This window comes from Phragmites australis, chromosome 3 (genome assembly GCF_958298935.1).
Source record: "Phragmites australis chromosome 3, lpPhrAust1.1, whole genome shotgun sequence".
NCBI classification, from domain to species: Eukaryota; Viridiplantae; Streptophyta; class Magnoliopsida; order Poales; family Poaceae; genus Phragmites; species Phragmites australis.
In genome coordinates, this window is record NC_084923.1 from 43532856 (window position 1) to 43673134 (window position 140279).

Consider the following 140279-nt stretch of genomic DNA (forward strand, 5'->3'; position numbering starts at 1 on the left):
GAGAGGGATTGAGATAAAGAGATTTAGGGAGGGAGGGAGAGAGACAAGGAGAGAGAGACAGAGGTGGTGGAGAGGAGCAGCTGGTCTCGGAGGCAAGCCTTTCACCGCCTCACCCAGATAAAGATGTGCTCCTCTTAGGTTAAGGTAAGCAAACGCGGCGGCAGGAGAAAAGCTTTTCTAGACCCACTTGAGTTGTCCGTCGATCGATTCAGCTCGATTCGGGCTGTTCATAAATGCTACTTAGCACTAGGAGTTTGGAAATAGATAGTTTTTTTTCGATTTAATTTTAAGAGTGCAATTTTGTCCGTTCTCCGGCTCGGATTCTTTTTTCTTGCTGGTGTTTTTTTTTTATTCCTGATGATCGTGCTGCGCTTGTTGCTGCTGATGAGTTGTGCAGGTTGCTGCGGAAGAAGGGGGAGTTCTTGGCCGGGATCCCGCCGACGATGGTGACAGTGGCGCCGCCGGCATGGGCATAGCGGCGCCACCGTCTCAGCCAGGGCAGACCACCACGTACGTAAGCCAACCAAAGAGCAGCGCAGCGATTTCCGCCGGCCGCCCGGCCACCGCGAGTTCTATGTCCCACTCCCAGGGATTCCACCAGGGCAGCGGCGGCGTCTTCGCCTTCTCCGATGGCTTCGACCGCCCGGACTCCAGCCATGACCAGCAGCAGCACGTGGCGCAGCAGAGCCGCCGCGAAAAGCTGAGGGTGCAGGGCTTCGACGCGGCAGCCACCGCCGGGCACGGCCTGCTCCCCATCGAGGGCGACGAGCATGCCGAGCCCGGGGCCATGTACGAGCATGCGGCGGCCGCCGGGGCCTCCAACATGCTCTCCGAGATGTTCAACTTCCCTGCGCCGCCGTCGGGACCATCAACAACCGAGCTGCTGGCCAGCCAGATGACCGCCAACTACCGCTTCGGGCTACGGCAGGGGCCAGGGGGGGTCGCCGGTTTGTCCGGCGACGGTAGTTGGTTCGGCGCCGGCGCGGCTGGCCGTGCTGGCTTGGTCCTTGGTGGGGCCAACCTTGGCTCGTTAGGTGAGACGTCATCGCCAAAGCAGCAAGGCAGCATGGCTGGCCTTGCCACCGACCCGGCCGCCGCGATGCAGCTGTTCTTGATGAACCCACAGCAGCAGCAGTCCAGATCGTCGCCAACGTCGCCACCTCCGTCGGACGCACAGTCCGCTATCCAACACCACGAGGCGTTCCAGGCGTTCGGCAGCACCGCGGCTCCGTTCGGCGGCGGTGGTGCCGGAGTGGTGGAAGGCCAGGGGCTGTCCCTCTCGCTATCGCCGTCGCTGCAGCAGCTGGAGATGGCGAAGCAGGCCGAGGAGCTGAGGGTCAGGGATGGCGTGCTCTACTTCAATCGGCAGCAGCAGCAGCAGCAGGGCCCGTCGGTGCAGCAGCTCCCCATGGCATTGCACGGCCAGGTCGGCGCGCTGGGTCAGCAGCTGCACGTCGGCTACGGCCCGGCCGGCGTCGCGGGTGTCCTGCGCAACTCCAAGTACACCCGCGCGGCGCAGGAGCTCCTCGAGGAGTTCTGCAGCGTCGGCCGCGGGCAGATCAAGGGCGGTGCGCGAGGCGGGCGGGGGGCCTCGGCGTCCAACCCTAACGCTAGCAAGGGCGGCGCCTCCAGCTCCGGCGCCGCGCAGTCGCCGTCATCCGCGTCAAAGGAGCCCCCGCAGCTGTCCCCCGCCGACCGGTTCGAGCACCAGCGCAAGAAGGCTAAGCTCATCTCCATGCTCGACGAGGCACGTCCACTGTCCACACACACACAAATTCCTCTCTCTTCCTCTCTCTTCCTCTCTGTTGCATGCATGGGTGCATGTTTGCTGACGCCATAGCGCCGGCCGACGACGCGCGCGGCCACCACGGCGGCGCCTAGGTAGTTGCAGCCGCGGCGGTTGGTGGCAGAGCCGGTACCTGGTAGTACAACTCCAGAACCAGTCGTGCTTGTTTTTTACCGCCATGTCATTCTTCCCGGATGTGGCAGGTGGCCGCCAATGGCATGCAGCCTTCCTGCCCTGCAGCAGGAGTGGCAACACAAACTCCAAGAGATCTGAATCTCCAATCATAGTAACATCGATCCTCCATTTCTTTTTGTGCGGTTGTTGGCGCGGCTGCTGCTGTGCATGCGAGCGAGCTGTTGCCGCTGCATTCATCGCCCCCATTTCTTTATGCTCCATCTTCTCTCTCCATATCTACATGCCCCTCTCTCTCCCCCATTGCTATCGTCATCGCATCGCAACATAGGAGTTATGTTAATACTTAAATATGCGTTGGGTCACTACCTAATCTTTTTACACACACATATAATACTTGAGGAAAAGCTTAATTTGGTTCAACTAGTTGTTTATATCTATGCATATATATCGGTGGTTGGTGCAAGCTGCAATCATGCATCGATCATGCTAGACACTCTAGATGCTAGCATCAACCTTGAACTTCAACTAAGAACTGAAGCTAGCTGGTAGCTAGATAGCTTATGGTCTTCTCGGCACTGTTACAATTGGCACTGCAGGGAGAAAGTACGAGAGTTAGCAGTTACGTCCCTTGCTACTACATGTTACAACTCCTAGGTACTACATGATTGACGAGCGAGTGATCACCGCAGCTTGAGCAGCACAGGAACAAACAATCGGCACATGCAGGTCACTATATATATAGATGCGTATGGCTAGCAGCTCGGCTGTTGCCAAATGCCTGTGGGCCTCGGCTTCTTTTGTTGCTTCTCCCCATTTCTCATAATTGTGCCAGCTACAAATGCTACGCCATGCCCATGCCTTAACTGCTGCAACCCAAGTTTTATTTCTTGTGTTCCTTTCGATCATAAGACTTATTTAGCGATTTAATTCGTCTGTTTGTTCTCTTCTTCTTTTTTTACTTTGGGATGATTCATGTGATCGAGTAACTAAGAGTGTTTTTAACTTCGGGCTGTTAATTTTTGTTTGTTTCAGGTGGATCGGAGGTACAACCACTACTGCGATCAGATGCAGATGGTGGTGAACTTCTTCGACTCGGTGATGGGGTTCGGCGCCGCGACGCCGTACACGGCGCTGGCGCAGAAGGCCATGTCGCGGCACTTCCGGTGCCTCAAGGACGCCATCGCGGCGCAGCTGCGGCACACGTGCGAGCTGCTGGGGGAGAAGGACGCCGGCACTAGCTCGGGCCTCACCAAGGGCGAGACGCCGCGGCTGCGCGCCATCGACCAGAGCCTCCGGCAGCAGCGCGCCTTCCACCACATGGGCATGATGGAGCAGGAGGCCTGGCGCCCCCAGCGCGGCCTCCCCGAGCGCTCCGTCAACATCCTCCGCTCCTGGCTCTTCGAGCACTTCCTCCACCCGTACGTCAACCCTCTCATTCTGCTCCTAGGTTCTCATGCACAATCCGTCTCTTTCTTGACTTGCGTTAATCTCCATGCATGGAGATGTACACGCATGTTCCTTTCGTTGCCATGGCATCTGATGCTTGTTTTTGGAGCCACGCAAATGCGCCATGCATGCATGGGATCCGTCAGTACTGCCATACCTGGCGCGAGAGTAGGAGCACGTAGATCGAAGTTTGGTACTCTACTCACTCATCACGGGCAGCTTCTGCTTTGCTTTTCTCTGTCCCTCTGGTTCGCTGCTGTGCTTTAGCAAAAGCAGTAAATTTTTCGAGATCTACGCTAAAAACCGGCCGCAGCAACCATGCATGCCGGGGACTGTGCGCCTGTGTATATATTCCTCCCCTTTTGCCCCCCCCCTCCCAGGTTTACTTTCCCATCATTGCAGAAATTTACCTTTTCTGGTTTTACTGCGGCTAGTGGCGGGCCGACTAGATCCCGGCTGCCGCTCAGCGTACGCACGCACGCACGCACGCAGCAGCTCCTCCGTTCGAAGGTTGCTCGCTTTCCCGCTCGCGCACGCAAAAGCTACACGCACGCTGTACGCAGGTGCGCTCTGCATGCCGGTATGAACTAGCCTTTCTGCAATGCGCACTGCTATCGGCATGGGCTAGCTAAGCCGGCCTCCTTTACAAGCACCATCTGATTGAAATCCCCTTATCATGCTGCCATTGCCATCTGCGAGAGATCAAAATACCAGAGGAGAATATATCGGCCTCGAAATCCGTTTCCCTTGGCTCCTGGCGCCGTTGCATCTACATGCATGCATGCAGGTCGCAGAGAGTGGTTATAGCTAGATCTGCTGCTACTACCACTAGGCATTGGCGAACTGTGCGTGCGTGGATATCAGTGCTCGCTCGTCCATATGATCAGTGCTGCACATATAATGCGTATATGATTGGTGAATAGTACTAGCACGTCGCACGAGCAGTGGTGCTGCTCCTGCTGTTGCAGCTGCATGCAGTCAGCGACTGCAGGAAGGCAGGAGATAGTGTTGTGCCAGAACGTCCTGCAGTCTTATTAGCTGGTCCTTTGCTCTTCACCGATGGTACAGTATGTAGCATGGGATTATGCTCATGTGTGTGCATGGTTTCTCGTGCCGTCCGCAGGTACCCCAGCGACGCCGATAAGCACCTGCTGGCGAGGCAGACCGGGCTCTCCAGGAACCAGGTTTGTACACTTGCACCCATGTACAGTTTGGAATCAGAGTATTTATCGGCTAGCTTCTTGCGGATACGGACGTACGCATGCATGAATATCGCCGACTGTTGAGCGTAGCATTGTATCTGTTTATGCTGTTTGTTTTTGATAATTTGGATGCATGCACTTCTTTTTGGCATCAACTCAAGGTGGCCTTCTGCATTGTCTTATATGCAGCGCTCATTTTATTTCCGGAGGTGAATAGAACCTGCTGCCACCGTACTGAATGTGCACCACGGAAATACTTAGAATATAGCATCTCCTCTCATGTTAAAATTGAAATGGGCATTAGGAGTAGAACAAGTGGTTTGGATCAATAAAAATGAAAACGCTTGTTCCTCATGTAGTTTATAGCAACTGAAGAATACTATATTGGAAATTTTTCTGTTACTCAAGCCGATAATCCCTACAAACTCTTGGTAGACCGTCTAAGTTTACAAAGCCGGCAGGAGGATAAATCATTTTCAGATACCTCCGTGCGCACATTAATATGCATACATACCAATCCTAGCATACATTGTTACTAATAATGACTATACCAAACCTCAACTTTAGTTATTATATGGAGAACTCAAGTTAAATTGGGATACGAAAAGCTTAAAATGCTGCATGCATGGTCCACATCTTTATCTTTATATTTACTAATTGAAAGTTCCTTTGGAAGCTCCACGGTGATCCTAGATGAGACGTACTAAGAAAAAAAGATAAATCCTAGAAATTCTAACAAAAAAAACATCTGGCCATCGATTTGGTAGACTAAGAACAATGACCATTGGATCTAACTTGCCTCTAAATTACCCACGTATGCCATTATAAAATAATGACCTAAAATATCCCCTAAATCAGCTTCTAAATTACCCACCTATGCTATTATGAAAATAACCCAAAATACCCCTATATATGTTTGTAAATTACACATCTTTGCCATTAGGAAAAATCAAACTCAAAGTATAATATATCATGTGGGCCACCATCATACATGCATGCTATCATGAATACCACTGTAGTTGAACCAGGCTACCAATGAGATTAGGAGGGAGTGATGAGCAGATCGATTTCTAGGTTTAGTAATCAAGAAAGAGGTTTCTTTAATATTAAATAAGAATTATGTAAGTTTCTACTCTAAATTAATTTATTATATTTTGACCAATATATATATATATGTATATATATATATATATATGTATATATATATATATAGTTTTATTATAGACGACATCTGGTATCACGAGCATTGTGGTGCTGGCTGAAGTGCATGTTTATGCCATTGCAACAACTAAGGATGCAATCTATGAGTTGGAATCCTAATTTCTTAATAAAATCCAAAGAGAGTGGTGCAACAAGAACTAGGGTTTCAACTTAACTTGCAGAGGCAAAAAATTGTTTTTACAACTGCAACAGTTAATAATAAAATTAGGAAGCTAAAATATGGATTCATGAAATCACGATAGATAGACTACAGCTGAGAGTTGACATAGCCCAAGCTAATGTGTTTCAATGAGACACGTGTCGAACTCACGCGGAGGTGCAATGCGAAAGCGCAAAAACTATAAATGAGAATGACTAGCCCATGTAAAAGCACGGGTTGATGGACTATATATATGACATGCATGATGCATTCGGCTGAGCCCTACTTACTTCAGTTCCTTATGTTTGTTTTTTATTTTTACTTCATCTCCCTCTTACAGTCTCTTTTGTTTCTTTCCTGCACTTACGTGGTCCCTGCACAAGTGTGCCCTTCATGTCCCATCCATTTGCGCAGCACGTCTACCAACTTAAGGGCACTAGGTCATTATCAACCGATGGCCACATCGTTAAAAATTTCCTCCTCTGCTCTTGCCCAATGTGACAACGCAAACTCGGTCCCTCTTCAGCTCCTCTTGTCCAGTTATCCCTTCCATGCCTTTTGAGTGAGATCTATGCATAGGGTGATTGAGAAACATCTGGATTGATTTTAGAAACCCGGTTCATATATCTAGGGAGACAATATATATACTCTACATTGTAGCCCATTTTTTTCTACCTTAGATGGTCAGCTTCCTCGTGAAAAATTTTCTGGCTCCATCAATCCAAACGATTTATTTATCGATCCAAAGAATAGCGTGATTCCTTATGTGGCAACACTTCTATCATTCCAAAGCATCCAAAACGACCCTACCTAGATAACAACAATAGTTGGTTTTGACATACATACATTTTTGTGCTTTATATATGTGAGGAAAGCAACACCACATGGTGTAAACAATAGCTAGCGATTTCTTCGTAGAAGTTAACTAAAAATCCGCAATTGTGTCCAACGAGTAGGTACGCCGTTTATTTCAACTTCTCTCTAGCTAACTTGTTTAAGTAGCTAGTAATTGACCACTTAACCTACTTTGATCCATACTGGGAATTTTCCTTTTTAAATTCATCATTTGGTCTAACTTTCTGAGTGAATTATTGCTGTTTTAAGATGCTGGTTTTGATTACATCAACATTGTTGACATCGTTTACATATACCATCAAAGCACTAAACTAATGTGCAACTAATGGTACCTTTTCATGTAACCAGCTATATACATGCCTTCATCTTAAAGCAAAACGTTCAATTTTTCCATATCTCCTTTTGTGTGTATTTCTGACTTTGGTGCCATCTACCCCCACTTTAAATTTCTAGTTCGCAAATAATTGAAGTACATACGAAACATTGCTTGGCAAAACAAAAAAAAGTGATTCACTTGGATGATATTCTACAAACATTGTATGTTTCCACTACATGAAGTTTATTTTAAAAAATAAAGTACAGAACCAGTAGGCATTTTTAAATATCATTAATTAAGTGCAAATACAATTTTTTCATGCATGCGAGGGTATACTCTAACACAGTGACTAAAAATTGTAGCTGTATTTTTTATATGATTTTAAATATTGTAGTGACTATATGAGTAATCAGTCCAAGAAAATCAAAATGTATAGGACGTCCTTTAATTTGCTCTTTTTTTTCTCAGTTAGTGGAAGAATTCCTAGGATTTTGTTACAAAGAATTACAAACAAATTGAGACATCAAAGCTAATTAATGGTGTGGCATGAACCCCAACTGTTGTTTGCATTTATACACATTATGATTGATTGTTACGTGTTTTAATTGTTTAGGATTTTGTTTCTTTTTGTGAAATTGTTTGTGAAGCTATGGTCTGAGTTGATCGAGCTAACACATTTCACACCTGAACGTTTCTTTTTAAGTTTATTCGTAATACTTACTTAGTCAATTCCTAATGCCAACTTTTAGAAAAAAAAAATGGAATAAGCTAATGGTCACTTTTCAGTGTAAATTATAGTCCTTTTGGAGCTTTCACAAGCAATTTGCACCTACATACCTGCTGAATACAGGATTTCATGTTCCCCACCAACTCTCTCTCTCTCTCTCTCTCTCTCTCTCTCTCTCTCTCTCTCTCTCTCTCTCTCTCTCTCTCTCTCTCTCTCTCTCTCTATATATATATATATATATATATATATATATATATATATATCAAATTCATGCCGAACTAAATTCTCTATGATATTATTTTTTAGTATTACCTAACCCCAAGAAAACAAGTAAGTAATATAACAAACAACACTTAATATAAGGAATATGCCGCTACTGGAAGAATATATATAACTTCTTGAATATATATTTGCTAATAACTATATATATGATAATGACTAAGAAAATTGCCAACTAAACAACGAAATTCTCTGAGCATTTTCTGCGCTGAAATAACTTCATGTATAATTAAATGTCTCCTTTTTTTGGCAAGTTGACTAAAACTGAATGCAAAATTTTGAATAGCTCACTTAGTTATCTACTTTCTTTGCCAATGACATTTTAGTCAAATGGTCAATGTAGGACAATCCGTATAATTGTACAATCGATGATATACCTCCGAATTGTCTATTTAGATATCTTGATCAACATATATAGTTTTCTAACTTAGATGAGTCAAAATCGTTTTTATGCCGAACAGTGCTATATGTGTTTCAGTTCGTTGAATTATCGCATCGTTGCATGCTGAGTCAGCAATGTCTTGGCTAAAAGTAATCTATAAGTGTTGATATTCACACAATAAAAAAATAGAATATAGTGATTGCCTACCAACAATTTAGGGACTGCAAGATGAAGAAATCAAGAGTGCAAGAACATTTGAGTGCATGTATACTTGCCAAAGTACTCTATAGTTTGTACTAGCTCTTTACTATTCAACCATGTGCAGACATGTACATACTCAGAAAGCAAAACAAGGCATGTCCATGCTATATTACAAAAGAACTAGATCCAAAGCATTGGACACCATAACGAAACAAGACAAAACAAGATAAAACTGAAACATGACAGTGAGGACCGGGTAGCTGGCTAAGCTACGTCCCTGAAGCATACATGCATGCACGCACGCATGGCGCCACTGGCCATGCACGGACCCCTGTCCCTGCAATAATTCGTTTGCTTGCCTTTGGATCAACTCCAGGTCTCCAATTGGTTCATCAACGCCCGTGTCCGGCTATGGAAGCCCATGATTGAGGAGATGTACCAGCAGGAGTGCAAGGAGCTCGAGGGCTCCTCGGCCGGCGGCGGCGGCCCCGAGTCCGGTAACGACCACTCCGGCGCCGACGACACGACGACCGCTGGCACGCAGATCCCGCATCAGCAATCTGGCATGCACCAAGGCGGCAGGCACCTGCAGCAAGAACACGGCACGGCGCCCGGCGGCGTCATGCCCCACAAGCCCGACCCTGGAGCCGCGGGGCCCTCGGCAGCGGACGACCCGGTGGAGCTCCTCGGCGGCGACGCGCACGTCGGCGGCGGCGCGGACGACCTGTACGGGCGGTTCGAGCCCGGGGTGAGGATGCGGTACGGTCCCGCCGCGACCGGCGCGGCGGCCGGCGACGTGTCGCTGACGCTAGGCCTGCAGCACGCCGGGGCGGGCAACGCGGGGCCCGACGGCACCGGTCGGTTCTCCATGAGAGACTACAGCGGTTGTTGATATGCTTAACTGCTTATACATCACCATTCATGGCTCGTGCCTGCATGCATCATGCATTTGGAGTAGAACCGAGGAAAGAGAGACAAAGAACAGAAACCAGCTGAAGCGAGAGGCAGAGGGAGCTGAGCATCTAGAGAGAGAAATTTGCATGGTGCCTGGAGGTGATGCATGGGATGGGATATATGAATATGAGATCGATCACAAACCCTCTTCTTCTTCAGTTCTTCTTCCCAGATGATTCTTAATTTACTTAGCTAGCAGATTAATTCCTTTTGTTAGGCATTATTGTTGGGGGGTTAAGGATAATTAATCTGTATACTCGAAGGAAGGTAGGAAGTGTATGTTATAGATTGTTTAGTCACACACTTTTTTTTGGTTCTCTGTTTTGCATTTTTTTTCTTTACCCGTTTTTGTTCTGGTGTACCCATTTTTCTTTCCCTCTCTCTGTAACTAAACATAAGAGAAACATACATACATACGTAAATATATACATATATTGGGATATATATAGCATATGCTCGTATATATGCAAGGTTACAGGCTAAAAGAGGAACATGCACTCCAGTACAAGTGTGGCCATATAGCTGGCTGGCATGTACGTGCAAATTGTGCGTGCCTCTTTTCTCCTGCCCCATCTTTTGGGGAAACCCATTGATGCCATGTCGGGTTTGGAATTTCCTTTCCAATCCATATGTAAAACGCCGCATATGCTAGCTGTTCGAGATACCTCCAATTTTCTTTCGAATTGAATTATGTGGAAATAGAGTTGTTTATGTGAAAAAATCCTGCAAAATTCCCTATGAAGTTCGTACATTGTGGCGCCATAAAAGAGAGACCACGTCATGTATAGATACACTAGTTTGATGCGCTCGAGTGTGAAGCCCCATGCGACCCCGCGCGATTTTTTTTTTCAGGAGAATAGCAGGAAATAAAATATTCCTATTAGATATATGTTAATTTTATAAAAAGCAAGAAGCTGTAAAAAAAAAAGAGGGACTTGACTAAATATCCACTATTATCAGAACCCCTCCTAAAGGGTGTAGCCGTCGTACTATTTTTGCAGGATTTCTTACTATTACAGATTTAGTTTAATTTATATGTTGGTTCATTACTATCGTTCCTTACAGACCAGCAGTGACAAGTTATCATTGTCAGTTCGTAGGTCGTACGGGAAGAACCAGCCATCGTGGCTTATCAACCGGCAGTGATGAGGTGGCTGAGCATCACCGCCGGCTTAAGCCACCAACCGGCAGTGATAGATAGACATCACTACCGGTTGGTGGGATAAGCTGGCAGTGATGTGTACAGTATAAAACAGTGGTCCTTCTTAAGCTCGAGTACAACATTGTCCCTAACGACCTTTGTCGTCCTCATGGACGCATCACCGCTTATGAGTCCTCTTTGTCCAATTCCATTGCTCGGTGAGCTTCATAGTGCCATATCCAATCTTTTGTGTGCGCTAGTTTGAGCATAGCTCGTCGATGACCCAATGCAAAGCCGGCCGGCACCGCAAGCTCGCCCACCTCGCCGATGAACTTTGGACCGTGAGTTGCCTCTGCCCGAGCCAAATACACGGTGAGCTTCACCACGGTCTAGGGAACCTCATTACTACCTTCCCTTCCACTCTCTCCCTCTGCAGTGCGCCACCACCGTCAGCCTAGCTCCGTTGCCTACCATGGTGGCCGCCGGCCGTACTTGCCACCGTACATGCCGCCACCGACCCCTCAAACAAGTTCACCACAATGCGTTGAGCTTTTTGGTACCCCTCCCCAGCCAAGCTTCGTCGCTGTTTGTTGCCGACAACCGGTCAAAGTTGGAAAATCCAGAAAATGCCGAAAGGAATATTAGTTATATTGAAATAATCTATAATTTGTAGAAAATATTTGGAGCTCAGAAAAATATAAAACTAAGTTTGTTGGTTTTGTTTTTTCATGATGTACATGATAAAAATACATGCATGCATGAAATGTCCACTGAAATACCTCTATTTCATTAAATATGTTGAAACTTGTTAATCCATAATTAAATCTTGAAATATCAAAAATTGGACAATCCAACTTTGTTAATCTTATTTTGTCATGCTCTGTATAAGAAAAATATATTTCAAGAATGAAATGATTATTTATCACTAATTCTTTGTTAATCTTGATTGAGCCTTTTAAACTTGATAAATTTCTCTAGAAATTAAAAAAACATAAAATATGAAACTAATTTTTTTAGGTATTCTCTATGTATACTTTACATAGTAAAAATACATTTTGCCATATTGAGTACTTCTCTCATGTGAGTTTGTTTGAACTACCTCATATAATTTTGGATTTAAAAACAATAAGCATGTAATTTGGTTAATTAAGTGGGCAAATGATCTTCAATTCATGTGATTCTTCCTCTACTGCATTCATAACCTCATGCACTATATCTCTACCATATTTCACGTCGTTTAGATCTCATCTCATAATATTTTATTTATTCTCATTTCGATGCACTTTATCGCTCTTTAGAGAATGACATCGTGGAGTGCCATGAGGTTGATCCTGAGGGTGAATGTGCTTTTTAAATTTGATAAGTTGTCGCTATATGTATATAATCCATGTAATGGTTGAATAATAAAGAAAAAATTTAGAGAAGACACTAACAAAAACTCATCGGACCCGGCTAACAAGGAGGAATACCATGTGGTTCTTTAAGGAAAAAGAATGATTATCAGAGTGGAGAATATCGTTGACAAGGAAAACTACAATCAATTCGATGCACTACCTTCTTTCGGAGAGGACGTCGACCTAGGTCACACGGAAGACATCGACAAACCTCCATATGTACGATGTGATCATAATGAAGGGCGAATTGTTAAGAAAATTTTATCTAAATTGTATTAATTACTATGTATAAATTTATTTTAGATGTAATTATATCTCACTTATGTTATGGAAGCTTCAATTTGTGGTTTATAGTGGAAGATGTCTTTATTGTTGAGCATATTGATTTTTGATTTTCAATGAATTAGCAATAGGATAAGCATTATTGCTATGTATTACTATTTTTTATTTTTAATGAATTAGCAATAGCACTAGCATATTGCTATTTGCATATTACATGATTTACATTAGCTATAGTCATGAGCGTATTTATTTTTAATTTTTAATAATTTAAAATATTTATTGATGAAATTAAGATATATAGCAAACCCCAATATAGAAACATAGGTATGAACATATTTATTTTAATTTTTTATTAAATTAGAAAATTGAATAAATTTTTTGCATTAGGATTTTAGGTCAATGGAATGTTAATAAACATAGATAGTACAAACTAATTCAAAAACAATTGAGTAGCGCAGCGGTTTAATTGTTCGGTCTTACCTGGGGCAAATCGTGGGTTCGAGTCTCAGTGGGGGCACGTACGTAGCTAAAACAATTTTTTGCACGCCAAACCTGCAGTGAAAAGGGTTTCACTACCGGTGAACATATTCGACCGGCAGTGAAAGTTGTTTCACTGCCGGTGGACTTCTTGGGCCGACGGTGAAATATGTTTCACTACCGGTTGTACTATTGAGCCAGCAGTGAAGATCCCCTTTCACTGTCGGTCTTAATCTTCAACCTATAGTGAAAGTGCTCCCTATAAAAGTGTTCGGCCTACGCCCTTTGACACTTAGAAATTATTTTCCCTTCCTAGCATGTGCCCTCCGCCGAATCACCCCCTGACTTTGAGGAGCCTGCGGTGTCGTGCCATATGTCGTCGTCCACCGCCGCCGTCACCAAGGACCATCACTCTGACACCGAGGAGCTCATTGCCTCCTCCACGACACCGAGGAATCCGTGTTGTCGTGCCCTACGCCCTCGTCCACCGCCATCGTCGCCGAGGACCACCACCCCGACACCTAGGAGCCCGCTGCCTCCACCCTAACGAGCACCCTGACACCGTGGAGCCCGTATTGCCATGCCCTGCGCCCTCATCCACCGCCGTTTTCTCCATGGACAACCACCCCGACGTCGAGGTAGGCCTCTCGGCTCCCCCTTCGTCTCATTCTCCCCTTCGATTCCTAGGGTTACAACGTAAGTTTGTACTAATTCATGGTCGGCTGCTTGTATGTTCAAACGATAAGAATATATGCTTGTGTGCTGGTCCTTTTGTGTGTTAAAATAATAAGAACAAATGTTGTTTGTGGTTCTTTTATGTATTCAAATGACAGAAATATATATACTGTCTCGGTCCTTTTGTGTGTTCAAATGATAAAAACAGATGTTGCTTGTGGTTCTTTTGTGTGTTCAAATGATAAGAACAGATATGCTGTCTCGATCCTTTTGTGTATTCAAATTATAAGAACATTTGATGCCTCGGTCCTTTTGTGTGTTCAAATGATGCTTGTGAGTATTTCCCCTCTTCTGTTCTGAACAATACTGGTACATATTCCCTTTGCTTGATGATGAGTTGATACACTCAGTCTGGGCAATTTACTGAGTACAATAATTTAGACCTATCATTCTCTAGTTACCTGGTATTTGTTGTAGCCCACAGTAAGACTTGTTAATGGTTCTTGCTGGTCTGTACTTGTATACAGAGACATACTTCTTGTGTTGTCTCTGCAGTGAGTTACCTATTATAATTCGATCCCTTGATGGTGTGCTTCCAGAGATTGATTAGCATATCATATTCTGGATAAGAAAGTTGATTCAACATTTTTGTTCTGTCATTACTTATTTGAATCATATTGTTCAGTCTCTATTTATGTCTCGGCAGGAAATTGCTTGTCCTTTTCAGAATCTGTGCTCTCTAATTTGGTACAGCAGCACTGTCCATGATGATATTATGTGATTTTTGAGAATTCTATCTAGGTTTTAATAACTAGATAAGAACTTAGTAAATTGCTTAGTCGTTTATGTACTCAATATAACAATTAAGGAGCAGGACCTTGATTGTCATGGGGCCAATTGTTATTCATTTTCTGATAGCACTTTTATACACCTACTATCCAGTTCTTATGTTAGGAGGAGGAGGACGAGAGATTGGTCTGTCAGTGCGTTATGGAGGAGTCCAAAGGCTCAAACCATAGTGGAGTTCAGGTGTCCGACTTTGACGTCTTTGACACGCCGACTAGTCTAGAGCATAGGCGATACTGCGGTCGATCAGGCATGGCTGGGTCCACCGCTCCACCACCATTGCCCCTCGGCGTCCTCGAACGTACACACAGCATCAGTCGTTTGTGCGAAGACGCAGTCCTCATCGCAAGAGAGGTAGAGGGATACTGGACTGGTTCAACTCGACCGACTATTCGGGGGGCGACCTGTGAGAACTATTATGTATATATGTGTGTTTATCGATGCCTAGCATCTTCATTGTATGACATGAATTACTATGTATTAATAAATATACCTTTATTATTGATTCACATTAAATATATGTCTCATTGTATGTATGTATTGAGAGGGAGAGAGACGAAGTGATCGAGGAGAGACATGGAGGACAGAGAGGACAATGAGAGGGAGGACAGGAGAGGGAGGCCAGAGAGGCAGAATCTTGCCTGCTGAAACCATCAGCCAGTAGTGATTCCTAGGCATCACTACCGACTGGAGCCTTCAGCTGGCAGTGAAAACATCTTTCACTATCGGTCCTTCACGCCGACAGTGATAATGAACGACTATCACTATCCGTTACCTACTGTCGGCTCTAAAACTGGCAGTGAAAGGGGTTTTAGAGCCGACAGTGATTGGGGTTCTGCAATGGTGTCTTATCGCTCGCCGTTGAACTCTTAGGTATGGGCTACCACAATCAAATCAAATAAACTCAATTCTATTTAGCGGATGAAGCACAGCAACTTGGCGAGAAACAATATACTTCCAATCTAGATTAAAATTTCATCAAAATTTTATGAATTTTGAAGGAGACAAAATATCTAATTCTAAAATTTTCTGTCATTAGTATATGAGATCCACGTAGCAGAGGAAGAAAAATAACTCAAATTTCAACGAAATTTTACAAATTTTGGTTTTTTTACCGGTGAACCAACAAAATTGTAAAACGAAACCTACAAATTCTTGCCCATGTACTACTCCTTCAACATGTAGTCCTTATATAATCAACCGTGACGCGTAGGAGGCTAGTGATGCGATGCCTGAATGCAAGAAACCTACGGCACCACACGTAGACTGGTAGGTCCGGTAGCTAGGTACCTAGCCAGACTCCCCTCCCTTTGATCACCAGAAAAATCTCCCCTTTTCCTCGTGAGGTGAGAGCAGCAGCAGCAGCAGCAGAAACGGCGAAAGGAACAGGGCAGCAGCCGGCCGGCCGGCCGGCCGATCGCGGCAGGGCTGCAGTGCGTGCGTACGTACGTCCGCGCGCGGTGGGAGACGCCAATCGATTGGGACCGTCCGTCGGTTGCCCGCGCCCCGTTGCGATCGATCGATCGACGAGGTGGGCGCTGCCGTGCCGCCGACCCGCGCGATGTGATCGAGAGATTAATGCGTGAAACGGTGGTTGGTCGGCTGGATGATCGGCGCGGCAGCGCGGACAGGGACGCGTGCGCGTGGGTGTAGCTAGATTCGGTTGCCAGGGAAGAGAAGGGAGCCCCGACGATGCAGCGGGCAAGAGGGGGCGAGGGACCACCGGCTGATCGGCCTTTCTCCTTCGGTTCTGGTTCGGACAGCGGATCAATGATGGAGTCTGGGTTAGCTGCTCGTGGGAGAGAGGTTAGGTTATGTTTGGTTGTTCGAAATTATTTTAGTCTGGTTTGGTAGATGGGTATGTATAAACATGTTTAGTTATTTATATTTATTGTTCTAGTTTAGTTTGATGGATGTAAATATACGTTTTCAATCTAGTCTACTCTGTAGCCTGATTCTACAGATTCAATCTTTTACATATACTCATACAGACATGTTTGTTTGTCAGTGTTATAAAACTATCTTCATGTTAGTAACTAATCATAATACTGACTCTTACATCCATCTATATGATCTCAGATTCGATCAACCAAACAGAAACTTAACTTAGTCTGTTCAGACAGATATAACCAACAAAATACTCTTCTTTTCAATGAATATGATTTCGCACAACTACATATACGATGTAACTCTACAAAATCTTATCTGTGAAACCAAACACACCCTTACTGAATGCGAATTTTTCACTATCCCTTGCACACATGACTCATCTAGGTCATTCATTTGTGCTGATATTCGTGCTTGAGAAATTGAGAAAAAAATCATTAGGCGAGTGAGAAAAATCAATAGATAGATAAATATCACATATGATAGATAGATAATTAAGATAAATCATAAGTTCACGAGATCACGTCGACTTGCGGTCAGGGTGGGTGCATAAGTGGACCGACCAATAGGTCGAGGTAGGGCGGCTGTCGGTGTATTTAGAACCAGGGGTCCCTAAGTCCCGAGGCCAAACCGGCCGCCCACCACATATCACCACCCTGCAAGGTAAAAGCAGAGACTCGGGAGAGGGTGCTCGGGGCTGCACGTGGCAGCCCGCGAGGACTCGGTGCCCCGAAGGTCTCACTCAAGTACTCGGGAGAGGGTGCTCGGGGCTGCACGTGACAGCCCGCGAGGACTCGGTGCCCCGAAGGTCTCACTCAAGTACTCGGGAGAGGGTGCTCGGGGCTGCGCGTGGCAGCCCCCGAGGACTCGGTGCCCCGAAGGTCCCTCTAAAGTGCTCGGGAGAGGGTGCTCGGGGCTGCACGTGGCAGCCCGCGAGGACTCGGTGCCCCGAAGGTCTCACTCAAGTACTCGGGAGAGGGTGCTCGGGGCTGCGCGTGGCAGCCCCCGAGGACTCGGTGCCCCGAAGGTCCCTCTAAAGTGCTCGGGAGAGGGTGCTCGGGGCTGCACGTGGCAGCCCGCGGGGACTCGGTCCCCAGAAGGTTCGCGCAAGATCGTTCAAAGACTCAAAGGGCCCCGTCGCCAGAGTGTCATCCAGTCAAGGGCCCGATGCCGCATTTAATAGGCGCGCGTGGCCTGGCATTCTGACATCCTGACATTCTCGGCTGCCCACGCCCCAGTGTCAGACCCGGCCATGCCCTGGCTGGGGGGCGTGGGTTCATTAAATGCACGGGTCCCGTCCCGTTTCCACTTGCGCACCTCGGGATAACGTTACCAGAATCGAAGCACTCGGCCTGCCACCCTGCCCTGGCAGGAGAACAAGACAGAGTGGGCGCACCGGGCACCTCTGAGGCTGTCCGGTGGGCCTTTTTTTGTGGCACCCCGAAGCTTCCGCAGCGGCTAGTGGTCGAATGCGCGCCGCCTTCCTCCACCGCCCCTGTCACTTCACCAAAAATGAGATGATTAGGCCTTTCTCCGTGGCACCTGGGCATTGGCATCCCCTCTTTCCCATTCAGGATATGTCGAGGTCGGCGCATCTATAAAAGGAAAGGAAGGAGGACGCTAGAGAAAAAAGAGAGAGACGAACAACGAAACAGAGAGACGAACAACGAAAAAGAGGAGGACAAGAGAAAAACAAGAGGTCAGTCGAAGAACAAGAAATCACCACCCCCGATCACAAGACAATCAAGAAACCAGCTAGCTAGAACATAAGAGCCTCCTGCTCTTTGTAAACAGCTCTCCCTCGAGAACCAGATATACCCTTGAAGGATCTCCTTCAAGGATAGATATAACACTCATACAGGAGTAGGGTGTTACGCCTCCGCGCGGCCCGAACCTGTCCAAAAACCCGGTGTCCCCGCAAGCCATCGCATTTTATTTCCTTTTCCGCTCATTTCCCGTGCAAGCTTTTCTAGGATCATCCCCCCGGCCGAATCTCTAAAAAGGGGTCTCTCGGGATCCCTGCGACAGGAGTTCACTCTCCGACAGCTGGCGCGCCAGGTAGGGGGGAATATCCCTAGATTGTTTGTTTTCCCTTTTTTCTCCACAGGAAAAGATGGCCGGTGGGCATCGTCTCCAGTGTTCCGGCTCCACTTCCAGTAACGGAACGCCGCCCCACGGCCAAGAGGTTTTTCCCGCCCAAGGGGATCAGGGCGCTGGGCCCATCAGCGCCGCCGCTGCCGGCGTGCTCTCTGACCCCCAGCAGATGGTCAGGGCCCCGGCCGCTAGGCCCGCCTCTGGATCACGTCGGGCGCCGCCCCGGCGCAGGCTCGCTTTTAGTGAGGCCAGCCCAGGGAGCGCCTTGCTTGCAGCGCAAGCCCTCCTCAGGCACCCTCCCATTCAGGCCACGCCAAACACTCCGGAAGGCCGGTGGATGCAAGACATCGCCGCTTTGGTCGGCACCGCTCGCCGCCAGGTACAGGTCGAGAGTCCTCGCGCCACTTTTCAGCGCGGTGCCGCCAGAGTCGGCTCCTCAGCAGGCAACACCCGCACGGGCCGGGGGGTCTCCAGGCGGAGCGTCATCCCCCCGGACGTGTCGGAGGCCCGGGACCTCCGCTTGCGCCTCGACGAGCGCAGGGGCCACGAAGATGCCCGGGTCACTCTCGAGCGTCAGCGGGAGACCCGGCAGGGGGTTGGGGCAGAGGACCAGGCTTCCTCTCTCCCGGCCCACGACCACCGGGGATCCCCGGCTCGCCGTTCCTCTCCACCAAGAACCCCCGCTCGTGCTGCGGGGTACGGCACCGGTTGCCGTGCCTTCACCGCCGAGCTCCGTCGGGTGAGGTGGCCTTCCAAGTTCCGCCCCGAGCTGCCAGAGAAGTACGACGGGTCCATCGACCCCGTCGAGTTCCTCCAGATCTACACGACGGCCGTCCAAGCGGCCGGAGGCAGCGAAAAGGTGATGGTAAATTACTTTCATGTTGCCTTGAGGGGTTCCGCCCGCTCCTGGCTTATGAACTTACCCCCAGGATCTATCAGCTCCTGGGACGATTTGTGCCACCAATTTGTGGCCAACTTTCAGGGTACGTTCGCGCGTCCCGGGCTGGAGTGCGACCTCCACGCCGTCCAACAGCAGGAAGGGGAGACGCTGCGTCGATTCATACAGCGTTTCAGCCAGGTTCGCAACACTATTCCGCGAGTGGCCCCCCATGCTGTTATTGTTGCCTTTCGGCAGGGCGTACGCGATGAGCGGATGCTCGAGAAGCTAGGCACGCACGAGATCGAGACCCCTGCGGAACTTTTCGCACTGGCCGATAAGTGCGCCAAAGCGGCGGAGGCCAGGGCATGGCATGCTCCTCGCCCCACTTCCGATCGACCAAGTTCTTCCCGCTCTGATAGGCGGGAAAAGAAAAAGAGGAGGAAGCGCGAGGCTGCTCCTGTTGAGCCAGCTCAAGCCCCCGCTCGTGGAAGGCAGCAAGAGCCCGATCACCGACAAGAGCGTCGGCCCGAAGCCGATCGGCGCCCCGTCAGGACTCCTGCTCGGGCTCCTCCTAGGGCCTCGGCGCCCGCGAGGGCCCCAGCGCCGGTTAGGGCATCAGCTCCAGCAAGAGCCCCGGCCCCTGGTCGGCCCCCTATTCCAGCGAGGGTCCCCGCTCCCGCGGGGCCTGAGCCAGGTAAATGGTGTCCCATACACCAGACCAGATGGCACGATCTCACGGAGTGCCGTACGGTCAAGGGACTCGTAGAGCAGCGCCAGAGGGAGCGCGACGAATCCCGCGGGGGAGGCAATACCGAGGTCATCCCCGACAATACCGAGCTCGGCTTCCAGGAGCCCGAGCATACGGTTGCCTTCATCAACGGAGGCGCCTACACACCCTGCTCGCGCCGTGGCATCAAAGTCATGCGGCGCGAAGTGTGCTCGGCAACCCCGAGCGAGGAGGCCGCAAGACCCCTGAGGTGGTCGGATGCTCCGATCACGTTCAGCATGGCCGACCACCCCGTCAGTACTGCAGCTGTGGGGCGACTGCCTCTGGTCGTGTCTCCCACTGTCTGCAATGTTAAAATCGGCAGAGTGCTGGTCGACGGCGGCGCCGGTCTCAACCTCCTCTCCAAAGAGGCCTTTGAGAAGCTGCAAGTGCCTTCCCGACGCCTGAAGCCGTCGCTCCCCTTCTGTGGAGTAACGCCCGGGCACTCCCTGCCCCTCGGGCAGGTTGAGTTGCCTGTCACGTTCGGAAGCCGGGACAACTTTCGTACGGAGAGCGTCCTCTTCGATGTCGCAGAGCTCCCTCTCCCCTACAACGCCATCCTCGGGCGTCCGGCGCTTGCCAAGTTCATGATGGCCGTGCATTATGCATACCTTACGGTTAAGATGCCCGGCCCCGCAGGCTCTATCTCCGTAACCGCTGACTCCGGTGGCGCTGTCTCCTGCGCCGAACAAACCTATATGGCCTTAGTCTCAGCGCAAGCCGAGGCTGATGGCTCTTCAGGGGGCCCGGGACCCTCTACATCCAGACCCCGACTCGCCGCCGACACTTCCGTTCCAACGAAGGAGGTCAAGGTGGGCGAAGACGCTGCCCAGGTTGTCCGTATCGGTAGCGACCTGGGCAGCAAATAGGAAAGCGCGCTCGTCGCCTTCCTCCGGGCTAACGCAGACGTGTTTGCCTGGCAACCGTCCGATATGCCCGGGATCCCTAGGGAGGTGATCGAGCATCACTTGGCCGTGCGTCCGGACGCTCGCCCGGTGAAGCAGAAGGTCCGGCGGCAGGCGCCAGAGCGCCAGGAGTTCATCCGCGAGCAAGTCCGCAAGCTCCTCGACGCCGGATTTATCCGAGAAGTCCTCCACCCCGACTGGTTAGCAAATCCAGTCGTCGTCCCGAAGGCCAACGGCAAGCTCCGCATGTGCGTGGACTACACCGACCTTAACAAGGCTTGTCCAAAAGATCCTTTCCCTTTACCTCGCATTGATCAAATCATAGATTCAACTGCGGGATGTGATCTTTTGTGCTTCCTAGACGCGAATTCTGGGTATCACCAGATTCGCATGGCCATAGGGGACGAGGAAAAAACTGCTTTTACTACCCCGGTGGGGACTTATTGCTACATGTCAATGCCCTTCGGCCTGCGCAACGCTGGATCATCCTTCCAGCGCGCCATTCGAATCACACTTAACTCGCAGGTCGGCCGCAACGTCGAGGCCTACATCGACGATCTCGTGGTCAAAACCCGAGACCGCGCCACCCTGCTCGAGGACCTTGCCGAGACTTTCGACAGTCTCCGCTCTACCCGCCTCAAGCTCAACCCGGAGAAATGTGTCTTCGGGGTCCCGGCGGGCAAGCTCCTTGGTTTCTTGGTCTCTGGCCGAGGAATCGAGGTCAATCCGGAGAAGATCCGGGCCATCGAGCAGATGCGACCCCCGGCTCGACTCAAGGAGGTCCAGCGCCTCGCCGGCTGCATGGCCGCCCTCGGGCGCTTCATCTCCAAGCTCGGGGAACGGGGGCTCCCCCTCTTCAAGCTTCTGAAGAGATCCGGTCATTTCGACTGGACGCCGGAGGCCGAGCAGGCCTTCCGCGACTTAAAGAAATACCTTACCTCGCCGCCCGTTTTGGTGGCTCCTTCTCAAGGTGAGCCCCTGCTACTTTACGTTTCGGCCACTCCTCAGGTTGTGAGCGTAGTATTGGTGGTGGAGCGAGACGAGTGTTCAGGGCCGGATGCTGGGTCCCAGCTCCCAGAGGCCCCCGACCACTCACATGTCCTCGTGGCTCCCCCGGAGCTAGGGGTCGAGCCCGAGCACGCTGCTCTTCCTAGCCAAGGAATCGAGCTCGAATGCCCGGCCAACCCCGACCATGCCGTCGCCCCTGGGGGCTGTAGCAGCCCCCCGGGCGGGGCCACCGTCCGGGCCCGCCGGGCACAGCGACCGGTGTACTTCGTCAGCGAGGTCCTCCGGGAAGCCAAGACAAGGTATCCTCAGGCTCAGAAGCTGCTCTATGCCGTGCTCGTCGCCTCCCGGAAGCTGCGCCACTACTTCCAGGCGCACAAAGTCTCAGTGGTTACCACTTATCCACTAGGACCCATTCTCCGAAATCGGGAGGGCACCGGGCGCGTTGTCAAATGGGCAGTAGAGCTGGCGGAGTTCGATCTACACTTCGTTAGTCGCCAGGCAATTAAAAGCCAGGCGCTCTCCGACTTCTTGGCGGAGTGGACCCCCATCCCCTGCGTCGACCCAGAAGAGTTTTCTGCCTATCCCGGGCGCGACATGCCCGGGTACTGGGTCATGCACTTCGACGGCTCCCTCTCGCTGAAAGGCGCAGGGGCCGGAGTGGTTCTCACCTCCCCAACGGGTGAAGAGCTCCGGTACGTCGTACAGTTGCATTTCTGCGCATCCAACAACATGGCGGAGTATGAAGGTCTCATCGCCGGCCTCCGGGCTGCGGTGGGGCTCGGGATTCGTCGCCTCCTGGTCAAGGGGGACTCCCAGCTGGTCGTCAACCAGGTCTCCAAGGAGTACCAGTGCACGGATCCTCAAATGACGGCGTACGTGGCCGCGGTCAGGAAGCTCGAGAAACGCTTCGATGGCCTTGAATTGCGGCATATCCCTCGCCGCGACAACGCTTCGGCCGACGAGCTATCTCGCCTGGCCTCATCACGTGCGCGCGTCCCTGCCGGAGTCTTTGAAGAAAGACTCACACGGCCTTCCATCCTGCCTGCCGAACAGGGTGAAGGGGAAACCTCGAACTCAATTCAGGGGACCCCGGCGGTGCCCTCAGTGGGAAGCCCCGTCAGGGCGCCGCCATCCGGCGAGTGCGCTGTGCTCACCGAATGTTCTCAAGATGCCTCGTGGATGTCTGACATCCGAGGGTACTTGAAAGAAAGGTTCCTACCCGAGGATGAGGCGACTGCCGAAAGGGTTGCTCGGCAGTCCAAACGCTATGCCATAGTAGACGGGGATCTCTACCGACGTAGCGCTGGAGGTGTTCTCCTGAAATGCATCTCTCGGGCAGAAGGCGGCGATCTTCTCGCTGAGATCCACGAGGGCGAGTGCGGTGGCCATTCATCGTTCCGCACGCTGGTCGGGAAAGCCTTCCGGCAAGGTTTCTACTGGCCCACAGCTCTCCAGGATGCTTCCGAGCTGGTTCGGCGCTGCAGGGCATGCCAGTTCCATGCAAAGCAGGTTCACCAGCCAGCTCAGGCTCTCCATACCATTCCCCTGTCATGGCCTTTCGCGGTCTGGGGTTTGGACATTTTGGGTCCATTCCCCCGAGCAATCGGGGGCTATGCGTACCTATATGTCGCTATCGACAAATTCACCAAATGGCCGGAGGCAGTCCCGGTCGTCAAGATAACCAAAGGCACGGCGCTCCAGTTTATCCGCGGCATCACTGGTCGATTTGGCGTCCCCAATCGGATCATCACCGACAACGGCACCCAGTTCACTAGTGCCTTGTTCGGGGACTATTGCGAGGATCTTGGCATCAAACTTTGCTTCGCTTCCGTCGCTCATCCTCGGAGTAACGGGCAGGTCGAGCGTGCCAACGCGGAGATACTAAAGGGCCTCAAGACCCGGACCTATGACGTGCTCGCTAGGCACGGGAAGGGATGGGTAGATGAGCTGCCGGCCGTGCTATGGGCCAACCGGACTACGCCAAGCCGCGCCACCGGGGAAACTCCTTTCTTCCTCGTCTACGGCGCCGAGGCGGTCCTCCCCTCCGAGCTTACTCTAGGCTCCCCTCGAGTGCACGCGTACTCTGAGGGTGAGCAGGAGCATCAAAGGCGCGACGACGTAGACTACCTGGAAGAGCGCCGGCGGCGTTCTGCTGTCCGGGCGGCTCGGTACCAGCAGAGTTTGCGCCGTTATCATCTGCGTCACGTCCGGGCCCGGTCTTTCGAGGTAGGGGACCTAGTTCTCCGGCGCATCCAGTCGCGCGAAGGAATGAATAAGTTGTCCCCTGTGTGGGAAGGTCCGTTCACCGTGATCGCGGTCCCCCGGGCAGGTTCTTTCAGGTTGGCAACGGAGGAGGGGCAGCCACTCCCGAATCCGTGGAACATCGAGCATCTCCGACGCTTCTACCCGTAGATGGTCAAGCTCGCGGTTCAGGTTGATAAGGCCGGGGGCTTCTCCTCGCCCGAGCAATCTGGAGGCTTCGCCCCGTATGGTAAATCGCTGTCGCCCAACCTTGTAAATATCGTACGTTCAGTATTTTAATAAAGCAATCACTATGGCGAATTATTTCTCTGGATTCCCTATGTTTAACCTGTCTGGTGAGGTGCTCGATTGTGCGAGAAAAAGTTCGCTCTCTCGTTTTTTCCCATTGATAAAAGAATCCCAATCGGTATACATGCGGGCAGTCGCCGCTGACTTACGTCCGACGTGGTAGGCTGTGGTGTTCGGTGTCGTGACGGGCTCCCGGGCACTAACCGAGTTTCGGGGCGCTCTGAGTAATCCCATCACTCGAGCTGCTCGAGTAGGCCGGAGCTCAGGCCCCCGGAGCGAGCTGTCGGTGCTCGGTCTGGCCTGTCATACCCGGGTGCCACCGAACCATAGGACCTCTAGGTTATGCCTCTGTCCGCCCTTGTCTTCCGGTTCGGGTATTCGAGAGGTCTCGGGTCGAAAAAAACAAGAGCAGTCTAAGGCAAGTACCGCACTAACAAAGCGCACCAGACAAAGAAATTCTACATTTTCTCTATCAAGTCACAGGACAGCAATCACAAGCAGCTCGGCCGCGAGGGCTTCAATGCCCCGGTCTCTGGTCGGCCCCCAGGGTTCTTCGGGTGGTCCTACCGCCTAGGCTTGGGTGGTCGAGATCACCCGACCCTAGGAGCCTCGTATGCCCATGGGCGGTCGGGCGCTCCGTTGAAAGGATCAAGTTCCCGGGCCCCCGGGCTCGGAATCAACCCCTTCTGGGTCGGCTGGCCGGAAGGCCGACGGCTGCCCGGTGAGTGGTTATATTCAAACAAATCTGCTTTCAGTAACTTTATGTTCCCGAGTCATTCTCGGGGGCTCTCGCGCTTTAATCTGCTCGGTGAGGTGGTCTCCTGGCCCGTGAACAAACCCTGCCGCGTGTCGGCCTTTTTCTAGAACGACAGAGCGGTTCGTAGAAAGGAGTACCGTGCGTGCGATAACGTTCGACCGAAGCCCTTCGTGGTGGTCGTGGTGGTCGGTCCGCTCTTAAGGACCCCGAGCACTACCGAGTCCTCAGGTGCCCTGGGTAATCCTATCACTCGAGCTGCTCGAGTAGTCCGGAGCTCAGGCCTTGGGGGCAGGCTGTCAGTACTCGGTCCGGCCCTTTTTTGAGCCCGGGCACCACCGAACCGCGAGGACTCTTGGTCACATTCTCGCTCGCACGCGTCTCCCTTCTACCGGCTGAGTGGTCGCAAAGTGAAAAGGTGTTCACTGGGCACGGCGTGTTCCGGGCAGGGCCGTTCTATCTCCCGGGCAGGGAGTCTGTGTCTTTGTTTCTTAAGCTAGGCAGTACGGACTCGCGAGAGCTCGAAGGCTGGCTGCGCCAACACCGGCGACCACAACTACTTCGTTTTTCGGGGATGGAAAGGTCGGGAGCGGCCCGACTGAGTACTCCTCGGGACTTCCAGACAGAGCGCCGGAAAGAAACCTCAAGCATACAAAAGAAATTGGAGTTTCGAGCCCAAGGAAAAGCTGCCATTATATTCACAAGACCTGGACAAAGCTTTTTCTAAAGGTTCACTCCTACATCTGCAACAAAAAAGATAAGGGCGCCGACGGCCTAGTCTGCGGCAGAGGCGTCGGCTGAGTCTTCTGAGTCGTCCCCGGGGGCTGGCGGTGGCGGCACCTCCCGCCTGAAGCCGGCCGCCACCGCAGAGGCGGTACTGCTAACCGCTGCCCGGGCGGCCTCCTCCTCAGCCTCGACCACTCCCTCCCGCGCCGGCTCCAGCGGGAAGTTCGGGTCCCTGCTTCGGTAGCAGGCCAGGACATGCTCAGCCACGGCATGAGCCAGGCCACGTCCCTCCCGGGCAGCGAGCTCCTGGACTGCCCAGGGCAGGGTCTCGAGGCGCTCGCAGACTTGCTGCAGCTCCAGCACTTGCCGTGCGGGGCCGTCGCCCTTCGTGTCGCCGACAAGCCGCCCAAGGCCGCCTTTCTCCATGGCCCGTCGCATCCGCCGGAGTATATCCTCCAGCATCTGCACCAGGTTAACCCGCGAGACGAAGGCCGCCTCGAGCTTCTCCTTGGCGACCCGCAGCTGTGCCTCAAGTCCCTGGTCCCCGGCCGGACCAGAAGAACCGCCGGCTGCGGCAGGGGCAGCATCCTGCTTCGCCTTGGCCACCACCTCGGACAGGGCCTGTTCACGGGCGGTCAGTTCCGCCTCGTGTTTCGCGTTCTCTTCCGCCCTGGTAGCCGCGGCGGCCGCCGCGGCAGCTGCCTCGCCTTCCCGGCGACTCAGCTCGCCTTCCCGGCGACTCAGCTCACTCTCCCGCCGGGCCAGCGCCTTCCTGACCCTCCGGCACCAGCAGCTTCCTAATTTTGTCCGCCGCCTCCTCATTCCTCAGGCGAGACTCCGGCAAAACGCTGATCGGAGCCCGATCCCGGCGTCCCCCTCCAACCTTCGACATCTCGTCGGAGAAGAGGGTGGTTTTCGGTGGAAGGAGAGAGAAAAGTAGAAGCACGAAAGAAGCAGAAGCGCGAGTGCGAGGGAGCGTGAAAAAAGGGAACGGACCGATCCTTCCCCCCTTTTTATATCTCAAAATTCAAAAACTGCCGCCCCGACGGTTCGCTCGGCGAAGTGTCGCCTCGATCGACGCAACTGACAGGCGAATCTCCCGCCGATCGCGCGATGTCAGCATTTTGCCAGGCGTATTTTCCTCAATCTGCGCGGCAACCGCACGGGCCGCCCGTATGATTATCACACCCCTCGGAAGTTGTATGGACACGCGTCCACTCATTTGCCCGTTGGGGTCTGCTTGATGTCTAGAAACCGCAGGGGCCACCTCCGGAAAGCTTGCCGCGTGGCATTCGGCCCGCCTTGACCTCGGTCGCGACGAAGGGCCCATTCGCAGTCTCTGTCCCATCGGCTGCCAAACGGGCCCGGGGGCTACTGTCGGTGTATTTAGAACCAGGGGTCCCTAAGTCCCGAGGCCAAACCGGCCGCCCACCACATATCACCACCCTGCAAGGTAAAAGCAGAGACTCGGGAGAGGGTGCTCGGGGCTGCACGTGGCAGCCCGCGAGGACTCGGTGCCCCGAAGGTCTCACTCAAGTACTCGGGAGAGGGTGCTCGGGGCTGCACGTGACAGCCCGCGAGGACTCGGTGCCCCGAAGGTCTCACTCAAGTACTCGGGAGAGGGTGCTCGGGGCTGCGCGTGGCAGCCCCCGAGGACTCGGTGCCCCGAAGGTCCCTCTAAAGTGCTCGGGAGAGGGTGCTCGGGGCTGCACGTGGCAGCCCGCGAGGACTCGGTGCCCCGAAGGTCTCACTCAAGTACTCGGGAGAGGGTGCTCGGGGCTGCGCGTGGCAGCCCCCGAGGACTCGGTGCCCCGAAGGTCCCTCTAAAGTGCTCGGGAGAGGGTGCTCGGGGCTGCACGTGGCAGCCCGCGGGGACTCGGTCCCCAGAAGGTTCGCGCAAGATCGTTCAAAGACTCAAAGGGCCCCGTCGCCAGAGTGTCATCCAGTCAAGGGCCCGATGCCGCATTTAATAGGCGCGCGTGGCCTGGCATTCTGACATCCTGACATTCTCGGCTGCCCACGCCCCAGTGTCAGACCCGGCCATGCCCTGGCTGGGGGGCGTGGGTTCATTAAATGCACGGGTCCCGTCCCGTTTCCACTTGCGCACCTCGGGATAACGTTACCAGAATCGAAGCACTCGGCCTGCCACCCTGCCCTGGCAGGAGAACAAGACAGAGTGGGCGCACCGGGCACCTCTGAGGCTGTCCGGTGGGCCTTTTTTTGTGGCACCCCGAAGCTTCCGCAGCGGCTAGTGGTCGAATGCGCGCCGCCTTCCTCCACCGCCCCTGTCACTTCACCAAAAATGAGATGATTAGGCCTTTCTCCGTGGCACCTGGGCATTGGCATCCCCTCTTTCCCATTCAGGATATGTCGAGGTCGGCGCATCTATAAAAGGAAAGGAAGGAGGACGCTAGAGAAAAAAGAGAGAGACGAACAACGAAACAGAGAGACGAACAACGAAAAAGAGGAGGACAAGAGAAAAACAAGAGGTCAGTCGAAGAACAAGAAATCACCACCCCCGATCACAAGACAATCAAGAAACCAGCTAGCTAGAACATAAGAGCCTCCTGCTCTTTGTAAACAGCTCTCCCTCGAGAACCAGATATACCCTTGAAGGATCTCCTTCAAGGATAGATATAACACTCATACAGGAGTAGGGTGTTACGCCTCCGCGCGGCCCGAACCTGTCCAAAAACCCGGTGTCCCCGCAAGCCATCGCATTTTATTTCCTTTTCCGCTCATTTCCCGTGCAAGCTTTTCTAGGATCATCCCCCCGGCCGAATCTCTAAAAAGGGGTCTCTCGGGATCCCTGCGACAGGAGTTCACTCTCCGACAGCGGCCGCCCTAACTTTCCGACAACGAGATCTACACACCGATCTCTCTGCACCATGTTTTTCACCCCCGGCGACACTGATTCATGGTGGAGCGAGCGATTCCGTCCTACCTATATTTTTAGGCTGGGTCCGCTACTGGGTGGGTGTGTATAATTGCGACAGGGAAATGGAACTGTATTTCTGTGTTTGGTTAGGGGTAAAGAGGTGATTTAATGAGCGGTTTAACTCGCTAAATACCTGGGGTTAGGGAGCGTTAACCCAGCCTTGATCTTCTCAAGTAGAGCATACCACCTGTTACATCGTCTACGATGACAGTGTGTACCAATTACCAAAGACCACTCTTAAGCGCTAGTCAAACACGTCCTGTGATGTTTAAACACGTACGGATGCCAGCTCTGAAGAACTGAACGGCCCTGCTGAGGCTTTCCATTCCAGTGAACGCACAGCGTTTGCAAGTCAACAGTTTGCCCGGCTCTCAATGACCGGGCACAACGTCCTCAGATTCGCTGTTCCAACCATACTCCTGTTGGGCTGGTCGTCTGAGGGGCCCTATCCTTCATCGATTTCATTGCTCATCTTTGCATTTCATGCATGGTTTCGCAAGGTCAGCAATCGCACGATGATTGCAAACCTAACCGAACCAACAACCAAGTGCCAATGGGCACGATGCTGGCCCAGGCCGATTACCTCAGGCGCGCTATCCATGCTGAAAATGCTAGTGGAATCTGGAGATTTCTGAACGAGTGATTACACGTCCCTCTCGCACAACAATGGAGCATCCATACAATGGGATGGGGCCTCTTGACTCACTCAATGATACTACCTTGTTCGTTTCAACTTGCAACCAAACCTTTCGGGTACAGTTGCTGCTCACCTCTCCACCAACCAGTAGGCCGTCCAGCTGAATGATCCCTACATGTCGCAGGCCGCGCCATCGCTATCAGATTTAGAGATCGGTTTTCTCTTCCGCTCCGAATAACCGATCAGGCAAGCAGTAGGTCATACAGGACCTACAACTTTCGGTAGCACTACCAAGTACACACTGACCACCAAGGCACCTTCCTCAATGATGCTATGTTACTGTGACAGTACATCAAACTTCCTTAAGCATTGTGTAACAGTACAGACCTAACATGTTAACAAGGTTCAAACTTTCTCTGTAGTTAATACTTAGTAAAAGGTTACGTGCAAGAGGATGGTTGATATAAGCGTGCCTACCTTCATTCAAACGTTTGCTTTAATTGAATGTTTTCGATTGAACACAAGGCAGAAAACCAATAGTTGACACGAAAGTGGTCAACAATATTAGCACAGTAACACCAAACCAAATTTGAGGATCTGAATACTTCAATCAATCTGGTTATATTCTGAAATGCAAATGCCAAATACCGTATGAATTACCCAACTATATATACATAAAGGAAAAAGTAGAATGTATCATAACGGTGGATTTGCCCATAAAGCAACCGTTTGTGAACAAGGATTTTCAACTTCTTGCTTCTTGCCAGAACGACATTTTGAAACATTGGTGATACCTGAAACTGAATATTTGTTTCTCCAATAACTACCTATGTGGTGATACCTACAATAAAAATGTTTAATTAAACGAAATCAAATAGCTTTATGGCTGCTGAAAGTAAAATGGCGGATAGCAAGAAGCAAGAATGCTTCATAGAAGGGAATAATTATGTCTGTATTACTGGATAAGGCATTCAAACATCAAAGATACCAGCATGCATGTAGATTAGCTAAGAGCTCTAGATCCTTACAAAGAAAACATAAAAAATATCGATTAGCTGCTCCACAGAGGCCCAAAATACTTCTGCTTAAACGAAAACATATTTTACCGTGCATGTACTTAAGGACTACAAGTTTCTACCACAGTACAGGTAAAAGAGGCTTGAACGACTTTAGAGTGGTTATACCATTCATATAAACAACTCCGATCAGTGATTATCTTCCTTCGGCTTCTCTTTGGGGATCGTCGAATCAAGTTTCTTCGAAGGTGCTTCTTTTGCAGACCTGCAACATTGTTTGATTCAATTAAGGAATTAAAGCAAGTGTGGAAAGCATCCTGGTACTCACAAGCAACTGTAAAACATGACGTATTATTCACATTAACCTTTATGTAAATTCAAGTAGGATGGATTTTCTTGACAATCAGGTTAAAAGCAAAAATCCTAAGGAAAGTTTGCTCCATGCTACTACAAAGTTCTTGATTCATTTAAATGACAATCGTACATCATACAATACAACAACTACACAACAATAGAATAACTGGTTGATGCAATAACACAGTTGTTGTCTTTTCTTTTCTGAACTCGTTTAAACAGCTCTATAAACAAGCTAAACAGGTAACTGAAATTCGCTATCTAGTGGGGCTAGTAAAATATGTGTATAGCGTAACAGTATACACATGTTGGTGTATTCAAAGTGCAATGTTATGTACATATTCCAGATGCATAACTCAAACATGCCAAAATAGGAAGGAAACAAAAAGCTTCTATAAAATCACACATTCTCATAAAATTGTAATATGGGATTAAATATTCTTTTTGAGTCTTTGTAAGTACCAACGTGTATATAATATTATTTGGTGATTTGTCCAGGAGTAAAGGGATGATCAAAGCCTAGGCCCAACCCAAGTTGTATTCAGCCTGAACTGTGTCAAACCAAGCCCAAGCCTGACTAAAACCATTGTTTCTATGGTGTAATGCGAACTTGTTAACTGGACATCTACTCTTAATTGGATAAAGTGGCAAAATTGTGAGTTTCTATGAGAAGAACCACATCTAAGTCTCATTAGAACCCATGAGATGACAAACGAGTATCATCACATATAATTTAATAGGAAATCTTTGGCACCAGGCACCAAGGAATCCCGGTAGATTGACAAAGAAACATCAGATCTATTTTCTTCTCATTCACCTTGTTACACTGTAAAACACATGGATCAGAATTCCATCCCAAAGTTTCCTAAAACCCACTAAAAATTGTACTCTCGTTTCCAACTTAACGCATAGAGTTTCCAAAGGCATCAAGCTAAATCTACCTTGTATATCTAATCCCTCAGCTCACGGCAATGCTGATCCACCACTCAACAAACTTCCCCAAGATTGCATTCCAGAATGTGCCCCAATCATACTGGAATCCACCACTCAAACGGCCGTTACAACTTCACGAACACCTCTACCAGAACAAGCAACTTCATATCATTATCAGTGCCCATATTTTTCCGATGCCTCGAACTCTCGCGCACTCCAAGATCAGCAAAAATAAGGCAACCGCATCACTAATCTAGTTGCCAACTTTGTTACTCAGATCTAAAACAACCCCTAAACGTAAACAACGAACTTTGAAATCGATAGGATCCGACGCGAGTTAACGTAGCATTCCATCTAAATCACACAGCACATAGCATAAACAGCAGCTGCCAGCGGGGAGTAAGAAAGGAAGCGTCAGTTGTATTACTTGGATGCGGCGGAGGCGCTGTCCTCCTCGAGCCACTGCTTGATCTGGCGCGCGTTCCGGCGGAAGAGGGCGGAGGACTTGCGGACGTCGGTGGTGAAGAGGAGCACCCCCGCGCCCACCGCCACCACCGTGAGGATGAAGTTGGTCAGCGCCATCGCTGTCCCTCGCTCGTCGCTCCCGCGCGCCGATCGGGGTACACCTGCCGGCGGCGGCGGCGGCTGCTGAGCAGACGGCTGTTGCCCCCGTGGGAGGCCGAATCTTTTGGGAATCTGCGAGCCGAGGTGAATGGGCTGCGATTTCTTGGAAGTCGAGCGAGCGAAGTGGGCACTTTGAGTTCAAATTGCATCGGCCCAGTTTATCACGTCCAAGTCCAACTTGCATGGGCCCAGTTTATCGGCCCAGTATCAACTATCGAGTAGTGTGGCCCACTTAGAGCAGCCACAGTGTCGGCATCGATGCTAGAGAAAAATAGGCCTCACGGTTGGTAAATTGGCATCGAGCTTTGGATGTTGTAACGTGGGAGAATATTTAACTTTTTATTACTCTATCAGGGCGATAATTTTTTGTTGAAGATAGTAAATGAGTCATCCTAAATTTATGATAATATATTCATTGATAAATTTATCATCTACCGAATAGAAGAGTAACAAAAAATCAAATATCCCTAATGTGAGTATTCGACAGGGAACCCACCAGATAAATAAAGAAAGGAAAAAAATAAATCGACGCATCCCCTCTTTTGTTTTCCTTGCACGAGCGCTTGTTTTCTGTTTCTTTCTCCCTCTCCCATGTGCGTGCAACTCTTCTTAAATCCGTTGTCAGCAATGGCAGATCTCTCCGCCCGCCATCAAAAACAGAACGCCCCTGCAGCACTGGCGCTTTCTATCTTGTTTTCCCCTTCAATTAAGCGTCCCCGTTCAAATCTCTGCTTCGGGTACTGGATCTGAAGAGAAGTGCCCGGCCAAACAACGGCTTGGCCTATCGGAGCACGTGCGAAGCTGGCCACCGTTGTAGTGTAGTCCTTGCCCCGCCGCCGTCGAGCTTTTCGGCCTCCGTGAGCTCTAGCCCCATCCGTCCAACAACGAATGGGCTCGATCTGATGGCTGAGTTACGAGCAGCCGACGTTGGTTACTTGGTTAGGTATGGCGAGTGGTTGCGAAATCATTTTTTATTGATTGGGCATCAACGCTAGAAGGATGCCAATATTTTTCCTTCAAGCATCGCCCTTGCAACTTGCAAACCGATGCTTCAATCCTCTCTCTTCACCAGGCATCGGTTTGAAGCCACACTGTGGCTGCTCTTACTTCTTGCATGGGTTGTGAATTCGGCCCAGACAAAGAAGCCTGTGTACCAATGTTTGTGTAACACATTTTGCCATACTTGGAGTTAGGCAAGTCTCACCGACTTAGACTATCTCCAGCAGTTATCTTAAATTTTTATCTTAAAAATACTATTATAGTATCCCTAAAATTATTACAGCATCATTTATTTTTTTACATCTTCAGCAACTACCCTATTTTCTACCTTCTACTTCTCTTTTTCTCTCTCGGACCCGCTGTCAGCCTATAAACAGTACTGCTACAGTGTACTACAGTAACCCGATGGTGTTTCCAGCCTCTATGAACAGTACTACTACAAGCAAATAAGAGGGGAGAGCAGAGCGCTGAGGACAAGCAAATAGGGACAAGCAAATCTGAAAAATAAAATAGGGAATAAACAGAAATTCCAATGGCCTACTACATTGTTTCTACATGTTACGGATGCAAACTTGGAGCTACTGCTGAAGTTGGCCTTAGGAGCGGTCTGGTAACCGTAGCTATGCCAAGTTTCTTTTTCAGGCAACTGGGTGCTACATGTCACAATTACGACAAAAACTAACCAAAAAAAAAAAAAATACTGCAGCGTTTGACATCGACCTCTCAAAGTCTCAATGACGTTAGATCATTGGACTTAGTCACTTGAGGCTACAACCCAGCAATGTAACATGTCAATGGAACTAGATCATCTGACGTCAGACCTCTCTCACATTGCTATAGTGTCTCCTCTAACTTCACGCACTTGCAACCGTCCAATCCGAAACAAACCAAGCAGATCAACTGCTACAGTGGAAGAGTGAACAATGTTCTAATGAGCAGAAACCGTTTAATACTATTTTGCACTGTAGCGGTTGTAAATCCATGTAGATCTAGATTTATTGTACTGTGCGTCTTTGGCGTTGAGAACTCAACCTCGGAGGATCCGGTTCACATATCAACATGTGATGGCTGATGTCGGTTCTCACTAACCATTCATGACCCATCTTATCGATGTAGGGTAAACATGCCCAGGTGACAAATCATACACCATGCATGGTGATTGGACGTAGTACCACTCATCGGTCGAAGCACGTGACAGTCTCTATTATGAATGGACAAGCTGACCTCGGAGAGAGGCAACTTCAAGTTATCTCATCTATTTATATTTTTTATCTTATATATATATTGACTCTCTCAATTATCTTATAATTTTTTTATCTATTTTTTTATATAAATTTCAACATAAATGAGCATTCAAATTATCCTAATAATTTATAGATCGGCTAGTGGAATTTCGCCTTTCAGCTGATCTGACGAATGATTTACTCCTGTTCCCGTAGGTTGGTCATGAGCTCTTGTCTCGTGAAGCTAGCTTCGCCGTCTAGCTAGAACCGATCAGACAACGAGCAGGGCTACACCTGTAAAGCTGCACACTGCAGCAAGCCCTGCCTGCCTGGACTGGATACATGCATGCCAAATAAGCACAGGCAGCATATTCTCTCTTCCCTAGCTTTTGGCGTCTTTTCCTCCTAAGCCCATCTCCAGCAGAGTGTTTTGCGGGGGCACTATTCACGCACTGTAGCAACTCCAGTATCGGGGCTACAGTGTACTACAGTACTTCGGCCGGAGAAAATGGGCTTCAAATCTGTGGAGTTACTGTAGCACCGTAACACTGTAGCAACAATGTAGCAGTACGATAGCAACACTGTTCATAGAGACTACCAGTGGGCCCGAAGGAAGAAACAACGTCTATTTCTGTAGCAGTACTGTTTATAGAGGCTGACGGCGGGTCCAAAGAGAGAAAAAGATGAGTAGAAGGTAGAAAATAAAGTAGCTGCTGAAGATGAAAAAATAAAGGATGCTATAATAACGATAGGAGATACTGTAATAGTGTTTTTGAGGATGAAAATTTATAGTAGCTGTTGGAGATATCTAATTATCTAAGTCTTGGCGAGTTGCATGATTATAGGAGATTTTCTTTAATTTCCTCTTGGTCTTGGTACGCCTCAAATTGGTATTAGAGAAGGTACCGATTCCGTTCAACGATCTCCACCTAGCCTCCTTACCTTCCTGCTGCTGCATGTCCTTTTTCTCCTTAGATTCTCAGACCATGCATGATTGATTCTCAAACAGCTAGCACGCGTATTATCATGGTGCTGTCCTTTTCTCTATCATTGGAAATTTAGTTATATATCTCAAAGTTAATCAACATTTGATAATATATCTAAAGTTAATCATCATTTCATCATAGATTCAAAAAACTAGTTTATAACAAAGTTTATCTTTCACGTCTCTTATTCAAAACAAAATTTTATTATAAACCAGTCTATTAAAAGACAATCAACATTGAATATAACTTTGGGACATAAAATCAATTTTCTCCTCTATTCTTACCAGTGAGTTGGAAACATGCGGTGATTTTACTCTATCTATGGCGGCTTGTGCGATCGTGTGCAATTCATATTTCTTGTGTTACATAGTATGTGATAAAAATAAAGAAATCCATACAATGGGTCGACTCTCGAAGCAAAATGTTTCTTATGGTAGCAACAAATCGGTTGCGATCGACATTTAGGCCCCGTTTGGTAGAGCTATGGGAGCTGATTCCGCTCCGGAATCACTCCCAGCGCTGCCAAACGAGCTGATCGGGGAGTGATTCTACTCGGGAATCACTTCCCGTTTTGTATAGCGAGGTGGGAGCTGAAAAAACTAGCTTCCACCTGATTCCCGACCGATTCTCCTCGATTTCAACACAATATCCTCTCAGGAATCACTTCTACTACTAACATATCAAACAATTTTACAAACTGAATCACTTCCACCACAGAATCACTCCCACCCTACTTCCACCACAGAATCAGAACTCTACCAAACGACCCCTTACATCTTGAGATTCCGGCTTGATTTTGATGTGTGGATTCAGTGTGTTTTTGGTTTACGTTGTGCGTCCACTTTACCTATCCTGTTATGCATTATTGACACGATATATTTAGCATTTTCATTGTCTTTCTATCCCTTTCAAGCTCCTGGTGCGTCTTAAAACTGGTGACGCGACCACCCTGTGCTAAAGATCCATATCTAGCATGGTCATGTGCTACAAGAACCGTGCACACTTTATCGTACTGCTCCATAGAAGACCATGGAACAGTTCACTGTCAGGCGAGCGTAGATTCTGATACAGTACGTTTACTGCAAGCATGGGGTTTGGATCACAAGATTTAAAATATCAATATGATAGCGATTGCATATTTGCAGTCGCCCAGCGCTACATCGATTATATATATGTGCGTGGGTAGTTGCTAATTACTTCATCCGTTTAAAAATAGTAAACGCATTTTTTTTTTGTTTGGTTTTTGAAGTTGGATTGTGAGTTTTCTCATAAAATATATGATTTATATCTACAAAACCTATATAGTGTGAAATTATTTTAAACAGTAAATCTAATTATATAATTTTTATATATTAGATATTTTTATAATTTAATTAAATGTTAGATACAATGTTTGATTTCTTTAAAAAGAAATACACATAGTATTTCTAATCAGAGGGGTATATTACAGTATTCAGTAATCTGTTTTTTACCAGCAACATTTCCTGGTGGATGGAATGGAAGATGCATGTCTTGATGACCAAATAAGAGCAGCAGCCACCACTGGGTGGTACTAGTTGCGAAGGCGTCATAGTTTAAGCTATCTCCAGCTCTGAATATTGATACTTTTCAGAAACAGGCCATCAGCCCCTTGTACGCATGCTCGTTGTACCGTCTTCCAACTGACCTGACAAGTTAGGATTCACAAGCAACTGATCGTTATCAGGGACCGCGAACGCCTGCTCTCTTCCTCACTCAACTTCTCCTGCCTGCCTGTCCATCAACCGCAGGCCCAGACCAGATCAAACTCAATTACAGGTCGCCGCGCCGGCCGACGTGAGTTCAGACGGGAAAATCACCCGGGAGGCAGGCGATTCCGCTGAAAAAAATGGACGTTTCTTGCGTGCTCCCGGCCGGTCGGTCAGGCAGCTGCATCACATGTATTCAGGCCGGCAGGACGGCTCGTTTGGAGACGCGCGGTAGCCCGGTGCGGCAAGTCATCAACCACTACCGGAGGAAAGACGCATCGGCAAGGCAAGTCATTGGCCGGGCCACGCCCACCTCCTCCTCTGCCTGCCTGCCTCCCTGACGTCTTGACCTGCAATTCGTATTTATATTTTGGCCGTGTGATGCGTGGTTTATTCATAAGATTGGCGAGACATTGACGTCTCAACCATTTCTTTATCTTTCAAATTTGTTTCTTCTCGGCTTACGTCCTTCATATCGTTACCGCCTATTAATTCAGCTGCTGCCTGCCCTGCTTGCCTGCATGCTCCATTGGGAGTCATGGTCTCTCTTGAGTTTGCACTGGGAGTTCTGGAGCAGGGCGTCAAGGGCTCAAGGCTGGATAAGAAATGGTGGTGTTTCCTTTGCCAAGATTGGCTGGGAGAGTGCGATGTTGGCATGGTTCAATCAAATCGGAGAGTTCTCGCACCGGTGGCGTGTGAAGATGTTTTTCCTGATCTGATTGAGCCGTGCCAATATCACAAACTTTCTAGCCTATAGTGCGAGAAATGTACTATTGTTGCCTTAAGGTATGGAATCTGTATACTTTTGTTAGCTTACACGTCTTTTAAATCAAGCTTTTGCTGCCAATCAAATTATTATGATGTAGAGCGAAAACTATTACTCGTGCTATTTACAGGTCAAATACTAGCATAGATGCCAGTGGTTAACATATGGTTTTCGGGTGATGGTTCTCTTGTGCTATTTATACAAGTGCATGACAAGTTTTTTTTTTCACTAACATGGTTCACCCCTAGCTTCAGAGGGCTAGGGCCGGGGGTGAGCGATACGCACCAGGGGTAGTGACGCGTCACGAAGGGGCAGCGCCCCCTGCATGCAAACGCCGGGGTTCGAACCCACGTTAGCAGGCAAGGCTCCACCGAGCCTAACCGCCGGGCTACAAGCCTGTTTGCATAAATATATTCTTATCCAAGTCCTGCTACTGCATAAATATTTTTTTACCTCTGTTCTTGAGATGAAAATATACAGAAGCTGGAATGTGTCCATAGAAATAATAGAGGAAAAATGTATAAGTTCCAAACTACAAATGAACAATAGGCCAGCTTCACATAAACCTGCCAAACCTATGTTGGCATGTAGGACTGGAACATGTTTTGGCCGATTAGCCAAGATGTGATTGAACATATATTCTCATAGCAACAGAAGGTTTGTATAGAAAATCAGTAATTCGGTCCGGTACTAATACCCAAGTTAACATTTTACTATCAAGTCCTTTTTTGCGATGCAAGCTGTTCTTATCTTTTTTTCATTACACAAATGCACAAACCGAAAGCAAAAAATATCATTCCAATTAACTGTGGCTTGTAAAGTAAAATGTACCCAAATAATTCATGATTCAGCATGAGTCTTGACTTGTTTTGGCACTGATGCCTCTATTGCCTTCACACATGTAGCTACCTCTTGATGCAGTCAATGTTCAAAGCTGTTGTACTTGCACAATATTTTTGCCCTATTGTTTTTTCATATGAGTGGTTCATGTGTTATACATGCCTTGTCTGTACATTGAGATGACAAGTAGTCCAACCTAATACGTTGGTTTAGAGACTGTTCTAGTTGATGACTTGGATCAAATGGACCATCATGCATACCAGTCGAGCAGGTTTAGTTCTCAGCATAGGAGCAACTGGTATTACCATACATATTTGCATAATCAGCCTAATTTATGGTGAAGAAAGCTGGTGCCACAACTAAACTTGTCCAACATAATATTGGCAGAGCTCTGTATGTCCAACATAATATCCGCGTGCTGAACAGCTGGTTGCTTCCCCCTCGAGCACAGGTTCAAGGGCAACACCCGTGCCGCCTTTCGCAATTTCAGCACCGTCACTCAGATCGACCCTGTCTACCTCAATGGGTTCGACTACTCCTCACTCTGCTTCACCATCGAGCTACACAACAGGCTTGACATCCCAAACGACATGTGGATCATGTGCCCCGGTGGTTTAGGCTGCATTGTCCGCGTCACCACCTTGCGGGTTTGACTACGTGCTAAACAACTAGACGCTTTCGACAACCCGGTCTTGTTCTTCAGGTCGCCACCACCTCCTCCTGCAGCAAACCCTAATCTCCTCACGCACGCGCTCGTCGCCCCCCTCCCCCGCGCCACCCCTTCCTTCCCCCACCACAACAAGGCAGCATCCGTGCCACTTCCTACCTGAACCTACATGCCTCTTTCTTCGTGGGCTTCATCCATGAGTACCCTCTTGCCCTGCTTCCTTCGCTTCTGCTGATGATCATGGTCACTACACACACTCCAACGGCCACGGCTGCCCTGCTACTGCTAACCTGGCACCTAGAGGCGTTGCCTGCTGTCGCAACCCCTCCATCTCCACCACCCTCCCCCACAACTTCCTTGCCCCCCACCTGTGCCCCCCGTTTGGCTCGGGAGGGCACTCGGCCTGGTAAGCGCCTGCCAGGCATAATGGTGCTCGTCGCAACCAGCGTCTAGCGGCGAAGGAGCCCGCCCATTTCGTGGATATGACCACACGTGCGATGCAGCTCAAAGAATTGCAGAACAACCTCGCGTCGTGCTCCCTTGAGCTGAAGACGCTCGTCGAGAAGAAGAAACTTATGCATAAGACCAAGAAGCCAATTTCGCACGCAAATCTTCACAAGCTCATCACAGTGGCTGGCATGGGCAAGACTACCATCGTTGCCCTGGATTCGGTACTGGCTGCTCGGGGATGATCGCCAAGGCAAGTGTTAGCGCGTGTACTCTTACTTTGTCACAACCTATTAGCATACGTGCGGTCTTTGTTGTGCGTCATTGTGTCATCCGTGGTCAGTCTCGTGTCTCTGTCAGGTTGTCTCTCCCCCTCATTAGGCTCAATGTGTGTGCATTGTTGTCTCTCACCATGGTTGGTGCTCGAGTAGCAGCCCTAGCTTCTTGTTGTAGCTCGGTGCTCCTGATCCCCCAATGAACACGAATGCTCATCTGTTTAACTTGGTGTCGTGGAATGTCTGTGGCTTAAATGATCCTGAAAAATGCATTTTGGTCAAGGACTCATTGCTGTTGGCCATGCCAACGATTAGGGGTGAAAACAGGACGAATATTTCCCGCCCGCCCAACTATCCGAAGGCTTACGAAGCAAATATGGGATGGCTGGTATCCGTGTCTGACACTGTTCGACACTATCTGTGTTTGACTCCAGATTCGAGAAAAAATATAGGACATGATACATGATGACTGGTATTCGTTCGAAGTATCCGAATGTTAGGTGTTACGAGAAAATCTATTACAAATTTACCTAAAACATAATAATATATACGTAGATTATCATACATCCGTAGACAGATAAAACTAAATGCTCTTGTTTTCACATCTCACCGATCACTCTCTTTGTGCTCACTTTGATTACACCCCTATATTATTTAATGTGTTGTATGAGGGTGCAAATGAAGTGAATTTTTTTTATCTATCCGACTAACTAACATCTATCTGACTATCTGCTCTGACTCTGACTCTAAGAAAAAATGTAGGATATCATACATGATGAAGAAATAATTATCCGGTATTATGTATGTCCGGCTCTGACTCTGAGAAAAAAATATGGGTAGGATACAGGATGAGCTATATCCGTCTGTATCTGATCCGTTTTCACCCCTACCGACGATGATTTGTCTCCAAGAAACAAAGCTTGTCGCCTGCCTCGCGGACAAGGCTCGCTCTTTCCTGCCCCCGTGCTTCTCTAACTTCAAATGCATAGATGTTTGGGGCACTTGCGGTGGCATCCTAACAGCGCAGGACTCCTCTGCACTCTCGCTCTCCTCGTTCATTGCGTGCCACTACACGCTTACCATTCCCAATGTCGAGCTCACGGTCACCAATGTCTATGCACCGTTAGACCGTCATGACTCCCTAACCTTCCTAGAGTCGTTGTCTGAGCTCCGTACACAGGTTCTAGGTGCCTGGCTTCTGTTGGGTGATTTCAATCTAACCTGGGGCGCAGACGACAAGAGCAATGCCAATCTCAACGCTTCTCTGTGTTCAACCTTCAACGATGCAATCAACAAGCTTGAGTTGATAGAACTCCCCCACCTAGATCGCATATTCACCTGGTCTAATAAGCGCGTGAACCCCACCCTGGCCCGCCTTCGTTGCACGTTTGTCAACACAGATATGAACCACACCTTCCCTAATACCACCCTCACATCCTATGTTTGTACCACCTCAGATCACATGCTACTCCTTGTGGTCATGTACACCACCCTACCCAAACCTTCCACCTTCTGCTTCGAGAACTCTTGGCTACTCCAAGCCGACTTCCTACATTCTGTGCTCCTGGCCTGGAACTTGGTTCACTTGCGCGGTGATGTTGTTGCCACACTTGCTACAAGCCTTAAGGCGACGCGCTGTGAGGCCAAGGTTTGGTCCATGTTACATTGCTCCCCTCCCACAATTCACCATAATTGCAAATTCATTATCCACATGCTTGATGTCCTCAAAGAATACATGTCCCTTTTCCCAGGTGAACAACATCTTCGTGGTGCCTGTCAATTGCGTCTTGCCTAGGCTCTGCGTGAATGTGCAACTTACTAGAAGCAACGTGACAATCAACGGGCTATCAAAGAAGGCGATGTGAAAACGGTGTTCCACCATGCCCATGCCACTTGGCGGCTACGCCGAAACCAGATCTACAACATTGAGGTGGACGACATCTCTCTCACTGCTCATGCTGCAAAGACCAATGCCCTGGCCGCCTACTTTAGGGCGATGATTGGCACTGCGACGGCTCTAACATGGAAATTTGACACCGCCAGGCTCTTCTTCGACCATCGCCCAGTACCTACAGCTTCTCTTGTAGCTCCATTCACTGCCACAGAAGCTTGCGCCGTGCTACGTGACATGAATCGAAGTAGCACGCTGAGCCTAGACGGTTTCAACACTAGCTTCTATCGGGCGGCCTAGCACACCATTGAGTCGCAGGTCATGGAGTTTCTCCACCCCTTCCAGGATGGTACAACCGATTGTTTCACGGATTCAAAACATCGACGTTCGAATTGTATTTGAAATTGTGTATGTAATATTTGCGGGCATGCCAGTATACAGAGTATACAAGAGACAGGAGACGATGTAATGAAATTGTAAACTTTTTGGTTACATATTTCGGTTACAAAGTTTTACTCCACAACGCACATGCTATCTGACTATATTCATGATATCGCGATTGCTTTGTCTTGGTTCCCGGGGCTTCGTGAAGCTCTCCAGTTAATTACGCCCGTCGTCGGGCTACCTCCGATTGAGCTGCGTTGGTGGTCGTCATATTGAGATCGTCTCCGAGTCTGCAAGGCTATAGTCACACGTAACAAAGACCAAGCAAAGTAAGCGTTAGCAATAAAAAGCAGTAAAGTACGGGACAACAGTCTAGCATAAGCTTTTTGGACCGTTTATGTATCCGGGTCATCATCGGCCACGTAGGCCTTAGAATTGTGTTTGTGTGAAGAGGTGAGCTAGGAGCGTGACACGATGCGTAGCTTCTACCAGAAGCGGCAGCATGGCCACCACCAGGAGCTCCGATGCCATGCCTGACTCACCAACTCCCTCTTCGGGGCCTCGGACTTGTCCTCATTGGCCAACCAAAGGCAATAGGCAATAGGCCACACATGCAAAAGCCACAAAGGAGAGAGGGAAATCACTTGTGGGCCACACAGGCTCCAGCCACAACGGCACATATTCTAGTGAGCCACACAAGCGACGGTGAGCCACGAAGATGGTAAGCCACATAGGCAAAAGGGTAATCACATTGCATCAGAGGGTAAGCAACAGCCAACCACAAAGGCAATAGTAGATCTCCACATTGGACAACCACAAAGGTATATTAGTCGCCAACAGAGAAGGTAAGCTCAGCACCACAAGCATTAAGCATCAGTAGCCAAACCATTGCCAAGCGAAGATCACAAACAGTAAAGCCACCACAGGGCAAGCAGTAACAAGCCTCGAGCCACCAGACAACAGCTCACCAAGATAGTAACACGGCTAGCTTCAAATGATAATTGGTATGCCAGAACTCAAAAGCTATGGATAGTACCATCAGGCAAGCATCAAACTAAGGGCAAGCCAAGCAATAGACTATCCCTGCACTGAGCATCAAATTCTTAATAGGAGCATCAGGATAGCAGCAGCTGAGTTTACCAGGAGGTAAACACAATGGCAGTTGGGCTTTGAACTTAAGCACAACGGCGCATAAACAGACAAGCATACTGCGGCCGGGCTTATGTACAAGCACAACAGCGTGGAACAACGGTCAGACAGCAAAAGAGGTGACCAGGTTCACACATGAGGAGCACAACAACGAGCACAGGTGGCACAATGGCAGGGCTATCACGATTCGTGGCCAGAGCCCGGAATTCACTAGCGCATGGCCGGAGTGCAAGACTTTGACGGCGCACGGCTGGAACCCGAAACTTCTTACGGCACACGGCCTGAGCTCAAGTGTCCACGGCACGAAGGCCGGTCATAGAGACAAATAGCACCTTGGCACGATGGCCGGCCACATAGAGAGGACGAGAGAGAACACACGACACGGCCAGAGCACCGGCTACGACAGCACGTCTGGGCTAGACTGGACAGTGTGATTGTTTTACCTTGTCGAAGGCAATGTCAAGGGGCCATGGCAGCAGGGCTCCGGAGGGAGCACAACGAGCGGCTTGGCCTCAGTTTTATCATCACTGGCCGGTGGGAAAGAAAACACTACAGTAGCAAGACGCCAGCCAAGGCCTCGGCGTGCGGCAATGGCTTCATGGCTTCAAATCATCATCGGCAGCACACGGCCACTGGATGTCAGCACGCATGAACGGCAGCAGGGCGGCAAAACAACATGACGGCTTGGCACGGCATTAGCAGAGCCTCGCCCGAGAACAGAAGGAGCCAGCCGACAGGGGGCTCCGGCCAGCAGCAGAACGTCGGGCGCACACAGCAAGGGGCAACGCCCTCTTCTCCTCCGTGCATCGAGTGGTGGTGGTAGGGGCTTCGGCCGTGGGTGGCCAATGAGAACGGTAGCCATCTGAGGCTTGGCCGGGTGTTCTTCAGCGACGACAACAGGGCCTCCTCCATGGGCAACCTCAATAGGGTCTTGGCATGACGACAGGCCCGGCAGAGCACGCAGCAAGAGTCCCAGTTGGGACCCTCCTTCTCCACAGACGACAGCAAGCCTCCGCGGGACACCTCGGCATAGCAACATAAGGGCTCACCAGCCCGGGCACAGGGGCATGGCGTGGCCAGGGGGAGCTCACCGGCGTGGGCACAGGGGCGTGGTGCGTCCAGGGCCTTCGGTTGGCAGGGGGCTCCGCCCTTCCTTCTCCTTTTCCATCGGTGGCAGCGGTAGCAGGGCCTCCAGCCCTTTCTTCTCTGCCCCCCCCCTCCAGCAGATCGATCCCCTCCCATATATAGGCAGCTGGGATTCGGATCAAGAGATAGAGCTCGAATTCAGTTAGGATTTGGTGCTAGCTGATTCAATTCGGTTGGGAATAGATGGGGATTCGAGTTGGTTTTAGTTTTGGAGATTTGGAGATAGAAGCAGAGAGGGAGTAGCCCTGCTGTTCTGCGCCATTCCACCAGAGGAAGGAGACTGTGGCCTGGGCAAAAGGCAAAAAAGAAGAAGAAGGCAGCTAGGCCACCTCGATGTGCAGAGAGAAAAGGATATGGGCCAAAGTTTTGATGGGCTATCTCAGATAAAGAAGCAGGGATTTTTTTTTCCTTTTTATTTTTCTCTCTTTTCTCCTTTTATTTATACTGTTGTATATATATTTGATGCCAAAATATCGTTCTACACTGATCTTGAGCACGTCAATCACTCCTTCATGGTGCTGGTCCCCAAGCACACTGGCGCGATGACCATGGACGCGTTCCATCTAATTTGCCTACAGAACTATAGCCTTAAGCTCATGGTGAAGATGCTTACCTCCTGTCTGCAATGTGAGATCCCAACATTGGTCGACATCGATCAGGCCAGCTTCATCCGTGGCTGATCCATCTCCAAGAACATCATCTACGCCCTAGAATTGGTTCGGTGCTATCACAAGCGGAGAATCGTGACTCTTGTGCTCAAGTTGGACTTTGCAAAAGCTTTCAACATGATCAATTCGGATAGCCTCTTCACGATAATGTTAGCGTAGGGCTTCCCCGACCAATGACAGACATGGATCAAGAATCTCCTTAGCATGTCCAAGTCTGTCATCATGGTCAATGGTTGCCCAGGACCATGGATCACATGACTTCATGGACTACGCCAAGGGGACCCTCTCTCTCCCCTTACCTATTCATCCTCATCGCTAATGTGTTGTAAGTGTTGATCAAGGCCGACGGTGGAGCGTGCCACCCAATCGTCGAACACCTCAGCTATCCAGTGCTCCAATATGCGGACGACACCCCTATTCTACTCCGGGCTGACCTCCAAGATGTCACTCACCTCAAGCATATACTTGATGCCTTATCCCTGGCTGTGCACCATTGCGCGTTCCTCTGGTCTAGTGAGGATAAAACTAGCGGGGCTCAATGTCTCGTGGCCTAAGACAAGGTTTGTTGGCCGCGGGAGGAAGGCGGCCTCGACGTGATGGACCTCCACGTCTAGAACAATTGCCTCATGCTGAAGATGCTCCACAAGCTACACAACCCCGTAGACTCATCATGTATGCACTGGGTGCACATGCACATCGACCTCTCCACTATTAAAGATGCACACTGGTCTACCCTCAGGGGCTCCTACCCTCGTATCGTGTGCTCACCATGGTGGCCTTAGGCGACGATCGATCTACCTCATCCTGGGAGGTTGAATGACTCGGTAGTGGGTGACTCGTTGACACCTACCCTACTTTACATAGCCATGCCACTGACACCATGGTGTCGGTCCGCACGATGCTCTCCGAGGGTCTTCCTACACACTTGATCCCACACCTCTCTCACGTGGACACCATGGAGCTTACGGAGGTTGCCGCCCTCATCGACAGTGCTGAATTATCAGTAACGGAGGATACTCGATGGTGGATCCTTGAATTTGTTAGACCAAACATGATGAGCACTGCAGCTACTACACTTTTATTTGCAAAATCGAGCGCTGCCGAGGGTCCAATTCTTCACTTGGCTGCTAGTTCAGGAGAGGATCCAATGCAAAGTCAATCTGCTACTCAAAAACATTATGGAGGACTCCAACTGTTGACCACATCATCTTTGAGTGCTCCTACCCTCGCTCGGCCTAGGCTGCTCTAAAAGTGCCCGTTCGCGGGGCGTCGAGCGTTTGCTGCCTTTGGGATATGCCACGACCGGCGTACATCCCACCCCTGCATTCGACGTTCTTCCCTCTTCTCTGCCACTGGCTACTTTGGAAGCATAGGAACGAGGTGGTCTTTCGGTCTGCCAGCTTCTCACTCCTCCAGTTTTTGTTGAAATGCCACGGAGATGCAGTGCTTTGGCGCTTCCAGTTACCACGGTTCTCCCCATATGTAATCCATCGGGCCACTTTTGGGCCACCATTCCCGTAATGGAATCCAAGTGGGGATACTCCCCCTGGTTGATCGTAAAAAAAATATTTGTGGGACTCAGCTAAAAAAAGTTTAGCATCACTAAGTTGTGGCTAGGAAGCAAACAGTCACCTAACATCAAGCTTATAGAACATAATCGCAACAAAAGTGAGGCAAAGTGCTTCCAACCAAGCAGGTTAAGAAAATGTAACAATTGTATGGCTTGTCCCATAAGTTGTCTAGACCACACCTATCTTCTACAGCCATTTTTACGATCCTTGGGATACACCATGAGGCATCGTTAGAGGTACCAAAATTTAGTACCTATGAGGTACCAAAATTTAGTACCTAGGCACCAACCAAGTTATAATTCGTGATACCTCCATGTTCAAGGCTTGTGTGATGTAAGTTTACAATTGATGTTGATATACTTGAAGACTTACAACTTGAATACACAACTCTATCTTGAAGACTTACAACTCAAACTCTAAAGCTCTATCTTGTTAGGTTAATAATCCATGTTGCTGACTTAATATCCTCTTCCAACTTGTAGAAGCACGAAAACACAAATTCAAAACATACCGATATTGTAGAAATTGTATCATACTTTGAGAACCCAAGCTTGTTGAAAAACTAAAGCTATATAATCAGGATCTACTCCTTGTCCCTAGCAGCTACGCCACCGTCTCCCTAGGGTATTTGTTATTTGACTAATCACCAAAATAAATAGTGCAGATTATTCTCACTTTCTCTTGATTCGTAAGGAAATTTCTATTTTAAGAGTTTATTGTGGAAATTCCTACCTCTTAGAGCAAATAAAAAGGAAACAATAAGTTGGCTTTATCATGACATAGTATATCCTTTCGAACAAAATTATGAGAAAGAATGAAGTGATAATATAAGAATAGGGAAATAAATAATGCATCTAATGGAGGAATTAAAAAGACTCTAGCATAATGGAGTATTCGATTGCTCATCTAATGATATTGGTTTTTCTCTTTTGCCTAGTGAAATATTTAACTTTGGGTGGCGGTGGGGGGGGGGGCTCGTAGCAAGATGATTGTTTGATTTAAACCACGAACCCTAACTTGCAGCCCGTAAACTCCCAACTCTTTCTTCTCTTCCTCTGTCACATACTCACATTTCTCTTTTCTCCTGACTAGCAACTGGTCGCTTGATCTCTGGTGGCCTCCCCCCCCCCCCGCCCCCCATCGGTGGTGGGTTGTTGCTTATTTTATTGGAGATCTCCTAGTGGGCCCCGTGACTAGTTTTAGCTTTGTTGTCTTGCGAGGCAACAAGCTCTTTCCCTCACACCACTCTCTCCTCCACATTACCTAAAATCTTATGTCTTAATGTATGAGACAGTCTATAATATGAGCATTCTACGTACCTTGAGGTGCTAGGCAAGGTCATTGGGATAAAGAGTAAGCGGTCAGAGATTAATCTCGACTGGTGTTGCATTGTAGTGTTAGTTGCTCGCTTGGTTAATTGGGTGTTGGTGCTGACAGGGCCACATGTGTGCCTTCAGACAGCTGAAATGAGCATCTTGCTACCATTTCTTTGGTATTTTAGTTGTTTTAACACAAACCCAACTACAAAAGCAACAACAAAATGATACATGAACTATCTCCTATCAAACGATTGGTCTAATGAGTAAGTAGTGAATATTCCCTCACACTTAGAAGTTTAAATCATATAGCATAGGAGCATTCTATTTGTGGTGGAAAATGTATGCATCATATTTCTAACAAATTTAACCTATACAAAATTATATAGTGGTCTTGTGCTGGGAACATTCACTGGACATATGATTGCCAGCCTTAACCTCAGCAACAAAATCTTCTCCAGGCAGATTAGCTTTGTCAACAACCTGTTATTCATATCAGTAATTTGTCTCGACCAACAATTTTAGTGAACTATTGTCTGGCTTTAACAACATCATTCTGAAGTCTTCTCAGTCACCCAAAACTGGCTCACAGTTGTAATATTTGCGTTGCTGCTCCAAATATTATTCTCGGGTTCACGGTATCTCCCTCACGCAACTTGTTATAGGGGCTAGTACCAAAGTTCATGAGCAAGGTGCAAAATGATGTTGAGTCACTTTTGTCGATAGTCACGACTATGGAAGGCAGTTGGCCCCGTCAGGTCAGGTCCCTATGGGTTTTAGATCCTTTGGGTCGGGTCCCCACGGGTTCGGGTGGAAAAAATGGCCCCGCAGGGCTATCGGGTCCGGGCCACGATCCCAACTGGGTTCGGGTTCGAGTCTGATTTCCCATCCGCAAGACCACCTGAAATCTTGCACCAGCCAATTGCCAAATCCCGGCTGCCCCACTCCAACTCTTTATCTCTCCCTTCTGAAAGCGCATCTAGCCCCTATGTGTGGTTTTGGTAATTAATGACAATACCTATGGACTAACAATAGTATTGAGTTTGTTAGTAAGTTGTTCCATAGGTGATGCATGTATGAGAGATATGCATGAGCTCTAGGTGAATAGGGAGATTGAAAATGCATCAAGATGAATGAGCTCTAGGTGATGCTCGGGTAAGTGATGACAATGCCTATAGACTAACAATCATATTGAGAATTGCTATTAGGTTATTCCATAGGAGATGCATAAATGATGAAGCATGGATTCTTTGAGAAATGCCATGAGTTTAAAGAATTGCATCAAAAGTCATTAAGATTTTAGTGATACTCATAAGAAGAAGAATAAGCTCAATAAGATTAGCAATAAGCTTGAAGGCTAAGTTACTTGTGTAGATCAAGTAACTAAATGTATAACTTATTAATAGAGTTTTATGGACTAACTCGTGTGCTATGTGTTTAAGAATGAGTGGGGTTGGGTTCTATATGAAGATTGAAAATATGCATGAAGGCTAATAAGTTACTTGTGGAGATCAAGTAACTTACGATATAAATGTTGTCATTTAGGTTTTATGGACTAACCCATGTGCTTTGTGCTTGAGAGTGAGTTGGGGTTAGGATCCATAAGAAGGCATAAGTTGAATTGAAATCATATATGTCAAGAGTGAAGAACAAGAGTGGACTCCATATTTGATAAAATAAATTCCTTGAAGATGTCGTATACAAAGTGGTTTTCTATGGCAAGACAGTGAAGGGCAAGCAAGACTCGGCTGCGATGGACCATCCGTGGTGAAGGGCAAGCAAATAGCTTAGCGCCGAAGGACCAAGGCAGTGGTGAAGAGCGAGTAAAGGCTTTGCGCCGATGGACCATGTGAGGCCATGGGAAGCTATGGATGATTCACATCAATCATATGAAGAATCAAGAAGAGATGGAGTGAAGAATATATGTAAGTTGGCAACCCTCAAGGTTTGAAAGAAAGAAAGAAGCGGTACTTGAAAGTATTCAAATACTCAAAGTTGTTCAAATGCATTTTATCTTTGAATTTGAGTATAGGTATGCCACACTATTAAGAGGGATACAACGTGAGCTAATTGTCGTGTCTCAGTGCTCAAGAGTTTCTATCCAACCCAAAGTGAGAGTTTGTTTTAGGAATCCGGAGCGGAAAGTGTGGAAGTGTCTGAATTGGGTTTCGAAGTATTCCTAATTTGATCCTATATGTTTTAGGTCATTAATTCAGTTGGGATGTGTAGCCCTCTGAATAAGCTTTCCATAGAGTTCAAAATCGTCGAAATCGGACTCCGGGATCAAAAGTTATCGACGTTTTTCTGGGGGCTGTTCTGTTGTACTCGGAGTATAGGCCAGATACTCTGGGCTAGCCGGAGTCTCCGGGTGAGGCTTCACCAGAGAGTTTTGGGTTGGGCTGTTTCAGTTAACCCGGAGACTCTGTGGTACCTCGGATACTCTGGATGAATAGTATTTTCAGCCTAACGGCTAGTTTTTTTTGAGGTGGGCTATTTATAGCCCCTCACCCTCTCCTTTGGTTTTTGCTGGTGCTCCCACAAAATACCTCAAATCCAAAGCCATTTGTGCTCTCCCACTCCATTCTAGTGTGTGATTTGAGAAGAAAAGTGAGTTGGGTTGAGAGATTGGAAGATTGAGTGCAAGTGAGCCAAAATCCAATCTTGAGCACTTGAGTTCTCGGCAAGAAGTTCGTCGTCGTGTTTGTTACTCTTGGAGCTTAGAGCTCCTAGCTGGCTAGGTGTCGCCGGTGAGCTCCTGTGCTTTTGGTGAGCTGTGGGAAAGTTTGTGAAGGTCGATCTTGTCTCCGTAAGGGAAGATACCAAGAGTGGATCGAGGAAAGCGGTTGAAAGAGACCCAGCTCATTGGAGCTTCCTCAACGGAGACGTAGGATTCACGGTAGTGAATCCGAACTTCGGGAAACAAATCTTTGGGTCTCATCTCTTGTTCCCTTATTTTTAAGTTCTTATTCAAATATTTGTGCATATTGCTCGATCTACTTGTTTGTGTGTATTTGAGTGTAGGTTCTCCGTGGACCTACTTGGAATCATCTCTTGAAATACACGACATCACTTGGTTTGAGCTAGAACTCTTTAGACATCCTTTTATTTCAGTTTCGAGCTCTGTTCTGTACAGAATCCGGAGATTCTGGATTTTTTCAGAGACTCTGGACCTATACAACCTGGAGTATCCGGACTATCCCGGATACTCCGGATGAACAGTGATTTCATGACTGTGAATAGTGTTTTCAGCCATTTTTCAATATAAGTTTTATTGCATATCTTTCACTAGATTAGAGTAATTCTTGTCACCCTAGGATTATAACTTTCACACTTATTTAGGGTGATTGTGCACTAGTTGAGCCTAGCATATTTAGGTTTTCACTTGTGAAAAATCCATTAGTTTATATTCCACTGCAAGTTTAGACCAACGGTAAAAGAGGACGAATTTTTGCAAAAACGCCTATTCACCCCCTCTATGTGACATCATTGTCCTTTCACCTTCATCCCTCATCACACTCATTCCCCCAAAGCCATGAACCCATGACCCCCACTCGCTCGGTCGTCCCTGCCCTCCGCCCATCGACGCTCACGCGCGGGAGGGGATGATCCGCCGATGGATTTGTTGGGCGGGATGCAGGAGGGGTGGATTCGCTGATGAATTTGGTCCACACGCCGTAGTCAGATCTACTGCGAAGGGTGCCAACCGACGGGGGCCAAGACGACGCGAGGTTCTTGGATGACAGTGGCGAAGGCATGCTTGTCGATCCCAAGCCCCTGACAGCCTCAATCCACTGGAGCAAGAAGATTGACATGGCAGGATGCAGACACCGCTCTACTTGACCGACATCGGGGCCACGAGCGCTTCTACTATTCTGCATCGATCCTTTGCCTATATATAAAGGCATATTGTCCCCCCCCCCCATTGATATGCAATTGTGGGCTTCACCATGGGTGGTGGCCATCGAGCTACTACACCGGTGTTGAGATGTATCTGGCCGTCGCGCCATTGATTTGCCTTCGTGCCATGGCCGTTGAAGCGAATATGCTCCGGTCGGCCTTCGTGTCGTGACTGTCGAAGCGAGTGTGTTCCGGCCAGCCTCCATGCTATGACCATTGAAATGGATATGCTCCAGCGCCATCACCGTTGAGATGTGTTATGGGTTCGATTCTATATTCCAGCTAGCTGCTGAGCTATCGCCGTCGAGGTGGTGGTTTGATTTTTTACTCCGACCAGCTGATGCGATATTGCCATGGATGTTGGTTGCCACCATCTTGTGGCATGCTGCGTGGTCGGGTTTTGAGTCCCCGTCGAGGCCAGGGGCAGAGGTGGTTCTGCGCTCGGTATTGATTTTAGGGTCAGATCGGGTTTGAAGAATCGGGTTCGGGTTGGGTCTGTTCCAGCAAAACCCGATAGGGTAGACACATTGCCATCCTTAGTCGCGACATTGCATTTCTTAGTTATCCTAGTGAGCAATCTGGAGACACAACGATCCATGCACTAGATGTTTTTAGCGTACACTATGTCATATACTATTCCCATGTTATTCATGGTACTTTGTGATTGTTTTGATACACCATGTTTATTCCCCATGTCGTGTTAATGGTCATGTGGTGATCTATTAGATATGTTAACCTGAGTTAGAGCTTTAGTGTCCAAGATGGCCTCAACTAGGTTCTACATGTCATCGACAAAGGTATCAATGTTGTCGATCCACCTCTAAACTTGTAGAGTTATTACCATATCAATAGGAGGGGCGACTAGTAGAATCGTAGCCCCTCTAGCCGCTTAGTGGTAGGTGACTGCAATCCAGAACCTCGTTCATGGGGAGTGAAGGTTTATCTAACCCCTAAGTGTAGTTTTAGTAATTAATGATAATACATATGGATTGATAATTATGTTGAGAATTGTTAGTAGGTTATTCTATCGGTGATGAATGGAGGATTGAGCATGGATTTATTGAGGAATATCATGTGATCAAGAGAAATGCATCAAGATGAATGAGTTCTAGGTGATGCTCGGGTAAGTGGTGACAATACATGTGAACTAACAATTATATTGAGAATTGTTAGTAGGTTGTTCCATTGAAGATGCATAAGTGATAAATCATGGATTCATTGAGGAATGCCATGAGATCAAAGAGATGCATCAAAATTATTGAGCTCTAGGTGATGCTCATGAGATGAAGGAGAAGCTCAAAGAAGATTGACGATAAGCATGAAGGCTAAGTCGCTTGTGGAGATTAAATGACTAAATGTATGAGATTGTCAATTGAGTTTTTATGGACTAACCAAATTACTATATGCTTGAGTGAGTGGGGTTATGTTTCATATGAAAATATGTATTGAATTAAGATATTCAATATGTTGAATTAGAAGAGAAAGATCAAGATAAGCTTAAGGAACAACTTGTGTGTTTGATCCTTATGGTTCACGTTTTCGATGGTGAATCGGATGAAGACGATGTGAAAAGAGAAGTCTTCCGTGTTTGGTTCATGGGAAGCAATCAAGTGAATTTCATCAAGCTTCCAGAAGATCAAAAAAGGATCGAGATGGAAAGCGAGGATGAACATCGTCATCAAGCTCAAGTGAAGAGTTTATGATAAGCCTAAAAGAAGCATTAGGACTCGGATGATGTGTTCGTTAAGTCCAACAAAATAGCTCAAGGTAAAGGTATAACTAGAATAGGTTTTCTAGTTTTACCAGTCTCAATGTGCTTTGTGGGAGATTGGGTTATAGATTGATAGCCGTACTATCAAGAGGGGCTGCCAGATGCGTAGCTCACAGGATGCCAAGTGCTCATGCCATATGCTCAGTGCTTGGTAGGTGTGTGAGTAGGTCTTGCTTAGTGTGTTGATGGTATCTAAATGGTGGTTTAGATTTAACCTTTTGTGTGGTTGTCACCTTAGTGGTGGAAAGTGGTTGTGGCCAAGCCCTAGTGGTGTTTGGTGTGTTCCATGTGGTACCTAGTTTAATTTTGGATGATTAAGCTTAGTAAAATGGGTATAAGTGTCTGAATTAGTTTTCAGAATGTTCCTATGTTTAATCCAATGTGTTTAAGATCAACCAATCACTGAAATCGAACATCAGGTTCAAAAGTTATCAGCCTTTTTAAGAGTGTTAGATGTGCTGATCGGAAGTTCTGATGGGTAGATCGGAAGTTCTGATGTGTCGGAACCTCCGGTTTTCATAATCATGGTGTTCTCAGATTTGAGTTAGTTTTGAATCGGATGTTCCGATCCAAACATTGGAAGTTTCGATGTGTGCTTTTTAGCATGTTTGGGTGTGCTCTTTGTACAAGATCCGATCGTTAGGATTCATAGGATTGGAAGTTCCGATCTAGGGATCGAAAGTTCCGATCAGTGTAGAATCTGTGCAACGGCTAGTTTTTAGAGTTGGGGTATTTATACCCCTTTCCCTCCTAGCATGGGGGAAAGCCTTTAGAAGTCTTTGGAGGGGTTGTAAGTTGTTTTACTGGTGCTTGCAAAGACTTGAGAGGTGTTGGAACTTGGTGTTCCACATTTGAGTGCTCCCCTCTTTTCTCTTGGGTTGATTTGTGATATCCAAAGCCTTTGTGGCTTAGTGAGTATAGAGAGAAGTGTGAGAGGTGTGATGCTTTGGTAGCCCACACTCGGCTTATTGGTTGCGTGTGTTGAGCACTTGGCTTAGTGTGAAGAGTGCATACATGAGTTTGTTACTCTTGGAGACCACCATCTCCTAAACGGCTTGGTGGTGGATTGCCAGTGGTCTCCTCAAGTGAAGATTATGAGGAGGCTTGAAAGTGGTAGCAGAACTCACCATCTTCGGAGTGGAGAAAGAGTTGACCATAGTAGAGAAGAGGATTGTATTGTGCAACCTCGTGAGGAAAATAGTTGCAAGAGATCCGGCTCAAGTATGACCGAGCTTCCTTAGCAGAAACGTAGGATATCGATGGATATTTGAACTTCAGTAACAAATCATTTATCTCAATATATCTTTACATTTGTGCATTACATTGATATGCTTGCTTGTATGCTTATATGTATTTACATTGAATTAATTTAGTGATATTCCTTCTAGCTCGTTTTACTTTATCGAAATATCCGATCAGTGGATAGGAACATCCGATTGATATCGGAATATTCAATCAATGGATCAGAGTATTCAATTAGCTCTTGTGTTCTTGTATATCTTGCTAGAATTTAAAATCATCTTTGTCACCCTAGAATTGTAATCCTTCTCAATTATTTTAGGGTATTAGTGCACTAGTTGAGTCTAGCATTTTTAGGTTTTACACCTGTGAAAAATCTGTTAATTTATTTTCACTGCTAGTTTAGACCAACTATTAAAAAAGGAGGATGAAGTTTTTAAAATGCCTATTCACTCCCCTCTAATATGACATCATTGTCCTTTTAGGGAACTCCTAAGTTGAAAAGTCTTCGAGATGATGTACCAGTAATATTTGTTCCATTAGGCCTGGAACAATTTTGGTGTTCCACAGTGGGTATAGTGGTCGAAGGAGGACTTCTGCTGGTTACACCACCACCAGCTTTAGATTGAGCGAGACCAACGGCCTTGATGGCTTTAGCTTCCTTGGCAGCTGCCTTGGCATCTAATTGTCTCTAGCAAAGGTTGTTGCCCCATCGTCATTATTTTTTCAACTACTTCTGGGTCATCTTGTGGTCTGGTTATTCTACAATGTTAACATTGTAGGTCCCTGAGTCATCGTAGTAGACTTCCTCATCAAAGAAATCCATAGCATCAATGCAAGGCTCTTCCTCTAGAACTAACTGGTCCAAATAAATAGTGTTTTGGTAGATTGAGCTACCATGGTGTGAAGTTGCAGACAAAGATCTACAAGCTACATACTTGGTGAAAGAAACTAGCTCAAAAGTTGAGGAACTCAAATGCCAAAAGATGAAATCCGATCTTACAGATCTGTGTTCACTTGGCTAGGTTATACATAGATTTAGGGGCCAAAGTCTTCATAGAACTTCTCGTCTGAAAAAAAAAATCCGTCATGGTAGTCATGATCTTGTCAATCGATGAAAACACCTTGTCGATCCCTACGGTCAGTGCTAGCTATTGAGGATTAGTAAAAATGACAATGTAATGTTTATATGGGGCAGGGATCACTAGGTCGGCACTATCGAATGTAAGATTGAAAAGAGAAACACACTATGCAGACATGTTCGGGTCTCCTGAAGGATAATAGCCCTATATCATAGGTGCTACCTTGATCATTGTATTAACTTGAGAAGAGGATTACAATTTATGGTGCCTAAATATAAACTCAAAGCTATTTAGCGAGACCTTCGAGCATGGGCTCGAATTGACTTGTCTTCTCCCGAGTTGAGTTGGCTTGTGTTCAATTGAGATGGGATTGTCTTGGTTGTACCCCTAATCTGGTTTCTATAGTCAGGCGGAGAGGGTTTGTATCCTACTCGAAGTCTTGAGCTTAGTTGACTTGATTTGTATCTCCCGGGGTATTCGAGGCACTTCCTTATCAGGAGATTCTTTCCAAGTAAGATAGATCTTGACTTTAGAGAACAAGTTCGCATCGTACTTACCGTGGTAGCTTCTAGAACCCTATCTCACGGAAGCTAGACAAGTGTACAATGGAGATTCCATCCTTAGATCATACCATATTTCTAGTAATATTTTAATTATTAATTATATATTCCTCATCAACTATTTTTAGAATTAAAGTATGAAATAAACAATATACATACTATTGATGAAAAGTGCATCTATATTCACAAATGAAGCTGAAAACAAAAGGAAGTTGCAAGTTATGAACATACAAATGAGTTCCAAATAAAGTTGAATTCAGAATTAAACTGATTTTTGTAGTTATCTACAATAAAACCAAAATTTGAAACTTTAATTTTAAATTTTAAATATTTTTTAAGTAAATAGCAAAGAAAGAAATGCATGCTTGGACTAAAATTGGAACATCACCTTAAATGAAATCAGTGTTCTTAATATACATAAAAAACTGAACAAATTATTTTATAATATCTAGGCCGTGCAGGTGGACAGGTTGATGGATTGGTTGCTTTTAATTTAGAATCACCTAGTAGCATAAACGACTTTGTTCGATGAATGGTTTACAGGGGTGGGCTCCAAATTGAAATTGCAATTGTTGGTGGGAGCTATTGCGTTATGCTAGGATTTATAGCTTAGTAGAAATGATATGATTTTTGATAAAGAAAACCAACTAAATCTTGCAGATAAGTTTTATACAGAGGAACATGCTGGCTCCGCTGTTGGACACTGCTTCAGCGGAGTGAAGAGGACAAGGATATTATTCATCATGCTTGTCATACGCTGGAGACGATGGATATGCAGATTTTCGCCTCACATGGATGAAGATTTAATAATAGGAATTTCTCTTATGTTGGCGTTGCTTGTTGTTATGTTATGTCAAACCTTATTGCATCACGGATGTCTGATGATGTCAGTTTAATGGCTGACTTTTGTAATAATTGACGGTCATGTCTCTATGGAGGCTGAAGCCGAGATTTTCTCATACAACAAAAGAAATAAGAGGAGGATAATACCTTAGAGAAACTAAGTATTTTTGCATTAAGAAGAATACAAGAACCTAAATTGTTATTGGAAGTGGACTCAGACTGACATACCTCCCATCAACTATGTTAGGTTCAATTCCTGCACACACGAAAAAAACATCTCAGGAAGAGGAAGATTACTCTAGAGATTTTAGGATTTAGTTCATATTTCTAATTTCCAAGAATCTGGATCCCAGTCTCTCCTTTCCAAGCAGGCCCTAAGTGTTAACGGTCAGCCTTGTTCTACATCCCTAGCATGGCAAACACAATATGATCGAAGGTATTGTCATCTACCTATCTTACTGATGCTGCAATAATGCCAATCTGTTTGAAAATAGCACATGATTATGTTCAAGTCTCACTCGACAAGAACAGAACAAGACAGATTATGGGACTTAACGCACGGATGCAATGCCAACAGCAAGCTAAGCAGGAACCTCCAATGTTGTTTTGTTAATTGGTTGGGGTGGCTGAAAATGATAAATCAGGGAATTGGCATAGCAGCAGTGTGACGTTTAAAGATGAACAGTTGTACCGGCAGCATTGGTTTCAGTAGAAGCACTTCAACTCTAAGTTGTAACCTCCTGGATATTATATTTGAACACCATCATCTAATTTTTTCTGCTCACCTACACCTCTCCATTTCTTTGAGGGAGTTGTTATGCTTATTTATATTATTGTGCATATACTGTGCTTATTACTTCACCGACAAAAAATAAGTGATGTTTTCAAATGCGTAATCAAGTTATTTGACTTGCGATATCTTCAAAAGTGATTAAATTGGTCAATAATGTCATGTGCGGATCTTCCTTAAAAGTAAGTTTAATAATGATAATTTACTAGGTTTTGAGCATGCATTGCAATATAAACAATCCAAATGGTATTTTTGAGACCGTGTCTGTATTCGAACCCTCTCTCTGTCTCTCTCTCTCTCTCTTTACTCTCTCTTTACTGGAGAGAATATTTGCCACCCCAATCCGCCAAGCCATTTGAGAGCATGACTTAGATAAACCTGAGTCTAGCCATACCAGCATAGGTATATTGTACCAATATTTAAAAACTGGTGAAAATCGCCAAATAGGTTTGTCCTCATTTGTTTTGATCAAAACGGCCACGGACCAAATCTTCAGTTTCACATCCAAATTGCCATTGATTCGGTCCCTTACACTACTACTTCTCGGTTGATAGTGGCAAAATCTAGTCTAATTAAAAAATGTGAATTCACAGAAAGGTAATAACATAATATTTCCTTACGGATTTTAAAGATTCAACGCTCTCGGTAGCATTCCAGAATTCGCCAATCGATCCTCATTTTTCATGTTCTTTGGGGCTATATATAAGTGAGAAAATGGACTGGTTTTATATGCCAATAAATTGAGTAGAATGTTACCTAAGAAAAAGTGTATGCCCTCGAAAAAATAACGTGAAAGTCATGAATATCAGTTGACCAGGTAGTTATATTCCGTTCCAGGCTAAGATCTGAACAACTTCTCACTTGACTTCCAAATGTACAGTGTCATATGTTGCTTCAGCGTCAACGCTAGCTATGCCAATCAAGTCTGTCCTTGGATGAAAGCCCATGGAGCCCATGGAATAATTTCCCGTGAATGAAGTTGACAGATGATTCCATATGATGGTTGATAAGACAACCGAATTTCATCAATCACAATTACTAACAAAACGACGGAAACGAATAAAAATTGTACCATTTTGAACCATCATCAAATTACTTAATTCTGTGATTTAAATCTAGGAAGAAATAGGTTATTTGTAACGGAACCCAATTTCTTCTCAAATCAAGTTACAACGATGATGGCCGTGATGCGCTAGCTCTTGAGGAACTCTTTCCGTGATTAAGAGAAGACCTCAGTTTCTACCGGGCGTCAAGGTAAACTATAGCCATTTTTGCAAAAATAATAGGCCTGGTAGTACTTAAAATCTAAGCCTCAATAATTCTGATATTCCCTATTTAGCAATAGTTGCATCACGGTCGATTCACAGAGCCACGGTAGCCAATGGATTCTGATATATATCTAACCCGATGTCTTACTGTAACGAGCACAGCATTTTGGATCTGGTTGGTGCATTTGACATGACAAATCGGGTTGATCAAGTCCCAGGTCACAGTCAAATATGCACAATCTTGTCCAGGAGTTCTATCTTCCATCATGTCTGGTTCTGGCATTGCCAAGGTCTTCTTACGTATTCTTGTCAACTTTCATTTTTCTCATAAATGTTCAAGTAAATCACCGGATAGAATACATACCATCTTTGCATACAATCAGGAAGTCCTCTTTTGTACTAAGAGAAATCCTCGAAAACAACTTGAATGAATTCTCCGAAAAACTCTATATTCTGAAAAACAGAGGAGTTAAAAGCCGACCATTCTCTGGAAAGTTCATCATAATGTAAATAGACTATTGTTCGAATGAAATGGTAACAGATTATAGAGTGCGTTTCACACATATTAATCCTACTTTAAAATTAGTACTAGCTCCTCTCTTTTTTGGATTGGGACTTGGGAGTTATATACACGCAGTACCAGTCGCTGACACAAGAAAGGCTGATGCTGCCATGAAACATAATGTCGATGATCAAATCCGATGGAAGAAGATGCTAAGGCCGCCGTCGCCGCCGTTTACTCCCTGCCATCCGATCGGCTCCACGAGGTGGAATGACTCCGCGTCCGACGACCCGACGATCCTCTCGAACCTCCCGCGCAGGTACTCCACGCCGCCGCCGGGCAGCCGCCCGGCGCCGGCGGTCACGGCCCACAGCTTCTCCAGCACCCACCCCTCCGCGTCCGACGGCTTCTCCCGCCTCGCCGCGAACCCCACGCGCCGGCCATTGCAGTACACCAGCCACTTGGGCGAGTTGAGGAGAGCGCCGGAGTTGGGCGCCCACTGGCGCTGGTACTCGAGCACGATCCTGCCCGCCGCGGCGATGTCCGCGCCGCCGAGGCCAGCGGGCAGATCGAGCACCAGCAAGTGCTCGGATTCCGCGGCGGGCAGACCGTGCTCCTGGAGGAAGAGGCGGACGCGGCGGTCGCCGGTTGATGGTAGGAAGAGCGTGCCACGGACGATGGCGGACGCGGCGCCCGGCGCCGGCGGGCACGGGAGGAACGTGGAGGCGAGAAGGCACCGGACGTGGTTCCACCACGCCAGCCACGAGACATGGCAGCTGTAGTGCACCGCCTCCTCCACGGCGCCGTCGCTGCCGTCTTCCACAGGCACGACTGCCGGCGGCATGTGCTCACGCAGCACGTACGGCCGTTCCGAGGACGCGGTGCCAAGCTAGCTAGCGCATGCAGGAAGAGCGAGGCAGCGAGCAATATATCACGCGAGGAAGGGAGGGTTTTAGCTTTTAACAAGGGTTCCGGTCCTTGGGACGATCGATTCGCGCGAGAATTTGTTAGGATCCATTTGCATGCATGCATGCATGCATGTCTCGGCGGTAGCGAGCTCTCTCTGATCGTGCCCGGTGAAGTAGCGCGCTTCCCCGCCATTTAGTGCAACATCTGTTAGCTCCGTTCATGCTCTATTAGATCTGGAACGCGTACATGATGCTGGAGATGCACGCCGCCGTCACGGCGTCACCTTGCGCCACGCGCTGCTGCTATGTACGACATGCCGGCCAACGGTCCAGTACGCCCGTGCATCGGATGGCAACGAGGTGCCGGGGGCCTGGCATGGCTGGGCTGGCTGGCGTGCCAGGCTTCCCGCGCGTTCCATCGTGCCCCGCGTGGTACCGAGCTACAGCCTACAGGGTTTGGATTTAGGTGTCGCTGGTTAGATTTGGGAGTTGCCCATGGGGCCGGTTGATGCGCGAGATTTGGAGCTGTGCACCCGTGCCGCGCCGAAGCAAATGGGCCGCTCTGCTCGGCGCGCGGCAGACGGCAGTTGGGCTGCTCGTAGCCGCGTAGGGACTGTGGATGGAAGAAACTTCTGGGATAGGTGCGGTGGCCGGCCGGCAGCAGATGGGCTGATGGCGAGCGTAGGTTGCGCCGCTTGGGCCGTGCGTGCTGGAGGCTGTGAATGGGCACCGCGCACCGGTTATTTTAGAATTTTATTATTTATATGTTTTCTCAATATTTATAAATTATACAGTTATTTCAACAAATTGTAATAATAGGCTACCATCATCCATGTTCATCGGGCAATAGAAATGTGTGTTCTATGAACGGGCTATATCTTATAGGCCTTGCCGGTCAGGAAATTTAAAAATACAGTCAGAGCACGTGTCACCTGTTTAGAAGGCGAGAGCTTGATCTCACACGTCACTTAACGGGATATTTGGACCAACCAAAAGGTGTCAGCTACTGTTTGGTGATACTTTTCGATAAACACATCACGTCAGATTCGCTCATTTGTCTGTACACTTGTTTATCTATTTGTAGTTGTACGAGCATATACATATTCATTTTTTTCATTTTACTCTCAGTCTGTGTTTGTTTGCTGCTTCTGAAACTGCTTTTGCTACTGGCAGAAGTCAGAAGCCAGAAGCCAGAATAAACGAAGTTCTGGAGAAGTGGCTTCTGGAGAAGCCAGAAGCCTATTTCTGAGGAAAATGAACTAAAGTTGAGAAGCTCGCTGAGATATGCTTCTCTGAGAAGCTATGTGCTGAGAAGCCAAAAATTTATTGTAGAAACCAACAACCTATTTCTAAAAATAGCTTTTCAGAAAAGCCAAAAGCACTGCTTTTCAGAGAAGCTCAAAAGCAGAAGCTCAAACAAACACGGCCTCAATCAAAAAGTATGCCGGAACATCAGTCACTACCTACCGTGCACTGAGTCTCAGACCAGTTTTCTTTCGAAAGTTGAAATTGCAGGTTAACAACGTTTCAATCCAGGACGAAAATAAGACGTTCGGAGCAGAGAGGATCGGTCATGGCTTTTCTGTCTACCATCTATCTATTGTCTTGATATTTAAGGGAAAAATGAGTCACCACAGTAGTGAGGATTAGTTGCTGATTAATGTAGTGAGTGTATGGTGGCATCTTCAGTGTTTGTTTTAGTAACTTACGGTGAGGTAACAACTTATGGCAACTTACATGGAGATTGTGTAGAAAGTTCAGATGAGATAACAATATTAGTTAAAAATATTTTGTAGTAACTTATGTGAATAATTTATTGGTAAGTCTATAAGTAAGTTGTTAGTACTGTAACATGTAACTGCCAATGTATATAAAATATCTTCAAAATGCATGTAGGAAACGTTTTATAAATTTGTTTGAATTAAAAAGATAATATCATATAAAATGATAAAAATATATATAAATAGAGCATTACAAAGGAACTCACTTTTTATCAAATAACCTAGGGTTGAAAATATTTTTATAAATTAGTACATCATATAAGAAGAATATTTGTGAATTTTTCTTTATTTTTTGAAATTTATTTGAGGTATTAAAAATTGTTAGAAGTTATAAAGTAGGCATCTTTTGAGAATTTTAACTAAATATTGGTGTAGCCTTTTTGGATCAAAATAGATAAAATAGGTTGCTAGTGTGCTCTAATTTGCTCATGAAAATATTTAAAAAATTTGTGGACTACTCTAATACTAAATAAAATAAAAAATTAAATGAAATTGAACATGCATGTGCTAATCCAACCACATACAGACTAACGACCGAACAGTGGGTGGCACCACCCATTGGCCCAAGATCTTCTGACTGGCGGGCCCGGCCAGTGACATATGATCTGACCATATTTTTGTATTTTTAATTTTCTAATCGGCGGAGTTCACAAGGTATCATGTGTTACTCTTGCCCGATGAACAGGCGATGATAGTATAATCTTGCAATTTGTTGAAACGGTTATGTAATTTTGTAAATATTAAGAAAAAATATATAAATAAAAAATCAGCTATTTTACCCAAATTCTCCGGCAGGATGCCCACGCTAGAGGTGGACTCGTCGAATGTCATGGAGGATGCTGCCGGCTTCGGCTTCTCAAGCCCTTCCTAATGTTTTATACTTGCAGTCGTCGCTACTCGACATCATGCATTGTCCTGATCACCGTCGATGCCACGGTGCTCGTGGGGGTGCCGCCGGCCATGCCGCCCGTGCCCGTGCCCGTGCCCGTGCCAGGCCACATGTGACCAGCGTAGCAAAGCATACGCTTTGCGCTCCTGGACTTGGTCGGGTGCGGGGTGCTGCCCTGCGACAGTGCGGCGTATTGTACTGTAGTGCCGTCGCGAGGTGATGCTCGGCTGCTCGCCGCTCCATCGATCAGCGAAGCCAGAGGCCTCACGCCGGCAGGGATGCCAAACTGAGACTGCTCCTGGTAAGATCAGTTCATATAGTAGCACCACTAAATAAAAATGAACGATCAGTTCACTTTTGCCAATGTGTCGATTGCCCCTGCCACTTAGTAAGATGCATCCAATTTACTCTGTCACACACCTGTAATCGCTCCAGTTGATACGCCACTCCCCTTCTCCAATTCTGCAGACCCCGAGAGATCAAAGGGACCATGTAGCAATCGTGCATAACTCAGCGAGTCAAGACAACTAACACGCATCAACACCCCGAGGCGCATCACAACCACAACTCAAGCGTTTCCCCGGCAACACATGCTAACACGTCACACCAAAGCAGTCCTGAACGTCAAGAACACCACCAGATCACAAGTTCACAAAAAGTTACAGTGACCGAACCGCACAAAAGACCAAAGCTACGTGCGCCTCTTACTCTAGCCATGCATCGTGCTCCGGCTCCGGCGCCGACGCCGGCAGCTCAACGGAAGGAACACAAACCTGATCGCCCGCCACGGAGCTAGTAGGGGCTCTGCCCCTGCACGTTGCCGTGCGGGTTGTACAGGCACAGTGTCAGCGTGGCGCCGGTGGCGCAGCTGGCCTGCGCGCACCCGACCTCGGCAGTGCGCCGCCACACCACCTGCGTGTACGTGCCGCACTGCACCCCCGCCGAGCACGTGTTGTTGGCGTGGCTGTAGAACTTCCCCTGCGCCACCCACGACGTCACCACCTCGACCGGGAGCTCGCGGTAGCTCGCCCACCCCTGATTCGCGCCGTAGGGGCTGGCCCCCATGTTCGCGAACGCGCACCCACTCTGCTGCCGCTGCTGGGCCACGGTCTTCCCCGCCGCCGACGCCAGGTCCGCGCTCCACCGAAGCGGGGACACGCCCACCGCGGCGCGCGCCTGGTTGTGCGGCACCAGGTACTCGTCCACCGTTGCGTTGCTGGTGGTGCTGTTGCTGCCCCACGGCGCTTTGGTGGCCGCGCCCACGCTCGCGCCTCCCGACTCCAGGGCACGAGCGCCGTGGGCCGGCGCCGGTGCGGTGCACAGCGCGAGGAGGAGGGCGAGAAAGCACGCCGTGGCCATGGCCGTGGGGAGGAGGTGCTGGCGCTGGGGCGCCATGAGATCTGGAGTAGGTGTGCTGAGTAATGGCTCAGTGAGTGCGAGTGCGAGCTTGTGCGATGTGTTGTCGCTAGCGAGTTACTAAGAAGAGAGCCGATTACCGGCAGGCAGCGCGGCCGCGAGCTTCGTTGTACCTGGTGCCGACTGCCACGGCTTGTCTGGGCACCCTCGTGATGGCGCGGCCCGTTCGATCTCGCATGTGGCGCGCCGAGCCTGGCGAGATCCGGGGGGTTGTTGGTGCGTGTCACGGTGTCAGTGGTCGACATCGTTTAGGTGATTCCTTTGTCTTTAAGATCCAGTTCACCACGGTGTTTTGTGGCAGGATGAATGGCACCGGGGCGACTATATCAAATAGCTGAAGGCTGAGCACCGGAATTGTCGGCATATTTAAGATCTTATTTAGCATAGCTTGTGCTTCTGTATAATCTATTTCTTGAAGAATTCTGTGAGCAGTAGGTTCTACTTTCTAGATTGTACAGTTTATTCTTAGAATCAACTTATTAATAATCTACTATAAAATCCTACTATTTAGCACTATTTCTATATAATACTTTAGGATCTATAAACAGAAATTGTATCAAACATGACCTAAGTCTGCCAAACATCTTTTACCTAAGTTACCAAAAATTCAGCTGAAGAAAATTGGAGCCACAACCTCGGCTGCCTCAGAGAATCTTGCCAGAACTTCTCATAACTATGGCTGCGGGATTTAAACCATGCAATATCTAATTCTAGCTCCTGCTCACGACACGAGAAGTCTTTGGAATTGGCAGGCCCAACGGGTTCGGGTCAAGGCCGATTTAGTTTGGGGCTCATGGCACAATCCAGGCCCGACTAAATCTGGCCTAATGGGCCGATCCAAAATGAGTCTTGGGCTACCCATTTGATCGCAATTACCCTCAATTGCCACCAAATTTGTTCCCAACTTTTGCCGGCTCCCCGCGCCTCCCTCCGCGCCGAGATCGTGTCACTGCAATACTGGCAGAATGGCAGCCATGGGAGTTGTTGCCTGCAGTGCATCCAAGAAGAAAGAAGAAGAGAGCAAAGGCGGCAACTTGAGCCGTCAGTAAGATTGAATCGAGTAAAGAAGTTGTTGACTGAATGTCTCTATGTTAGAACATATTTATATGGGTTCGTGAGGGTGTGCGCGTGCGCGTTACTTTCGAAAAAAATCCCCCTCTAGCTTGCCAGTCTCTTCTCCGATTTTCTCACTGGCTTGCTAATCCTTCGTAGTTCCCCGGCGACGGCGGTCCACTACAGATCGCCTCCACCAGATCCAGGCATTCTTCCACCTCACCCGCACATCTCTCGTAGGCGTCCTCCTCTCGTCGTCTTGAGTCTCCCTGGAACCGCGTGGAGTGGAGATCCATCCGGAGTTCGGGACCTGTGTATGCTTTCTTCTTTTGTTGCTGAGAAAGCCATTTTTTCTTTTTTTTCTTTTTTGTCGCCGATTCGTTTGAAGCTGAGGGGCAGATTACGGTGGCGTTTGTTTGATTCGAATTTTGGTTTGGGGATGTTTGATCGCGAAGTTCTGCGTTGATTTATGTTTGCTCTGTGTTCGCCTCACCAAAGAGGACACGATGCCCCCCTCGTACCTCTAGCCAAAAAAACAGGTTCAAAGGACCAAGCTATTCATGGAGGATCAACCCCATTTACCGACAGTGGAAATGGGGTGTCATATATTCAATCCAAGATAGCTGCTATTAAATTTTATTGTCATCGTTGTTTGAATTACTGTACATATATGTTTCTGTCACCGTAAGTTTGCTAGGATTCATTATATCTCCTGTTTAATAAGGACAAAAGTTGGGTATAGCACTAATGTGAAAAGCTAATAGCTGGTGGTTCAGTAATTTGTTGCGAAATCATAGATGGTCTATGCGCACACATGCATGTCATGGGCAAAAAATGCCTTTCATTACCTTCAGTTCTGTGTTTGTTCGACATTGTTCTGTTTACCTATCTCTTGATATCCATGTATGTGTATAATAAAGCATCTGATCTTTTATTTGCACAGTTTGTGGCTGACTATTTTCGGCAGGCTTTTACTCACGCAAATAACTTCTGTAGCGTTCATTATTCACCAAACTTGATGATTAGTTCTTCAATTCGTTCTTGTGCAGAAACAATGACGGCTGGCTACATTGTGGGCTCACTGGTTGGGTCCTTTGCCATTGCATATCTGTGTGACACATTTGTTTCTGACAAGAAGGCATTTGGAGGTGAGTGTCATCTTACATAGATTCCCGTGAGAACCCTGTGCCAAACTGCCTGTAAGTTTGGCACTAAGCCGCTACATTATTTGGAAACAGGTAGCATTCCTAAGAGTGTTTCTGACAAGGAGCGGTGGCAAGCCACGGACACCAAGTTCCAGGCCTGGCCTCGCACCCATGGACTACCGGTCGTCATGAAGCCAGAACTTCATCGTCAAGTCCACTGAGTAGACGAGAGAAGCTGCTTCGGCATCTTATTTCCACCTTGAAGCTAAAGTTTCTTTTCTAGGTCTTAAATTGTTCATTTCTAATAAAATGAACTACAGTTAGGATTTGATACTTTTCACCTATCTGTGAGCAAACAAACTCTGGGGCTTTCGGCATACTTGATATTTGTATTCTGATGGCTTCTGCTCCTTTGCGAAATGTTCCACCAGCCAGTAAATAATCGCATTGTTTTCCCATCGCCGTGTAACCTTTTGCAATAAATCTTAGACTTATGATGAATTGTGTCGGTGAACTTCTCCACCAGGCAGTAAAACACTCCTTGCTTTCTTATTGTCCTGTGATGTTGTTTCGCAGATCTGCTGCTTTGATTATACGCCATGATGCTCTTCTTTTCGTTTCTGCACTCTAGGGTAGTCCATTGCTTTTGTAAGTTTATATTGTCTTAATGTATTGTTGTGCTGTTGTGCAAGCCATTGGTGACAGTTCATCATTGTGATGTCCTATTTAGTGTTGAGGAATACAAGTCCCGCACGATGCATCGATACTGTTGGTTTGGTGCATGGCCATTGCGGAACTAGATTTGGCATGGACAATGGCGTTTGAGGACGGCAACGTCACCAAGGTAGCAAGACCTGCTTACCGACCTACTTTTTTCGCTAAACTTCTGATCATCCCTGACGATCTTGAATTCTTGCTGCGGGCTGCGAGCTGCAGATTGTTAAAAGAGGCTGGCCTCTCTCTCTCTCTCTCTGAACTGCAATTTTTGGCATCATAGGGTTGTTTGGATTGTAGCCATACCATTTGCCAAATTATTCGGTGAAACTGGGTAGCATTTGATTTGGTGCCAAGTTATGTAGCTAAATCTAGCCTCTAGTTGCATGATTAATTAGTGGTACCTATGCAAATTGTGTTGATGCTTCTGTGCTTGACCAAGGTGAGACAAGCACACACCTATTTGTTAATTAGCAAAAGGTAACACACCACTGTTTCATCCAACCATAGAAGGTGCGGTAATAAACAAAAGAGCAAGACAAGAAAGAACGGCAGCGATGGCTCGCCAACAATTTCGCGGAGGATTTCGCCGCCCTCAATGTCAAGATGACCAAATGGGCAAAGGCGTACCAAAAGGACATGGCAACCATTCAAACAATAGCCAAAATCTTGGGGCACTGACAAGATTAGTAATAAGGTACCAGCTGATACATCCCAGCTTGTCCACGCAAACCGCCTGGAAAGTCAGATCACAGCGATATGCAATAATTAAAGCTAACACATTAACACCAGGAGTCCAGGACGAGTTAAACAGAGTTCGATGCAACAAATTACACCTCTAGAAGATACATACATACCAAAATATATCATCACCAGTCCGCAAATCTCTGCCTAAAATATGCCTACAGTTAACTACGCTCATAGATACCACAGCCTTATTCATGCTTCAACAGGGAAGCAGTAACAACAGTGAAACTACGTTGCTTCTGCCTTGACCAGCGCAGAACCTGGCTCCTCGGTTGCAGCTGGTGAATACTGAAGCCAGTCTTTCGCGCAGACAAGTGCCTCCACAATCTCCGGACGAAGAGAACTTCTGTAATCATCAAGCATGCGGCTTCCGGTTCCAGCAGAAAATATAGAGCTGCCACTGCTAACCATAGACAATGGAATGGCCAAGATATCCCGGGCCATCTTCGACAGAGTCGGAAACTTGAGGGTGTTAAGCTTCCACCAGTTAAGAATATCAAACTCCTGGATACGTGGAGTAAGGGATTCCTCCAGGTACTGTTCCAGCTCGCATTTTGCAGGCTGGCTACTTTGAATCTCAGAAAGGTACATATCAAAGTCAAGAAGCCCATCACCAGTGGAAGGAGGATTTCCTTGAGTAACATCCGCATTGGCAGGCACATTATTAGAGTCCCATTGTTCAACATACACAGGGGTCAATGGGAACGGCTGTGCCCCATACTCCTTATACAGCTCATGCAGAGAGTCGTTTACCACCTTAACATATTTTGCAGCTTCAACACCATAAATTTTGGCGTAACTGAACTCAACAAGCTTCATCTTGAAACGTGGATCCATGACAACAGCAACGGCTAATACGAGGCTGCAATCTTTCCAGTATTTGTCAAACCTCTCATGCATATCTTTAGCAATGCTACTGAAAATGGGATCTTCATGTCCTGTGGCATTTCCTAGCTCTAGCTGCAATTTCCAAGCTTCATGGAAAAAGATATTTGCAGTTGGGTTTGCTGCTGCCATGATGCTATGTGCAGAATCATACAACAGTTTCAGGCAATTACAGGCAGCCTCAACTTTCTTCCAGTCCTCTGCAGAAGGAGCTTCATTGTAGTTATCATCACATGTCTCTAGTGTAGTGAAGGCTTGCTTATAGTCCAAGGCAGCCAGTAGCATCAGATAAGTGGTGTTCCACTGGGTTGTAACATCTAGACAAAGGGTCTTGGTACTGGGAATCTCCAGCTGCAGAGAAATCTCCGCGAACTTCTCCTCACGGTTTGGAGAAGCTTTTATGAATTTGATACTCTCACGGATGTTGTAAATCACACCATGAATTGAAGCAATAACATCCTGAGCAACTACATTCAGAATATGTGCATAGCACCTCACAACAAAAAGCTGCCCCTTAAGCATGAGGTTGTTCTTATTGGAGAGATGGTCCCTTAGATTTGCACTGTAAATATCATGGGAAGAGCAATCATTATCCAATGTGATAGTGAACAGCTTGTCCTTCATATTCCACTCTGAAAGGCTGGAGCTAATAGCATCACTAAGTGCATTCTCTGAATGAGGAGAAGACACCATCATGAAGTTCAGCATTCTTCGGTGTACTTTCCATTCGGAGTCAATAAACTGCCCTGCAAGTGAAACATAGCCAAGAGTCTGACTGGTTGTCCACAGTCCTATAGTGAGGCTGATCCTTCCTGGAATAGTGCTGAATGCTTGCAACAGGTTTTCTTTTGCTTTCTGAAAAACAGCGTACACCTCTCCCTCCACTGTATCAACATCTACAACCCTGAAACGAGGCTGCAGACTCTCAATAAAAGCAGTGAAGGCTGGCTGCTGAACAATGTGAAGAGGGTAGTCATGCAAAATGATCATCTTCGCCAGATAAGAGGAGCTACGGTCTTGATCAAAAGTGGCATTTGCATAACCAGAGTATCTGTAGCGTCTCTTAGAAGGACGTTCTACGGTACCCTCACCATCATTATCAGTACCAAGGCCTCCTGCTGATGGCAGTGCCAGCTTCCTCTCTTGGTCTTTCATAACAGGACAGGAACCCAGGGTGATGTGCCTCTTGAGATGGCTAGTGCCTGCAATTTTTGAGCCTGAACTATATGCAAATGTTTGCTTGCATAGATTGCAGCATGCTCTTGAGCTTCCCCCTGGCATGGCTTCTATTGTGAAGTGCTCCCAGACTAGTGACTTCTTCCTCCGGCGTCTTGATGTGGTTTGTGGGGTCACCTCAGCATTGATCAATTCATTACCATGGGCCATCTCATCACCATTGACCATGTCATTAACTTGAACCAGCTCATTACCGTGGATCAGGTCACTAACTTGAACCATCTCATTACCGTGGATCATCTCGCTGCCTTGAACCATCTCACTCCCTTGAATCATCTCATTACCATGGATCATCTCGTCATCATGGACCATCTCATTACCATGGACCATCTCGCTACCATGAACCATCTCACTGCCATGGATCACCCCGTTACCATTGACCATCTCACTGTCATGCACCATTGCATTGTCATTGCTGTTTGGTTCACCCATGCTGAGATATACAAGCTGATGAAACCCAAAAGGCCTGTCAATTTGAATGAACAAAAAATAAAATCATGTTAGGTGCAATGTAGTCAAATCAGAACACTTGATTGAAGTATAGCTCCAAAAAGAAATCTGAGGTAAACCCTCAAAGTTGTCACAGCATAACAGATAGACAGCAGAAATTTTGGATAATTTCATAATGATAAGATCTGATTGTTTTAGAGCAGCAGTCCCAACAATAAATTTTCAAGACAAGATTCAGACACAACCAGCAATGCAGACTATTTCAAAAGCTATACGAGGATTGTACTATCTAAAGCAAACTAGACAATATAGAGATGAGTTTTTCAATAATTAACACATAGTATGGCATCCAACAGTATAAAATTACAGCACATATTGCACGTATGAGATAGATGCTGGCAATATTTTACGCATGTATGAATAGAGTATTAGAAATACAATCGAAAATGGACCAATGTCACCAAGCCAGGCAAAGCAAAATGCTAAATGCAAGTAGTTGAATATGCTGAAGAGTTGTAAATTGTAACAGTAAATACGAGTTCTAGAAAAACAAGAACCCCATGCTATCTTGATTGGAAATTTAGCACTGTCAGTATAACCACAAGGGACTGCACATAAATTGCAAAAGAGAAAAATGCCCCCACCTAACATAGCTTTTTCTGCACAAAGTAACTATGCTCATCCTTTGCACAAGCCAAGCTCAAAGACAAAACCAGCCATGCTTGTTGGAGCTTCCTGATAAGAGGTAACAGTATAGGCATCGAACTATATGGGATATCGGGCATCGAACACACATCAACAATCCAAGCATAACTACCCTTTGGCTAGGCACAAGACGCACAAAGAAATTATGTGCACGGAATCATTTAGCTTTAACTGCTCTACATAAAACATATTCAAGTTTACGCTGAATTTCAGCTTCTAGCTCTCAGTAACTAACGTCTACTAGTCGTACTAACTCTGTACCTCAATATGTGAACAAAACAAGACACCCATACAACAGCTTACTGTTTCCCTTGCTCCTAACTCCTCACAGACAACAACCAAATCCTACTCTTAGACACAAATCCGAGTCGCGCCAGACCTTGAGTAATTCCCTTGCGAGAAATCCTGCCGATTTTCGAACAGCTTATTTCTACCACAGCGATTTTCGAACCGTGCCCTCCTCCTACTGTCAGACACAAATCCGAGTCGCGCCAGACCTTGAGTAATTCCCTTGCGAGAAATCCTGCCGATTTTCGAACAGCTTATTCCTACCACAGCGAGTGATGAACCGTGCCCTCCCCCCCCCCCCAAAAATATAAATAAATAAATAATAATTCACTCGGAGGATTGGACTCCTAAAAACACGCCATAATTTGCTCGTGAATAATATAGGAGCAAGACCGCGACTCAAAGGCACAAAAAAAAGCAAACAAAAAATCTACACCAGAACAGAAAATCGAAAGTCTAAACCGAACCCTAAACTTGTCAGGGGGAGCGCTTGCTCCCGCCTACAGATCCGACGAGCGACGAACCAACCGAGCACAACACAGCACGGCCCAGCAGGCGAGCACAAACCGCGACCAGATCTGAACCCCGCAACCGAACCAATCCACGGAGCTACGAGCAACAGCACGGACGGGAGACCGAATCCACGAAGCCACTGAGCAGCAGCGCGGATAGGAGATAGTAGAGGCGGGAGGAGGGAGAGGAGGAGAGGGGTTTAGAGTTGAGGGCTTACGAACGTGGAGGGAGGCGCAGCGGAGGCGAGGCGATCCAAACCGGGGGCTCGGCTTGGTGGCGGTGCAGCAGGATTAGGGCTCGGCCCAAGAAGGATGATTGGACGAAGGCCGGGCAAACCCTAGATCTTGGGGAGAGGACAGGAAGAGAGAGAGAAGGGGGCTGCAGGGGGTTAGAGAGAGAAAGCGTGAAGGGGGTTCGGCTGCGGGAACGTAAAAGCGGGTCGGGATCTATTGGGCTCGCGGCCCACGGCCATGGGCCTCGTGAGCTGGAGGCTGTGACGCTGCCGGTGGGCCACGGTGGGGCCCACCCTGCGTGGACCGGCCTCTTTTTGGGCGTTTTATGGCTGGAGGTTTTCGAACTGGGTTGGGGTGGGAGCCGCAGCAGAGTTTTTATATTTTTATATTTTTCAATTAAAAATTTAAATAAATAGATTTCTCATAAAAAATTATAAAACTAGATACTGCCGTACTCTCAGACAAGGTAAGGTCTCTCAGCGGTAGCCTTACAGTCCTCCGAGAGGCGGTAGCTACTGTACGTGAACAGTAAACCTCAACTCAATGAACAGTACTTTGATGTTTAATTTTGCTACTATCTTCTCTATTCAGAATAGTGATGTTCTGTTGCTCCAAAAATCCTAAAACTTTTTTGTAAGTGTTACATAATGCATGTGCAACCCATTTTAACTGAATTCACCCAAAAATTCTGTGTAGAATTTAAACTAAAATTCTCCAAAAAAGACTACTTTTATCACTTCTAGCAATTGTTAGCGCCTCAAATAAATTTCTAAAAATCTGGTAAAATTCACTAATATTCTTCTTATATGATGTGATAATTTCTAAAATTATTTTTAGCACTATTTTTATATATGTTTGAATTTAAATTAAGTTAAAAGAAGAATATCACAAGAAATTATAAAAATACATATAAATGGTGCATTACAAAGGAATCCACTTTTTTACCATATAATCAGGCTGAAAATAATTTTAAAAATTATCACATCACATAAGAAGAATATTAGTGAATTTTACTAGGTTTTTAGAAATTTATTTGCGGCGCTAACAATTGCTAGAAGTTATAAAAGTAGTCTTTTTTGGAGAATTTTAGTTTAAATTTTACACAGGATTTTTGGGTGAATTCAATTAAAATGGGTTGTACATATATTATGTAATATGTACAAAAAGTTTTAGGATTTTTGGAGCAACAAAAAATAACTATTTTGAATAGAGAAGATAGTAGCGAAATTAAACTTTAAAGTACTGTTCATTTAGATTTACTGTTTATATACTGTAGCTACCCGCCGCCGTGGGCTGTAAGGCTACCCGCCCCCTGAGAGGGCGGTAAGAGCCTGTGGGACTACTTACCGTCCTCTCAGAGAGCGGTAAGACCCTTACCGCCTCCGAGAAGACGGTAGGCGTCTAGTTTTGCAATTTTTTCCACGAGAAATCTATTTATTTAAATTTTTAATCGAAAAAATATAAAAATAAAAAAAGCTCGCCGCAGCACGGTGTCTTGGATTGGGCCGACCGTCCAGGCTTACACGATGGAGTTGTTGGTTTCTAGGGTTTTTATTTGGACCGTCCGATCTGTCTGTTGTCTTCTGGTCCGCTGTGACCCGTTTGCGAAGTGAAATAAAACACTAGCCTAAATAGATTCAGGTCGGGGCTGTATTGGGTCAAAAGGCTTTGTTTGACTTAAGTTTAGATTGAGAGAATCTAATATAGTCCGTAGGATTCGTAAAATCTTTTTTTCATTAGATTATAGATCGTGAGATTTTATAGTATAATTTGGCTCGTAAATTATGAGAATCTGTTTTTATATTATGATTGTTTGTTTTTCTTTTGTTTTTAAGGCTATAATCTATAAAAACCAGGACCAAAATCAAAGACTGTGGTTAGCACTTTGACTATGGCTAAGTTTTTTTTTTGAGACCTCACAAAGTTACAATGCGTAAGTCCATCAAATATATTTGCTTAATTTGTGTAGCGAAGAAAGGTAGCGCTACAAGGAAACATTTTTAACAAAATGGAGCCAGCTATCACTAGCCTGACTTGGTAAAAGTTGCTTAAAAAAATGGCAGAAAACTTCCGTAGGGTGTAGGCATCAAATATGCATGTAGTTTGGCTTAAGACTAACCCAAGGAATTTTCTTTAAAGTCAGATTTTCATCCTGAAGGAATTTTCGTTTTCTTCAGCGTTCTAACGGTTTTCTTCACAGTTCTCGTCACGAAGGGATTCTTAGTATCATTTTCTTCAGGACAGGATTCTCTCTCCTTTCCCTTTGCGATTTCCCTCAAAGAGAAGCTGTTGAAGATAAGAGAAAATAAAGAGAATAAGAATAGGGAAGGGACGAAATGAAGGGAATATGGTTGGAGATGGTCTAATTAAGACCGAGTCGGAGAAGAAGGTATATAATGAGAGGTGCAAATAATATTGAAAACGGAGTGTGAATTAGCTGAAAGACATACCTACAAGCTTTCAATTTTTTTGAAACATTGCACAGCTCTAGGTGAGGTTATGTCTTACATTCATGCTGATTTGCATGTTCAAATTCACCAATTTAAAATATATAGTACTATTGCCCTTGAAAATTTTATTTTATTTACATCTTTAAATCATGATCGATTCGGAACTCGAAATTTTGCGTGCATGTAGCGCATTACCATACCTAGAGCTATGCAGGTTTCAAAATGTTTGAAAGCTTCTAGGTATATTTTTTGATGAATTTGCACCATTTTCAATATTTATGCCATTTGCACCTGATATGCCTCGTATAATGAGGGCAAAGGCATTGGGAAGCAAGAAGACTAATGGCACCTTTCATGTGCTCGTCTCGCCATCTTTACAATATAATTTCATCGTTGTCATGATAATCTCTAATATAGAAATAAGGTTGATTTGGTGGCAAAACCCAATATAGTTTTCGTTCATATCTAAAATATTTCCAGTATCGTGCTTCGCAGAGACCATAAGGGTAATTTGGCACGGCATATGTTTTGTCGGAATTTGCAGTGCATTATCATGATCTTGCTTACAGGTATTTCTTTGATTTGTTTTGTGTTTCATTACCTGTTTACATTGTAAGTAAAGTTTTGTACAATCAAAATGAGAGAAAAAAATTATCGGATACTAGACAGAGTCTATTATGTTCAAGTTTCTACTGGATATATATGACATTAGATACGTGATGCTTCTCCACTTAAGAAAGAAGTTGGATTGTATGCTTATGGACTGAGAGATGATGAAATTGAAATTCATCTTTTCCAAGGAAAAGAGAATAAATCTCGCAAATAACACTTCTTGTAAAAAATGATCGCAGAACTACACTTGTAAGTGACACAAATCTACGCTCCTTTTTAACATGGGGTATCATGAGAAAAGACGGGTTTTGTAATCAGATGTGCCACCTAGTCACCTAGGACAGGAGCTGACAGATCAGCTGCTCGACTGCCTGACTGGCGCTGGTTCTTTCTCCTATCAGATGGTATGGGAAGTGGGCCTAATGCATTTGGGCTCATCCTGGCTGGAAGGCGAGTGCACGAGTGCTGACTGCTGAGGCCTGAGTGCGATCCTTCATTTCTTCTTCGCTGTGAGTGCTGAGCACCGAGCATCAGACGACGCCGTGTCCACGGAGAGCAGCAGAGCACCCGGCCCTGCGCTGGTCATGGTGCCGGGTGCCCTCGCACGCCGCCGCCTCCACGGCAAAAGAAAACGCACAGACCAGCACGTCGTCAGCACCAGCCGAGCAGCCCAGCTCCACCACCGCTCGCCCGGACAGCTCACCCGTCTCCGAGACGTGAACTGACAGCACGACTCGGAATGCATGTCCTCTGGACTCTAGTTTAGATGTAATCCCCCCCCCCCCCCCGCACTTCAAATTGAACTGAATTTTTTCACTTGACTTCTTCTACTTCCCTGACGATTATCTTGATGCGTGCTGCAGATTGTTAGGAGGCTTGCTAAATGCTAATCCATTTGTCGCTTCCACTGTTTAGTTTTAAAAAAACCTTTTTTTCCTTTCCGAACTGCCACTTTGATTAATCTCAATAGATATTTACACACTTTCTAGTTGCAGTTAATTTTCTGCTCATGGGGCATGACAGCAGCAAAGCTGTCTTCACAAGCATAGTTGTCCAGAAACAATGGCAGAAAGAAACATGTCTAAAGAACAAACTACACAGAGAAATGCAATTACATTTGTGGCTCAAGACCAGAATAAAAAAAGTTACTGGTTAATGACTACACGCGCAGCCTCATAGGTCCTGCGATCACCCAAGTAAGAGGTAATGTAGCACTGGATCTCGAGCGCGCAATCTGATAGACAATTCAGAGGCGAGATAAGTGTGAGGTCACCAAAACTGTGGATGCAGAGATGAAACAACCTCATCAGTTCACAGTAGCAAAACTGAATTTTGAAGTATTCAGAAGATAACTTGGTTACAATACCAACAAAAAAAACACACAACAGTGACCCGATGGAGTCAAGGATAGAGGTATTCATTCACATGAGGCAAGCATCACGAATGAGAAAAATAAGACATCCGTGATTCAGTAAACTGGCCGACGACACCAAGTTCACAAATTCCTTTGGATCCTGAAAACCGGTCCCCAGTAGTAACCAGAAATGCGCAATTACTATGAAAACCGATCAAAATTCAACGAGAATTCGGACAAATTCACGTGATCAATTTTGCAATTCAGGGCAAATTAAGACCGAATCGACCGACCGGTTACCGGTCGAATTCCACTAGTGACTGACCGAATTGATCGATTTATCACTCGGGTTTTTTGCAGTGTCCGTATTGACCGATAACTGATTGAATTTCCCGATTTAGCGACCGCATTTCTCGGTAACCGGTGAAGTTAAAAAAACAAAAAAATAGCTCAATCTTGTAAAATCAATAACTAATTCATCTTAGCTTCAAATCAAGTGAAATAAATTTTGTTGGTTTCCTTGTAACATGATATACATGATAAAAGTATTTATACTCACAAAAATGTTGAATATTTTCTATGAGAAAATGTATTTGCTAAACCTAGTTAAATGCATAGTTAACTCTGTGCTAATCTAAAAATTATGAAACCAATTTTGTTAGTATTCTTACATGATCCTATGTCTTTTAAAAATACATGAACTCGTGAAATAATTATTTTAATATACAAGATTGTGTAAATGTGTTGCAACTCGATTAATTCATAACTAACCCATCGCACCTTCAAAATTAGTGAAACCACTTTTATTAGTTTACTTATACTATGCTTTATGTAGGAAAAATAATGGTAGATATGGAAAAATAATTACAGTGTTGTTTGTTAATATATTCACTTTCTGCTTGTAAACTTTGTAAAAATTATAGAGAAATTAATAACACTCTAAATGAAGTGAAACTAATTTTAAAGATACTTTTAAGATACGCTCTATATAAGAAAAATATATATTAGTATGTTAAGCTTTTACTTAACGTAAGTTAATAAATAAGCTGCATACTTTAATTTTTTTTTTCAAACTTTCTCACTAGAATATGATGCAAACAACATTACTTTTTAGAAAAAATCATATAAGTCCTAAAATTATCTCTAGTTTTTAAAAAAAAATTATGATTTTTTAATTTTTTTAATTCAAATTAAAAAACCGGTCGTATTATAAAATCAGTACGGATCGGTAAGCTCGGTAATCACGATTATCAACGGTAACCGACGAATTTTCAAACCCTGACGACACCACAGAACTGATGCTGGAGACTAAAAGTAAACAGCATTCTACAGTTACACATTCAAATGAACATCAACCCATGTTCCATACACTGGATTCAAAACAAGGTACAAATTATATAAGCAATCAGCAGATACATTCTCCCAGCTTGTACACGCACATCAGGGGCAATGTCACAGCTGATACAATTAAAGCTAGCACATAGCAACAGGGACGAGTTAAACAGAGTTCAACACGACAAATTACACCTCTGTGAGATAAATACCAAAACAGATCACAATCAGTCCGCGATCTCAGCCTAAATTGTGCCTACAGTTAACTGCACTCACAGTTGCGATAAATAGATACATGCTTCAACAAGTGATAACTACTGCGAACCTACGCTGCTGCTCCTTCCACCTTGACCAGCGCAGAACCTGGTGCCCCGGTTGCAGCTGGTGAATACTGAAGCCAATCTTTCGCGCAGACAAGTGCCTCCACAATCTCCGGACGCAGAGAGCTCCTGTAGTCATCAAGCATGCGGCTTCCTGTTCCTGCAGCGAATACAGAGCTGCCACTGCTTACCATGGACATTGGGATGGCCAAGATATCACGGGCCATTTTAGAGAGGGTTGGAAACTTGACTGTGTTGAGCTTCCACCAGTTCAGAATATCAAACTCATGGCTACGCGGAGTGAGGGATTCATCCAGGTATTGTTCCAGTTCAGATTTTGAGGGCTGGCTACTTTGAATCTCAGAAAGGTACATATCAAAGTCTAGAAGACCATCACCAGTAGAAGGAGCAGCTCCTTGAGTGTTGTTCGCATTCGCAGGGCCATCATTGTTTTCCCCTTGTTCAACATATGCTGGCGTCAGTGGGAGCGGCTGAGCCACATATTCCTTATACAGCTCATGCACGGCATCATTGACCACCTTAACATACTTTGCAGCCTCAGCACCATAAATTTTGGAGTAACTAAACTCAACAAGCTTCATTTTGAAACGCGGATCCATGACAACAGCAACAGCTAACACGAGGCTGCAATCTTTCCAGTACTTGTCAAACCTCTCATGCATATCTTTGGCAATGCTACTGAAAATGGGATCTTCATGTCCTGTGGCATTAGCTAGTTCTAGCTGAAGTTTCCAAGCTTCATGGAAAAAGATGTTTGCAGCTGGGTTTGGTGCAGCCATGATGCTATGAGCAGAGTCATACAGTAGCTTCAGATAAGTGCAGGCAGCCTCCACCTTCTTCCAGTCCTCTGCCGAAGGTGCTTCATTGTAGTTATCATCGGATGTCTCTAGTGTAGTGAAAGCCTGCTTATAATCCAATGCAGCCAGCAGCATCAGATAAGAGGTGTTCCACTGGGTTGTAACATCCAGACAAAGGGTTTTAGTACTGGGAATCTCCAGCTGCAAAGCAATCTCAGCAAACTTCTCTTCGCGGGTAGGAGAAGCTTTTATAAACTTTATGCTTTCACGGATATTGTAGATGACACCATGAATTGAAGCAATGACATCCTGTGCAACTGCATTAAGGATATGGGCATAGCACCTCACAACAAACAGCTGTCCCTTAAGCATGAGATTGTTCTTGTTGGAGAGATGATCCCTCAGATTCGCACTGTAGATATCATGTGAGGAGCATTCGTTGTCCAATGTGATGGTGAATAACTTGTCCTTCATATTCCAGTCAGAAAGGCTCATGCTAATTGCTTCACTAAGTGCATTCTCTGAATGAGGAGAAGACACCATCATGAAGTTAAGCATTCTTCGGTGTACTTTCCACTCGGAGTCGATAAACTGCCCTGCAAGTGAAACATAGCCAAGAGTCTGACTAGTTGTCCACAGTCCTATAGTGAGGCTGATCCTTCCAGGCATAGTGTTGAATGCTTGCATCAGGTATTCCTTTTCTTTCTGATAAACACCATACACTTCTCCTTCCATTGTATCAACATCCACGACCTTGAAACGCGGCTGCAGAGACTCAATAAATGCGGCAAATGCCGGCTGTTGAACAATGTGAATTGGGTAGTCGTGTAGAATGATCATCTTTGCTAGATACGAGCAACTGCGATCTTGATCAAAAGCAGCATTTGCATAACCAGTATATCTGTAGCGTCTCTTGGATGGGCGCTCCACAGTTCCCTCACCATCATTGTCAGTCCCTCCTGTTGAAGGAAGTGCTAGCCTCTGCTCTTGATTTTTTATCTTAGGACAAGAACCCAAGGAGATGTGCCTCTTGAGATGGCTAGTCCCAGCAATCTTTGAACCAGAGCTGTAGGCAAAGGTTTGCTTGCAGAGTTTGCAGCACGCCCGTGTGGCCCCACCAGAAACAGCTTCAATAGTGAAGTGCTCCCAAACCAAGGACTTCTTTCTCCGGCGTCTGGATGTGGTTGGAGGGGTCGCCTCAACACCGACCAACTCATTTCCTTGCACCAACTCGTCACCTTGGGTCAACTCATCACCTTGAGCCAGTTCATCACCTTGGACCAATTCCTCAACTTGGACTGCCTCATTGCTTGGGACAATCTCATTACCTTGGGCCACCTGATTGTCATTGGCGGTTTCCTCAGCCATGCTGAAAGGCTAGCAGCTGGAACTCACGAAAGCTGTCATACACGGCACATGAAAATCAGAACAGCGGTCAATTTACTAAACGGGGGAGCTAAATCAACTTCGTGTGCAAGCATTCATGCAACTGGACAAAGTATTGACCACATTACAGATAGATATACAAACACAACATAATTTCATGAGTAAGGTCTAATCTGAGTAACTAGAGCACAACTCAAAACAATAAATTTGCTATGTTAGTATGGACTATGTTGACTAACAGACAAAAACTCAGGGGACAAGAAACACCATGAAAAGTTTATTAGCAGTACATAAAAGTTAACTTCCTCCACAACTCAGATTATTGAATAAGCTCGCAACTCAGTTACGTTCTTTGCTTATAGTAGCCTATTACCATCTTAAATTCATCGGTGAGAAGGAAACGGTTGGGTACCCGTTTGACATGGGGCTACAGAACTTTTAGACTTTCACCTTTAGCTGCTCGGCCGCCCGGTTAGTTACAATACTGGATTATACAATCCAGCTTTTATAATCCACCATGTTATTTCAGCTTGCAAATTATAATCATAATCTACAAACAGACCCTAGAGCTAGCTTTAAACCGCGATTACAGTTAAAACCCACCATCCTTAGCTACCAAGCATGATCAAATCTTTCTACATGATTAAGCATACACAAGCTTCTGGATTCAATTCCCCGAAGCACAACCTCCACCGTTTTCTAGCTCCCAAAACCCACCGAATGGAGCTGCTCTCTCCGGAACTCTCCTCGATTCCGGCCATGACACCTGTCAGAGAACAAAAACTACAAATCTGGCCCATGCAATTTGATTCCCTGTTCCTAAATTCGAGATCCCGTTCAATAGGGAACCAAACGACACCTCTCCATCAGTCTACGGCTGGAGCGCACCCCCGCCGGTAAAATTTTCCGCAAAAACGAAACAAATCCGCTGCATGGCCCACGGCGGCCCAATCCGGACGCGCAAAACCCCTCCAAATCGCGTTTAAAAGCACAAAAAGCCCAGGAATTTGAAACCACGCGCCTCGTTCCCCACAGATCCGGAAGAACCTAGCCCGAACACGCGCAGATCTACGCTTTCAAACGGAAAGAAACTACACCCGGCGAGAGGAAGCGTATCGCGGTAGCGAAAGAGGGAGTGATGATTCGCAGTTTGGGAGCTTACAGGAGGAGGAGGAGGAGGTGGCCGAGATCCGGAGTCCGGATTAGCTAGGGCTCGGCCCAAGAAGCTCCTAAGGCCGAGCAGGCGTGGTAGATCTGGTTGGTGTTTTGGGGGAGGAACCGGGAAGAGGGGTGGGGGAATGCGTAGTAGGTGAGGGAAACTTTGGTGGGCGAGCGAGATGGGAAGGGAAAGGAAGGAGGCTTACGCTGCCGGGGCGGCAGAGAGAGAGGGGCGTGACGTTTTGGGCTCGCGGGTCGCGGCCCATCCCCACGTCTCGCGTGGTGGCGCTGGTAGTAGTAGTACTAATATATCACTCGGAGGATTGGACTCCTAAAAACACGCTATAATTTGCTAGTGAATAATACAGGAGCAAGACCGCGACCCAAAAGCACATAAACCCAACCAGAGCACTCAAAGGCACAAAAAAAAGCAAACAAAAAAATGCACACCAGAACACAAAATCGAAAGACTAAACCCAATCCTAAACTTGTCAAGGGCCCAACCGACGAACCAACCGAGCGCAACACAACACGGCCAGCAGCCGAGCACAAACTGCGACCAGATCTGAGCCCCGCAACCGAACCAGTCCACGAAGCTACGAGCAACATCACGGATAGGAGAACCAATCCACGAGGCCACGAGCGGCCACGCGGATAGGAGATGGTAGAGGCGCAGCGGAGGCGAGGCGATCCAAACCGGGGGCTCGGCTTGGTGGCGGTGCAGCAGGATTAGGGCTCGGTTGAGCTGGCGGCTGTGATGCTGCCGATGGGCCAAGGTGGGCCCACCCCGCGTGGACCGGCCTCTTTTCAGGCGTTCTTATCGCTGGAGGTTTTCAAACTGGGTCGGGTGGGAGCCGCAGCACGGTGTCTTGGATTGGGCCAACCGTCCAGGCTTACGCGATGAAGTTGTTGTTTATAGGGTTTTTATTTGGACCGTCTGATCCGTATGGTGTCTTCTGGTACGCTGCGACCCGTTTGGGAAGAGAAATGAAAGACTGTGTTGGGTCAAAGCTAGGTTTATTTTAGTTTTAGATTATAAGAATCAATATAGTCTATAGAATTCGTGAAGCTCTTTTATGTATTATGGGATTTGTAAGTATAATTTGGCTTGTAGATTATGAGAGTCAACTTTTATATCGTGTTTTTTCTTTTAATTTTAGGGCTAAATTCATAATCAGAATAAAAAAATAAATATGGCAAAAATCAAAGACTATGATTAGCACTTTGATTATGGCTAAGTTTCTTTTAGGGACCTTACAAAGTTACAATGCGTAAGTTTATCAAATCCATTTGCTTGTGTAACGAAGAAAGGCGGTGCTAGGAGGAAACATTTTTAATAAAGTGGGCTCCGCTATCACTACAGAGGCCCTAACAATAGCATGACTTTGCAAAAGTTGCTTAAAAAATGGTGGGAAACTTCCGTAGGGTGTAGGCACCGAATAGGCATGTAGTTTGGCCTAACTAAGACCGAGTCGGGGACGAAGGTGTAAAATGAGGGGTGCAAATCAGTGAAAATGTCACAAATATTGAAAACAGTGTGAATTAGCTAAAAGACATACCTAGATGCTTTCAATTTTTTTGAAACTTTGCACAGCTCTAGGTGAGATTATGTCTTACATTCATGCAAATTTGCATGTTCAAATTCAATCCAATTTAAAATATATAGTACTATTGCCCTTGAAAATTTTTCTTTTTTACATCTTTAAAACATGATCGATTCTGAACATGAAAATTTGCATGCATGTAGCGCATGTCCATACCTAGAGCTGTGCAATGTTTAAAAATATTTGAAAGCTTCTAAGTGTGTTTTTTGATGAATTTGTACCATTTTCACTATCAATGCCATTTGCACCTGATATGCCCCATATAATGAGGGCAAATGCATTAGGAGGCAAGAAGACTACTGGCACCTTTTCTTGTGCTAGTCTCGTCATCTATACAACATAATTTCATTGTTGTCATGATAATTTCTAACATCCCTCCGTTCAAAACTAATAAGTGTATTTTATTCTAGAAATTTCAAATTTTATATACTTTAATTAACATTGAATTGAATTATAAAAACATCTAATGTATAAAAATTATACAGCTAGATTTACAATTTAAAATAATTTCATACTATATATGTTTTGTAGCTATAAATAATATATTTTGTGAGAAAATCTTAGTCAAATCTAACTTCGAAAACCGAGTCTAAAAGAAATACAACCACTATCATAAGTAGAAAATAAGGTTCATTTGGGTGGCAAAACCCAATATAGTTTTGGTTCATATCTAAAATATTTCCAGTATCGTGTTTCGCAGAGACCATATGGGTAATTTGGCATGGTGTATGTTTTGTCGGAATTTGCAGTGCATTATCATGATCTTGTTTACAGGAACTTCTTTGATTTGTTTTGTGTTTCATTACATGTTTACATTGTAAGTAAAATTTTGTACAATCAAAATGAGAGAAAAATTATAGAAACGGATACTAGCAAGAGTATATTATGTTCAAATTTCTATTGGTATATATGACATTAGATACGTGATACTTCTCCGCTTAAGAAAGAAGTTGGATTGTATGCTTATGGACTGAGAGACGAGGAAATTGAAATTCCTCTTTTCTATTGCAGAACTACACTTTAAGTGTCATAAATCTATGCTCTTTTTTAACATACTGTAACATAAGCTAAGCTCTCATCAGTTTAAACTGGTCTGACAAGACAAGGCGACGTGTAGGCAACGCGAGAAAAGACGGGTTATGTTTTCAGATGTGCCACCTAGCCACCTAGCACACGAGCTGGCAGATCAGCTGCTTGACTGGCGCTGGTTCTTTCTGCTATCAGATGGTCTGGAAGTGGGCCTAACGCATTTGGGCTCGTCGTGGATGGAAGGCGAGTGCACGAGTGCTGACTGCTGAGGCCTGAGTGCGATCCTTCATTTCTTCTTCGCTGTGAGTGCTGAGCACCGAGCATCAGACGACGCCGTGGCCATGGAGAGCAGCAGAGCACCCGGCCCTGCGCTGGTCATCGTGTCAGGTGCCCTCGAATGCTGCCGCCTCCATGGGCCACGGCAAAAGAAAACGCACAGACCCGCGCACATGCGCTAACTATTTCCCCGATTTCGTAGGAGCACGAGGAGTTTTCCGTCGCTGCCGTTCTGTTGCTGCAAGACTGTCCCCGTTGAGCTCCGATCCTGTCGTCGCCAGCCCAGCCACAACCCTTCAGCCATCGTGAAGCCCTCGATGAGACACAATACTTCTTCTTTCTCGTTCGCATGGCTTCTCATTAACTTTGGTAGCTCTTACTGCAATAGCGCCCATCTCCAACGAGGTCCTAGGCGGCGCCTACTTTTTTCTGTCACCATCGGCCACCAGTCCTCCCAACCGTCATTGACCGTCTGGTCTAAAATCTAAGGCCGAGATCATGTATCTCTTCATTTGTATAACCGGTTCACCATAGATCAGTGAAGCAAACCCACATCCTCAGTCCACGGGTCTATTATCCTAGTCAACAGTCAGGTCGTATCAACGTAGACACCATGTCAGCCCTTTTACACGGTCATCGTTTCTTTTATTTAAAATCCTACGTCAGCTTACGCAATAATTAGGGTTTTTAATACATAAATAAATCTATGTATTCTCTAAAATTATGTCTTTTTATAGTTTAACCCCTAGACTTTCCCTTTTTTTAAAAAATATCCTTGTCAGCACTATCATTTTATAAAAAAGCCCCTATAGCGTTACCATTTTGCATATAAGTCTATGTACTTTTATTATTTTACAAATGAACTCTTGTGCTTTTATTATTTTAAATACAAGCCCTTGTGCTTTTACCTTTTTTATAAATAAGCTGCTAAGTTTTCTATTTTTACTTAATAGCTCTGAATTTTTACAGAAAGACCACTATAACTTTAGACCTTTTATAACTTTTTCATACGAGCTTCGTTTTAGTGATTATTGTGTTCACATGATCATAGCGATGAGTACTTTCTATTAGTAGGTTTTTTTATAGTGTTTTGTTTCTGTTTGGTGTACTGTTCTTAGATATTTGTGCTTACTTGTTTTCAGTTGTCGCGATTGAATTAGGAGGTAAGCAAGACGTGAACCTACTTGATCAGACTTTTGAAGAGTTTGAGCAACCCACTGCTGAAGGCAAGTGTCATTGATCATATTGACTCCATTATAGGAAAGTGTGTTTTTTATTTCTATTGCATGCTTGTTAATATGAATCCTATGACTAGGGTTTACTAGATTCTTCCATGATTATCCTTGTTGCCTGTGTTGTAGGTTGGGTGTCGTGGGTAGAATTGCTTAGTTGTGATGTTAAGTTAGGTGATTTAAATGTTAATCTGTCTAATGGTCTATGTAGCATAAACTACTCTGGTAACTTTATCATAGCAACATGGAGACTTAGGGGCTTGGGCAAGTGGTCCGAAGGTGATTGTGATGTTATGGTTATCTCTGGTTATGTTTATCTTTGGTTGACGTGTGGATGTGTTCCAAGCGGTTTGGTTATTCTAGTATTCATGATGGTTAGTTTACCCATGTGGTAGTGGTAGTCTTGCCCAAGTCGATGGCTAAGGATCGATTCATGGACATATAACCCGACACAATAGCGCAACCACGAGATTTTTATGGGTACGATCTAGCCAAGTAATTAGATGTTCTCCCAGTACTGTATGTGCCATATGGTGGTGTAGGGTGTGGAAGGTGTCTGTGTGGACCTCCCTTTTACCTACAAGCATAAGAGAGGGTCTTTGGGGTTGAGTATTCCTCCACTTATGTACGACGGTAAAATTTTAGTGGGCAAATACATGCTTGGAGATGCTTCAAAAAGGTCTTATAGTGAGGCCTAGTCACACACCAAAGGAAGTATGTAAGTGCTTGGCTGGTACGGGCATACGAGAATCACGACTCGCGGGTAAAGTGTGCAACCTCTGCATAGTGTAAAATTGATATATCAGACGTGCTCACGGTCAATAACGAGCTTGGACTTCTTTATAATTAGTGGGGGATCTTGGATGGTTGGTTTTGGTAGTCAGATGGTGGTAGTCCGATGAGTGGGTAGCCATGTAATGGGATATCTAGTGAATTTGATAGTCGCATGGAATCCGATGAGCTACTCTTGTGGAGTTAGTGACTCACACATAATAAATAGGATGTTGTATTTATTTTCAGTCCTAGGTTAGTATGACATGAATGCAATAGACCTGAGTTAGGTCTTTCTAGTCTTAAGTCCTCATGTCATTCTTTTCCACACTTGCTGAGTACGATATGTACTCACCCTTACTGTTTTTAATAATAAATATTGCTCAGTTGGAGAAAACTACGCAGAGATCAAGAAAGCTGAAAACTACAATGAAGACGAAACGTCTAAGGTCGTGTTGCCCCCAGTCGATTGCCTATGATATGCCTTGAAGTTTTCTTGTATTCTTTCACTGCTATTAAAGCTGTAGGGTATGGTTAAAGCTACAAAGGTTCATAGCTGAATGGCATGGTTAAAGATAGCTTCAAACCACTATTACAGTTAAAAACCCACCATCCTTAACTACCAAGCTTGATCAAATCTTTCTACATGATTACGCATACACAAACTTCTAGATTCAATTCCCCAAAGCACAACCCTTTTTACAACTACGTTTTGACGTAGGTATGCACCTCATACATACACACATTCTTACATACACACACACACACACACACACACACACACACACACACACACACACACACACACACACACACACACACACACACACACACACACACACACACACACACACACACATATATATATATAGGTATATATATATATGCTAATGGATAATAAAGAGGAAGAATAGAAAAAGAAAGAGAGAAGAAAAGAGAGAAGGCCAGACCATGCCCCATCCAACCTGGCCTGCTCGGGCCCCACTGGCCCGTCGGCCGTGTTGGCCTGGCCCAAGGCCGGCCCAGCCTCAACCCGTTCCCCCTCTCCTTAGCCGCTCCGTCCGAGCAGACCCCAGGCGGACGCCCCTGTGCTTCTCCTTCCTCTCCCAGTGCCGCCCCTGTGCTGGCCCTCTTAAGTGCACCGCCCACAGAGGCACCACACCAAGCCGCACCGTCTTCAAGCCCTATCTGAGCCATCTCTGCTCTCTTCCCGTGCCGCCATCCCCTTGTGGCCATTCTCTGTGCTTATCCCTTCCTATCTCTAACTAATTTGGGGGAAATCGCTTCATACCCAATCAGATCCGATCGGAACTCCTCTCCAAATCCCAACAGACTCCGCGCTTATCTCCCACGAGGAAACCCCGAGCCGCTCCTATTTAAGGCACAGGGAGGGTGTGCCTCAGGGGGGATGAGTTTTTGGGAGTGGAGCGGGCGCCCTGTCTCGCCACATAGCCACTACCGCCCCTCGATCTCGCAGTCTAACCAATCTTGCCATTGGCAAGGAGAAATTGACCGGAGCCTTGCTCTTGCTACTACACCTATGCGCCTTGGGAAGTGCTGCTAATCCGATGCAGTCATTGCCATATCTCTGACCCAAGGTGAGCCCCAGCCGTGACTCTTCCTTTCTAATCCTTTCCGATGCTATGTGATTGTGGTCGGCCATCGCGCCGTGCGGGTACTTGTGCTCGCTGTGGGCCGGTGATGTTAAAACTAAGGCCCCGAATTCCGCATTTTCCCTGTTTGTCCTATGTGTGTGCCATCGTGCCGCCCATCTGTCTCGTCGTGCCATTCATGCGCGTGCGTATGTCGCCCTTCCCATGGTCGGTGATGCTAAAACTGAGGCCCCACATCCGTTTCTCTACCTATGTGCGCCATGGTGCTCGAGCTCGAGCCCGACTATCATCTCTTTCCGTTTCTGTCATCACCGTGCAGACCATGTTAATCGATGTGCGCTCTAGGAATACGCAGCTGAGGGCCGACGTGTTGTGTTGGTCCTGTTCTGATAACTAATATGGTGCTATTGTTAGCCGAGATTTCCCGCTGCCACTGCCCTGTGATCTTGCCGCTCTCTGATAATGTGGCATGCTGTTGTGCTGGCTATTGATGGCGGCCTGATGTTGCTCTGGTGTAGTTCTGGTGCTGAGAATTTGTCAGCCGGCTGTGATCTCCGTGGTCACTCTATCTATTGCTGACCTTGGCTATTTGGTGCATGTTGTAATGTTGGTGATTGGTGCCTTGTGCTGGTGGGATTGCCTTTATGATTGTCTTCGGCAGCCTGACGTTTTTCGTGCTTGGCAATGACTGATGGCTTGGAGGATGGCCTTGTCGCCTGTAGACCATTGGCATGGATACCTGTTCTTGGCACCTTCTACCTTCTGTTGTCGGTCTGGTCATCCTAATGCTCCTGAGTTGAGGCCCAGTTGCTTGGCTTGTTTTGGTGATGCTGATAGTGGCTTGATCTTGCCCTTATCATTGATTTTGCCCTGTCTTTGTCATCGCCAATTGACACTATTGTTACATTATCCTTTGCCTTCGTGGCTTGTTGCCTATGTGGCTGTCGGATAATACTGATCACGGAAAATATAGTGCCGTTACGGTAGGAGCCTTCGACCACTTAAAGGAGCCTTTGTGCGCTGGTTTTTGTTGATGTTCTGATTTCCCCCTCTTTCTTTCTTCTTTTTTTTTTCTTTTCTCTAATGTATTTAGGGTCTTCCTATCTCTTACTATACCATTTTCACTTCCAAAATATCCAAAATAATAACTAATCACAGAAAACATACCGCTATGATGATTATGCATGCTTAGTCCCATAATTAGCGTTTTAGGATGTGACAGTATGCACGGGCCGGCATGCGCGTGTGGGTGGGTGTCATCACGGAGATGCATTGCAAGTGGTTTGGGCCATTTTCTGCGTGAAATATGCTGAGCACGTAGGCGGAGACGCGGACCCAAAGTTCGCGTAGGGTTGTGCTCGTTCACTACTAGTGCTAGAGCAAGAATTCATTGATGGATCAGTCTCACAATAAGCTAGGCACCCATAGTGGTAGGTGAGGAAGTGGCAGGAGAATAGCAACGCCCCGTGTTAAGTCATGAAGGTTGGTAGGAGTGCACAAACATGTTTTCGGTTGCCCAACCAGCCCTCCCAGCCAGGCCCATATGGTGAAAAGAAAACCCTCATGGCTAGGCCCCATAGGGACGCTAAAAATCTCCGTTGCAACATAGGCTAGTTGAGCTGATGCAGCTAAACCTGGAAATCATATCCCCTACGTGTGTTATGGTGAGTTACACCGGTTACATCCGATTGGTTTACGTTGGTGATGGTGAAGATCAGATTAGGCTCCAACATTTACGTCCAATTTGCTTGGGTGTTGCCATTCGCCAGTGGATCCAGGCATGGGCATGGCTGCATAAAGCTTTGAGTTTTGGCCCTGATTGCTATTCCACTAGATTGAGAGTTGTTAGAGTATATGGTATAGGATACATAATGATTCATTTGTTATGGTAGGTTAGAATTAGATTTCATTCTATCCCTATGGTTACTTGATATCCAAGTCATCTGTACTCTATATATTCTACTGTCAAGGTTCAATGCAATATATCAACCTCAACTTACCAATCCTCATATCCTCACATTGTATCACGAGTTTAGGTTTAAGTCCTACGCCACAAACCCTAGCCGCCAGCAGCTTTCGTACCGCGCATCCCCAGGGAGATCAATCTCTATGATCTCCGTTGGGGGCAGTGTTGCTCGTACCTAGGGTTCGCACCGCTAATCGTGTTGATCGGCCACCTAGAGACTTTTTTCCTGGTCCATTGATCGGGGTTTTCACTCTCGTCGGTCATTGATTGACGTTTCTCTTTGGTTTTTCCAATCCAAGATCGATTTGCATTGCCCACAGCTCGTCAACCTCGCACGCCTCTACTCCAACCTCCACAACAACTTCACCATCCGACTCCTCCATCCGTGTGGCGGAACGATGGCCACCCGTGCGAAACATCCACCTATTCACATCATCACCAGACCTTCACGCCACTCGACACCACCAAACCACTCGCACGACCACCCGACCATGTGCCACACCGACGTCTCCAAACTGCCACACATCCACGCCAATCGTCGCCTGTCTCCCGCGTCACTTGCGCGATCCATCTATCTCTGTCTGTCACCACACGCGCATGTGTCGGGCTAAGGCACGACGTTTGATGGGTCCATGACACATGACGGCATGGCCAGGACGGTGTCAGCACTGCTAGTCACAGATGCAGTGGATGGCCCGACGCCCGTCTCCACTCCACGGATCGCGTCACCTGTCCCTGTGATATCCTGAGTTTAACATGTTAATTAAATGCAAATTTCACTCTAAATTAAAACTTTTGTGATTGATTAGGCTAACTAAAATCAAGGAGGTATCTATATGAATGTATATATAACAATATGTATACATTCATATATAAAATATATTAATTTAACCAGGTATTCCAAGATTCATTAAAATTGTTTCCAAAATAATCTCTACATTAAATTGGTTAATTTGAATTGGTTTATGGTTTTTATGGTTCTTTGCATGGAGATTTGAAATTGAATGTCTCTCAATTTCAAATCTATTCTTAGTTTCTATTTAGCCCAAATCCAAATTGAATTCGAATCCTCCCTCACGAATCAAGATCCAGGTCCAAATCACGACTCAAATACATTTATTTGAATTGATATTAATCCAAAGTCAAATCCAAATTCAAAAACCTTAATTTAAATTTGAACCTAATTCCTTATTCTATTTTCCTTTTTCTCTCTTCCCAGGTCGAACCTTTTTCCCATCTCTCTCGTGCAGCCCACGGCAACCGGCCCGATCTTCCTTTATCCCCCTCCTTCCTTCCCACGCTGGGCCACGACCGCGCCACTCGGCCCACTCGACCTGCTTGCCCTTGAGCTGGACCACCCGCCCCCGCGCAGGCTTAGCCCAGCTGCGCCCACGCGCACTCGCCCGTGCCACGCGCCCCTCAGTCGTCTACGTGTCAACCATCCACCGCGTGCCCACGTGCCCTCTCCCTTCTCCTCCCTCCTCCACCTCATCGCATCGCCGGCCGCTGTTTTCCCCTCTCAGGGAAATATCCCGACCGGCCTCCGCTTCTCCCGCTCTCTCCTTTCTCTCTCGCTCTCTCTCTCTGCCTATGCCCGCGCACCCATGCCATGCGACTTTCGCGCCCCGCCTATGCGTGAATGGCACATAGCGCCCACGCCACAGGAAACAAGGTGGGCGCCACCCTGCCACCTCGCCACTGCGCTGCTCGCCGACTTCTACCCAACGTCACGCACGCACCGCCTCTTTGTGCACCTCCCTCACCTCTATAAATAGGGCCCCTGATTTCCCTCTCTCTCTATCTCCGTTCACCACGCCACCTCGCCGTCATCGCCATTCACCGCACCACACCTCCACCATCCACAAGTCATCGAGGAGCTCCAGGGAGCCGTCGTTCATTCACTGGAAGACCGATGGGAGGCTGTTCGAGTTGAAGGCGAGCCGTCTGCTGCTTCCACGTCGTTGTTCCACCGACCATCGTCTCATTCTCGCCATCTCCAAGCACAGTGAGCCTCCCCAAATCCTTTAGCGCCCCTCCTAGATAGCGAGCCATCGACCCCGTGCTCTCTCTTGACCGGTTGTTATGTGCCTCCATGTGTTTGCCTTCCGCCACCATGCTTTTGCTCATCGCTGGTGTGCTGGTGCTCCGTGTGTGTGATACCTAGAGGCCTCAGGCCCCTTTTCTTTGTTGGTTGGCACCTCACAGTGCAAGGGAGGTGCTGCCCAGTTTTCCCGCGCTGTTGTCTCCTCTTCGACTACCGTCTGTATTGTTCCCACCGTGCTAATGTTGAGCCCACCACTAAATCCGCCGTGTTGTGTAGATCCCCGACGTGGAATTCCTGTCGCAAAACCCTGTCCAGATCGCATCAACTACGAGCATACTGCGACCCACATCGCAATCCCTCGCCATCGTTGTTCTATCCCCCTTTTACGTCGCGCGCTCATGGCCGGGCTCGCCCGCACGCCGCTCGGCTTGGACTGTCGGCCTGGCTCGGCCCAGTAGCGGCCGGCCTACCAGGCTAGCCCAGCCGCCCACAGGCCGTGCTCCCATGTACGGCCCAGCTCCCGTACCTCGCTAAGCTGCTCGGCCCAAATCCAAGTGGGCCAGTACTGTGCAGCCCAAAATCCGACCCGGCCCATCTAGGCCTGAACTCGGCCCAATCCAACATTGTTCATGTGGGTCCCACCAAATCATTATTCATGTTGGACCAGGCTAATGTTCATAATTTAGATTTAAATTTAGATTTAATCTTACGAGAGTCATAACTTTTCCGTTCCGGCTTTGATTTTTGCGATTTGTTTCGCCGAAATTCATCTAAATTCGAGATCTACCTATCCAATATAGTGTGATATTCATTATGACTCATTAACTTTCCATTTGGTGTTATAATTTTTTTTAGTATAGTTCGTTAATGATCATAGTCACAATTGTAGAATCACCAGAATTCTATGAGTGCTGCGCGGGAAGCGTCAGGGGCGAGGAAGATCCCAACCAAGAATCATAATGAACATATGTTTTTAAATAATCGACATGATCAACTAAACTGAACTTATATCGCATGTGCTATGTATTGCGCTTTTACAAACTACTTGTAGTAGTTAATCTTATGAACACTTATCATGCCATAAATGTTATCATTCAAAATACATGTTGCCTTAGAATTTTCTATTGTTATCTATATTAATAATAGACGACGTCTTGATATCTAGCATGCTTAGGATTGAATACGTCTGCTCGGAGATATCGCTTTTAAATATATCTCCTCGGAGATAAGATTACTGTTATCAATGATAACTCATATACCATGAATTCTTGATGGTTGTGAATTCCGTGATAGTTGTAAAATTTTTAATGTCATGTGGGATATGGTGGGTGATGTGTAAAAATAGATGAAAACTATTTGGCTGGGGCAAGTGAAGCAGTATTCTTGATGATGATGCTTCTGGGGGCTTGAGTCACATCTATGGTGTTCATTGCTAGAATATATCTGCCCTAGCCACTTAAGGATTTAGTCATTACGCCACCTAGCCTAACCACCCCGTGCATCTTGAATGGGCAGGACTTGACTTCTACTTCACCTGACTGAGTTGGGCATCATACTAGGAGGCTGAGAGTAGCGAGCAGTCAAGTAGCCATCTGTCCTTCTGTTTGAAAGTTTCTAGTACCGTCTTAGTCTTAAAAAAAGGACTGGCTTTCAGTACATAGACTCTGACGCTTGGGGGTAAATATCGTAGAAAAGCGTGTCATGAAAGATGATTGGAGTGTCTCGGTATGATTCACTCCTCCGATTGCAACGGTTGGAGGCTGAGTATATCGCATGAATAAAACTGTACAACATCTGCAGAATGTAATCTGTCCGAAAAGCCGTGTCCATGATCATGGACAAGCGAAAGCAGCAATCGCATTGACTAGACTTTGGGTGCGTGTGTCTTGATGAGTGAGTATGTGGACTAAATGTCCGTGTGATGATGTTACTGACTAAATTCGTCAGGATCTGTATGGTACTAGGGTACACAAGATGTGATGAATGGTACTATGAAGTGAGGTGTAGCCCCTCCCAGAACCGAAAACCCCCATATATAGTTTGTTAACTAGTTTTGAACTGTTTAAACTATTTTTAAGACAATCCTAGAAGATACAATTGGATACCTGCATAAACCATTTTATGTTTAAAACTAAATTGTAAAGCTTTATCCTTTAATTACCCCTTTATGGATCTATCAACACCTTGAAGTAGTATATAGCTTGCTGAGTACCTTCCGTACTCATTCTTGCTGTCATTTAGATGAGGAAGCCGATACCGACTTCACCGAAGGTGAAGGTGAGGATGAAGAATAGTCTTAGAAGTCACGTCCGCACCCTAAGCTGCTTGTGGCTTGGACTTTTTGCTTTCCGCTATGTTTTATTGGCCTCTCGTTCAGGATTATAATATACAATATGGGATATAACCTTTTGTACTCTAAACCTTAGTAATTATGTACAAAGTTTGACTATGATAATACAACTGTTTTACTATACGTATCAGCTACTTTATCCAGGGATTGATACAGGAGATCCCGGGATTGGAGTCTTACAGTCCCCATCTTCCGCACCTCTCCATCTGTCGACATGTCGCTTGTCCCCGCACCATGATCCATCGCGTTGGATCCATCTGGTGCCCCTTAGCTCTCACCGCTGGTCTCCACGCACCATCACCAGTACATCGTCACCGCCAGTTCATCGTCGTCACCTCCACTTGGGATGCCTACGCCTCGACCTACCTTCGAACGCCCTTAGTCTGATCAGCTGATTGCGCGCTATTCATCCTTGCCAATCGGTAGCGGCTCCCGTCCAGCTCGTACCTGAGTACGCGCGTCTTCCTGAGCACCAGGGCTGGTGTTGTGTCACCTTCGGACCGCAATGCTGCCGCTCGTGGTCATGCCTCCGCAGCATCACCACGCCCTCCCTGGAGTGGTCTGGACGAACGGAGGATCTTGTTGTCACCCTACATCATCGTCCCACGCGCCATGATGCTTCGGCAGACCGACGCCCCCTCTTTGTGCATCATTGTCTCAGTCGTCGACGCCCTTGGTCTTCATCATGTTGTTTGGATGTTCTTCGCCTGCTTCTTATAGCACCGCCGCCATGTTCTCTCAGACACCGACGTCGCTGCTCTAGGCCACTGGTTCCGCCTCCCTCCACCGCCTTCATCCAGCACAACCTCGTCGCCAATGTCATAGTCTCCTCCTCTACCTCTTTGTCTACTCCGGGAACCACGTATTGTATCGCACTTCTCCTCCACAGTCCCTCTGTGCATCGCGACTGTTGATACCTTCTTTGTTGGTCCCTAAGACATTGGCGCATGGTTAAGCTCCCTACCTTCGCGCACCTAGTATTGGCAACACTAGTGCGTGCCTTCGTCCCTGACGCATTTCCAGGCCTAGCAAACCCGGTGCACGCCTCGTCCTCAATGGTCTTGACTGCGTCAGCTTTGGCATCGACCTCTTCATCAACAACTGTCTCGTCCGCGTCACTATCTTCTTCCCTCGGGTCTCCCCGCGCCCATCTCCATGGCGCCTCTTGCGCCCGTGGCTTCAAGTGTGGTTCCCTCGATCACAGCAGCCCTGACTACGGCTACGACGACCACGGCTATCTCTCGCACGGCAACCTCGCACATGGCTACTCGCCTCGCTCTCGATTACTTCGACTTCGGTACAAAGGGTTACCATTTGCTTGAGCAACTCATCGGTTCTCCAGTTACAACATCCGCGTCGCGTTGTTTCGACTGCGAGGGATGTCATTCGTCTTCCTCTACTGTCTTATCATCTGTGATGTGACTGCAGATGAATGTTAGAGTATATTGTATAGAGTACACAAGAATCCATTTATTATGATAAGTTAAAATTTAATTCCACTCTATCTCTAAAGTTGTTTGATATATAAACCATATATACTCTATATATTCTGCCGTAGGTCGACAACAATTCACCCATCCTCGTATTCTCACGGGGGCTACAAGACCTGGTGGTCTCACGCATTTTCCCTAGCGTGGCGTATGATACAAGCAACGATGGCTTCTCCGCTCATCGGATCAAAGATAATAAAAAAACGACACTAGATTTGGATTGGGAGCGCCTGCAAACAGCGGACATGTTCCATGGCTGCGCTGCGAACTGCATTTTGTTGCCGATCACTTCACACCGCTGCACATAGACTAGCTTGACCGCCACCTTGGGCGCCTGCCGGAGCCCAGAGGTGACAGCAGAGTTGTTTCAGCCCTAGGCACGACAAGCTCTGAATTCCACTGCGTTTTTGCGCCCGTGAGAATGCGATCTATGCAGAACGGCCCCGGCACAAGCACGGGTGTAAGTGTGGTACTGCACAGGCCGAAACATGGGGCTCAGATCATATCCACCCACCGACCGGCTTCATGCACAAGGGCTCCATAACTTAAGCTCATATCACCTGCTCGTAAATTCCTATCATCGCTGTCACACACCATCAAAGGCAAGTGGAGTTAGGCAAAGAACATCAACACTGCAAGGAAGGAGCGTTCGCAAACCATGGCCACCAGCAACGTTCCATACTACATCGTCATGGAGGAGAACCTGCCTCATGCACATCCAAAACAAGTGACCCGGCATGCATGCATGCTGGTCACTACCACCTCCAGGTTCCAGGGATGAGACCTACCTTACGACCGACCACATACTAGTGCTGCTGCTACTACACTACCACCCTCCTCGAAGCTACCTGCTACTCCTGCTGCTGCTATGCCGGTGCCAGTGCAAGTGCTAGCGACATCAGCTCCCTTCCTCCTCGGTGCCGGTCTTCATGTAATCCCCGTCCCCGCTCTGCGCGCCGGAGTTGGCGCCCACCGACAGCGAGGTCGACCCCTCCTTGGCACCGCTGGCGCTGCCGCCGCCACGACCGAAGCCCGAGAACATGCCGGCGTTCATCATGCTGTTGCCGGCGCCGGCGCCCATGTTGGCCTCGCCGTGGAGGATGTTGAACCCGCTGGTCGTTCCGCCGCCGGAGGCCATGCCCATCTGCCCGTGCGCCGCCGCGGCCGCGGCCTGCTGCTGCTGAAGCGGCGAAAGGGACGGGTGCGCGAACATCATGGAGGACCGCGCCGCCATCAGAGATTGCGGGCTCATCATCTGCGCCGACTGTGGCGGCATATAGCGCGCCCCGGGCTGCATCATCATGTTGGACGGGTACTGCATGCACGCAGACATGACAAGTGAGCGATGCAAACCTGAGGTGGCTAACTTCATGCTTGAGAGGTAAGACCCCGCAAGGGCCAAGCCGGCGAGCTAGCACTAGCAGTACCTGCGATAGCGGTGCCGTCTGTGGCGGCTGGCTGTCCGCGATGGCGGCGAGGTACATGAGGTTGTGCTGGAGCTTAGCTTGGTTCCTGCAAGACAGCATCAGGTGACAGACATAGGAGAACTCAGCTTGCGGATTATATATAGTGCATTGATTGTGATGATCACAGAAACTAAAAAAGTGTCTTTTATCAGTAATAGTATGCATATTCACATGAACATGCATGATATTACTACCTGTCATGATGATTGAGAACGAAAGATGCTTCAGTACTGGAAAAGCTATATATATAAGGTGGTCGAAAGTGTTGTTGACATTGACATTACAGATCTCACAGGAACAATGGACTGAACAAAGCAGTCCTTGGTTGGTACTACAAAACTAATCACTTGCTTTATCTGGTGAACACTTGGCAAATATATTAACCAATGTATGAACTACCGCAGACTAAACGAGCATAAAAGTACAAAAATGAAATCAGCGTTACTGAAACAAGGAACATTTCAGTTATAAACATACTTGATTTGTCCACAAAAAAAACTTGCTCGATGCTAGACTGAATAAACAGGCATTCTTGTCTTACAAACAGTTGCTGCTTGCTAGTGCCTAGTTCCTACTGCAGTAGTGCACAACGATCACAGAAGGAGATCAAGATCAAACTCACCGTTCGCACTCCTCCACCTTCCCATTGTTCTGGTTGTCGAGGATGGCCAGGATCAGCTGCTTGTTCTCATCCAGGTACTGCACAGCTCAAGGTAAAAACTTAGCATGTCAGTACATTTCAGTAAATGCACGTCTTATCATCACTGACCATGCAAATCTTAATTACTTTACAGTCCAGCTCCCAACACTTTGCCGCAGAGCATTGCTCCACGATGGACTAATACATCAGTTATCACCAAAGAAGTGATTCTAAGACGGAACCACCGACAAACACAACGGTCTGATTACAAGAGTACCCTTTCAAACTAGAGATCAATCATTGACTGACACGGGAGCACGCAAACATAGGTCATCACAACTTCACAAGTCCAGGCCAAGCAGTCCGGGACCCTGGTTGTTATACAGGCCTTTAGCTGTCCTGTGAAGCTAAAGTTTCAAGGGTCTAGCAGTCAAGAACCAATGGGCGACCGGCAGAACAGCGCAAGCGAACCTACATTCCTATCCACACGAATATGGTCCAGATCATGTTTGGCTCAGCTTGGCCAATAAGGGCCTGTGACAAAATGAGTCTGTGACCAGTCAGTGTGCTGCTATTCTATTCCTGAAAACATCCATGCATGTTTTTTCTGAAGATATTTGGTAAGTACTAGTATTAAAGATTGCGCACTCGGTATTTATGCAAATATCATGGCTTTTCCTTGTTTCCTTTGATGGAATATTGCACATGATGCATCTGAGCAAGCTTTTAGATGGCTTGGCAGGAGCAGGTATGACATGGTTACTACTTGCGAAACACAGCGAAGGGAAGTGTGATCATTGACAACAGGTCACCAACCAAAACGAGCTAGAAATAGTTGGAGTTGAATGAGGAGTGAATAAATGATATTTAAATCGTCACATCATGTGGGCAGCAAGAGCGAAAGAACTGGACCAAATACAAATAGATAGCAGCAGTTTGAACTGCAGAGGAAATCAGAAGTGAGGGACTATCTGAAAACACATCAATAAAAAATGGCACAAGGGGTACAGAGGAAAAAATCAACATGGAGAATGGAACTGCTTTCGAATCTCATGCAAGATCAAAGAAAAAAAAAGTGTATTTGCATTCGACGAAAAGAAGGGAAGAAAACAACGGGCGGAAAGATAAAAAGAGCAAGCAAACGTGAAGAGACAACAATGAACAATCAAGAAAGCAAGGCATGGGGGCAAGATTATAGTTTATACAGGGAGGAAAACTGGAAAAAAGAGAGACTTTGTTTCGTATCCGATACACCTCGACGAGCTTCTGACGAAGAGAAGAAACAAAACGAGAAAACGGAAAGGGAGAACAGGAGAAAGAAATCAAGAATACAGAGAAGATAGACATGGAATGATTGAACACCCAAAGAAGGCAGAATACAAAAGAGATAGGCGAGGCAAAGATCACGGTACCACCAAATAGAAAAGATTCAAAGGCGGAGGGTGGGGGGGGGATTTGGTTGGGGATCACGACCTGCTGAATGAGATCAGTGGTGACAGCAGTAGGGGAAGCGTAGCCACCCATCATGCTCTGGTTCATCTGCATCAGGTGCTGCTGCTGCATCTCAAAACCACGCTACTTCTAAAAGTTTTACACCCTTCCCTCCTCTCTCTCTCTCTCTCTCTGCGCCCTCTGCACAGCCTCTGCTTCTTCTTCTTTTGCGCAGCTTCTTCCCCTGCCTCTCCTTCCTTCCTTCCCCCCCTCTGCTATTGCTTCGGAACAGGCTGCTGGTGTAAACGAAGGAACGGGCAGAGGGGTTTTGCTTGAGGTTTCTTGGGGTTTTGGTCAGGCCGCTCTGCTGTTCCTTGCCCTCCCTTCTCCTTTGGTGATGAGAGAGAGGGGTTTTGGAGTAGAGTTCTTTAAAAAGAGGGAGGAGTGCTACACTAGAAGAATTCTCTCCGTCCTTTTTGTAGAGTTTTGAAAGCTCGTAAAACTTTTTACCATGTAGACTAGTAACTTTTACCAGGCCTACTATTAAAAAGCTGTGTAACTTTCTACACTAGGCCGGGCACCTGTGTGTTAAAGAATACAGGGATTGATTCTTTAACAATGACCACTACTGCCTAGAGGAGGAAAAATAAATAGCAGTAGTAGCTCGATCGTTTTTGCAGTCGTTGGGTTGTCTGTGTAATTTATGTGCGGCTGCACGCCCGGAGAGTATTTATGTCTGGGTGGCAGCGGTTGACAGTGGTGCTGTCATGCTGGATTTAATAGGGGTCGTCAAGACAGCGATTCTGAGGTCCAGGGACTGCGTAATCTGGGCGATTTGTGGCCAGGCTAGATTTGGTGATTCTAAGACAAAACTGATGCGGTGCCCAATGCTCCTCCTCACCGGTGTGGTAATTTAAACTGCAATTCTCCTTTTATCGTGTGCTCGATCAGGCTGCAAACGGCTAGAAGTATACTCACTCCTTTTTTTTAATATTTGTTTACGCTTATTATTATATATAAACTAAGAAATATTGTAATTGAGTGAAAAAATGTAATATAATGATCGTATTACCTTTAATTAATACAAGGATAAGAGTAAGTAACTTATCAATATTAAAATAAATACATATATGCACTCAAAGACATAACAGTAAAATAGATCATAACGTATCCTTGTTTAATGCAATTGACAAATAATTTAAGATAGATACTTCTGAAGTCATAGATAAATATTACGAAATAAAAGGAGTATCTAATTTAGGATCATTTGAGTACTAAAAATGATCTGCCCACCCAGGAGTATTCATGATCACCAATGGAAAACAGCTAAGTGCCTAGTCCAAACCGTCGATGACTTCCACTACAGCTTCACACGGCTCTGGACTCTAATGCAGGACTTGCCGTTCGATCGAGATAACCAAACCGTGGATGCCAATCTCCGCTCACCGATACGTTGGCGACATATTCCGACGCTAGGAGTGACGCTTGAGCGACGAGCTAACGGTGCATTTGCTTCGGCTTGAACGAGGCACCAGCTTCACATGCCCGGCCCCACCGGGAGCGTGACGGGCCAAGCGCTGGGAGTGCTTTTTTTTAAAAGATAATTTACACGTATAATTTTAAGATTTTAAAACTAAATATCTAAAAGCTATTATTAGTTGACGTTTTAAATTTTTGATCCAATGTTTTTCAAAACGCGTGGTTCCATGCCGAACACGCGTTTGGAAAATCTCACCTTGTCGTATGCGCGGCTGTTACTGCGAAAACTACTCGCAGCTAGCACCAAAAGTTACAGCCCGGCTACAGCCTAGGCCTTGCGCATACAGTCATACTCACATGCTCTCTCTCTCTCTCTCTCTCTCTCTCTCTCTCTCTCTCTCTCTCTCTCTCTCTCTCTCTCTCTCTCTCTCTCTCTCTCTCTCTCTCTCCAGCATGCTGCATGCATGCATGACTGCGCTAGCTGGCTGAGTGCTGGTGACCGATGTCTGTAATATGCCGCGTCATCTCTGACTCGCCTCCTGGCACGGCCGCACATCGCGACTGTAAAAGGGGTAAAACTCGGTCCGTTTTCACCTTTTGCCGAGTTACCACTTTACGGCTGGCTCTGGGTGTTACGTGCGGTCAAAAAAGTACCACGAGCTTCAAAATACAGTAACTTTTGCCGTCCTGCCATGTGCGCCAGCTCCTCTCTTTTCTCTCCTCCCGGAAATAGCCGAGCTTTACCGTATCAGCTAAGGCTCTTTCGCGTTGCAACACGTCCGAAAATAAGGACGATGCATGCAACGCAGAGGGAAGGCAACACGCAGCAGCAGCAGCAGGAGTACGAGTTTCACTCTCACGGGATGAACATTTCGGACAACTTCCGTCCAGCCTTTTCGTGCTTTTCAAACGTGCAATCATGCATGCATGCATCGACGGCGCGCACCACCGAAAGGCTGAGCCGAGCTGAACCCCACGACGTTGGGTCGAGCGGCCACAGCCAACGATCGGTGGACCGAGGTGGATCCGGCGTGGGTTCAGCTCCAAAGAGACGTGGGCTCGAGTTGAGACGATGCATGGTCCCTTCCCTGCCGGCGCGAGGGGCACCACGGGCCGGTCTTTGACCGTCCGATCAATCAGTTAGCACCAACAGAGTATGGTGGTTAGCAAGTTCAATCACGAAGAAACGACTACATGAACTAACCCCTCGGTCGATCTGGGGCAAACCTAGCTTGCCCAACATTTGGTTGCTGCATGTGACTAGTTATATGGTCATCATGTTTGATACGTGGACCAAACCCATTTATAATTTCTGAAAAATTCAAAAATCCAACCATACAAAGGGTGTATACATTTTTAATCCTAACTTACTAGCAAATATAGAGCGAGATCAACTTAAATAGAGTTATGCTCATCATCATATCAGCACGTATGGATACAAATGTTGTTTTTATTTTTAATCCTAACTATACATATGTTGTTTTATTTTGCAACGGGAGATGATCCACACAGTTATAATATATGAAGATTGTGTTGTCGAGAGGTCATTGTGTCTTGGTCATGTGAATTTTCTCTATATATTTTTATGGGCCACTGTCAAGCGCTTATGTTATTTTTCTCATATGTCTTGTAATTTGTTTTTTAGTTTACGATTTATTTATAGATTAAATTCAATCTAAAAATGTTTTTTCCAACACATTATTGCTAAGATAAGACGGCTGACTTGCTCTGAACCCCTGGTCTGGTGACCAGAATTCAAGCCGGTGACCATCGTGCAGTTAAAGACTCGGGACTTCATGATAATGACCAAGATGTCATCGTCCGGATTGTGTCATAAACAAGTGGAACGATACGGGAGTGTGAGCGTGCATTTAAGCCAGTTCCGGATGGCGCCAAGAGGCATCATCATCATCAAGGAAGAGGAGCGCCTGGGCTGGGCTGATCCTGAGCCTGACTGAAAAAAGTTGGGACGAGAGGAGGTCGATAGCGATTGGGTCTCTGGCAGTCTGGCTCTGAGGACGACTGACTACCACTGCGTAGGAGGAGCACATGAGCTGACGGGGGCATGGCATGCAGCAGGTGCAGACTGCAGAGGCAGTGTGTGTGTGCATGCAGCTAGCGCAGGCAAGCAGAGCAGGGGCGGGGGCCCAGCCCGTCGCGCTCAGCGAACCCGAGCCCGAAAAAACGAGACCGAATCTTTGACCGCGCTCGCCTCCTCTCCTACCTACGGCCCTGGCCGGCTGCGCCTCCGGGCCTGATCACCCATCACCCTAGCCTCGTAGGAGGAGGAGTGCCGAAGGGCCAGGCGAGGCTGAGGGCGGCTCCGATAGAGCTAGCTGCCGGTTTTAACGTTAAAGCTGCCCTGAGAGCACAGTAGCGGTATGCGCTGCGCCGCTGCCGGCTCGGCGTAGCCTAGCCATAGAGGCATAACGGAAATGGGCAGCTGCGCGAGGCGCGACGGCTCGCCGGGCCCTTGCCTGACTGTCTGTCAGTGTCATGTGTCAAATCAAGTCCTGCGTTTCTGCTCCTGCCATGCGTAGGTCTACCTAAACCCTAAGGTAGCTACTCCGACTCCAATGCTGCTGCTGCTGCTAGCTGCCAAGCAAGCACGTACGAGTGTACGACTGCGATGAAGTAGACTCCATGTTTACATACGTCCAGCGCTCTGGGTCTGTGTCGCTGCTGCGTCGGCCCACTAGGTGCCCGTCTGCCCGACTCTCCTCCCGCATGCATACCAATAGCTGGCCAAATGAGAACGAGCCGTGCTCGTTTGGTAGGTGATGCGGTGGCATGCTGCCCATCGGCGTTGGATCCTTAGGATCAGTGTTGCGTCTTATTAGGGTTTGTTTTTAAAGGTTGTTTGTTTTAATCGAAAATAGTGAAAAATAGTTTGTAGATCGTAGAATTTAGATGGTAAAAATTGGATTAAAATATTGAATTATAAATGCTGGCAGAAGGTGAATCGTTGAATTGTAACAATTCGAAAACTGGATCTTAATAGTCTATCTATTTATTTCAATTTATAAATTATAAATATAATATAGCTTTTACATTCCAAAACCAGCAGAGCTTAAGTGGGTTCCTACACGGCTTAAGTAGGGTTCCTACATGTGTTGGATGCTTTAGTTCGAGATCATCTCTTCTAAGCAGACGTGTGAGTGTAAGTATAGACTATATCTAAGCTTGCGTTTAAATAGGTGTATAGGTGGGTGTGTGTATGTGGTGTGAATCTCTGTGTGAGTTCGAAAACTATACTTGGTATTTCAATGACCTACTCAGGGTCTGTTTTTTCAGTGATGATTCTGTAAAGTAGTTTGTAGTTTATGTATTATAAAAAAATTAGATTGTGGATTTAAAAAGTTTTGATGTGCAGTTCAGAAAAAACAGCTTTTTAGATTCGTTTAATTCAATAAATAGATTGTAAAAAGCTATGGTAAAAAAAACTATATATTTAACTCAGCTTCGAATTGGCGTGGTGCTCCGAGGCCACTCGATCGTCTCGCTTGCACGGGCACGCGGCCGTCCGCCAGCCGTGGCATTGCCAGCCATGGCAGGTTGCCCGCTGCCGTCGACCGGGAGCACAGCGTGCGGTGTATCACTGAAGTGCCGTGAGGACGGCAAGAGGATTGTTAATGCATGAAAATGGTCGACGACGCTGCCAGGCGAAGCTAGAGTAGCACAGCCGAGCGTGTAGACATAAAAAAAAAAATCGATCAATTATTAACAATTCAATTTCATCTTATAGATACTTAGTTGGATACACATATTTCGCAAGTAGTAACGTGAAAGTGTACCCAATCAGTGAGCAGCAGCACGCGGAAAGCGAGCCACGTGGAAGTGTGGGAGCGTGTGCGGCAGCGCACGAGAGCAAGTGACGTGGGTCCACGTGGGGAGCGGAGCGGAACAGGACCAACAGAATTTTTAGGAGCGGAACAGAAAGCTATAGGTATTTTTTAAGTAGTATAGATTATATGGGTTTTGTTTGGACTAGCTGAAAGTTATGAATTTTTGCTCGAAGCTGTTTATTACCTTTGATTTTGTTTTTTATAAGAAATTTTTAAGTTCTCTGTACACTAAAAGTCAAAAAATTTACTACCAATCAGCTTATCAGTTTTTATTTTATTTCATTAAAAACTAGCTTTTCAGTATATTTATTTCAGCTTTTAACTTTCGAGAAATAAAAATCAACAATAAAGTGAAATAATCAGGGACATAATCTCAAACATATGCTCTGCCTAGATCTACATACAGTGAAGCCTGCACTTAATTCTTTAGAGTTTTAACTACGCTTGTGACCATAAGCCGAAGCTAGAGTCTATTTTGCAGAATTAGACCATCTCTAGCTGTTTTATTTTGTAAGTCTTGTTTCCTTCAACGCTACAATAATTTTTTTTTCACTATTTCTTTTACAAAGTGATTCTCTCTGCTATTTACTCACTGAGATTCTCCTTCATTTTCTTTCACAAATCCTTTTAAAAAAACTATTGTAGATAAAGAAAGATAAAAGACATGACAACAAAGAGGAGAATAATGAAAAAAAAGTAACGAAGATGATATAATTAGAGATAGTCTTACCTATGCCATATATCATAGCCTAACCAAGTGACACATGCAGTTGAAACGGCACCCTTTTACAGTGGTAAATATCTGAATCACTAGATATACTTGTGGTGCCCAGCCTGCAAAACCTTTGAATCTCTCTCTGACTCTGTCTAATAATTTCGTCGTAGACTCCACCAAGCCAGATGCTCTTCGTGTAAAACCTGACAAGGTTTACGGCTTGGTTTGCACGAGCTAGCAGCTCGGAGTATCAGGCGCAGAACTGAAGGCAGTCATGTGCGCAGATACGAGCCCGGCCGGCCTTGTGAAGACCACTGGACACTGGCTAGCCACGTGTACTTCAACTTTGAGCACGTACAATCATCGACGTACTCAGAGCCTACCCGATGTCGTTGTCCGGCGCACGCGCGCGCGCAGTGATACATATAATAACGGGATCATTTTCACCGTCTCGGGAGGTACCGTGAAATTATAAGTTGGGAGGTACCAAATTTCGGTATTTAGTTATCGAATTTTGTGCCTCTAAATGTTAAATTTGATGGTAACTCTTAAGGACCGTAAAAACACTTATTTTTTACTGACGCGGCTTAATGGCGGAGTTTACTTGATTGGGAATTTCACGAAGATCTGACATGAGTCCCACGGGAATCCCATCGAAATCTTCCGGGAAATATCACAGAAAACTTCAAAAACGAAGCTTGACCTGCTACTCGGGTCTGCAGATCTCATTTCGCGTCTGCCCCATAGCAAAATTGCATACTCCAGGCCTCGGGCTCCTGAAACGAACCACGCGTCCGTACGATGTCAGTACCGTGCGACGGAGGAAGCTCCCACTCGGTTCAGTGCAACGCACGTACAGACCAATTCCCAGTTTGACAAAAGCACGTACTACTATATAACTGGTAGTTGACTTTAAGCAGAATTTCAACGAAATTTCACAGCATTTGCCATGAAAATTACATTGCATGCGTGCATGCCACTCGCTCGACCGTGTGTATTTATACGCACGGAGCCCGTAGCTTTTCTCCAGGCCTCCATTTCATAACTACTAGCAGTCTTAGTTAACTGCTTCAGTCATTCAGAAGCAGAAACTGTCATCTCTTCGCCGGCCATCTTTTTCTGAAGCCCTGGTGTCAAGTATGGCAGGCGTTCCCAAGCTACGACCGTGCATGAAGCTACTGATCGTCCTGGTCCTTGTGATGTCGGCATCGGACGGCTCGGGCGCGTCGAGGCTTCTGAAAGGAGAGGCAGTCGCCCAGTGGGCCGGCGAGCTGTACACTACCAACGCCCTTCAGGCTGTTAAGAGAGAGGTGGTGATCAGAGCGGGCGCAGGGCATTCTGGCTGCACCTTCGATCCGAACAACGAGGGACGGCGCTGCCCATGATATGCCTCTGTTGTTTGGTGTAAGATTAATTGATTTGCTGAATGTGTAATTCATTTTATTGTAGTTATTATACCAAGGCAATAAACTGTATACTGTAAATTCGGAAGAAAGAAAAATGAAGTGTATATTTTAGTGTATACTGTGGTCCAAAATTGAATATGGTGTGCTTATTATGCTACTTCAGTAAGGGTCTGTCAGTTTGGTTCGGTGGACCGAGCTGTCAGGAAGAGGGCTGTCCAGTTTTTTCAACTTCAGGATAACGGACGGGTCATCCGGGCAAATCGGCTGGACGGAGCATCCAACTTACGCTCGCTCATTACTATGTGCGCGTGTTCACATTTTTTATTTACTAGTTAAGTATCCATGCTTTATAACGAAAATAAAAATTATATAAAATTATATTAAGAATATGCAAAAGCTATTGTTTACATTAATAGAGACAACCACATATTTACCACCGAGCAATACATTCATTGACCATCCAATTGAATCATACTATATTTAGAATTTATACCTGTAGCGAACAAACAACTCCCGTAAAAACGAGGAACAACAACCAAGAAAGGAAAAACAATTTAGGTAAGCAACACAAATAATTTATGATTTATATAACACAAGCTTTATATTAAACTACGATGGTGTACTATTCAAACATGACTACGCAGTACCATCAAACAAATTGATGCACAAATATTTTGTAGAACCATACAATAACTCTCAATAATATTTCTTCTAAATCCAAAATATTAACTTAACAATAGATGGCAGTAACATGCCTCCTAAAAATCCTACATGTCACAACATAAAGAACACCATATAGAAGCAGAACTAATATTTTCAATCACCAAATGCAACCAGCTGCCGGGAATGCCAAAAGGCAACAACTCAAAATGGTAAGCCAACTCTACAACCCAGAGAAGTAAACAATTTTTATGATGAATCAACAAGCATAATGTCATTTAGCACTTCTGCAAAAGACTATAAATAATCTCATCTAGTCATCCTGGAGTCCCAATCATTAGCTAAGGTCTCAATACATATAAAAGAGATAGCAAAAACTTCTGAAGATTACCAGAAATTATCAAGGCTTCTTTCCATCAATTACTCACACCTAATACAGAGCACATAGAGTAGGAACTCATTTCATAAACATAAGATAATCCCAAATTACTATTCAATCAACAAAAGTCCTCACAGGAACAAATTCATCCTTAAAATGGTGGAAACGGTTTGCATCATGCACACCAATCTCCCTTTCAGCCATCTTTGAAATAATTTTAGTTATTGTGTGGCAGTCAACACAAACTCAAAGATTCTTCATCACACGAATTGTTGTTCCAACAGGTGTCCTTATAATACCAAACACTATTGCAAGTTTCTCACTGTGACCACATACCACATCTCTTTTGCTCTTCTTCACTATCCTGGAAAACATCATTTGTATTGGGTACATATCCTTGGAGTGCCATCTGCTATGAAAAAACATTCAGTGCACTAATAATCCTATCATAACAAGAATGCGACCTATCATGAGCTACAAACACATGCAATTTGTTCTTCACTTCAACCCAACTGCAAGCTGGCTCCTTCTTCATACCCTTGATCAAGTAATTTGTCCTAGCATACATATAAACCAGGCTACTGCCAACAGAAACATCGTTGTCAAACCCATTCCTAATAGCAAATCCATGTGCTTCCATGCCTCTCCTGACATCGAAGGACTCCACAAAGCTTGGCAACACACTCGATAAGGTAAACGCGTCAGGCCTAAACCCATCCCTCCACATCTTCCTAATCAAGCCCACAACTTTCTGGTGTCTCCCGTCCTCCACGCACCCTAGCATCAAAGTGTCCCGATCTGGATGAGAAGCATGGTGAAGGAGACCGATCCGGACGTGGATTGTGTGGAGGAGCATGTTTTGGGGGAGGGCAGGACATGCCGAGACGAGAGCAAAGGTACGCGGAGGAGGTAGAACGTGGAGTCGCAGAGGGAAAGAGGGCCCACTGTCAGAGCTCGGGGAGGGATGGCAGGACGTTTTGCCTCGTGATGTGGGAACCACTACGTATTTTTTAAGTAGTAGAGATCATAATTTTATTTGAATATGAACCCGGTCCCAATTTTTTAACATGTCAACTGTTTGGTTCATGGGCGAGCGCGGACGGGATCATCCAAGTAAAAAGAATATTGCATCTAGATTATGGACGAGCTTATCCTGCAAAAAGACCATGCGAGCTCGTCCGCTTCCATGACTCCTCACCCCACAGCGGATGACAGTGGGGTTGGATGAACAGTACCACCTGTTTTTATTTTCTTTTCTTATCTCTTTCTCTATTTAGATAGAACTTTTTTGGTAGATTCTATAATTCCTGATGAATCTATTTTAAAAGTATTCATCTCAGTATCCCCTTGTAGATTTCAAAATAAAAATATCCAAAAAAAAGGCTACTCCTAGAAATTCTAGCAAATTTTAAGGCCTCAAAGAAATTCTTAAAAATCTAGAAAAATTCATTAATATTCCTCTCATATGGCTTAATAGTTTTTAAAATTATTTTTAACCCTAGATTATTTGGTGAAAAAGTAAGTTCCTTTACCGTGTTCCATTTATATGTATTTTTTCATTTCATGTGATATTATCTTTTTAATTTAATTTGAATTCAAATAAATTTGAACATACATAAATTCATCCAAACACTTATAGAATACATATAAATATAAGTATGTATAAATTGGTGTATTCATTTAAAAATGATCACAACTAACTCAGCTCATCCGTCTATCTCAACTAAAAAATTAAATCATTAAAAAAACATAGATAACCGTATCTTTTCTAATCTCACGTATCCAACCAAACCCTCCGTGATCTTTGCACAGGTCCAGATGGAATGTCGATGGTCACTACCAACCACATGGATGCGCTGGGTCTGTGTCGTCGCTAGAGTCTCCAAGCACACACTGTTCATGCGTGTGCTCATGCATAAGTCCCGAGAAATTCCTCTCGAAGTTGTATGCCATGACAAGAGATAGCGTCAACGATCCATCACATCTTGGGGTTCAAGACAAAAAGGCCAATTAAAACATGAAAAAAGAGAGAAATTTACATCTGTTTAATTACCAGAATCTATCCATGTCAGTATGTTACACTACATAAATAGATCAGTTAAAGAGTTAAGGACATGATGACACTGAGGGGAAAGGATCTTCACAACTTAAAAAGTAGCATTATACAGGTCAGATTACTGCTTGGATACAGAGACTTGTGTAGTTGTGTCCTGGCTAGAAAAGACACCAAGGGCCCACATATTTTGCATGAACTCTAGCTCCAAGAATATCAGTACATGAATCACATCGCCACACCGAATGCATGCTAGTAAAAGATATCTCCAAAAGAAGCAAACAAGCTGCAAACATTTTTGTAGTATCCGAAACAAATGTTTTTTTATCACATGAACCGTCACCTCTCATGGCTTGTCAATGTCACAAGCCCAACCAAAACGGCGTCCATTGAGTAGTCCATCGGAACATCACCACCCCATGATGATGCTGATCCTGGGGTCCAAGGGATCTACATATTTTTAACCAGTTCAGGGCCACAGTTCCATGAACGCCAAGAGTTGTACAGTACAGGTCAGCTGGTAGGGTGCTTCTCTGCTAAATTACCAGAGTTTGGTCCCAATCCTATTCCTTGTGTGGAATCTGGGATAAAACCCGTGATCAGTAATTTTCGAGAGTTGATATTGTTCTGCGATGAATCTTAAGATGACTACACCAGCCATCTGTCCCAACCCTCCAAAAAAGGGAACAAATCGCAAAACACTTCTTGTGTGGTTACACCGACGATTACGTACGACTATAATGATGCTTAAGAAGCCGGCCTGAAGCTGCTTCGTTTTCTCTTAACAACCAGCAGCATGGCGCTGCCAATGCTGCTGTTCTGTAAGACTGTAACCTGCAGCTGATGGACGATACCGGCCGGTCACTGGCACGACGACGTACGTGAGGTTTGAGCTGATCAGGCTGCTCGTGAGCGTGCTGGACAGGCACTGGCCGTCGTCAGACGCCGTGCGGCTACACCCACAATACCGACACGGTCACTGGCAACCTTCCCTACAGCGGGCCGTGCCCTTGACCGGCTGCTGGGTACGTGCATACGGGCATACGGCGACAATCCGGCTGGCCTCCCGCGGCACGCGGCCGCCGGCCGGCCGTGCCTTCGCTGATTTCTGCAACTTCCGGAACTGCTACTGTTCTGCCATACCAATGGAACCCTTCTTTTATACGAAGGGATTGTTCAGAACAGCATTTTGCTACTACTTACATGGATCAGTGATGTCTCTACTACAGAAGTGACATGTATCTGTGCAAAAGTAGCCATGTACAAGGAAGCCTTCTGCTCCATGACTGACCACTGTGTAACCCACTAGCTCCTCTGCGACACACCCAGCATGTGGCAACTCCAATGCCATGGTTCAACTCAGAAGGAATCTACTGTGCTGCCGGTGGTGGGACATGAACTTCCGCTCCTTGAAGCACCGTGAAACATACGATCACGTCCAACAGGAGTATGATTCACAGTATTGTACTGAATATTTAGCCGAGCATTTAGTCTAGTACATGAATCCTTCTGCTACTTCTGTACAGCTAAACATCTTCGATCTGTAAATACACCACAGAAGTATTTAGCTTCTGTAGTTTCTCTCTGCTGAGCTGTGACAATTCTACCCACGTATACCATCCCTGAATACTACCACTTCTCGTTATGCAGTCAGCACTTGGCAATACCACACATTAAAGTCAGTGAAGGAATACAGCATTACTTTAAAAGGATGGATACGACATGTCGGTGCAAGAAGGTATCTTGCACAAATAAATACAGCGAGAATTCACTCACATAAATGACTTATACTTGGATAAGAAGTGGAGAGGGGGAAAAATAAATATGTTGATGGTAAAAAAGATCGGTACCTTAGGTTGATGGTCAAGAGTCTGTGTTTATAGGACCATTCAAAGTACAGATATACAAGTATGCCTTTACAGCGATACAACTATCGCAATACGTCAGGGGCATGAGCAAGTTAAAACATACAGCATGGGTCTAGGTCGGATACCTTTGCCCTAATTTAGAAGATATTATCTACTATAGCGATATAGTGGTACAAGTGATCCTAAAATTATGGTATTCTGTCAGCCATCTATTGTAGCACCGCACTACCAAGATGTCAGGACGGTCTTTACTTGCGCCGAGGATCTCATGATGGCCTCCACTTGTATCGCATTAAATGTGAAAGGACACTGATATCGTCTAGAGGGGTGAATAAGCGATTTTACAAAATTGGTCCCCTTTTTTCGTTAGCTTAAACTTACAGCGAAAAATAAACAAACGAATTTTTCACAAGTGAAAATCCTAAATATGCTAAGCTCAACTAATGTACAATCATCCTAAATAAGTGTGGATGTTACAATACTAGTGTGACAAAGATTACTCAAATCTAGCAAAAGATATGCAATAAAACTCAAAAAGAAAATCCTAAAAATATTGTTCATCTGGATGCTCCGGATTTAGATTGTACAGAATTCGGAGTTTTTGGGTTGACTTAGATACTCCGGATTCAGCACAGAAAGAACTTGAAACTGAAATTAAAGTGCGTCTAAAGAGTTCTAGCTCAAACCAAATAAAGTTATGTATTCTAAGTGATGAGTCCAAGTAGATCCACGGAGTACCTAAAATCAATTTCATATGAAGAAGTAGATCAAGCAATATGCATATATTGAGTAAGAACATAAGAACAAGGAAATAAGAGAGCAGATATAAGATTTGTTTCCTAAAGTTCGGACACCTCCTCTAGAGGTTTCTACGTCTCCGTTGAGAGGCTCGGTCACATTTGAATCGGGTCTCTCTCAACCCTTTTTCTCTCCAAGCTCGGTCAAACTTGAGCTTGACTTCCACTCTTGATTTCTTCCCTTCCGAAGGCAAAATCGAAGCTTCACAAACTTCTCGTAGCGCACCACAGCCTTGAGTGCTCGCCGGCAACTTCTAGCCGCCTAGGAGCTCAAAGCTCCAATAGTAACAAAAGCTTCACAAACTTCTTGCCGATAAACTCGAGTGCTCAAGATGGGAGATACGCTCACTTGCACTCAAACTTGCAATCTCTCAACCCAACTCATTTTTCTTCTCAAATCACACACTAGATTAGAATGGGAGGAAGTTCTTTTTGGCTCTAAAGATGTTCTTTTTTGTGCTCTTTTAGCAGCAACAGAGGATGGGGGTGAGAGGGTATATATACCCAACCCCCAAAAACTAGTCGTTACACAGTTTTTTTACTGGCCCAAAATATCTGGGTCAACCCAGAGTCTCCAGATTGGCACTAGAACGCATAATCAAGAGCCCTGCCTAGAGTAAAGTTCGGAGACTCCGGCCACCCAGAGTATCCAGGTCAACTCAGAACATTCAGATAAAATACTTTGGCCCTAACATACCACCTGCCTCAGAGCTAAACCCGCAGACTCCGACTAACCCGGAGTATCCGGGTCAACATGGAGAGTCCGAGTTCAGCACAGCTGACCCTCTAAAAACGACGATAACTTTTGATCTGAAAGTCCGATTTTAACGATTTTAAACTCTATGGAAAGATTATTCAGAGGGCTACACATCCCAACTGAATTCATGACCTAAAACACAATGAATCAAACTAGAAATAATCTGAAATCCAATTCAAATACTTCCACACTTTCCTCATCGGGTGTTCACCAGATACTCCGGTCCTCAGTATTTAGGCCGGAGTCTCCGAGACAGACTCCACCAGAAGGGGCTCGGTTCCGAATTTCTATTTGATCGGAGTCTCCGGTGTTCACTAGATACTCCGGTGTCTGTGAGTTTTTAGGCCAGAGTCTCCGAGGGAGACTCCGCCAGAGGTCGTTCGGTTAAGCATTTATTTTTGTTGGAAAAAGATCGGAGTCTCCGGTGTTCACCGGATACTCCGGTAGGAGAAAATGTTTTTTACCGGAGTCTACGAGGGAGACTTCGGCAAGGGTGGCTCGGTTAATATTTAGTTTTTTATTAAAAAAGACCGGAGTCTCCGGTGTTCACCGGATACTCCGGTACCTGGAGAAGCCGGAGGGTCTGGCAAGTCTCCGGACTTTGTCTGAGTGGTAGCCCTATCAGGACCGGAGACTTCGATGTTCACCGGAGACTCCGGCGACTTAACAGAACCGTAACGGCTAGTTCTGACACAGTTCTGTGACCGTTCTGACGCCGTTTTGGATTTTAGACCGGAGACTCCGGTGTTCACCGGATACTCCGGGTTAGGTGTGTCAGAACAGTAATGACTAGTTTTTGAGAGTGAGCTATATATACTTCCACACCACAAGCATTAATGGCTTGCTATTGCTGCTGAACTCTACACTCATAAAGCCTTTCAGGAGCATTCAAAGTCCCTCCAAACATCTCTAGTGCTTAGTTTTGCGCAAATTTAGTGAGATTGTGTTTGGAGTGAAGTTAAGACACTTGAGCATTGAGTTCTTCATCAAGCATTCGCTGTGATCATTTCTCTTGGAGCCTTGTGCTCCTAGACGGCAAGGCATCGCCCATAGAGCACCAAATCTTTGTGGAGTGCCACGGGAAGTTTGTAATCGACATCAATTTGAGTAAGAAAATTCTAGCTTGATCTTTGTGGTTGCTAGAAGAGGATAGGGTTGGAAAAGACCCGGCTTTTTGTGAGCTCCTCAACGGATACATAGGTACTTCTTTGTGAAGTGATCGAACTTCGGGATAATCTCTTGTGCCTTCATTTGTGCAATTTATTTAGTTGTGTAGCTTTGAGATTTTTCCATACCATTAGTCTTAGTGATCATCTTGCTAGTGTCTATTGTTGTTTAAGCTTTGTATTGTTAAGTAGATTTAGTATCACTTTTTAGACTTTAGATGTTCTCGTTAATTCTTAGTTATTCTCGAGATCCTGTATAGACCGGAGACTTCGGACTAGACCGGATACTCCAAACAGACCAGAGTATCTGACCTTCACCGGAGTATCCGGCATCTATTTAATCTGTTGTTTAGTTTTAATTTTCAAAAAAGCCTATTCACCCCCCCCTCTACGCACTTTTAAGTACATTCAGCATCGAGGCTCCAGTGGCAAGGCCATCTAAAGTCCAACAATGATTGGCCTTTAGCCGCGGAGAGGCTCCGGATGCAAGGCCAGCCGGAGTCCCGTAGAGGTTGCTGGAGATGGAGCCGACGATCAGGCTGAGTGAGGCGGTCCGTGACCCGTTTGGCCTTTAGCCGCGGCAAGGCTTCGGAGGCAAGGCCATTCGGAGTCCCGCGGCGGTTGCCCGAGGAGGAGCTGGTGATCGGACTAAGGGAGGCGGTTCGTGACCTCGTGAGCCTTTAGCCACAGCGAGACTCCAAAGGTAAGGTCATTTGGAGTCCCACGGCTGTTGCCGGAGGTAAAGCTGACGTGGGGGCCGAGGAAAGCAGTCTGTGACTGTCGGTGAATCAGGAACCAGGGTCCTCGAATCCCGAGGCCAGGCCAGCAATCCGCCACGTGGCGCCATCCCGCGGGGTCACCTTCGCAAGGTAAAAAAGACTAAGTCTCGGGAGAGGGCGCTCGGGGCCACAGTCAGTGGTTCCCGAGTACCCGGGTTCCCCGACGATCTGCGAAGACTAAGTGACGGGAAGAAAGTGCTCGGGGAGGTAAACGGTGACCCCCGAGCACCCAAGTCCCCCGACGACCAGGAGAACCAAGTATCGGGAGGGGTGTGCCCGGGGCTGCGAGCAGTAGCCCCCCGGGCACCCGAGTACCCCGAGGGCCTACTGAAGGAAGTTCCGGGAGAGTGTGCTCGGTGCTGCGAGCCGCAGCCCCCGAGCACTCGGTTCCCCGAGGATCCGTACAAACATGCCCGGGAGAGAGTGCTCAGGGAGGTGAACAGTAGCCCCCGAGCACTTAGTTCCCTGAGGATCAAGGAAGGGCGTTCTCGGGAGAGAGTGCTCCGGGAGGTGAACAGTGACCCCCAAGCACTCGGTTCCCCGACGACCCAGGAAGCCCCTCCGTTAGTGGCCCCCACAGGGGTCCAGCGATGAGGTGTCAGCAGGTGAAAGGCCCGAGGCCGCATTTAAGAGCGCGCGTGGCCTGTCACCTCCAACTGAAGGGCGTGGGGACATTAAATGCACGGGTCCCATCCCGTGCCATCCGGCGTGCCTCGGGATAATGTCGCAAGGGCCAAGGCGTTCCGTCTGCCGCGCTGCTGTGGCAGGAGAACAAGACAGGGCAGGCACTCCGGGCCGCTCTGTGGCTGCCCGGTGGGCCCTCTCCACGGCGCCCGTTGCCAGTGCCATTATGGCGACTGATGACCGGGCGCGGGGCGCGTTTTCAACTCCCGTCACTTCGCACAGAGGCTATGATGACACCCTTTCCATTTATGGTGCTTTGGAGCTCGTGCCCTCCCATTCGGGGCACGCTTCTGCCGGCGGGTATTTAAAGCGGCCGGCAGCACGGACAAAGACAATCTCTCGACAAGCAAAAAAAGGGTCTGGGAACTCTTGAAAACTTGGCAAGCTCTGCACGGTTGAAGAAGTTAAGGAAGTAGAGAAGATCGAGAAGTCCAAGAGCACCCAAAGCCAACAGATACACACAGACCGAAGAACAAGGAGCCCCAGGCTCTAGGATAGACAAACATTCTTATAACTAGCACATTCCTGAGAGACATTCTCAAGACATTTATAGCATCCACACAGGAGTAGGGTGTTACGCCCCCGTGCGGCCCGAACCTGTCTAAACCCCAGTGCATTTACTTCATTTCGCACCAGATCATTCCACCCCACCAGCCATCGCATTCATATCCATTTATTTCTCCGGCAAACTTATTCAGGATCATCCCCCCGGCCGAATCTCTAAAAAGGGGTCCCTCAGGATCCCTGCGACAGGAGTTAATCCTCCGACAGTGACCCTCTCGGCCTTTATCCACGATGAGGCTCCGAAGGCAAGGTCATCCGGAGTCCCAGAGCGGTTGCTAGAGGTGGAGCCGACGAGGGGGTTGAGGGAGACAGTCCGTGACCACCTCGACCTTTATCCACGGTGAGACTCCGAAGGCAAGGGCACCCGGAGTCCCACGGCGGTTGCTTGAGGTGGAGCTGACGATCAGGCCGGGGGAGGCAGTCCGGGACCCCCTAGGCCTTTAGCCGTGTCGAGGCTCTAGAGGCAAGGCCATCCGGAGTGCGTAAGTTGCTGGAGGTAAAGCCGATGAGGCGGCCGAGGTTGACAGTTCGTGACCCCCCGAACCTTTATCCACAGTAAGGCTCTGGAGGCAAGGCCATCCAGTGTCCCACGATGGTTGCCGAAGGTGGAGTCGACAATCGGGCTGAGCGAGGCTGTCTGCGACCCTCTTGGCCTCTAGCCGCGGTGAGGCTCCGAAGGCAAGGACACCCGGAGTCCCGCGACGGTTTCTGGAGGTGGAGCCGACGATCGAGCCGAGGGACGTGGTCCACGACCACCTGGGCCTTTAGCCGCGGTGAGGCTCTGGAGGCAAGGCCATCTGGAGTCTCGCGGTGGTTGCCGGAGGTGAAGCCGACGAGGGGGCTAAGGGAGGCAGTTCATGACCCCCTCAGCTTTTATCCACGGTGAGGCTTCGAAGGCAAGACCATCTAGAGTCCTGCGGTTATTGCTAGAGGTGGAGCCAACGATCGGGCCGAGGGAGGTGGTCAACGACCCTCTTGGCCTTTATCCACGGTGAGGCTCTAGAGGTAAGGCCATCCGAAGTCCCACGACGATTGCCACAGGTGAAGCTGGCGAGGGGGACGAGGGAGACGGTCCACGGCCCCCTCGGCCTTTATCCACGGTGAGGCTCCAGAGGCAAGGCCATTAGGAGTATCACGAGGGTTGCCAGAGGTGGAGCTGACGATCAGACCGAGGGAGACGATACACGACCCTCTTAGCCTTTAGCCGTGGCGAGACTCCAGAGGCACGGCCACCTGGAGTCTTGCGGCGGTTGCCAGGGATGGAGTCGACGATCGGGTTGATGGAGGAGGTCCGTGACCCCCTGGGCCTTTAGCCATGGCGAGGCCATCCGGAGTCCCGCGGCGGCTGCTGGAGGTGAAGCCAACGAGGGGGCTAAAGGAGGCTGTCCGTGACCCCCTCATCCTTTATCCGTGGTGAGGCTCTGAAGGCAAGACCATCTGGAGTCCCGCGACGGTTCCCGGAAGTGGAGCCAACGATAAGGCTGAGGGAGGTGGTCCACTACCCTCTTGGCCTTTAGCCGTGGCGAGTCTCCGGAGGCAAAGCCACCCGGAGTACCGTGATAGTTGCTAGAGGTGGAGCTAACGATCGGGCCGAGGGAGGCGGTCCGCGACCCCCTGGGCCTTTAGCCGCGGCGAGGCTCCAGAGGCAAGGCCATTCGGGGTCCCGCGGCGGTTGCCAGAGGTGAAGCCAACGAGGGGGCCAAGGGAGCCGGTTCATGACCCCCTCGACCTTTATCCATGGTGAAGCTCCGAAGGAAAGGCCATTTGAAGTCTCGTGGTGGTTGTCGGAGGTGGAGTTGACGGTCGATCAGAGAGAGGCGGTCTGCGACCCCCTCGGCCTTTATCCGCGGTGAGGCTCTGGAGGCAAGGCCATCTGGGACCCGCAGTGATTGATCGAAGAGGTCGTGTCACCCCCAGCATAAAAATATGTCGTAGGGGCTCCACACCACTCTGACATGTAACAATCCCAGAAGGAGTCCACTCCTCTCCGAGCATGTAGAAATGCCAGAGAGGCCATGTCACCCTGGCATAAAAATATGTCGGAGGGGGTCCACACCATTCCAGCATGTAGCAATGCCGGAAGGGGTCCGCTCCTCTCCGGACATGTAGTAATGCCAGAGAGGCCGTGTCACCCCAGCATAAAAATATGCCGGGGGTCCACAACACTCTGGCATGTAGCAATACCAAAAGGGTCCGCTCCTCACCGGACATGTAGCAATGCCGGAGAGGCCGTGTCACCCCGGTATAAAAATATGCCGGAGGGGGTCCACACCACTTCGGTATGTAGCAATGTTGGAAGGGGTCCGTTCCTCTCTGGCCAAGTAGCAATGCCGGAGAGGCCATGTTTCCTACCTAGACAGCGCCTTCAGGTGTAGAGATATATTTTAAATTCTATCGCCTACTGTTTGGATAGAGGTGTAACCTAAGATAGGTCTGGTACCTTACCATTGTCGTCAACTAGCTAATTTGCAGTATAAGTCGCGACTATGTCGAATGGCTATTCTTTAACACATGACAAACTGAGGCATGGCTTAGGTTCTACTACCTACTGCTAGACCGAGATATAACCTTAGACTTAAGTTTTTGTTCCTCCAGCATTGATGCTTACACCATTGACCCGTCAGAGAGGTTTTGCGTACCTTACGCTGGATGGTATTTTCGAGGAAGGATAAAATTTTTAAGCTAAGTTTCATACTCTACTGTTGAATAGTGATAAAGATTAAGTAAAGCTGCCTACTACCGGGCAGAGGTGTGACCTAGGTTTTATAGTACCATGCTGCTGCCTATTAGTTATCTATTGCAGAGACTTTCTAATAGCTAGGCTAGTTATTTTCAGGGTATGCCGACTTTGCTATATAAATATAAACTAGCTGGATAAGCTATTGCTAGGTGGTTGTAGTCGGGTGTGTACCTTTGCAAAAATGGAGCCTCCGTCACAAGGTCGGGGGCCAGGGAACCTTCACAGCCTAAAGGTGCTGGAAGGGTTGGTTCCCTTGGTTAGGGTTGTCTGTTGAAAGGTACGGGCTACACAGGAGTCCGAAATATCCGAAGTCCCTTTGCCGAAGCTTGGTACTCCTTCGGTATAGCCAACCTCTCAAACATCAAACCCGTCCTAGGAGGCCAGTCAGGGGTCCCACCCTCCAGAGGCCCAGATGAGGCTTCTTGTGCATCTCAGTCACCATCACTGGGGAATTGCATCGTTAGTGGCGGAGCCAAAGGTGACACTGTAGGTCGAGTGAGGCTTGGTAATATCTGGCCTCTTGCCTAGTGGCCCGCTGCAACCTCACGACCACAGGGTCACTTGTTGCCAGCTTTTCCTCCTGCTAGGCGTTCCGTCCTCCTCCCGAGGTATTCCTCCTTGAATGTTACAAGGGTCCGACAGTGATCGGTATTGTGGCCACGTCCGGCCCCATACAAGATGCAATGGTATTCTTCTGGTAGTGTCAGAGTCTATGGTCGGTACACACGGTGCTGGTGGGATCTGCACACATCGGAGCTTGTGGTCTCCCCAGAACTTCCTTCCACCCATTGGGGCGAGGAGGTTGCCGGGTGACCAAGCTTTCGGAGGACACCGGCTCGACGAAGGTGCTGGGGATGCAGTCGCTGGAAGCATTCGGGGCTGGGCCTAGGCATTGGTGCCCTTGGGCTCAAGCGCATAGAACCATTAGACGACGACCTATCTCGCAGCGGTCTCGACTGCAACCTCCTGGGGTGCGGCGAGGTCCTCACCACGTCACTGCTGGAAAGCTTCTGCCGGTTTGGGCTTCCGTGCCAACCCAAGCTATCGGGTCTACGTTGGTCAGAGGGCTACCACTCTGCCCAGCTGTGAAGAAGGCGTGGGGCAAATAAGGTGCCCGGTCGCAGCTAGCATGCGTACTCCTATATGGGTGTGGTGATAGAAGCAGTTGCTTGCGCACGCCTTGGTGGAATCCTACCTCCCCTTATACTTCTATGTTCAGATCCCCACGAACGGCATACTGTTGGCGCAAGAAGATATGTTACATGAACAAGTGCGGCGAGAACTTACTCACTAGAGTGGTTCAAGCTTGGAGAAGAAGTGGAGAGAGGGGAACACCAAATATGTTAATGGTAAAAAGGATCAGTTCCTTGGTCTGATGGTAAAAGGTCTGTATTTATAGGGCTATTAGGGTGCAGATTTACAGGTATGCCCTTGCAGCGATACAAATATCGCAATACATCAAGAGCCTAGAGCCGATTGAATCACGCAGCATGGGTCTAGGCCTTTTTCCATAATTTAGATGATATTATCTACTATAGCGATACAATGATGCAAGTGACTCTAAAGGCGTGATATTCTGTCAATCGCCTATTACGACGCCGCACTGCCAAGATATCAGAACGACCTTTACTTGCACCAAGATGTCAGGATGGCCTCTACTTGTGTCGCATTAAATATAGGTCACTTCTTTACAGGTGAAAAACGGCTAGTGGGCCTCATCTGGTTGATCTTTCTTTAAGGTCTGATGACCTCTCCCTCCAGGCTTCAGGGAACCTACCCAAGCTCTGGGAGACGAAGGCCTCTATAAGGCCGTGGCTCTGAAAGGCTAAAGCTCTGGGAGACAAAGGCCTCTATAAGGCTGTGGCTCTGAAAGGCTAAAGCTCCAGAAAACCAGAGACGTCAAGGATCCTTAGAAATAACCCCCAACCTCTCTCAAAGGATAGCTTATTCTCTTGTCTTGAGAAACAGTAGCTGAAGAGGCCTACGGTCTCGGAAAGCTAGACTTACTGCTTTGGATCTGGAACCCAAGAACTTCAGTGGAGCTCCTGATGGTCAAACTTTTAACAATATCTACATGCTAGGATATTTCTCCTAACACAACATTCGGCGAGATTGACAAAAAAGTTATTTGCTCGTTAGCAGTCATATGATCACAGTTAGTACAAGGAAAAATAAGATGGGAAAACTGTAAGTTAGGTGGGCCTTTCTTAATCATGGCGAATGTGAAAGCGTTGAGATCCTTACTGGTGGAGGTACACTATACATGGAAAATGCAAAGGGGCGGAACCCCCAAAAATGAAGGGGTGCAAAAGAGGCTACGTAAACTTTGTCACTGTTTAGCTCCAAAGGTCTGTATGTCTTTTCTTGGGCTGCAACAAAACCATCTAGGAAACTGCTTCCAGCATGTACATATTGTTCTTCCCGTATGGAGAAATAAGGTGTAAATACAAATTGCCCTCTTACACATCAGTGGAAGGCCTGCAGGAAGAAATGCGAGTTTAAGATGCATGAATGTCAAAACAGAACAGTACTACCGAGGAGTAAGAAAACACTACCAGTTTAAGATTCGGCTCGGAAGCACCCTTTTGCACTGTTGAAGAGCTCTGTTGTTTAATGACTTCTTCGATTGATTGTCCTTTTTCGTGTACAAACTTGACAGATTCTGACAGTCTATTCAGAAGATTGAACAATGCAATGACCTCATTTCGCTGCAGCTGCAATTGAGCAAACCAAGAAGTAACATCGTTATACAAATAACCACTGTGAACATATAAAATGAATTCAAAAGGTAGATTAATAGTAGTCTTAGAAATATTTTTTTCCTTAATTCAAGGAGGAATACTTTCGTTGCTTTCATGTTGAAACATAGCTTGCATAAGTGTGCCATTAGCAATTTAGCATAGAACAAATAAGTCACTGGGCATTCTTAAATAGTCAAAGATGGCCCATAATTCAAGAGGAAATGTATGCGACCTACAAGGCAAAGCATCAGGTGCTAGGAACTTAATTTATGAGGACAATATAACTAAAAAGGAGTATTATCAGAGCAAAGACCAACAAAATGTATGGTGTCTTCCTCACATAACATTATATTGCAAAAAGTCAAAAGTTGTAAAGGGTATATGAGCGACGAACTACATACTGGATGATTCAAATGGCGCTCTCCATCAACAGAGAAAAGAATTTTCAGTGCAGTTCCAAGACCAAGAACTTGGAGCTTTCCCCATAATCGACACTTCTCGCATCCAATGCAGTCCATAATTGCACTAAGAAAAGAACATCGCAGTAGTGAAGGACACAAGATACACGTATGCATGTTGCAAATTGAAAAACACAAGAAGTATGGCACAAACCTAATATTTCTAAATTGTTTCTGAATCTCTTGCTTTAGCTCTGGACCATTTTCGCCTTGCCAGAGTTTCGCTTCATCAAATGGTAATGGGCATGCAGATCTTAACTTGGGATTGTAAAGCAACTGCTTCACAAGAGATTGTGTTTTCATGTCATCTTCAGGATTGCCAGTGTTGTACTCAGCCTGCTCAAGATAATCTGCTGCCTAAAAGATAGCAAGTAAAATTGTTATCAACAAGCTTGCAACAAAATCAAGCTAACAATTTAATCTTCCACGAAAGTACAATGCAAGCCAAAGGGCTAGGTTTAAAATAAGGGAGAAATGATAACCTTTGTCACTGCCCGAAGAACAAAGAGGTAGGTGAAGTACAGATTCTGGACACGCTCTGGGTACTTCAGAACCCGATCATACAGCAAAGAGAGATTCTGTCCCCACTGTGGTCATTTACACCAGAAGTTGTCAAAACAATTGTGAAAGTTGGTCCGACAAACAACAAACTGAGGTGTACAATAGCGAGCAAATACCAAGTTAGTAGATTCATCGAGTAGATAATCATAAGCAATATGCACTGAAATTGAGGAGTGCAACCCAGAAATTAGCTTGTACAATGCCTTCTTCTCCTGGCACAGCTCTTCTGAAGGATCTAAACAAACAAGGTAATTTGAAAAACTTGTGTTGAGATAATTTTACAGATGCAGGATAAAGCGCAGGATATGATCATCTATCATGTAGGGCGTCTAATGCCAACTATAGCATTACATGATACCACAGAGGAAAAGTTGGACCAATTTAGGCCACGCATAGTGGATTGATTTAGAGGACAAACAATCTTCAATTAATGTATATCTCAAGAAAGGGACTCAACCAATAAGCTCAGCCCCGATTCATTTGATATGTCGTGTACTCATGAGATTGTATGTACAAACAAAGGCAGGAAATAATGCATGTGAAAGCAAATTTAAGAGCACATATGCTTACATTTTGGACAATTTTCTTTGTAAATCGAATCCCATATCCTTCTCGCTGAATCACCAGAATAACCAGTGTAACGTTCAGGATTCAGTTGGAGATTGACATAAGTCATTTCATCTGAAATGGGTACAAAAGTTCGATAATCATCAGGGATGATAGTAAATAAGAAACAGAGAAAGAGCATTATACTAAACGAAGGAAAAACAATAAATTACCATTATCAGTCTCGTCATCATAGGTCCATGGATTGTCAGTCTCGACCCATCCTTTAAAAACCCTTCTGTCAAGGGTTTTATCAACTGCAGCCTGTGGTTTTCCTTCTTGACAGATCATATTATCTGTAGGAAGTCCACTATAAGGCTTCTTGAATGTGTCAGGAAACTCATTCTCTGGGCACTCACAGACACTACAGTCTCTAAGCCGGCACATTCCATCATCAGGCCAAAAGGGGCAGTCACACCACAATTTAACCTTATACAATACAAGGAAGAACCCATGAATTAGAAGTGAACATATGATCATGATTTTGAATATATTTTTCAATGCAAGCATTTCTCTGCAATCACAAAAGGCTAAGAGATATAGAATAACAACCACAAACTATTGTCCATTGTCCATTATGCAGAGTAGAAAAAATGGGTGTCTTAAGAGTTCAGAAGCCATGACATTCTGTCAGATTTTTATTTGTACCCAACAAGTAATTCACATGGAGTAATCTGAGCATGTATGAGATGATAAGGTAACTTAACGAAAAGGTAACCACACCAATCAATTCCACTTTCAATAGAAACAAGGGCTTACAACAATATCAGACAATGATAAATGTCATCTCCTACAGAGGCTATCAAGCTTAACTTTAGCTGCTGATTGCCATGAGAAGGGAATGTATGAATTGAATGGGAACAAATAATATAATCAGAGATTGGAACCTAGCATCACCCCAAGGATAGCTAACATTTTATCATCAGATGATTATCCAGACTAGATCATAAACTACTAACATCCAATATTCTATATACGGCATGCTAAGGTTGACATAATCAAGCAACCATCATTTTAATTCCATATACAGCAAGTAATGGAATCCAGTCTCTGAGGTTTGAAACAGTCACCTTAGAGTAGCAGAAACTTGACAAACGGCAGTCAAATATCTAAAACTCAATAACCCAACAACGGGATCGTGCGGTTGTCACTACAGTCTTCCACACATCCAAATCAATATCAAACCACACAAGTACAATAGAGAAAAATGGCTCTATAGTTATGTACCAAATGCTGCAATCAACCATGTATCACCCTAAATTCCAACATGTCTAGTTCGCTATCAGAACATCATGACCTGCATTTTCTCTAAAATGCTCTAGGATCACACACCAACCATGGAAAAAAGTCCACCCATAAGTCCTCACCTTGAAGTACCTGAAGAAGGGCAACTTGACGAGCTCCTGCAGGATCGGGTGCAGGACCTCCTCGTTGATGGCGTCCACCGTCTCGTAGTCGCAGCAGCAGTCCTCCACCATCCCCGTGTACTTCCTCGCCGCCTGAAACGCACGACGCCACCCCAGAACCACATCAATCAAACCAAACCCACCGAAGCAGACAAATTTCGTCGACCAAATCGCAAAACGAACGGAGAGATTCTTACGGGGCAGCCACAGCCTCCTCGCGAGGAGAAGGAGTGGATGCCGGGGAAGCTGCGGGAGCCCGCGGCCACGGCGAGAAACGCCACGAGGAGGGCCCCCGCTGCCGCGTACCACCACCGGCCCCGCCGCTGCTTGCCCCCACCGGCAGCGTTGGTGGCGGGAGTGGGTTCCGAAGACATCCCCACTCCGGGTCGGAAGCTTCCAGAAGCGAGATCTGAAGGGGTTCGAAGGAATTTTCGCCCCGCGTTCGAGTCGGGGCAACGGCGGTCTGGCGGGGAGGGGGGGGGGGGGCGTTGGCATTTAACGGTGCTGATATTGATGGTATTTAATGCCGGGGTTTGATTATGGGAATCCGCGTGGGCACACGGATTTGCATGTAGTGTTAGCGTTAAGCACCTGTTGTTATGGGAGGCAATTGCTAGCCGCACTCGAGGCTTTTGCGTTTTTACTTGGTCGGATCTTTTAAACACCGCGGAGAACGAAACCATCTCAAATTTTGAAGTGCAAGTTATGCGAGTCCTGTAAGCAAAGTAGTTGGATATTTCATTCTAATTTCTATAGAACAAAAGTTCAAGTATTAGATCCTTGAAATATAATTATAAGATAAATCACAAGAATATGATATTAGTAGCATATTAATTATGTTCGATGACCAATTATTTTCTATTAGTATATGATTTACTAATATTTATAAGGGCAACTATATTGGTGTTCTCTTGTAGACCGTCTCATGCATTGACATGTAATAGTGAGATAATTTAACAGATAATCCCTACAATAAATTATCTATTCAGCCATTGGTAGTAATTTTATAATTATTTAATTTGTAAATAGAAAAAATGAATATTGTAAATTGTATGGTAATAATAACTCCAATAATTATATAGAAGTATGTAAGTTGTATGGTAATAATAACTCCAATAATTGTATAGAAGTAGTTTTGTATTTTTAAATTTTAGCTTATAAGACCGTTGTTTTATGAAATAAAGATTTCTTTCTCTCACCTCTCTCGTTAGTCTCATCTAAAATCTTATTGTCGCAGCATGAGATATACGATGCCTAAATTATACCAATTCCTAACATCAATCATATTTATAGGCAAACATAAATAATAACATATTGTTCTGGTTTATTCTCCTGCAAAGCATGGCTTGTCGGCTGGATCTTCTCTGTGTACCCTTTTCCCCTGCCGCCGTGTTTACGTAGCATTTTGCCATGGGATTAGGCGTGGGACGCGTGCGAGACTTGCTCCAATTCTGGAAACCGCCTGCTCTGAACACGCCGCAGATCCAACGGTTCACGTCAGCCAACGGACGATCGGACAGCAAGGGATGCCCCTCTTGACGTGGCTGTGAACCTGTGGGCCTTAGCTTTGACCCATGGGTCATGGACCGACTGTCACGTCACGTCAAGCAGTGCGCACCGCACGCGCACGAAGGCACGGAGACGTTTTTTTCTTTTTTCTTTTTTTAGCCTCAAGATGGAACATCTAAACTCATATCACATATATATACACATCCTTAATCTACTATCTATATGCATATTTACTGAAAAGATCCAAATTTCGTTGAATCAACTTCAGATTTTACTCAATTTAAAGCGACCAATTTAATGCTGAGTGCAATGTAGAATTACGTCATTCTTTTTTTTTTTTGTTAAAGCTGCATTACTTTTCATCTTGAGATATATCATGCGTTTTTGTTTACAAAAAGAGATATATCATATGTTGATTGATTTACAATTAGAAAGTAATAGCTTGTTACTTTTCTTAAGCCTGACATAAATTTTAAGTACACCAGACATAATTTTCTCTATGATCATACAAATAGCTTGTACAATAAAAAGTGATTGTAAAGAGTATTCAAAGATAGAGGATATGGCGGTATCTTGGCTACTCCCAATACACAATATCATGTTCTTAAATCTAAGAGTACCACGTCCCAGAAAGAACATTAAATCGATGCGTGGAGACAACTCTCAAATTTATCATTTTTTAGACTACTCTCAAAGGGTACGCATTTATTACGTGTCATGTAAGATTTTTTGCTAATGTGGTGTGGAATTAAAGAGGAAAACCCACATCAGATGGTATAACAAAAGATATTTTATACATCTTATTAATGGATGGGTTATTTTATGACATTTCGTAGACGCACAAAAAGCTTCTATAAATTAACTTCTTTACTAGTGGGATGGTGATATCAATCGTAATATTTAGTTGGGGATTAGACATATGTCATTCGTTGTTTACACGTTTGCACTCTCTTAATATTCTAATATTTTATTCTCTGTCACACATAAAAAAAATCATATGCTAATAAATGCACATGATTACATCCATTGAGAGTAGCCTAGTGGAGGCACATACTTGTATGTTTTTAAATGGTTGCATTCTCTGTAAATTAAATCGAATTACGTGCAAGCACCTATTAAGCCTCGGTCTACACAAGCATCAAGTACAAGTAAGCACTTAATATGTCCTATAGATGCCAAGGAAAAACTGAAATGTCCCAGTATGCCACATCGTTTTCGCATGGGCAGGATGAAACAGGCCCTAAATAATCCACACAAGTACGACCCCTCGGCCTAACCCAGAGCATCGTACGGCCCACGCATATTTCATGCTCGTGGTTGGGCCAGTCCAGTCCATCTTTTTCTTTTGCCCCCTTGTTACAAGTGACAAGTCTGTCCTACTGAACGATCTCCACTTCACGTTCAGGTTTCAGGTACTGCTAGCTTAGAGAAGATGATCCCTTTTTGCCTTCTTGGATTTCCCGTGTGATATTCGTGATCATGCCCATGATCTGCATACCTTAACTCGAAGCACCGTCCTGCCACCCAGGCACATGTCGCAGTCAGCCGAGATGTCCTTTCCAGTTCCCAGGTAGCGTTGACTCGCGTCCGGAGGCTGAGGCTGAGGCTGAGGCTGAGGCCGAGGCCAATAATATCAGAAACTTGAAGTTTGGATGAACAGCGCCATACAAATGAAGTGAAGTTTGGAAGAATGCTGTTGTACCTGGTGAAGGCGAAACCTTCTCGGTTTGCTATATAAAGCCCAAGCTCTAAGACAAGGTTGGAGATAGGGAGTGCATTGTGCATAATATACTACACTACATAAGGGACATGTAACTCCGCATGCCCTGCACACGCATGATCTATCTTTGCCATCATCTCTCCCACGTGATACATATCAATTCATTGATTCTCTTATCTACTCTATGATTTTTTCACATATATTTTTAACACAAATAAATGATTCATATATCCGCATGCTCCAATGAGATTTTAGTGTTCCACTACACAGCAGCGCCATGCCTCCATGAACTTCCCTCGCTGCCGCCGTTCTCCTCTCTGGTAGATATATTATATAAGCTCCATTTCATGAATTTCACTTTGCGTAGTGTTTGCATTTTAAGTCGTCGCTCCTACTCGTCAAATCCTCCAAAATATGGGCACTGGTCGATGAGATATTATTTTGTGACTCTTAAATCAGGTCCTCTGATACAGTTGGGCCCACCGAAGCAGCCGTTTGCATTACTCTCGCCTGTGTTAATGGACGTACATGGCACGCGCCAACAGCCCTGGGCAGTACTTCAACGGGTACGACTGCCGGTGCGCGGGGCTGCGTCATCCACCTCGCCGCCGCCTCCACGCCGCAGGGCTGAATATGGGGCCTTCTATTTCAGGCTTGTGTTGTGGGCTAATGTATAATCTTGATCACTATTTTCTATTAAAATATATTTATAAAATCTATTGAATTTATGATATTATGAAAGATTTTTCAAGACAAATATACACCTATGATTCTAAGATTTTCAAACTAGATATTTAAAAAAATTAACTGCATATTTTTTAAATAATATGTATTTATCATAAGAGGGAATACAAAAGAGCAGCAATAGGACTTCCCGGTCACTACGGTCTTGCTTCTACTATGATTTATACAGTTTCCTGAAAAAACTTAAGTGTTGCAAGGTGCTCTTCAGTCTTCTTCTAACCTAATCGTGTAAAGAAGTCAATATTCTGTTTTCGTTGTAACGGAAGAAAAGAAAAAGAGTCAATGGTATGTTCTGAAATTAACAATTTCGCAAAGACATTGATTTGGATTGTGCAAAGGAACACCCAACTTTGGCTGAAAATCAATTGAGTACCATTCCAAAATTGAGTAGTGCTAAACTTTGATAACTTAGTGTAAAATGGCTCAACTAATTCACTTAGGAATAAATTATCAAAAAATAAAACAAAGCATTGGATGAGGTTACCATTTATCATGTACCCCGGTATTTTTTAATGAAGAAAGCAGTGACGGATCCAGAGTCATAAAGTAAAGATCTCTCTTCCTCTCCTCTTTTTCTCTTCTTCTTTCATCTATATGCCCAAAAAGTGAGGGGGTGCTTGGGGCTCCCAAGTGCGCCCACCCTCCAGTGGATCCGCCGCTGGAAGAAAGTACAACTTTTGGCCGCTATACCAATGTGACGGTTAATGATATATATAATGATTTTATAGATATGAGTATCAATGCTAAGTCTGTAGCTCAATTCCAAGTGGACATGTTCCACCATAATACCATAACCAATGCTCAGTTCATGTAATCACATGAAAGAAAAAGATTCCAATTTGCATGATGGAAGTTTCAGAGATGTCCTCTTTCGGTGTTTTGACCAGCCCTGAAAGGCTGAAACTCTTTGATGGCCCAGCTCAGGAAACACACACACTCTCACAGCTCACTGGAACACAACGCACGAGCTTGAGCAGTCTACAATGGCGACGAACGCCGCGGCCGCCGCAATGACCTGTATCTTGGCGATTTTATTCTCTGGACTTGGCAAAAAGAAACGATGGAGTACAAGGGCTATTTAACAGCCAAGGGACGCACACCTCGGAGCTACGAACTCCCTGCCCGGCCAGCTCGCCATGATCCGCACGATTCGGTCTTCAACATCCCGAGCACCACACGCTCGTTCCCGAACGACTCGGCCTCCTCCAGTGCCAACCGGCACCATGTATGTCCTTCTCCTACCTATTCTCATGCACAAAACAAACTGAAGGGACTCGGACTCACCGACGCGAACGCACCGGGTTCTCAACGACACAGCTCGACACCACGCGACACACACGCACTGACGAGAACACATCTCGGTCAGGTTTATTTTCCTAACACTCTTAACGGTCTAGCGATTTAGAGATATCCTCTTCCGGTGTTTTGGCTTAGAGGGATGGCCTTTTGCGTTCTTGGATTTTCCGAGTGATCTTGGTGATCATGTCCATGTGTCAGTGAGCCAGGCCGTCAGCAACCTCAACACAATCCTGCCCACCCGCACATGCTGCGATCAGCCGAGATGGCGTTCCTAGCGTTGATTCATGGAAACTGAGAGTGACATATAGTAAGTTGGGGATAATGTGGTATCTGGTGAAGGTGAAACCTTCTCGCCTTGCTGTATAACCCTAAGCTCTATGCAAGTTTGGACATAGGGAGTGTAGTGTGCACATACTATACACTACATAGCAGATTAGCAGCCATGGCCTCCATGAACTTCTCCCTCGCAGCCGCCGTCCTTCTCTCTGGTACATGCTCCATTTCAGTGTGATTTCACGCAACTGCTCTGTCCAGCTAATGCATTTCAACAGCTCGTGGCTCTTGATTCCTGAAATTCTAGGAAGTAGATGCTGGTTAGTTTTTCTCCGGCCTTTCCCCCCGTGTCTTCTGAATTAGGACTTCTGATACTGGGGACGACTGAACCCAGTGATGCAGCCGCCTGCCCTTTCTTCTGCGTGCAAGGAACACACATCATCTTCAAAAACCATCCTGGCAATCTCACCGGGTGCGCCTGCCAGTGCGCGCCGGCGAACGGCCAGGGCTGCGTCGTCCACTCCGCCAACGGCACCACCCTGCAGCGGTGCTGAAAACGTGGGGGAAGAAAGACGATGGCATCTGTTCCAGTTTCGGCGCTTGCTACTTCTTGCAAGATGGATGATGTTCTGTAATAACGAGCGAGAGAGGAATTGCCAGTCTATGCTGTCCTGCTCTTACTTGCTGTGTCTTTTAATTCCGTTGACGGTTTACTGAGAATAAGATACCTATTTTCGAAAGAACAATTTTTTTTTTTGAAAGAACGATGCCCTAAAATCTTGAAACGGGGCTTCCAGGAAACTCTGTGACCTAATGGTCCTTTGATTGTTCGACGATTATCCCTTTTTCGTTCTTGGGGCTTGCTTCAGCACACGACTTCCCCAGTTTTGACCTGAACTTGGATAAGGTTCTAAATAAGCAACTGAGCAAGTAGTACTACTAATTGCTTCTGATCAGACCTGCAGTTTAAGCCATCACATTGAACTGTTATTTTGGGGTCATCTTAGTTACGTTGAATTCCCTCGCCTTGGGGTACAAGCTATGTGAGGCGTGAAGAGATCGGCCATGTTCTCCAGATTTGCATACGTTTTGAATAATCAGATGTGATTGGTCATGGTTGACAGTTTATTTTTTAGCCAACCTAATCGTGTAAAGAAATCGATAATCTGCCTCCCTTGTAACCCAAAGAGAAGTCAATGGCCCGTTCTGAAATCGACAATTTAAGAAAGGCACTGAATTATTTGGATTGTGAAAGAGAACACCGGATTTTGGCTGAAATTTGCATCATGGGAACATGACTGCAAAGGAATAAACAGTGAGCGTTGGATTACGCCGTTAAGGAACTAGATTGGTTCACCAGAAGGAACAAAACTTCCTTTTACTCTGAAGAATAGAACAAAGCAGGTGCGGAGCTATCTTGGAGATGTTATACCATTTATGTGCTCCGATAGTGTATCACATGATCGTCAAACTCAAGTTGCATGAGCCTGTTAAAGTATAGATAGATTGTATAGAATCTGGATATTCGCACATGCAAATCTAGAGTTTGTTTTACTGCTGTAGATAGCGCCAGCATTCTGTTTTGCTGTATCCGGAGTCTGTAGCCCGTCCGGCAAGTCTTCTGCTGATTATATAAACTGCACCTCTGGACTCGATACATCTTGCACGAGCTCCACAAATTCTCCATCGCCTATTTTACAGAGAGCCAAATCACAATGCCTCCAACAGTATACCTTTCTCGAGATTCAGTGTGAAATCCACAATGTGACCAGCCGGTCCAGCCCTGAAACTCTGAATGGTCTATCGACTTGCAGCGGAAGCAATGACAGGATATGCTATTTTAGTGCCGTCCGCCACGTTTCAGTATTTTGACATCTGAAGCAAAAAATGTTCTGAGTCAGAAGTTTACCATCTGACTTTTAATTGCTAACGGACTAATTGGCCTATCCATTTCAGGCACGCTCACAACCTCGCGTAGCATCGCCATCTTCCCTATATGAACCCACGGATAAGCAGCTCCTGAAACACAACACGAGCAAAGCTAAATTGAAGGAACAGAATGGCCTCCATGAAGCTCTCCTTCACCTTCATCCTCGTCCTTTCCGGTACGTTGCCAAGTGTTCGCTACCCATAAAAAATGGACTCATCTTTGCTTTTTTAAAAAGAAAAATTGCTCCAAAAAAAGAGACGGAGACTCATCTTGTGTTCTATACTCTTCTGTTCTTCCATATACATGCATGCACGGGTATGACAGATTCTTGCCTCTTAATTTCGGTGTGTTTCCGATATGGGTCATGCGTGCAGGGCTCGTCGTGTTCGGCGAGATCGGGGGGACGGGGGCGGCGTGCGCGGTGCAGTGCATCCAGGGAGGCTACTATCACCTGCGACAACTACCCCTGCCAGAAGCTGGACGGCTGCGACTGCCAGTGCGCACCGCCGGACGGCACGAACTGCGTGCTCCACCTCCAGACCGGCTCCTCGTTCGACTGCCCGGCGCTGCCGTAGGCGCCCGGAGCCATGGCGGGGGTGATACAGTAGTAACAATGCCACGATTACATGTTCCTTGGTGCCGTCGGTCGGTGTCTCAGATTGGTGACTTGGAATGCATAACGTTGCTGAATAATGGATCAGTGTCTTTGTGACGGATTAGTATATATCGCTTGGTTTCTTTCTTAGCAAAAATGCATCGGTTACTTCGATGCAAGAGATGAGATGTGATGTCACGCATGACGCTATCTTTCGTTCTTTTCTTTCTACGCTCTTCAGATGCATGCATGCTTGATCGTCTGATCGATCGCTTCACATTGTTCTTCCGACGGGGGATATTAGACAGTAAACCTACCACCTTGCACGAACTCTGACCGCGTATCAAAGCAGAAACTTGCGTGCAGGTTTGATTCTGATATTTCGGTGGTTCAAAACGAGATTAAAAATAGGACTATTATTAAATATAAATCGTTCAGATCTAATTTTTTTAAATTTATTTTTAAACTGATATACACAATATATATACATATAAGACCTTTAAATTTTGAAAGTTCAAGACGGTCGCACCGCTCGACCTCTCCAGACCGACCTTGCTTGCGTGTGGATAACCCATAAGCCAAATGTCCATGCCCAAAAACAGTAACATGCTGTTCCCCAGATCCAGTGCGAACTCGACAATTTGACCGATTTAGTGGTCTGCCGACTACCGATTTGGAGCGAAGCAATGGCATGCAGGATATGCTATGTTAAGCTACCTGAGCTCTGCTGACTAATCCGACGCGGCCCACATGGTTCCCACTTATCCGACGCGCGAGCTTGCGTCAAATCAAGGAACCGTACGGCGAGTAAGAGGAGAGTGAAATGCAAAATTGTATAGGCTTGTATATATACGGTTATCTCACATCTGATATATATCCATCTCTTTATCTATCTTATATTTTTTATTTAATTTTTTAATATAAATCTCAACATAAATGAATGATCTTATTAAGTGTTTGTTTATTTTAGCTTTAGATAGTGAAATTATGACTACACAATCTGTAATTCTGTCAAACATATAGATTATGATTCTAGACTACAATAATTTAATCATAACATTATAACAATCTAGCAATCTAGCTACTCCAACTTCCACAGATTGTGAAAGTCACAATTAACAAACTAGACTTCGGACTTAGTGTGAAATTACCCACTGATGCCATTTGCCTCCCGCGCCTTGCCTCCGCGCGTCACCTCCTACATGCCCACACCTTCCGATTTTTTAATATTACTTTTTTTTACAGATATTACATAAATAATATAGAAAATGAAGAAATTATAAAAATATTACCTATTCGTCCAACGGTTTGGCGAAAATAAGTTTTCGCCCTACCTATTTTCACAAAACCGTATAGCGAAAATAGTTGATGTGTCCTCGGTAGTAGGTCAAGGGTACGTGGTGGCAATTTTGAGGCTATTTTCGCCAAACCGTTGATGAAAAACTAGTTTTCGCCAAACAGTTGGCTGAAAACTCCTTGCCTCCCATGAACCCATCTCCTGTGTTGGCACTCGTGAACTCAATCTCATTTCGCTCACCACGGGCGCAACCGTGCGAGTAGAGGTGTAGAGGAGGTGACATCGGTTGAGAGAGGAGAAGAAAGAAGAGAAAAGAGGAAGAAGGAGGAGAGAGAAGAAGAAGGAGAAAGTAAGGAGGGAGAAGAAAGAAGGAGGAGGAAGGAGAAGGGAGGAGTAAGAAGAAGATTAAGCTAAGTTTTTTTTCTTTTTAATTTTATTTTTAGGTGTACGTATTTTGATTTATCTATATGTGAGATTTAATTAGGGATTAGAAAAATAATTTTTTTTAAATGTTGATTTTAGATATAAATTTTGTACTAGGTTATTTAGAGTATTAGGTTAAGAAAATAAAATATATGTGCATAGAAATATTAGATCTCAGTATCTGTTTAAGATGATGTATTTATGATTATATTGGTAGATTGTAATAATATGTGCTTTACACTAAAATATGATATTATTGGTTTATTTTGACGTATAGACTAGTGGTTTACAACAGAAAATAATAAAACAAAGAGAGCATAAAAACCAATGCAGCACCGAAGTATTTCTATTAAAGTTTTAAATTCAATGGTATTAATTAGTAAATTCTTTAGAATTAAATATATACAATTTGTTGTTGCTTGTAATATGTTTATTTAATTATGTTATCTCTGATTTAGATTTAGGATTGTAATATTGATTAGATTTTAGACAACGTAGACTATAATAGTTCACATTTTATGGAAAATAATTGATTATTACGTTAGTTAGTTTTAAGTTAGTCGCATTGTATGAATGCAATATAAGTTGATAATTTAATTGATATATTTTTTTAGTCATAGTTATGCCAAAATCTATAAATCTAAGAGTATTCTATGGAAATGATCAAATCCGTTATAGTCCATCTGGTGTTGATTTGAGCAATTTTCCATTACCATTCTTAAGCACCAAAACCCTGAGGGTACAAGGATGAAGGAGATGAAAATGTGGTTTGCCCAATATTTTTAGTTTGACCCACAAATTTATTCTGTTACGATGCAATACATATGAAGTAGTACGTTAAATCCATTTTTTTGGAGTTAAAGCTGGTGTATCGGACAAACAAGTCTTTGAAATGATTGGAGTGGTGCTGGCGGCATCGGGCTGAGTTCAATATCCTGATGCAACCATGTCTAAGAGAAGCGTATGATAGTAGCAATACAACGACACTGGTAGAAAAAGAGGATGCACGAGGGTATGCAGTGTCGACGGAGGAAGTTGAACAAAGGCAGACGATTGAGGTTGAGGTTGGGGTTGTTGTGCATAGGCAGGCGGCAGGGGTTGAGGAAGGTTAGGCTGATGTAGGGGAGAAAATTGAAGAAATTATTGTTGAGCTCGAGAACATGGACCATAACGCAATTCATAAGGAAGAAGTTTTATTGGAATCTATAAACGTAGATGATGATAATGGTGATGAAGACGATGAGTGCTCTAATATTGTCATCCTAGAAGAATAGAACATTCCTGACAAAATGAGCATGCAAGTTGTGGAGAACTATGACTCCCTTGGGAATATGATTCAAGTATGATTCATCTAAATCAGGTGTTCCCCAATCGGTCTGAAATAAAGGGTGCAGTGATATGGTGAGCAGTGACATCACACAGAGAGGTATTTGTTGTTGTATCAAGCCCAGAAAAGTAAATATCAAGTGCAGAACTTCTGGATGCAACTTTTATGTTCATGCATACAAGTCAAAACATCTGACCCATTGGGCAACCTCTAGAGTGGTTCAACACAATTGTATGCTGAAAAATATTGGTCGAAAGCACCGCAACCTCACTGCTACATTAGTTGCAAATAAATTGTTCATTGAGATTATTCAGAAGTAGAACATGAAATACTCATTCATCCAACAAGTAATATTACGATAGTTCAAATATGTGATTCCTTATCAAAAGGCTTGGCATGCAAAGTAGAAAGCTTTGGAGAAGTGGCGAGGTACATATGAGGCTTCTTATTGTAACCTACCTCGTGTGCCTCAAATTCTGAAGGACAGAAACCCTGGCACATACGCCACTTTCAAGGAAATTGAACTTGATGAAAATCAGCCTAGAATTTTCCGACATGTTTTTTTTTTTGCTTTAGGACAGTGTATTCAGTCCTTCCAATATTTTTATCCTTTGCTTTGTATTGATGGTACATTCTTGGTTTGGAAGTACAAAGGTCATATTCTCACTGCAATTGGTGTTAATGCAAATGACCAGATACTTTCTTTGGCATTTGCGTTTGTGGATGGTGAGCGTAGGTTGAGTTGACTCTGGTTTTTTAGGCATCTTAAGGTTGGGGTTGTCCATGATAGTCCTAATGTTTGCATCATACATGATCGGCATGCTAAGATCTTATCTGTTATAAAGACACTGCAAAAGGATTCAAGTGAGCCGTTCCTATGGACTAACCTGCAGAATAGATGACGCATGCGTCACATGGGAGAAAATTTCTACAAGCAATTCAAGAGCAAAGCATTGATGGACATATTCAAGAGGTTGCGCATACATAACCAAAGTCGCAAGTTTGATGCTCAATGGAAGGAATTGGATAAGAATACAAGGACACACGTGCAGGAGAGTAAGAAGCTAGCTACTGATGATACCTCTGTACCAGAGGTGTTGCAGCCTTTTGGAGAAGGTATTGATCCTCCTAATATGAGAAGAACGTCGGCCATAAACATCTAATGTTTCTCGCACTGGATTGAGGCATAGCCAAAAGAGAAATGGTCCTTACTCTATGACACTAGAGGTGCTAGGTTCATGTACTGGACTACCTCTTTATCGACTATGTGTAGTATGAACTAGTATGTTTGAAAGTTGATACCTACCTATTTTTTTATATTTTTTTGGTAGGTATGACATCATGACTACTAACATAGCAGAGGTTTACAATTAGGTCATCAGAGGGTTGTGTGGACTCCCTATTGTTGTAATCGTTGAGGGAATGTTGTATGACATGATTAGTTACTACCAGAAGAGGCAAGTTGCTGTTGTTATTCACTGTACCACAATCCGTACACTATATGCCTAACGTATGATGGAGTACCTGAAAAGAAGAACAAGAAGGCAGTAGAACATATAGTTTGTAGCATGGGTGTTAATGAGCACCGCTTCAAGATAACCCTGAGATCAAAAGGAGGAGTGGGGAGCGATACAACAATTGTCACTAATGAGTTGAACCTAGGGCAAGTTTTCAATGGATGGTGTGAATGCTCTTGCAACAAATTGAATCGAAGCTTTACATGTCCCATGTTCTCATTTGTTGGCTGCATTATCACAAGTTGGTGTGGAAACCTCAGTATATGTGTCATAATTTTACTTAAAGAAAAATGTACTGCTAATATGGACTGTAGATTTTTGTGGATTTAGTGCACATGGTGACTTCATAGTTTACGATAAAGATATGCCGATATATATGTCTCCTATGATGTTGCTTAGACATTTCCATGGAAAATGTGGTCGACCGAAGTAGGTGTATTCATAACAATATGGATGAAGCTAAAGTTGGTGGGCCTGTGAGGAAGTGCAGTGAGTGTGATGAGTATGGTCACAAGACAAATGATTGCTCATAATCTAACCACAACAATGCTGGAGCAGGGCCATCCACCGTTAGTCGACATGGGAGAGTTGCACGTGGAGGACAAGCGGTGCATGAGATCAGGGTAGACCATGACGGATGTGCTATCTAGGAACTATGTGTTTCTATAGTTATTTGTATATTTTTTTATGTTCTAGATGTAAAAACTATGTGATATTATTTATGTATTATGTATGTTCTCTGTGTCATTTGAAGTTGTTTGTGTATGATTTATGTTATTGACATATGAATTATGCGGTCATCAATTTAAAAGAACTATGTGTTATATGTTGTTCTTTTTTCGCATGGATGGAGCCGTCGTACGAGCTTCTAGACCGTTCTATGGATGAGCGTCACTATGGCTTCTTACAGGCTATGCATAGCCCTTCAAGTATGTATATGTTTCAGATCCATGCACCAAAGACGACTTGGCAATTGCACCCCCACTGGTTCGGTAGGTTGTACACATGGTTCAATTTGCATGCAGGAACATTTAATTTGTCGTAACTAATCAATTCATGTATTTGTAGGTTGGGTCACACATGACTTCTTCTTCTTGCACGGATGATTTAGGCCACAGATGAGGACGTGGGTCTGCATC

The 140279-nt window shown here is 46.1% G+C and overlaps 9 protein-coding genes and 1 pseudogene across 12 annotated transcripts in view; 3 read left to right on the top strand and 7 right to left on the bottom strand.

The window, feature by feature from the left end:
* LOC133913236 (BEL1-like homeodomain protein 4) overlaps nt 1–10087 on the top strand; it is a 10298-nt gene extending 211 nt beyond the window's left edge. The window contains exons 1-5 of the mRNA XM_062356324.1: nt 1–144; nt 398–1747; nt 2954–3339; nt 4491–4551; nt 9066–10087. The exon at nt 1–144 is cut by the window's left edge and continues 211 nt beyond it. Coding sequence (XP_062212308.1) covers nt 467–1747; nt 2954–3339; nt 4491–4551; nt 9066–9581 — 2244 coding nt within the window. The 5' untranslated portion in view covers nt 1–144; nt 398–466 and the 3' untranslated portion in view covers nt 9582–10087. The remainder of the gene's footprint in view (nt 145–397; nt 1748–2953; nt 3340–4490; nt 4552–9065) is intronic.
* A 20044-nt stretch (nt 10088–30131) lies between these two features.
* On the bottom strand, nt 30132–32619 carry LOC133913237 (uncharacterized). The gene is made up of 3 exons (XM_062356325.1): nt 32334–32619; nt 30788–30884; nt 30132–30444 (listed from the first exon to the last, which is right to left on the bottom strand). The coding sequence occupies exons 1-2, from the start codon at nt 32486–32488 to the stop codon at nt 30809–30811; spliced, it is 231 nt and encodes a 76-aa protein (XP_062212309.1). The 5' UTR covers nt 32489–32619; the 3' UTR covers nt 30132–30444; nt 30788–30808.
* A 5382-nt stretch (nt 32620–38001) lies between these two features.
* Nucleotides 38002–42810, top strand: LOC133913238 (uncharacterized). Its single transcript, XM_062356326.1, has 2 exons — nt 38002–38251; nt 39459–42810. The coding sequence occupies exon 2, from the start codon at nt 41293–41295 to the stop codon at nt 42253–42255; it is 963 nt and encodes a 320-aa protein (XP_062212310.1). The 5' UTR covers nt 38002–38251; nt 39459–41292; the 3' UTR covers nt 42256–42810.
* Nucleotides 42811–60632: 17822 nt separating this feature from the next.
* LOC133910753 (protein MIZU-KUSSEI 1-like) lies at nt 60633–61381 on the bottom strand. The gene has a single exon (XM_062353037.1). It carries the CDS (start codon nt 61379–61381, stop codon nt 60728–60730), a length of 654 nt encoding a protein of 217 aa, XP_062209021.1. The 3' UTR covers nt 60633–60727.
* Nucleotides 61382–64733: 3352 nt separating this feature from the next.
* On the bottom strand, nt 64734–65698 carry LOC133911230 (STS14 protein-like). The gene has a single exon (XM_062353436.1). It carries the CDS (start codon nt 65508–65510, stop codon nt 64908–64910), a length of 603 nt encoding a protein of 200 aa, XP_062209420.1. The 5' UTR covers nt 65511–65698; the 3' UTR covers nt 64734–64907.
* A 3489-nt stretch (nt 65699–69187) lies between these two features.
* Nucleotides 69188–73670, bottom strand: LOC133913239 (zinc finger BED domain-containing protein RICESLEEPER 2-like). Of its 3 annotated transcripts, XM_062356327.1 has the most exons (3): nt 73485–73670; nt 72406–72496; nt 69188–71777 (listed from the first exon to the last, which is right to left on the bottom strand). In XM_062356327.1, exons 2-3 carry the CDS (start codon nt 72441–72443, stop codon nt 69419–69421), a joined length of 2397 nt encoding a protein of 798 aa, XP_062212311.1. In that variant the 5' UTR covers nt 72444–72496; nt 73485–73670; the 3' UTR covers nt 69188–69418. The 3 variants fall into 3 exon arrangements, with proteins under 3 accessions (XP_062212311.1, XP_062212313.1, XP_062212312.1); XM_062356329.1 differs by lacking the exon at nt 72406–72496 and having other exon boundaries at nt 73489–73670; XM_062356328.1 differs by lacking the exon at nt 72406–72496.
* A 5555-nt stretch (nt 73671–79225) lies between these two features.
* Nucleotides 79226–83210, bottom strand: LOC133913240 (zinc finger BED domain-containing protein RICESLEEPER 1). 2 transcript variants are annotated; one of them, XM_062356331.1, is made up of 2 exons: nt 82940–83210; nt 79226–81788 (listed from the first exon to the last, which is right to left on the bottom strand). In XM_062356331.1, the coding sequence occupies exon 2, from the start codon at nt 81752–81754 to the stop codon at nt 79574–79576; it is 2181 nt and encodes a 726-aa protein (XP_062212315.1). In that variant the 5' UTR covers nt 81755–81788; nt 82940–83210; the 3' UTR covers nt 79226–79573. The 2 variants fall into 2 exon arrangements, with proteins under 2 accessions (XP_062212315.1, XP_062212314.1); XM_062356330.1 differs by having other exon boundaries at nt 79226–81786; nt 82935–83210.
* Nucleotides 83211–97938: 14728 nt separating this feature from the next.
* On the bottom strand, nt 97939–101499 carry LOC133913242 (GRF-interacting factor 1-like). Its single transcript, XM_062356332.1, has 4 exons — nt 100885–101499; nt 99394–99470; nt 98733–98817; nt 97939–98620 (listed from the first exon to the last, which is right to left on the bottom strand). Exons 1-4 carry the CDS (start codon nt 100972–100974, stop codon nt 98204–98206), a joined length of 669 nt encoding a protein of 222 aa, XP_062212316.1. The 5' UTR covers nt 100975–101499; the 3' UTR covers nt 97939–98203.
* Nucleotides 101500–122846: 21347 nt separating this feature from the next.
* Nucleotides 122847–126979, bottom strand: LOC133913243 (endoplasmic reticulum oxidoreductin-1-like). The gene is made up of 10 exons (XM_062356333.1): nt 126704–126979; nt 126468–126599; nt 125274–125529; nt 125065–125175; nt 124611–124729; nt 124416–124520; nt 124088–124290; nt 123877–124000; nt 123290–123448; nt 122847–123212 (listed from the first exon to the last, which is right to left on the bottom strand). Exons 1-10 carry the CDS (start codon nt 126878–126880, stop codon nt 123201–123203), a joined length of 1398 nt encoding a protein of 465 aa, XP_062212317.1. The 5' UTR covers nt 126881–126979; the 3' UTR covers nt 122847–123200.
* A 6751-nt stretch (nt 126980–133730) lies between these two features.
* On the top strand, nt 133731–134705 carry LOC133911231 (uncharacterized; annotated as a pseudogene).
* The last annotated feature ends 5574 nt before the right edge of the window (nt 134706–140279 follow it).

Bases quoted from the DNA above. Each gene is read 5' to 3' on its own strand.
- LOC133913237 (XM_062356325.1), bottom strand. From the start codon at position 32,488: ATGGCGCTGACCAACTTCATCCTCACGGTGGTGGCGGTGGGCGCGGGG. The intron at 30,885-32,333 runs GTAATACAACTG...ACAATGTTGCAG, and splicing joins AGCGCCTCCGCCGCATCCAA to GTCTGCAAAAGAAGCACCTT.
- LOC133913238 (XM_062356326.1), top strand. From the start codon at position 41,293: ATGGGTAGGATACAGGATGAGCTATATCCGTCTGTATCTGATCCGTTT.
- LOC133910753 (XM_062353037.1), bottom strand. From the start codon at position 61,381: ATGCCGCCGGCAGTCGTGCCTGTGGAAGACGGCAGCGACGGCGCCGTG.
- LOC133911230 (XM_062353436.1), bottom strand. From the start codon at position 65,510: ATGGCGCCCCAGCGCCAGCACCTCCTCCCCACGGCCATGGCCACGGCG.
- LOC133913239 (XM_062356327.1), bottom strand. From the start codon at position 72,443: ATGAGCATAGTTACTTTGTGCAGAAAAAGCTATGTTAG. The intron at 71,778-72,405 runs GTGGGGGCATTT...TCAAATTGACAG, and splicing joins TGCAGAAAAAGCTATGTTAG to GCCTTTTGGGTTTCATCAGC.
- LOC133913240 (XM_062356331.1), bottom strand. From the start codon at position 81,754: ATGGCTGAGGAAACCGCCAATGACAATCAGGTGGCCCAAGGTAATGAG.
- LOC133913242 (XM_062356332.1), bottom strand. From the start codon at position 100,974: ATGCAGCAGCAGCACCTGATGCAGATGAACCAGAGCATGATGGGTGGC. The intron at 99,471-100,884 runs GTCGTGATCCCC...TGAGCTGTGCAG, and splicing joins CCACTGATCTCATTCAGCAG to TACCTGGATGAGAACAAGCA. The intron at 98,621-98,732 runs GTACTGCTAGTG...GCGTGCATGCAG, and splicing joins AGACGGCACCGCTATCGCAG to TACCCGTCCAACATGATGAT.
- LOC133913243 (XM_062356333.1), bottom strand. From the start codon at position 126,880: ATGTCTTCGGAACCCACTCCCGCCACCAACGCTGCCGGTGGGGGCAAG. The intron at 124,730-125,064 runs GTAAGCATATGT...TTGTTTGTTTAG, and splicing joins CAAAGAAAATTGTCCAAAAT to ATCCTTCAGAAGAGCTGTGC. The intron at 124,291-124,415 runs GTTATCATTTCT...GCTATCTTTTAG, and splicing joins TTCTTCGGGCAGTGACAAAG to GCAGCAGATTATCTTGAGCA.